General features: G+C 44.8%; 2 protein-coding genes across 3 annotated transcripts; both read left to right on the top strand.

Moving 5' to 3' along the window:
* Positions 1-4,560: 4,560 nt before the first annotated feature.
* On the top strand, positions 4,561-88,179 carry LOC123770446 (heme-binding protein 1). 2 transcript variants are annotated; one of them, XM_045762286.2, is made up of 7 exons: positions 4,561-4,725; positions 67,800-67,878; positions 68,091-68,159; positions 71,552-71,681; positions 75,499-75,670; positions 82,683-82,793; positions 87,087-88,179. In XM_045762286.2, exons 2-7 carry the CDS (start codon positions 67,819-67,821, stop codon positions 87,151-87,153), a joined length of 609 nt encoding a protein of 202 aa, XP_045618242.1. In that variant the 5' UTR covers positions 4,561-4,725; positions 67,800-67,818; the 3' UTR covers positions 87,154-88,179. The 2 variants fall into 2 exon arrangements, with proteins under 2 accessions (XP_045618242.1, XP_045618243.1); XM_045762287.2 differs by lacking the exon at positions 4,561-4,725 and adding an exon at positions 54,371-54,552.
* On the top strand, positions 32,890-34,320 carry LOC138350546 (proline-rich protein 36-like). The gene has a single exon (XM_069301556.1). The coding sequence runs from the start codon at positions 32,890-32,892 to the stop codon at positions 34,318-34,320; it is 1,431 nt and encodes a 476-aa protein (XP_069157657.1).
* Positions 88,180-125,556: the final 37,377 nt, after the last annotated feature.

Genomic DNA, 125,556 nt, shown 5'->3' with positions numbered 1-125,556 from the left:
TCCAGAGATTGATAGGTCTTAATAACCCTCCAGAGGTTGATAAGTCTTAATAACCCTCCAGAGGTTGATAGGTCTTAATAACCCTCCAGAGGTTAATAGGTCTTAATAACCCTCCAGAGGTTGATAGGTCTTAATAACCCTCCAGAGGTTAATAGGTCTTAATAACCCTCCAGAAGTTGATAGGTCTTAATAACCCTCCAGAGGTTAATAGGTCTTAATAACCCTCCAGAGGTTGATACGTCTTAATAACCCTCCAGAGGTTGATAGGCCTTAATAACCCTCCAGAGGTTGATAGGTCTTAATAACCCTCCAGAGGTTGATACGTCATAATAACCCTCCAGAGGTTGAAAGGCCTTAATAACCCCTCCAGAGGTTGATACGTCTTAATAACCCTTCAGAGGTTGTTACGCCTTAATAACCCTCCAGAGGTTGATACGTCTTAATAACCCTCCAGAGGTTGATAGGCCTTAATAACCCTCCAGAGGTTGATAGGTCTTAATAACCCTCCAGAGGTTGATACGTCTTAATAACCCTCCAGAGGTTGATAGGCCTTAATAACCCTCCAGAGGTTGATAGGTCTTAATAACCCTCCAGAGGTTGATACGTCATAATAACCCTCCAGAGGTTGAAAGGCCTTAATAACCCCTCCAGAGGTTGATACGTCTTAATAACCCTTCAGAGGTTGTTACGCCTTAATAACCCTCCAGAGGTTGATACGTCTTAATAACCCTCCAGAGGTTGATACGTCTTAATAACCCTCCAGAGGTTGATAGGCCTTAATAACCCTCCAGAGGTTGATACGTCTTAATAACCCTCCAGAGGTTGATAGACCTTAATAACCCTCCAGAGGTTGATAGGTCTTAATAACCCTCCAGAGGTTGATAGTCCTTAATAACGCTCCAGAGGTTGATAGGTCTAAATAACCCTCCAGAGGTTGATAGGTCTTAATAACCCTCCAGAGGTTGATAGGTCTTAATAACCCTCCAGAGGTTGATAGTCCTTAATAACCCTCCAGAGGATGATAGGCCTTAATAACCCTCCAGAGGTTGATAGGTCTTAATAACCCTCCAGAGATTAATAGGTCTTAATAACCCTCCAGAGGTTGATAGATCTTAATAACCCTCCAGAGGTTGATAGGTCTTAATAACCCTCCAGATGTTGATACGTCTTAATAACCCTCCAGAGGTTGATAGTCCTTAATAACCCTCCAGAGGTTGATAGGTCTTAATAACCCTCCAGAGGTTGATAGTCCTTAATAACCCTCCAGAGGTTGATAGGTCTTAATAACCCTCCAGAGGTTGATAGGTCTTAATAACCCTCCAGAGATTGATAGGTCTTAATAACCCTCCAGAGGTTGATAGGTCTTAATAACCCTCCAGAGGTTGATAGGTCTTAATAACCCTCCAGAGGTTAATAGGTCTTAATAACCCTCCAGAGGTTGATAGGTCTTAATAACCCTCCAGAGGTTGATAGGTCTTAATAACCCTCCAGAGATTGATAGGTCTTAATAACCCTCCAGAGGTTGATAGGTCTTAATAACCCTCCAGAGGTTGATAGGTCTTAATAACCCTCCAGAGGTTAATAGGTCTTAATAACCCTCCAGAGGTTGATAGGTCTTAATAACCCTCCAGAGGTTAATAGGTCTTAATAACCCTCCAGAGGTTGATACGTCTTAATAACCCTCCAGAGGTTGATAGGCCTTAATAACCCTCCAGAGGTTGATAGGTCTTAATAACCCTCCAGAGGTTGATACGTCATAATAACCCTCCAGAGGTTGAAAGGCCTTAATAACCCCTCCAGAGGTTGATACGTCTTAATAACCCTCCAGAGGTTGTTACGCCTTAATAACCCTCCAGAGGTTGATACGTCGTAATAACCCTCCAGAGGTTGATACGTCTTAATAACCCTTCAGAGGTTGATACGTCTTAATAACCCTCCAGAGGTTGATTGGCCTTAATAACCCTCCAGAGGTTGATACGTCTTAATAACCCTCCAGAGGTTGATAGACCTTAATAACCCTCCAGAGGTTGATAGGTCTTAATAACCCTCCAGAGGTTGATAGTCCTTAATAACCCTCCAGAGGTTGATAGGTCTTAATAACCATCCAGAGGTTGATAGGTCTTAATAACCATCCAGAGGTTGATAGGTCTTAATAACCCTCCAGAGATTGATAGGTCTTAATAACCCTCCAGAGGTTGATAGGTCTTAATAACCCTCCAGAGGTTGATAGTCCTTAATAACCCTCCAGAGGATGATAGGCCTTAATAACCCTCCAGAGGTTGATAGGTCTTAATAACCCTCCAGAGATTGATAGGTCTTAATAACCCTCCAGAGGTTGATAGATCTTAATAACCCTCCAGAGGTTGATACGTCTTAATAACCCTCCAGATGTTGATACGTCTTAATAACCCTCCAGAGGTTGATAGTCCTTAATAACCCTCCAGAGGTTGATAGGTCTTAATAACCCTCCAGAGGTTGATAGTCCTTATTAACCCTCCAGAGGTTGATAGGTCTTAATAACCCTCCAGAGGTTGATAGGTCTTAATAACCCTCCAGAGATTGATAGGTCTTAATAACCCTCCAGAGGTTGATAGGTCTTAATAACCCTCCAGAGGTTGATAGGTCTTAATAACCCTCCAGAGGTTAATAGGTCTTAATAACCCTCCAGAGGTTGATAGGTCTTAATAACCCTCCAGAGGTTGATAGGTCTTAATAACCCTCCAGAGATTGATAGGTCTTAATAACCCTCCAGAGGTTAATAGGTCTTAATCACCCTCCAGAGGTTGATAGGTCTTAATAACCCTCCAGAGGTTAATAGGTCTTAATAACCCTCCAGAGGTTGATAGGTCTTAATAACCCTCCAGAGGTTAATAGGTCTTAATAACCCTCCAGAGGTTGATACGTCTTAATAACCCTCCAGAGGTTGATAGGCCTTAATAACCCTCCAGAGGTTGATAGGTCTTAATAACCCTCCAGAGGTTGATACGTCATAATAACCCTCCAGAGGTTGAAAGGCCTTAATAACCCCTCCAGAGGTTGATACGTCTTAATAACCCTCCAGAGGTTGTTACGCCTTAATAACCCTCCAGAGGTTGATACGTCTTAATAACCCTCCAGAGGTTGATACGTCTTAATAACCCTCCAGAGGTTGATAGGCCTTAATAACCCTCCAGAGGTTGATACGTCTTAATAACCCTCCAGAGGTTGATAGACCTTAATAACCCTCCAGAGGTTGATAGGTCTTAATAACCCTCCAGAGGTTGATAGTCCTTAATAACCCTCCAGAGGTTGATAGGTCTTAATAACCATCCAGAGGTTGATAGGTCTTAATAACCATCCAGAGGTTGATAGGTCTTAATAACCCTCCAGAGATTGATAGGTCTTAATAACCCTCCAGAGGTTGATAGGTCTTAATAACCCTCCAGAGGTTGATAGGTCTTAATAACCCTCCAGAGGTTAATAGGTCTTAATAACCCTCCAGAGGTTGATACGTCTTAATAACCCTCCAGAGGTTGATAGGCCTTAATAACCCTCCAGAGGTTGATAGGCCTTAATAACCCCTCCAGAGGTTGATACGTCTTAATAACCCTCCAGAGGTTGTTACGCCTTAATAACCCTCCAGAGGTTGATACGTCTTAATAACCCTCCAGAGGTTGATACGTCTTAATAACCCTCCAGAGGTTGATAGGCCTTAATAACCCTCCAGAGGTTGATACGTCTTAATAACCCTCCAGAGGTTGATAGACCTTAATAACCCTACAGAGGTTGATAGGCCTTAATAACTCTCCAGAGGTTGAAAGGCCTTAATAACCCTCCAGAGGTTGATAGGCCTTAATAACCCTCCAGAAGTTGATAGGCCTTAATGCCCCTCCAGAGTTTGATAGACCTTAATAACCCTCAAGAGGTTGATAGGCCTTAATAACCCTCCAGAGGTTGATAGGCCTTAATAACCCTACAGAGGTTGATAGGCCTTAATAACCCTCCAGAGGTTGATAGGCCTTAATAACCCTACAGAGGTTGATAGGTCTTAATAACTCTCCAGAGGTTGATAGGCCTTATTAACCCTCCAGAGGTTGATAGGTCCTAATAACCCTCCAGAGGTTGATAGGCCTTAAGTTCGAGTACCTGTGGGTGTTCACAAATCATTAATATCTTACAAAAGATTATAATCTTACTGGAGCTAAAAAAAAACATCTATTAACCCAAGACTGTGCGTATGAGTGATCTGTATAACGATCAATACGTGAACTGATAGCCACACTGTTTTCCCCTACCTGCTGAAAGCTTATTTACCTACCCAGCACATTTAAGATACATTAATGGACACGGTTTAAATTCCGCTGGGTTTCTCTCCGTGTTTCAAAGCATCTGCTACTGACCCGTGTCGTAATCTCTAGCACAAGCTGATAGGTAATCTGTGGTGGCCTTCGCTTCAGTGGGCCTTTGAAGCAAGCTGGTTCATAAGTGGTGTGCGCGGGTCACTCTTGCCAACGCTCGCTTGATCGTCTTCCAGCACCGCAGGAACAAACACCAAGGCCTATATAATCTTGGTACAAAGGTGCCTTCAAACTCTCACGGCGCATTTGGCTCCGTTATCACCACCGCAAGTCTATTACGAGTCCCCTCCCCCCCCCCCCCCCCTACGTCTTATCTATCAGAAGTAATTGTCGGGTGCCGGACGAACACAAGTCGAGTGGCGCCCGACCGCGGAAGATCCACTTCTCAGTAAGTCAAGCTTTTGTTTTGGGTTCAGCGCGGCTGTTTTCTGGCGGTATTCAACCACGTTCCTTACTGTGTGTTGGTTAAGGGGCCGTGATACCAGGCTTTCTTATGTGAGCAGTTCTCAGGACGCATTAATGGCGTCTCTCAGATGTGTACCCTGGAAACACAAACCGAAACTGTCTCTATTTTCCGCTTGGTACAACTTGTAATAAAGTTGTTACATCTTGGCTTAACGTGTTTATGACGTATTTGAACGTTGTTACAACTTGCTATATTGGTTGTTATAACTGGTTAGGAGGGGTTAAATCATATTCGAACGTTGTACCAACGTCGTAGTTTCGGTGTGTGTTTGGCGGGTATAGTCTTGGTACTTATCTCCTGTACTCACTATCCGGCCTCCTCAGTGCTCTCTTGTCTCCTGTACTCACTATCCGGCCTCCTCAGTGCTCTCTTGTCTCCTGTACTCACTATCCGGCCTCCTCAGTGCTCTCTAGTCTCCTGAACTCACTATCCGGCCTCCTCAGTGCTCTCTAGTCTCCTGAACTCACTATCCGGCCTCCTCAGTGCTCTCTTGTCTCCTGTACTCACTATCCGGCCTCCTCAGTGCTCTCTTGTCTCCTGTACTCACTATCCGGCCTCCTCAGTGCTCTCTTGTCTCCTGTACTCACTATCCGGCCTCCTTAGTGCTCTCTTGTCTCCTGTACTCACTATCCGGCCTCCTTAGTGCTCTCTTGTCTCCTGTACTCACTATCCGGCCTCCTCAGTGCTCTCTTGTCTCCTGAACTCACTCTCCGGCCTCCTTAGTGCTCTCTTGTCTCCTGTACTCACTATCCGGCCTCCTTAGTGCTCTCTTGTCTCCTGTACTCACTATCCGGCCTCCTTAGTGCTCTCTTGTCTCCTGTACTCACTATCCGGCCTCCTCAGTGCTCTCTTGTCTCCTGTACTCACTATCCGGCCTCCTCAGTGCTCTCTTGTCTCCTGTACTCACTATCCGGCCTCCTTAGTGCTCTCTTGTCTCCTGTACTCACTATCCGGCCTCCTTAGTGCTCTCTTGTCTCCTGTACTCACTATCCGGCCTCCTTAGTGCTCTCTTGTCTCCTGTACTCACTATCCGGCCTCCTCAGTGCTCTCTTGTCTCCTGTACTCACTATCCGGCCTCCTTAGTGCTCTCTTGTCTCCTGTACTCACTATCCGGCCTCCTCAGTGCTCTCTTGTCTCCTGTACTCACTATCCGGCGGCGTAAATGTTAGTTTATATTGTTTCTTGTAGTTGATGTTAATAGTTTAGTTATGGAAGATAAAAGATGCATGTTTTCTCCCAGTCTTCCCTGTTTTGATTGAAGTCTACCTTTAATATTAATCCAGAACTATTCCTACAGACAACAGAAGCTGCTCTTTGTTTTACAGTAGATGTTGTCATGTTATGTGTATCATACTTCTGTTATTCCGGGAGAGCTGAAAATCATTACTACTAAGATTCCATTGTCTTGGTCTCCCATTATGTAAGATTTGAGTTCTCTATAATCTGGTATCACGAACTCCTTAAATCTCCAATTCTTCCGAATTATTGGGTCACCTCCGCATCCTATTCTTGCCTTCAAAAACGGTAGTCCTGCGGAAAAACTACATTGGTTATGAGAGCTTTGTTTCTGTGAGTGCAATTACATCTGGGTTTTTGTGTGAACGCTTCTCAAGTTCACGTACTTTGCTTATAATTCCATCAATGTTTGTACACATTACTGGTTGTTTTATTCTGTGCGGTCTCACACGCGCCCTTGACTGCCATTCCTGGGGAGTGAGATGTTGCTCCGTAATGCCTCCGTATTCAGGAGAGGTCAATGTATGGTGAGGGAGGGAGGGGGGTTGATAGTGACGGCAGGGGAGTTAAACCAAGGGGAAGGAAGCTGATAACCGTGGGGGGTGACAATACGTTGTGTTGAGGTGTGGAGACAGGATCTATGGAAAGTTGGGGGGCTCGATTCTGAGTTGTGAAGGTGTGAGGGGGGAGGAGGGAAGAGGGTTTTATTTCTGCGAGGAGCGTTCATTTGAGTAGGCTGGTGCTGAGTGGGAGAGGGGTGAGCTGGGAGAGGTGGGGCAATACGGCTGGGAGGTAATAGTTGAGTGGATTTAAAGGAATGGTGGAAAGTTAAAAAGGGTTAAGCTTCTGTTGTTTTCCTCTCTATCATTGTCAACCCTTTAGCTGTTCGTTCCCCTCTTCTAACTGGAGCTGTCAGTTTGGTGATGTCAGTTCCTTTGCTCCTTCCAACCCCCCATCCCTGCACCTCTGCATTGCCTCAGTTGCTGCATATCTCTCTCTCTCTCTCTCTCTCTCTCTCTCTCTCTCTCTCTCTCTCTCTCTCTCTCTCTCTCTCTCTCTCTCTCTCTCTCTCTCTCTCTCTCTCTCTCTCTCTCTCTTCCTTTGTCCTGACTCTCTGAAGAAATACTCCTTTTTATTTTGGTACATTAAGAAGTTTTGTTTTTTTTCCTAGGATTCTAGGATTGCCTCTTTCGTGGTGTCGTTCATGAACGTTATCTTTATTGGTTCATTTATTTCCTTCCTGTACCTTCCTAGCATCGAAACCACCTCTATGTTGGTTTGTAGCCCCCCATCATATCTCTGTCATTTGTCCTCTCCCTTAACACCTACCACTACCACTGTTCTTGCCCTTCCTAATAGCTCGCTAGTGCTTCCTGCGAAGTGACTGCATCTTGCTGCTTGCTGCCAAGTGACTGCTTGCGTTACTACTTCTTGCAGCACTAACATTGCTTTAGAACTTCATTTTAACGTGTCTGGAAATTGCTTACTCAGTTACGTGTCCATCCACTGTTTATTTTTCTGGTTCTTGCGGTTCGTCTGATGTCAGGTCTGGGCAGGGTTCCTCTCCAGGAACCCTGAGGTGTTTATGTACACCTTTCCTGATTGTGCTCACACACTGTGTTATTTGTTTACTTATTGTGCTCCTTCCTCATCTTCCACCTGATCTTCCCTACCTACTTGTTTCACTTGTTTGGTTATTGTATCTAAGTGGATGTTCCCGTTTTCGTTCCCATCCAATTAAACCGGTTCTAGAGCATACAAAATGAGGTGAAGGAGGGAGAGGGTGACCCTTCCTCTCCTTCGCTTCATTGTGTATGCTGTGAACCGGTTTAATTCCTTTCTCTGTACTCCATGGGATTATAACTATGGGAGACGGAAGAAGTAGAGAGAAAGTGTGTGTGTTCGAAGTGTGGATTTATTTACTGTTTGTATTAGCATTGATGCCTCCAGAACCGAGCTGTTAGCTCTTGGACCCCGCCTTTCTAACTATCGGTTGTCTAATGTACTGACTCTCGACCTATTTTCCTCTTATACATCATATCTCTCATACATATTTGTATTGTCATATCTAATACATATTTATCTTTAACACACACACACACACACAGTCCCAGAGACATGAGGGGAACCCAAGACCAGCATCCCAGCAACACCAGAGGGGGGGGGGGGGCAACACCACCACCCCCCTCTGCATAGAAACCCTCCCTCCCCCTCACCCTACCTGCCCCCACCCAACCCTCCCTCCCACCCCACCCCATTCTGACCCTGACACCCCTTCCCCATTCCCATCATGTCCCCCCTCCCACCTTCCCCCCCCCCCTGTCTCCCCTCCCCCTTCATCCCATACCCTCCCTATCCCTCCTCTCCCCTCCCCCTGTATCCTCCATGTCCCCCCTATCTCCTTAACCCACACCCTACCTGTCCCCCCTTCCCTTAAACCCCCATCCCCCACCCTAAAATCCTCTGAGACCCTGAAAACCACCTCACAGATCTTCTCACCCACTAAAAAGCTTCCCACACCAGCAGAATGCTCGCCAAGAACGGGACAAGAAAATGAACAGAAGAAAGTGAGCTTCAAGGCAATGTACACTAACATAGATGGGGTTACAAATAAAACAAGTGAACTCGGATAATGGGCACTAGAAGAAAACCCAGATATAATAGCACTCACAGAAACAAAGCTAACGAAAACTATAACAAACGCAGTGTTTCCACAGGACTACTATGTAGTGAGGAAAGAAAGAGAAGGGAGAGGAGGAGGTGGTGTAGCTTTGCTACTAAGAGAAGGTTGGAGTTTCGAAGAGATGGTAATTCAGAACTGTGAAGGTTTCAGTGACTACATATCAGGCACCATAGCAACTGGAGGACAGAAAATTATAGTAGTAGTCATATATAACCCCCCACCGAATAACAGAAGACCCAGACAGGAATATGATAGAAACAACTTGGCCACCATCAATATAATAGAGAGAGAGCAGCTTCTGTGGCTAGCAGGAACGGATCCAGACTACTAATCATGGGAGACTTCAACCATGGGAAGATAGATTGGGGGAACAGAGACCCACATGGAGGCCCAGACACATGGAGAGCTAAGCTGCTGGATGTGGCAACAAGAAACTTTCTAAGTCAACACGTCAAGGGACCGACAAGAATGAGAGGAGGGGATGAACCAGCCTTGCTTGATCTGATATTTACCCTAAATGAGTCGGATATAAGGGAAGTTAAGTTGGAAGCCCCCTTGGGAATGAGTGATCATAGTGTATTGAGCTTTGAGTACCTGGTTGAGCTAGGAATTATCACCCCCCAAAAAGAACTGGGAAACAAAGGGCTGGCGTACCGAAAGGGAAACTATGAGAAGATGAATAAATTCCTATGGGATATACATTGGCACACAGAACTCGGAACCAAGTCCGTACAAGACATAATGGACTATGTCACCCAAAAATGTCAGGAGGCTGTAAGCAGGTTTGTCCCAGCCCGACAGGAAAAAACAGAGAAGCAAAGGAAGAATCCGTGGTTTAATAGGGAATGTATGAAAGCAAAGGAGCTGAACAAAAGGGCATGGAGGAACTTCCGTAATAACAGAACACCAGAAAGTAGAGAGAGATACCAGAGAACCAGGAACGAGTATGTTAGTGTGAGAAGAGCAGCTGAGAAAAGGTATGAAAATGATATAGCTAATAAAGCCAAGACCGAACCAAAGCTACTACACAGTCACATCAGGAGGAAGACAACAGTGAAGGAACAGGTGATGAAACTTAGGGTGGGTGAGGACAGGTACACAGAGAATGACAAAGAGGTGTGTGGAGAACTCAACAAAAGGTTCCAGGAGGTCTTTACAATAGAACAGGGAGAAGTCACGGCGCTAGGAGAGGTGGCAGCAAACCAGGTGACCTTGGAAAGGTTCGAAATTACAAGAGATGAGGTCAAGAAGCACCTATTGGAGCTGGATGTGAGAAAAGCTATTGGGCTGGATGGAATCTCACCATTGGTATTGAAAGAGTGTGCAGGAGCACTTTGCTTGCCACTCTCCATAGTGTATAGTAGGTCACTGGAAACGGGAGACCAGAAATATGGAAGACTGCTAATGTAGTACCAATATACAAAAAGGGTGACAGACAAGAGGCACTGAACTACAGGCCAGTGTCCTTAACTTATGTCCCATGCAAGGTGATGGAGAAGATTGTGAGAAAAAACCTAGTAACACATCTGGAGAGAAGAGACTTCGTGACAACCCATCAACATGGGTTCAAGGAGGGTAAATCTTGCCTTACAGGCTTGATAGAATTCTACGATCAGGTGACAAAGATTAAGCAAGAAAGAGAAGGATGGGCGGACTGCATTTTTTTGGACCGTCGGAAAGCCTTTGACACAGTACCCCATAAAAGGTTGATGCATAAGCTGGAGAAACAGGCAGGAGTAACTGGTAGGGCGCTCCAGTGGATAAGGGAGTACCTAAGCAATAGGAAGCAGAGAGTTACAGTGAGGGGAGAGACCTCAGAATGGCGTGAAGTCACCAGTGGAGTCCCACAGGGCTCTGTGCTTGGACCTATCCTGTTTCTGATATACGTAAATGATCTCACAGAGAGTATAGACTCATTCCTCTCAATGTTTGCTGACGACGCCAAAATTATGAGAAGGATTAAGACAGAGGAGGACAGCTTGAGGCTTCAAGAAGACCTGGACAAGCTGCAGGAATGGTCGAACAAATGACTGTTAGAGTTTAACCCAAGCAAATGTAATGTAATGAAGATAGGGGTAGGAAGCATAATGAAGATAGGGGTAGGAAGCAGGAGACCAGATACAAGGTATCATTTGGGAGATGAGATACTTCAAGAGTCAGAGAGAGAGAAAAAGACCTGGGGGTTGATATCACGCCAGACCTGTCTCCTGCAGCACATATCAAGAGGATAACATCAGCAGCATATGCCAGGTTGGCTAACATAAGAACGGCCTTTAGAAACTTGTGTACTGAATGTTGCAGAACATTATATACCACATATGTCAGACCAATCCTGGAGTATGCGGCTCCAGCATGGAGTCCATATCTAGTCAAGCATAAGACTAAACTGGAAAAGGTTCAAAGGTTTGCCACCAGACAAGTACCCGAGCTGAGAGGTATGAGCTACGAGGAGAGACTACGGGAATTAAACCTCACTTCGTTGGAAGACAGAAGAGTTAGGGGGGACATGATCACCACATTCAAGATTCTCAAGGGAATCGACAGGGTTGATAAAGACAGGCTATTTAACCAAAGGGGCACACGCACTAGGGGACACAGGTGGAAACTGAGCGCCCAAATGAGCCACAGAGATATTAGAAAGAACTTTTTTAGTGTCAGAGTGGTTGACAAATGGAATGCATTAGGAAGTGATGTGGTGGAGGCTGACTCCATACACAGTTTCAAGTGTAGATATGACAGAGCCCAATAGGCTCAGGAACCTGTACACCTGTTGATTCACGGTTGAGAGGCGGGACCAAAGAGCCAGAGCTCAACCCCCGCAAGCACATTTAGGTGAGTCCACACACACACACACACACACAGGACTGGGATGGTGGAGGGGAGAGTTGTTAGTTGTTAATAAAGAAATGCGAAGAAAGCTAGTGGAACATCTGGAGCGAAAGAACTTTGTAACACAGCATCAACATGGGTTCAGGGATGGCAAGTCCTGCCTCACAGGATTACTTGAATTCTACGACCAGGCAACAAAAATAAGGCAAGAAAGAGAGGGGTAGGCAGACTGCATATTTCTGGATTGTCAGAAAGCCTTTGATACAGTACCATCCAAGAGGCTAGTGAAAAGCTGGAGATGCAGGCTGGAGTGAAAGGGAAGGTACTCCATTGGATAAAGGAGTACCTAAGCAACAGGAGACAATGAGTCAATGTGAGGGGGGTAAGGTCTCAGATTGGCAAGTGTTGGGATCGAACTGTCGACAACCCAACACATTTAATTTAGGTTTGTTCTGAGTGTTTATCCTATGTTTCGTTGTACTATAACGGGGTACATTAATCCGATCAGGTGTCAGCCTCAGCCGGACCTGTTGTCAGGTGCGACACACTTTGTGCTGAGGTCTGACAAAGGACAAGAAAATAAGATTGTATAAAAACTTCATCATGGATATATTCGGATATATCTCTAACCACCTTATATACAATATATTACATGTATATATATTAAGGCATTGTACACAAGTACAGTTAGTTAATTACTTGGCTAATGACACGGCTAGGTACTCTGTATTTGTTGACATCAAAGGAGCCTTCGACAAAGCACAGGGGATTGCGATCCTGGACGAGCTTGCATGCATGGGTGTCAAGGGGAGACTCATGAAATGGGTTGAAGACTACCTCACAGGAAGGAAAGCCAAAGTTTGCTTCAATGGAGCAGTCTCCAGAACAATGAATATGGAACTCGGGACCCCCCAAGGCGGAGTCTTAAGCCCTACACTATTCAATGTACTTATGAACGCCATTGCAAATATTGATTTTCCGGAAGGAACACAACAAGTGGGATATGCAGATGATGTCCTAATACAAGCTCCCACCTTGGGAAAAATTGAACAGTCCATTGAACTCCTTGGAAGGAAATGTATTGAGCTCGGTTTCACTCTCTCCACAAACAAGACGAAGGCATACTCCCATCACAAGCGGAGAGCAAATGAAGAACTGCAAATTAATGGTGTAACACTTGAATGGGTTGACCACTATCGGTACCTTGGCGTCACTGTCGGCTCTAACAAGGGGAAGAAAGAGGAGCTCAATCAACTCATAGGAACATGCAAAAGTCGACTCAGGGCACTGAAAGCTATGACCTGGAATGGACATGGAGCCTCTATTGCCGTGCTTAAAATGATGTACACAGCCTATGTGCGCTCCGTCATAGACTATGCCGCACCAGTTCTGTGCACCTACTCCCAGAGCGATATGAAAAGGCTTGAAAGCATTCAAAATGAAGCCATGACAATCATTCTTGGAGTTCCAAGAACTGCCAAAACGTCTAATCTACGAGAGGAATTGTCCCTTCCCAGTGTTAAAAGCAGAATTCAGGAGCTGAATGCTAAGCTTGCAATTAGGATAGCCAGAGATCCCCATTACAATGATATTGCCAAGAAAAAACTGAGTTCTGTGCTACTTTCAGGGGGAAACAGGAGAAGCAAAAAATGGCATCACAGATCAGTCTGCTACCTGGAAGAACTTCACCTGCTTGAGCAAGCCCGTGAGCTCCTGCCTGTAGAGAGGTTACCTCCCTGGGAGGATGACTCATGCAAGATCATCATCAATGATATGGCAACGAAAAAATCCAACATGATACCACAAGAAATGAGGCACAAGTATCTCGAGGAAATTTATAAAGAAGCCGGAGATGAACTAGATCAAATCTACACTGATGGGTCATCTAATCCTATCAATGGCAGGGCTGGTGCAGCATACACGGTAATCAAGGATAATACCTTCCAACGCAGAGATGAAGAAAAAGCACGTATTGAGAACTATGCCTCTTCAACGCAAGCAGAGCTAACTGCCATTGTTATGGCGTTAAGGTTTCTTGAACGGAACACTAATGGTGCAGTGATTTGCACCGATTCAAAAGCAGCACTGCAAAGCCTAAGTAAAAATCAGGCAGAAAATCTTGCAATAGTCGCTGAAATTAAGAGAGCTGTGAGAGTACTTACCAATCAGGGAAGAGTCATCAAGTTTCTATGGATCCCCTCCCATGTTGGAATATGTGGGAATGAACGAGCAGATGTGCTGGCTGCTGAAGGCGCTGAAGGAGACCATATTGAATACTTCATACCCAAGACTCAACTACAAATTAGAGGTATAATCAGGCAACATCACCGTGACCAGGTAACTGAGGAAAGGAGGATAGAAGCACAAACCAGTGAATCTGTACGATGGTACAACATGGTTGCAGCTGGCAATCCCAATCATTATGGCCGAAGAGGAGGACGACGAGGGAGAGAATCAGTAATAGCGAGAATCCGTCTTGGATACAAATATCCATGGAGATTTGGAATGGAAACAACAGTTGATCAGCGAAGTTGCAGAATCTGTGGTGAGAGTGATGGACACCGCCTTGACCACTATCTACGTGAATGTGAACACCTGAGAGACATCAGAAGTATGTGTAGAATAATAAACCCCACATTGTTTGAGTTAGGAAAACACTATTTGTCAAATATTGATACTGTTCTTAAAAGATTTCCCCATTTTGCACCCGCAAGATAACGTAAGCTTTTAAGGGTTGATAAATGTTAATCTTCTTGTTTGAGGAGCTGTTCACTGGAGACAGTTAAGCAAGTCCCAGCTGTGTCTGGGTACAAGTGACAGGATGAACAACCCAGCGGGTTTTCTTCCTATTGGGGAGTGTTGTACATTCTGCTATGGCGGTATGTCCACTCACAAGATGAGTGGCGCTGCCCAATAAACTCGCCCCTCGGGTCAAAATTTAAAATTTAAATATATATAGAGAGAGAGACACTGCGACCATGAAATGGTCGTCTCTTGTCCGATTGTTCTTCCCACTTACAGATTCACTTGTCCGTAATTAGGACCACTACTCGGACACTGTGTGTTACCTCAACGACTCTAACTATCAATGACGGTGCCTTCCACCACCTCAGAGACGTTTACCATGCCGCTAGGTCCTCACGTCCGTTTCCTTTGGTGAGGGTGGAGCATACTGGAACAGTTGGGTCAGTTGGTCAAACATCCGAAAGTGACGACAGCATGTTGACTGAATGGAGGGGAGTTGAGGTCTGTCTCTCCACATGCTCAGGCCAGCACACGTTACCTCGCCCGGTGGTTCTGATTGGCTAACAGAAATTCCCGCCACCGGACGAGCCATACCGTGCTGACCGTTAACGACCTCCACGGTTGTTAACCTCGTTCTTCCTGTAATAATGAACGTATTTCTATTATATAACTGTGTCTTTATGCGATGAAATAACACGATACGATATATCGTAACACGAGACATTACAAGTGGAGTCCCGCAGGGGTCAGTCCTTGGATCTATAATATTTCTGATATATGTAAATGATCTCTCAGAGGGTATAGACTCGTTTCTCTTAATGTTTGCTGATGATGCAAAAATTATGAGGAGGATTGAAACAGAGGATGATAGTAGGAGGCTACAAGATGACCTAGACAGACTGAGTGAATGGTCCAACAAATGGCTGTTAAAGTTCAACCCGAGTAAATGCAAAGTAATGAAACTAGGCAGTGGAAACAGGAGGCCAAACACAGGATACAGAATAGGAGATGAAGTACTTAATGAAACGGACAGAGAGAAAGATCTAGGAGTTGATATCACATCAAACCTGTCTCGTGAAGCCCACATAAAAAGAATAACGTCTGCGGCATATGCGAGGCTGTCTAACATCAGAACAGCCTTCAGGAACCTGTGTAAGGAATCATTCAGAATCTTGTATACCACATATGTAAGACCAATCCTGGAGTATGCGGCCCCAGCATGGAGCCCGTACCTTGTCAAGCACAAGACAAAACTGGAAAAAGTCCAAAGGTATGCCACTAGACTAGTCCCACAACTAAGAGGCATGAGTCACGAGGAAAGGCTGCGGGAAATGCACCTTACGATACTGGAAGACAGAGGAGTAAGGGGAGACATGATCACAACCTACAAACTCCTCAGGGGAATCGACCGGGTAGACAAGGATAAACTATTCAACACTGGTGGTACATGAACAAGGGGACACAGGTGGAAACTGAGTACCCACATGAGACACAGGGACGTTAGAAAGAACTTTTTCATTGTCAGTGTAGTTAACAGGTGGAATGCATTAGGAAGTGATGTGGTGGAGGCTGACTCCATACACAGTTTCAAATGTAGATATGATAGAGCCCAATAGGCTCAGGAATCTGTACACCAGTGTATTGACAGTTGAGAGGTGGGACCAAAGAGCCAAAGCTAAACCCCTGCAAGCACAAAAAAGTGAGTACACACACACACACACACTCACACACACACACACAGGAGAAGCAGAAGAGAGTCAGTTTCAGGGTGATGTACTCGAACATAGATGGGATCACAAGCAAGGCAAGTGAACTAAGGGAAAGAGCAGAAGAAGTGAACCCAGATGTAATCAGACTCACTGAAACAAAACTCTCAGGAATCATAACGAATACCGTGTTTCCCCAGGAGTACACAGTAATAAGGAAAGAGAGGAAAGGTAGGGGAGGAGGTGGAGTGGCCCTACTAATGAGAAAGGAATGGAGTTTCAAGGAGATGGTTATCCTGGGCTGTGAGGGTTTCAGAGACTACATATCAGGCACCATGACAATGGGAGGACCAATAATAGTAGTAGCAGTAATATATAACCCTCCACCAAATGACAGAAGACCCAGTCAAGAGTATGACAACAACAACAAGGCAGTTAACACTATAATTGAGAGGGCAACCTCTGCTGACCGGAGAAATAGATCCCACCTGCTCATCATGGGGGACTTCAATCACAGAAGGATTGACTGGGAGAACGAGGAACCGCATGGAGACGAGGATTCGTGGAGAACCAAACTATTGGTGGTGGTAACTAGAAACTTTTTAACCCAGCATGTCAGAGAACCCACAAGGATGAGATGAAATGACGAACCAGCGAGACTCGACCTAGTCTTCACTCTGAACGACTCCGACATAAGAGAAATCGGTTTTGAGACCCCAGTAGGAATGAGCGACCACAGTGTACTGGTGTTTGAGTACCTGATTGAAGAAGGGTTATTGAACTCAAGGAGGGGTACTGAAAACAAAAGGCTAGCATTCCGAAAGGGAAACTATGAGGAGATAAGAAAATTCCTAACAGATATAGCATGGGAAACAGAGCTCAGGGGAAAGACGGCCCAAGACATGATGGACTGCATCACGCAGAAGTGCAAGGAAGCAAAAAACAAGTTTGTCCCAGCCCAAAAGGAAACAGTGAAATGAAGATGAGAAACCCATGGTTTAATCAGAGATGTCGGCTAGCTAAGCAGCAAAGTAAAAGTGCGTGGAAAAACTATAGGAATAACAGGACACTGGAGAGCAGAGAAAGATACCAGAATGCCAGGAATGAATATGTCAGGATGAGAAGAGAGGCAGAAAGACAATAGGAAAATGACATCGCAAGCAAGGTAAAGACTCAGCCTAAATTGCTGCACAGCCACTTCAGGAGAAAAACAACAGTAAAGCAACAGGGTATGAAATTAAGGATAGGGGCAGAAGGATTCACTACAAACGACAAGGAAGTGTGTGAGGAACTGAATAAGAAATTCCAGGAGGTCTTCACCTTAGAGCAAGGAGAAATTCCAGGGATAAGAGAGGGAATAGTTAACCAGGAACCACTGGAAGAGTTTGAGATTACCAGCGGGGAAGAAAGGAAGTGTTTACTAGAGTTGGATGTGACAAAGGCTATAGGCCCAGATGGAATCTCCCCTTGGATACTAAAGGAAGGAGCAGAAGACCTGTGCCTGCCACTCTCCATAGTGTATAACAAATCACTGGCAACAGGGGAACTGCCAGAAATTTGGAAACCAGCTAACGTAGTCCCAATATACAAGAAAGGGGATAGACAGGAGGCACTGAACTACAGGCCAGTGTCCCTAACCTGCATACCATGCAACCTGATGGAGAAGATTGTGCAAGGAAAACTAATAGAACATCTGGAGCGAAAGAACTTTGTAACACAGCATCAACATGGGTTCAGGGATGACAAGTCCTGCCTCACAGGACTTGAATTCTACGACCAAGCAACAAAAATCAGGCAAGAAAGAGAAGGGTGGGCAGACTGCATATTTTTGGATTGCCAGAAAGCTTTTGATACGTTAATGACTTATTTACAAGGGTCGAGTCATGAGGGTTGTAGGATCTTCCAAGAGGACGTGAACAGGTTGCAGAGATAGTCAGAGAAATGGCTACTGGAATTCAACACGAGCAAGTGTAAAGTTATGGAAATGGGACTAGGTGATAGGACCCCATGGGGACAGTACACAATGAAGGGGGAACTGCCTACCTGTGACGATTCGAGAAAGATAGACCTGGGAGTGGACATAACACCTAATCTATCTCCTGAGGCATATATAAGTAGGATAATGACAGCAGCGTACTCTACACTGGCAAAAGTTAAAGCATCATTCAGAAACTTAAGTGAGGAGGCTTTTAGGGGGCTTTACACTGCCTACGTGAGGCCAGTCTTAGAGTATGCCGCACCATCGTGGAGTCCTCACCTGAAGAAGCACATAAGGAAACTGGAAAAGGTTCAGAAGTTTGCGACGAGGCTCGTCCCAGAGTTACGAGGGATGGGATATGAAGAGCACCTGAACGAACAGAACCTAATGACACTAGAAAAAAGAAGGGAGAGGGGAGATATGACAAGAAACATATAAAATACTCTGGGGGGATTGACAGAATGGAAATAGACGAAATGCTCACACTGAATACCAACAGAACAAGGGGACATGGGTGGAAGCTGGAAACTCAGATGAGTCACAGAGATGTTAGGAAGTTGTTAGCGTGAGAGTAGTGGAAAATGGAATACACTTAAGGAACAGGTTGTGGAAACAAATTCTATTCATAATTTTAAATCTAGATAAGATAGGGAAATGCGACAGGAGTCATTGCTGTAAACAACCGATGGCTCGAAAGGCGGGATCCAAGAGTCAGTGCTCGATCCTGCAGGCAAAGAGTTCACACACACACAGTTCATGGAGTCCACGACTGTGCCCGAGTGTCCCCCCCCCTTTTTGTCCCTTCCTCCCCCCCTGTACCCCACTCTTCACTTCCCACGTCCCCCCTCCCCCCCACGTCTCACGTCTCCCCTCTGCCACTAGTTTACCTTGAACACAACACTGCACACAATCTTTTAATAACCTGATACCCAATCACTGCTGGGTAAGGACTGGCGCCCAGTCACCCCTCCCCAGCCAGGATACGAACCCTGGCTAAATAGGTCGGGAAGCATGGGGCGAACCTTGAAGATGTCTTGAATGTGCAACGAGACGGCAGTTCTCTCATCTAACAGAAGACAAGAATGGGTTTGTGCGTCGACGGTAGATGAAGGTGACGATGCCCTACAAGGTAGACACGACTACAGTGGAAGGTGACGATGCCCTACAAGATAGACACGACTACAATGGAAGGTGACGATGCCCTACATGGTAGACACGACTACAATGGAATGTGACGATGCCCTACAAGATAGACACGACTACAATGGAAGGTGACGTTGCCCTACAAGATAGACACGACCACAATGGAAGGTGACGATGCCCTACAAGGTAGACACGACTACAATGGAAGGTGACGATGCCCTACAAGATAGACACGACTATAATGGAAGGTGACGATGCCCTACAAGGTAGACACGACTACAATGGAAGGTGACGATGCCCTACAAGATAGACACGACTACAATGGAAGGTGACGATGCCCTACAAGGTAGACACGACTACAATGGAAGGTGGCGATGCCCTACAAGATAGACACGACTACAGTGGAAGGTGGCGATGCCCTACAAGATAGACACGACTACAGTGGAAGGTGGCGATGCCCCAACAAGCTACACGACCTTGAACAAAGTCGACACCCAATCCACCACTGCCTCGCCCCACTGGCTCATCAGGTAGGACGAACCTGGGAAGGTGAGAAGGCAGGCGGGAAAGGAACGAAGTGGAAGGGAGTAATATAGACAGGAAAAATGGTTGGTTACTCTGATGTCTGGGAAGAAATACTTCACATAAGTGCCCAGGAGAGGCCACAAGGCACTTGTTAAGTGGCTTTAACGAGTGTTCGATCCCGCAGTGTTCGATTTCGTAGTTACTCGTCTAAACTAAGCAAGGCGGGTTGGTCACTTGTCCCAACCCCTGCCTGAGTTTGTGTCTGGCGGCCATCTTCTCATTCCTCCATTAATGCCATATGTGTCTTGTTCATGTGTTCCGGTGAGTGTTTGTTTGTGTGTTTGTTAGTCAATGTTGTTTGTGTTTGTTAGTCAATGTTGTTTGTGTTTGTTAGTCAATGTTGTTTGTTGAGCGACTATTTTAACCCCCGCCCTCAGTCCCCCATCCTACACCCCCCATCCTACACCTCATCCTTCACCCCATCCTTCACCCCATCCTACACCCCCCATCCTTCACCCCATCCTTCACCCCCATCCTACACCTCATCCTTCACCCCATCCTTCACCCCATCCTTCACCCCATCCTACACCCCCATCCTTCACCCCCATCCTACACCTCATCCTTCACCCCATCCTTCACCCCATCCTTCACCCCCATCCTTCACCCCCATCCTTCACCCCATCCTTCACCCCCATCCTTCACCCCTACCCTTCACCCCATCCTTCACCCCATCCTTCACCCCCATCCTACACCCCATCCTTCACCCCCATCCTTTACCCCATCCTTCACCCCCATCCTTCACCCCCATCCTTCACCCCATCCTTCACCCCCATCCTTCACCCCTACCCTTCACCCCATCCTTCACCCCATCCTTCACCCCATCCTACACCGCATCCTTCACCCCCATCCTTTACCCCATCCTTCACCCCCATCCTTCACCCCCATCCTACACCCCCATCCTACACCCCATCCTTCACCCCATCCTACACCGCATCCTTCACCCCTATCCTTCACCCCCATCCTTTACCCCCATCCTACACCCCCATCCTTCAACCCCATCCTACACCCCCATCCTTCAACCCCATCCTACACCCCCATCCTTCAACCCCATCCTACACCCCCATCCTTCAACCCCATCCTACACCCCATCCTACACCGCATCCTTCACCCCCATCCTTCACCCCCATCCTACACCCCCATCCTACACCCCATCCTTCACCCCCATCCTACACCCCATCCTTCACCCCCATCCTTCACCCCCATCCTTCACCCCCATCCTACACCCCATCCTTCACCCCCATCCTTCACCCCCATCCTTCACCCCTATCCTTCACCCCCATCCTTTACCCCCATCCTACACCCCCATCCTTCAACCCCATCCTACACCCCCATCCTTCAACCCCATCCTTCACTCCCATCCTTCACCCCCATCCTTCACCCCCATCCTTCAACCCCATCCTACACCCCATCCTACACCGCATCCTTCACCCCCATCCTTCACCCCATCCTTCACCCCCATCCTACACCCCATCCTTCACCCCCATCCTACACCCCATCCTTCACCCCCATCCTTCACCCCCATCCTTCACCCCCATCCTACACCCCATCCTTCACCCCCATCCTTCACCCCCATCCTTCACCCCTATCCTTCACCCCCATCCTTTACCCCCATCCTACACCCCCATCCTTCAACCCCATCCTACACCCCCATCCTTCAACCCCATCCTTCACTCCCATCCTTCACCAGCATCCTTCACCCCATCCTTCACCCCATCCTTCACTCCCATCCTTCACCAGCATCCTTCACCCCCATCCTTCACCCCATCCTTCACCCCCATCCTTCACCCCCATCCTTCACTCCCATCCTTCACCCCCATCCTTCACCCCCATCCTTCACTCCCATCCTTCACCAGCATCCTTCACCCCCATCCTTCACCCCCATCCTTCAACCCCATCCTACACCCCATCCTACACCGCATCCTTCACCCCCATCCTTCACCCCCATCCTTCACTCCCATCCTTCACCAGCATCCTTCACCCCCATCCTTCACCCCATCCTTCACCCCCATCCTTCACCCCCATCCTTCACTCCCATCCTTCACCCCCATCCTTCACCCCCATCCTTCACTCCCATCCTTCACCAGCATCCTTCACCCCCATCCTTCACCCCCATCCTTCAACCCCATCCTACACCCCATCCTACACCGCATCCTTCACCCCCATCCTTCACCCCCATCCTTCACTCCCATCCTTCACCAGCATCCTTCACCCCCATCCTTCACCCCATCCTTCACCCCCATCCTTCACCCCCATCCTTCACTCCCATCCTTCACCCCCATCCTTCACTCCCATCCTTCACCCCATCCTACACCCCCATCCTTCACCCCATCCTTCACCCCCATCCTTCACCCCCATCCTTCACTCCCATCCTTCACCCCATCCTACACCCCATTGTTGAACCCATTATGTGCCTCTGTAACCATTTCCCCCACCGCCCACGGGATGGGTATGGGGTGCATAATAAAGCAAGTTGAATAGGCTAGGTTGAATAGGTTCATTTTGTCACTGAGATATGAGGAACCTTAACTACGTGGGTGAGCCCCCAAGCCTTTATTTGGGGTTAAGTCCACTACGGGCTCACCATAGGCCGTGCTACTTGGAACTTTTTGTTCCAGGTAGTGAATCTTAAACAACAACAACTTTATTTGGGCTCTCAAGGACATCAACTCCTGGCCCTCACTACCGGGGTCAGCACGTCTGTGGTCTCTCCTGTTGATGCTTGGTAACTTCTCGCCTCTTATTGTTGTCACTCCTGTTGATGCTTGGTAACTTCTCGCCTCTTATTGTGGCCTCTCCTGTTGATGCTTGGTAACTTCTCGCCTCTTATTGTTGTCACTCCTGTTGATGCTTGGTAACTTCTCGCCTCTTATTGTGGTCACTCCTGTTGATGCTTGGTAACTTCTCGCCTCTTATTGTGGTCACTCCTGTTGATGCTTGGTAACTTCTCGCCTCTTATTGTGGCCTCTCCTGTTGATGCTTGGTAACTTCTCGCCTCTTATTGTTGTCACTCCTGTTGATGCTTGGTAACTTCTCGCCTCTTATTGTGGCCACTCCTGTTGATGCTTGGTAACTTCTCGCCTCTTATTGTGGTCACTCCTGTTGATGCTTGGTAACTTCTCGCCTCTTATTGTGGCCTCTCCTGTTGATGCTTGGTAACTTCTCGCCTCTTATTGTTGTCACTCCTGTTGATGCTTGGTAACTTCTCGCCTCTTATTGTGGCCACTCCTGTTGATGCTTGGTAACTTCTCGCCTCTTATTGTGGTCACTCCTGTTGATGCTTGGTAACTTCTCGCCTCTTATTGTGGCCTCTCCTGTTGATGCTTGGTAACTTCTCGCCTCTTATTGTGGCCACTCCTGTTGATGCTTGGTAACTTCTCGCCTCTTATTGTTGTCACTCCTGTTGATGCTTGGTAACTTCTCGCCTCTTATTGTGGTCACTCCTGTTGATGCTTGGTAACTTCTCGCCTCTTATTGTGGTCTCTCCTGTTGATGCTTGGTAACTTCTCGCCTCTTATTGTTGTCTCTCCTGTTGATGCTTGGTAACTTCTCGCCTCTTATTGTGGTCACTCCTGTTGATGCTCAGTAACTTCCTATAATATTTACAATACAAATTTAGGCGTCATACGCACAACGACATCACATTATCGTGACGCATCAATGATAACAAATCAGTAAGTGCCATGAGAAGGATTCGAACCCGTGAACTAGGTGCTCCCAAGCACACGCCCTCGACCACTTCACCACGACATGGCCAAAAGCAAAACAACTTGGGATTCGAGTGAATCCTCTTGGTATCCTGAGGCTTCCACTGAAGCCGTCCAACCACTTGAGCTGGACGGTAGAGCGACGTTCTCGCTTCATGCAGGTCGGCGTTCAATCCCCGACCATCCAAGTGGTTGGGCACCATTCCTTCCCCCCGTCCCATCACAAATCCCTATCCTGACCCCTTCCCAGTGCTTTATAGTCGTAATGGCTTAGTGCTTTCTCCTGATAATTCCATTCCATTCCATTCCACTGAAGCCCAATCAGGGTTTCAAGCTTTCATTAATGTCCAAAAAAATTCTAAATTTAAAAATTCTTCGTGTCTAAGACTTATATAATGTTTAAAATATACTTGGTTAGTCTAACAATATATATAACTTGTTTAGTGTATTATGTTACTAGTGAATCCATTGTTGTTCCAACTAACTATAGCTGTTGGCACAATGTTGGATGGGGGGTGGGGGGACAGGGAGCCTCTTTGTTTATGGAGGTCCTGTCTATAATAACTACTGTTCTTCCCAAGGCTGCAAACCTTAAGAGTGGCCTTGCTCCCGGGTGCATATTTGCTACTAGGAGACATGTGAGTGGGTTGTGTGTGTGTGTGTGCAGGGTGCACAGCAGGGTGCTGTGTCGGGGGTGGTGTCACAGCAGGGTGCTGTGGCGGGGGTGGTGTCACAGCAGAGTGCTGTGGCGGGGGTGGTGTCACAGCAGAGTGCTGTGGCGGGGGTGGTGTCACAGCAGGGTGCTGTGGCGGGGGTGGTGTCACAGCAGGGTGCTGTGTCGGGGGTGGTGTCACAGCAGAGTGCTGTGGCGGGGGTGACGTCGGTGGCAAACCCACAGCAGTTGTCCCCTGGCAAAGCAAAACAAACAAAACAGGGGCCCGAAACCTGTCGTTATTATAAATGGGGTACCTGTAAACATGGGGTATCGGGAAGAACAAATGGAATATGTATGTACAATCACCCTAGAAAGTGCAGAATCCTCCTTAGTACAAGTAAATGCACCGGAAACTGTGATTTTTTCACCCAGAACTTTGCAAGAACTCCTTAGATAGAAAAGAGTGCTTCAATATGGAATGTCCAGCTTTCCATATAAGGGGTACCAGGCGAATAAGACCGACAAACCACTTCGAGGAAAGCAGCTACAACACTACTTACCAGGATGATTTTTCAGCATGAGGAGGAGGAGAAAAATGGCTCAAAATGTCCAGACTCTACCACGAACTCGGTCAAGTGCTGGAGAGAACGCAAACACAGTGGCCTCCTTACCAGAGCCTCAGATATTAACACCAAGTAAAGCATCCAACACTTCCACTAACATAACATCATTTTTATTTGCCAACATTCAGGGTATAAAAATACGCAAATGTAACAAAATGAAATTCATAGATAGCCTCTTACATGAGGCAAATGCAGTGTTTGCCGCCCTATTGGAAACCCACACCATGGACTACCATGATGGTGAAATATGGATCTCAGAATACAATCTTTTCAGATGTGACAGGAAACACCGACTACAGGATGGGGTCAGCCTGAATATCAAGGACACACTCATCTGTACTGAGCTGCTAAACACCACAAATGATATGGTGGAAGTGCTGATAATCAAAATAGAGATCTTAAATGTAGTTATTGTCCTTGTTTATATGTCACCGGAGGCAAATCATCAGCAGTTTAAAGACCAACTACTGAAAATAGAACACTGCTTGGAAAACCTCACCAATCCAGCCCCGAACATCATTCAGCTTGGGGACTTCAACCTACGGCGCCTGAAATGGAAGAACCTAGCAAATACAGTTATATCACAAAGAATACCAGGAAGTAGCCAAAATGAACAGGCACATGCAAATGACCTGCTACGGATGTGCGACAGGTTTGCCTTAAACCAGCATATAGTAGGACCATCTAGGAAGGAGAACACGCTGGACCTCATTTTCATTAATAATGATGAATTGATCAGGAACATAATGATTACAAATATCTGTTACTCAGATCACAACTTAATTGAAGTTCTGACAAGCATGGGGAGTAGACCTGCAAAACCAGTCCTGATTCCCGGTGGAGAAAATTTTAGCAAATTCAACTTCAATAATAAACAGATAAACTGGGAGCAAATAAACCAGGACTTCACAGAAATAAGCTGGGAAGAACAGCTAGAAAATGCAAACCTGAACCAGTGCCTGGAAAAAATAAGTTCAGTAGCACTAGAAATATGCTCAAGCCGCATACCCCTTAAAATAAAAAGAGGAGAGATGCAGATTGGAACGGGAACGTCGTTCCTTCTATAGGCGAAGAAAACGAATCGCAGAACAACTTGAGAGTCGCATCCTATCTCAAGAACGGCAAAAAAGGTTAGGTAGAGCCGGTCGGCCGAGCGGACAGCACACTGGGCTTGTGATCATGTGGTCCTGGGTTCGATCCCAGGCGCCGGCGAGAAACAATGGGCAGAGTTTCTTTCACCCTATGCCCCTGTTACCTAGCAGTAAAATAGGTACCTGGATGTTAGTCAGTTGTCACGGGCTGCTTCCTGGGGGTGGAGGCCTGGTCGAGGACCGGGCCGCGGGGACACTAAAGCCCCGAAATCATCTCAAGATAACCTCAAGATAGAGAAATAGAAACAATTGAACTCAAGCTACAAGAATCATACAAAACCCAGGAGAGGCAAAGTGAGCAAAAGGCCATCAGTGAAATAGAGAGAAATCCGAAATATTTTTTCTCCTATGCAAAATCAAGATAAAAAACCACATCTAGTATCGGGCCCCTGCGAAAGGGAAATGGAACTTTCACCGATGACAACAAAGAAATGAGCGAGCTACTGAGGAAGCAGTACGACTCTGTTTTCAGTGAGCCATTAAACTCACTAAAGATTGATAACCCAAATGAATTTGTCATGGATATGATACCAACATTAAATCATATATCAGACGTCGCCCTATCCCCACTGGATTTTGAGGAAGCCATAAACAGTATGCCTATGCACTCTGCACCAGGTCCTGATTCTTGGAACTCCATATTCATCAAGAACTGTAAAAAACACTATCACAGGCCCTTCACATTCTTTGGAGACAAAGCCTAGATACTGGCGTTATCCCTGACATACTAAAAACAGCTGAGATATCACCACTCCATAAAGGAGGAAATAAGTAGTCTCCCAGGGTACTGTGCTTGCTCCAGTACAGTCCCCCAGGGTACTGTGCTTGCTCCAGTACTTTTTCTCATCCTCATACCGGACATAGACAAGGACACAATCTATTGCACTCTATCGTCCTTTGCAGATGACACTAGGATTTTCATGAGAATAGATAACATAGAGGACACGGCAACCCTCCAATCAGATGTAAATCAGGTCTTTGTATGGGATACAGAAAATAATATGGTGTTTAACGAAGATAAGTTCCAGCTCATGCGCTACGGAAAAATGAAAATATAAAAACAGAAACCACGTACAAAACTCAGGCAAATCATAACATAGAACGAAAAGGCAATGTAAAGGATTTGGGTGTACTCATGTCGGAAGACCTTACCTTTAAAGAACACAATAAAGTAGCCGTCACAACTGCAAGAAAAATGACAGGTTGGATAACAAGAACTTTTCACACTAGAGATGCTATACCGATGATGATACTTTTCAAAACGCTTGTGCTCTCTAGAGTGGAGTACTGCTGCACAATGACATCCCCTTTCAAAGCTGGAGAAATTGCTGACCTGGAGAGCGTGCAGAGATCCTTTACAGCTAGAATCCACTCAGTAAAACATCTAAACTATTGGGACCGACTAAAGAGCCTAAAACTGTACTCCATTGAGCGCAGGCGGGAGAGGTACATAATAATTTACACGTGGAAAATATTAGAGGGGCTGGTCCCAAACCTGCACACAGAAATAACATCACATGAGACCAGAAGACATGGCAGGATGTGCAGAATACCCCCGTTGAAAAGCAGAGGTGCAACAGGAACTCTGGGAGAGAACTCTATCAACATCAGAGGCCCGAGACTGTTCAACACACTTCCACTACACATAAGGGGCATAACTGGCCGACCCCTCACAGTGTTCAAGAGAGAACTGGATAAGCACCTCCAAAGGATACCTGATGAACCAGGCTGTGATTCATATGTCAGGCTGCGAGCAGCCGCGTCCAACAGCCCGGTTGAGCAGTCCAGCAACGAGGAGGCCTGGTCGACGATCGGGCCGCGGGGACGCTAAGCCCCGGAAAAACTCCAAGGTAAGGTGTGGGTTGTGTGGTACGTGTGAGTGGGAAAGACCATGTAAAGGTGAACCAACATCTTCGATCCAGGAGGCGGATGAGACCAACATCCTTGGAAGGTGTTGTACCCGCGAGGGTTAACCCATTGGAAGACTGAAAAATGGATTTTTTGCCCTATTTTTTTTAGCTGTCAAACATAAATATAGATATCGTGTTTTTTGTGGAGGAGAAAAACACTTAGTCTAGTGATGGAGCAGAGGAATTAAACCACCACCGAGTGATATGATTGAGCCTTTTGGCTGGACTTGATCGCTGGTATTGTTGGTCTGTGGTGATGGGGGAGTGGCGTCCTTTTTCTTGCCCCTTTCTGTCTCTGTCTCTCTAGCGCTCTCTCTCTCTCTCTCTCTCTCTCTCTCTCTCTCTCTCTCTCTCTCTCTCTCTCTCTCTCTCTCTCTCTCTCTCTCTCTCTCTCTCTCTCTCTCTCTCTCTCTCTCTCTCTCTCTCTCTCTGTCTCTCTCTCTCTCTCTCTCTCTCTCTCTCTCTCTCTCTCTCTCTCTCTCTCTCTCTCTCTCTCTCTCTCTCTCTCTCTCTCTCTCTCTCTCTCCCTCTCTCTCTCTCTCTCTCTCTCTCTCTCTCTCTCTCTCTCTCTCTCTTTCTCTCTCTCTCTCCCTGACACACACACAGGGAGGGGGGGCGGTGGCTGAATAGACAGCACGCTGGACATCCTGTGGACTGTGGACATCCTGTAATCCAGTGGACTCAACTATGTATGTACTTTTACCTGAATAAAAATTTAAATTTGACCGGGGTTCGATTCCCGACGCCGACGAGAAACAAAACGGGCAGAGTTTCTTTCACCCTGATGCCCCTGTTACCTAGCAGTAAATAGGTACCTAGGAGTAAGACAGCTGCTACGGGCAGATTTCTGGGGGTTTGTGTGTATTTGTGAAAAAATAAAAGAAAGTTGGTAGTTAGTAATAGTTGATTGACAGTTGAGAGGCGGGCCGAAAGAGCAGAGCTCAACCCCCGCAAGCACAACTAGGTGAATGCAAACAGAAACACACTACTATGTGTGTTTGATTGGATTGTCAACAATCCTATTGCTGGATTGTCAACAATCTACATTGTCTACGATCCAGCAACCACAGGATCAAGGTAGGTGGGTAAAGAACTCAATAAAAGCTTCCACGGATGTTATTGTTGTGGTTTAAGATTCAGCTACTGGGGACACAAAGATCCAGGTAGCACGGTCTATGGTGAGCCCCTAGTGGACTTGGCTTCCAGGGAGTTCTTAAGATAGAACCAGAACTGTGTCCCAGGAGCTACAACACCAGAGGAAGTAAAAAAGGATGTGATGACAGCCACAAGAGCTCATCACGGATTCTAAAAGAGGCTGCAACAGTGTGTGTGAGGACCCATCACCAGGAATGGTGGAAGGGGGGAACTACCTGAGTGTCGGAAAACGGTCACTGTAATAACAATATACAACAGAAGAGGAATCCAGAAGCCACTGAACTACAAGCCACTACCGCTAAAAGTATTCCCTGTGAGACCCTAGACAATAAAACAAGGCTTGTAGAACACTATGAAAATTCATCCTCACCAACATATTAGAGTTCTCTGACCAGATGACAATAATGAAACCGGACGGAGGGGGAGCTGGGCAGACTGCATTTTCCAGGATTGTCTGAAAGCTTTTGACATTGTTCCTCACTAGTGACTGCTATGCAACAGGAGTCGCTGGGGTATTAGGAAGAGTTAAGTGGGTGAAGGAGTACCTTTCAGGAAGAAGGCAGAGAGTTATAGTGAGAGGAGAGCTATCAGAATGGAGAGTGGTAGCGAGTGGAGTACCTCAAGCGTCGGTACTACGGCCCAACCTGTTCCTAATCTGACTGAGGAAGTAATATTATTCTTACTAATGTCTGTCGACGATGCTAAACGAATGAGGCGAATCAGAGACGGACTGCAGTACACTGAAAGATGTACATCACTAATGTTCTGCATGAACTACTGCATACACTCTCCAGAAATGGTCTACGAAATGGCTACTACTTTAACCTGACAACTGTAAGGTTATGAGGAGCAAGAAGACCTCAGATACAGTACACGACGAAGGGAAGACAACTTATTACTCAAGAAAAGTGAGACTCGGGAGAGTCACACAAACTCGAGACGTAACACCAGAGGCACAGGGGGGCCTGACGGCTGAGTGGACAGCGCTCAGGATTCGTAGTCCTAAGGGTCCGGGTTCGATCCCCGGCGGAGGTGAAAACAAATGGTCAGTTTCTTTCATAGTGATGCTCCTGTTCACCTAGCAGTAAATAGGTACCTGGGAGTTAGACAGCTGCTACGGGCTGCTTCCTGTGTGTGTACTCAATTATTTGTGCTTGCGGGGGTTGAGCTTTGGCTCCTTGGTCCCGCCTCTCAACTGTCAATCAACTGGTGTACAGGTTCCTGAGCCTATTGGGCTCTATCATATCTACATTTAAAACTGTGTATGGAGTCAGCCTCCACCACATCACTGCCAAATTCATTCCATTTGTTAACTACTCTGACACTGAAAAAGTTCTTTCTAATGTCTCTGTGGCTCATTTGGGTATTCAGTTTCTACCTGTGTCCCCTTGTTCGCGGACCACCAGTGTTGAATAGTTTATCCTTGTCTACTCTGTCAATACCCCCTGAGGATTTTGTAGGTAGTGATCATGTCTCCCCTTATTCTTCTGTCTTCCGTGTGTGTGTGTGTGTGTGTGTGTGTGTGTGTGTGTGTGTGTGTGTGTGTGTGTGTGTGTGTGTGTGTGTGTGTGTGTGTGTGTGTGTGTGTGTGTGTGTGTGTGTGTGTGTGTGTGTACTCACCTAGTTGTACTTCACCTAGTTGTGTTTGCGGGGGTTGAGCTCTGGCTCTTTGGTCCCGCCTCTCAACCGTCAATCAACAGGTGTACAGATTCCTGAGCCTATCGGGCTCTGTCATATCTACACTTGAAACTGTGTATGGAGTCAGCCTCCACCACATCACCCCCTAATGCATTCCATTTGTCAACCACTCTGACACTAAAAAAGTTCTTTCTAATATCTCTGTGGCTCATTTGGGCACTCAGTTTCCACCTGTGTCCCCTTGTGCGTGTTCCCCTTGTGTTAAATAGACTGTCTTTATCTACCCTATCAATCCCCTTCAGAATCTTGAATGTGGTGAATATGTCCCCCCTAACTCTTCTGTCTTCCAGCGAAGTGAGGTTTAATTCCCGTAGTCTCTCCTCGTAGCTCATACCCCTCAGCTCGGGTACTAGTCTGGTGGCAAACCTTTGAACCTTTTCCAGTTTAGTCTTATCCTTGACTAGATATGGACTCCATGCTGGGGCTGCATACTCCAGGATTGGCCTGACATATGTGGTATACAAAGTTCTGAATGATTCGTTACACAAGTTTCTGAATGCCGTTCGTATGTTGGCCAGCCTGGCATATGCCGCTGATGTTATCCGCTTGATATGTGCTGCAGGAGACAGGTCTGGAGTGATATCAACCCCCAAGTCTTTTTCCTTCTCTGACTCCTGAAGAATTTCCTCTCCCAGATGATACCTTGTATCTGGCCTCCTGCTCCCTACACCTATCTTCATTACATTACATTTGGTTGGGTTAAAATCTAACAACCATTTGTTCGACCATTCCTTCAGCTTGTCTAGGTCTTCTTGAAGCCTCAAACAGTCCTCTTCTGTTTTAATCCTTCTCATAATTTTAGCATCGTCGTGTGTGTGTGTGTGTGTGTGTGTGTGTGTGTGTGTGTGTGTGTGTGTGTGTGTGTGTGTGTGTGTGTGTGTGTGTGTGTGTGTGTGTGTGTGTGTGTGTGTGTGTGTGTGTGTGTGTGTGTGTGTGTGTGTGTGTGTGTGTGTGTGTGTGTGTGTGTGTGTGTGTGTGTGTGTGTGTGTGTGTGTGTGTGTGTGTGTGTGTGTGTGTGTGTGTGTGTGTGTGTGTGTGTGTGTGTGTGTGTGTGTGTGTGTGTGTGTGTGTGTGTGTGTGTGTGTGTGTGTGTGTGTGTGTGTGTGTGTGTGTGTGTGTGTGTGTGTGTGTGTGTGTGTGTGTGTGTGTGTGTGTGTGTGTGTGTGTGTGTGTGTGTGTGTGTGTGTGTGTGTGTGTGTGTGTGTGTGTGTGTGTGTGTGTGTGTGTGTGTGTGTGTGTGTGTGTGTGTGTGTGTGTGTGTGTGTGTGTGTGTGTGTGTGTGTGTGTGTGTGTGTGTGTGTGTGTGTGTGTGTGTGTGTGTGTGTGTGTGTGTGTGTGTGTGTGTGTGTGTGTGTGTGTGTGTGTGTGTGTGTGTGTGTGTGTGTGTGTGTGTGTGTGTGTGTGTGTGTGTGTGTGTGTGTGTGTGTGTGTGTGTGTGTGTGTGTGTGTGTGTGTGTGTGTGTGTGTGTGTGTGTGTGTGTGTGTGTGTGTGTGTGTGTGTGTGTGTGTGTGTGTGTGTGTGTGTGTGTGTGTGTGTGTGTGTGTGTGTGTGTGTGTGTGTGTGTGTGTGTGTGTGTGTGTGTGTGTGTGTGTGTGTGTGTGTGTGTGTGTGTGTGTGTGTGTGTGTGTGTGTGTGTGTGTGTGTGTGTGTGTGTGTGTGTGTGTGTGTGTGTGTGTGTGTGTGTGTGTGTGTGTGTGTGTGTGTGTGTGTGTGTGTGTGTGTGTGTGTGTGTGTGTGTGTGTGTGTGTGTGTGTGTGTGTGTGTGTGTGTGTGTGTGTGTGTGTGTGTGTGTGTGTGTGTGTGTGTGTGTGTGTGTGTGTGTGTGTGTGTGTGTGTGTGTGTGTGTGTGTGTGTGTGTGTGTGTGTGTGTGTGTGTGTGTGTGTGTGTGTGTGTGTGTGTGTGTGTGTGTGTGTGTGTGTGTGTGTGTGTGTGTGTGTGTGTGTGTGTGTGTGTGTGTGTGTGTGTGTGTGTGTGTGTGTGTGTGTGTGTGTGTGTGTGTGTGTGTGTGTGTGTGTGTGTGTGTGTGTGTGTGTGTGTGTGTGTGTGAGCGCCAGTAACACTTTATGAGTGTCTCCAGGAAGTGTCAGTCGTGGTCTTCTCAGCCACTTTAATGTCACATTTCCACACCTTCACCGACTACACCCTGACGAGCCCCGGCTGGCAGACAGCCATGACTACTATATAGCACTGGGAAGGGGTCAGGATAAGGATTTGGGATGGGACGGAGGGAAGGAATGGTGCCCAATCACTTGTGGATGGTCGGGGGATTGATCGCCGACCTGCATGACGCGAGACCGTCGCTCTACCGTCCAGTCCCGTCTGATAACCGTTAATCTTGTCTTATATGTTGTCAACTCCATCGTTTATTTTCTGAAAGAGTTGTCAAGTCATGTTTTTACTAATTCTAAAGTACCTGGAGTCAGCCCTTTCGCAGCCTGTATACGGGAACCGTCAACGCCCCCAGCCTTCACCCTGTCGCAGCCTGTCTACGGGAACCGTCAACGCCCCCAGCCTTCACCCTGTCGCAGCCTGTCTACGGGAACCGTCAACGCCCCCAGCCTTCACCCTGTCGCAGCCTGTCTACGGGAACCGTCAACGCCCCCAGCCTTCACCCTGTCGCAGCCTGTCTACGGGAACCGTCAACGCCCCAGCCTTCACCCTGTCGCAGCCTGTCTACGGGAACCGTCAACGCCCCCAGCCTTCACCCTGTCGCAGCCTGTCTACGGGAACCGTCAACGCCCCCAGCCTTCACCCTGTCGCAGCCTGTCTACGGGAACCGTCAACGCCCCCAGCCTTCACCCTGTCGCAGCCTGTCTACGGGAACCGTCAACGCCCCAGCCTTCACCCTGTCGCAGGCTGTCTACGGGAACCGTCAACGCCCTCAGCCTTGCCCCCTGTCGCAGCCTGTCTACGGGAACCGTCAACGCCCCCAGCCTTCACCCTGTCGCAGCCTGTCTACGGGAACCGTCAACGCCCTCAGCCTTCACCCTGTCGCAGGCTGTCTACGGGAACCGTCAACGCCCTCAGCCTTGCCCCCTGTCGCAGCCTGTCTACGGGAACCGTCAACGCCCCCAGCCTTCACCCTGTCGCAGCCTGTCCACGGGAACCGTCAACGCCCCCAGCCTTCACCCTGTCGCAGCCTGTCTACGGGAACCGTCAACGCCCTCAGCCTTGCCCCCTGTCGCAGCCTGTCTACGGGAACCGTCAACGCCCCCAGCCTTCACCCTGTCGCAGCCTGTCCACGGGAACCGTCAACGCCCTCAGCCTTGCCCCCTGTCGCAGCCTGTCTACGGGAACCGTCAACGCCCCCAGCCTTCCCCCTGTCGCAGCCTGTCTACGGGAACCGTCAACGCCCCCAGCCTTCACCCTGTCGCAGCCTGTCTACGGGAACCGTCAACGCCCCCAGCCTTCACCCTGTCGCAGCCTGTCCACGGGAACCGTCAACGCCCCCAGCCTTCACCCTGTCGCAGCCTGTCCACGGGAACCGTCAACGCCCCAGCCTTCACCCTGTCGCAGCCTGTCTACGGGAACCGTCAACGCCCTCAGCCTTGCCTCTGTCGCAGCCTGTCTACGGGAACCGTCAACGCCCTCAGCCTTGCCTCTGTCGCAGCCTGTCCACGGGAACCGTCAACGCCCCCAGCCTTCACCCTGTCGCAGCCTGTCTACGGGAACCGTCAACGCCCCCAGCCTTCACCCTGTCTTGTGTGGGGTTAAGTTCCTCACTCCGCCCCTCAACGCTTGCACATTTGAGATAAAATAATATTGTCAAGGTCTCCCGCCTGAGGAGACATGATAGAGGCGTTCGACGACGGATTTGAAATCACACACAAAGGGATATCTTGAGGTTATCTTGAGATGATTTCGGGGCTTAGCGACCCCGCGGCCCGGTCCTCGACCAGGCCTCCTTTTTGTTACACACCCTCAGGAAGCAGCCCGTTGCAGCTGTCTAACTCCAAGGTACATATTTACTGCTAGGTGAACACGGGCATCAGGGTGAAAGAAGAATTATGCCCATTTGTCTCCGCCTCCACCGGGAATCCAACCCGGAACCTTAGGACTACGAATCCCGAGCGCTGTCCACTATGCCGTCAGGCCCCCAAAATTGATTAGCTTATTCCATAATTCAAAGATCAATTTTCATTAGTTGTGTTTGCACGTTTGCATTTATAAGGTTGTGTCTTGAGGCCTGCAGATCATGGGGGTAATTTGATTGTTTCAAGCGTAAGCTAGACATGTTTATGGAATGATTTTGGGTGGATATAGGAGCTGGACTCGTCAAAGGCCAACGGGACTTCTGCACGTTCCTTAATGCTTATATTCTCAGTTGTCAAGGACACTGTTCTTGCTGCAACAAGAACATTTCTTGCTGGGTGTGGGTAGCGAAGCTTTCACTACGGAAACTGTGGTAATCTTTGCACTCTGCCACAAACAGGAATATACATTAATCTAACATTACTCACGGACTTTTTTACGACGTGTAAAGCAGGTAGAGGCCGTCATCCATGGACGAGGCGTCCTTCTCTGACTGTGCTAACTGTTGTGGTGGGTGGAGAGTATTGGTGAGGTGGTGGGGGAAGTTATTGGATTGTTGTATGACGTTATTGGTGTGATGTAGCCAATGAACATCACTAACTACAATGCTGTAAAAGCTTTTCATGTTTCAATGAACTAATACCTATGTGTTTCTTATATATATATATATATATATATATATATATATATATATATATATATATATATATATATATATATATATATATATATATATATATATATGTCGTACCTAGTAGCCAGAACGCACTTCTCAGCCTATTATGCAAGGCCCGATTTGCCTAATAAGCCAAGTTTTCCTGAATTAATATATTTTCTCTAGTTTTTTCTTATGAAATGATAAAGCTACCCATTTCATAATATATGAGATCAATTTTTTTTATTGGAGTTAAAATTACCGTAGATATATGACCAAACCTAACCAACCCTACCTAACCTAACCTAACCTAACCTAACCTAACCTAACCTAACTTTTTCTGCTACCTAACCTAACCTAACCTATCTTTATAGGTTAGGTTAGGTTAGGTAGTCGAAAAACAATTAATTCATGAAAACTTGGCTTATTAGGCAAATCGGGTCATGCTTAGTAGGCTGAGAAGTGCGTTCTGGCTACTAGGTACGACATATATATATATATATATATATATATATATATATATATATATATATATATATATATATATATATATATATATATATATATATATATATATATATATACTCACACCACTTCTGGGGTGTGAGTTTTCAAAGCCAGGACTATATGCGACTGAAAACTCACACCCCAGAAGTGACTTGAACCCATACTCCCAGGAGCAACACAACTGGTATCAACAGGACGCCTTAATCCGCTTGACCATCACGACCAGACATAAGGAAGTGATAGCCGAAGCTATTTGAACCACTTCTCGCCGGCACTCAGATGGTAATCTTGGGCATAGTATTTTATCAAATCACCTCATTCTTTGGGGCACACGTGAGGAACACAAATGCGAACAAGCCTGAATGGTCCCCAGGACTATATGCGACTGAAAACTCAAGCGGATTAAGGCGTCCTGTAGATATCAGTTGCGTTGCTCCTGGGAGTATGGGTTCGAGTCACTTCTGGGGTGTGAGTTTTCAGTCATATATACATATATATATATATATATATATATATATATATATATATATATATATATATATATATATATATATATATATATATATATATATATATATATATATATTTGTGTATACTGGCAGAAGGTTTTCTTTTAAACGTGTCTGATTGAATATGACGTCATACTCTGTATTTACTGTCTTCTGGTTTAGGGCTTCTATCCCTCTAACTATTATTCTTGCATCAGGGTTTAGTTGAAAGTCTCCAAAAGTTATGTTCGTTTTTTCAAGGTGAAGAAAAAAGTGAATAACTATAGAATGTACTACACTTATTTGCACAACAATTGCATAACGTTTCGAACCTACATGGTTCATTCTCAAGTGATAAGAAATGACATTGTTGGTGTTGTTTTATATTTAGCTACTCAGAATGAAGTGTCCATGTAGCACGGGCTATAGCGAGCCCGTAATTGAGTTCGGTTATTCGCGATAACCTTCTTACTGTTATATTTGGGTCAAAGTTTTTTAATGGAGGTGGGGGTTCCTCTTTTTTCCTTGTTTCTTTTTCACTTCTGTTTTAGTGCATTGGTTTTAATCTTGTTTTATTAACATTATCTTGGTGGCGGATATAGACACAGAATGTTCACTAGTGAGTCCCATTCCTCAACAGCTTTTCTAATCATTGTAGTCGCGGTGGAATGTGCATCTAATGCAGCTGCTGTCGTTGGATTAATGTTGAGTTTGATGCGCAGGGCTTCAGTAGCTTCACATTCCAGTAAGTAGTGCAATAGCGGCGCCTCTGCCTCAGTTTCACAGATGTGACACTCTTTAACTATTGGGTTCATTACCTCCCAGCAGCACTTGTAACCAAGTCTGAGTCTGTGTATGGCTACTGCAATGTCTCTGGATATCTTTTTGCCAAGCTTGAAAGAGTAGTACCCAGTGGCTTGTTCGTACCATATCGCAGTGGATCTTCCTTCCGCTACTTTGCCTCTGTGGCGAATTTTGATAGTTGAGAATATTTTCTTCTTGATTTGCTCCTTAATCTGTGAAGAACTTGGCGGTATTTGAACCTGTACAACAGGTAGAGCAGTGGCAGTTTTTGCTAGTGAGTCTGCTTTTTCATTACCCTCTATGCCAATGTCACTTGGTGTCCAATTTAGGGTGATTGACAGCCCTAGATTGTGTGCTTCTTTTTCTATATGTTGGATTTCTGTGAGGAGTTGTATATTATCTCTGTGCTGACTGGATAACAATGCCTGGAGCGAAGATTTACAGTCTGTATGAATAATGACATCATGTAAATTTATTCTCAATTGTATAGTTTATTGCCTCCTTCAGGGCATATAATTCTGTTTGCAATGTTGAGCACCCACTATTCATGCTCCAGTAAGCTTCATGGTTGGTATTGTAAACTGCTGCCCCAGCAGAACCTCTTTCTTGATCAACTGATCCGTCTGTATTCTAATCAGTATAAGAATGATGTATTTTATACGTAAACTAAGTCTTTGAAAATGTAATAAGCATTACGAAACGCGTTCAGGCGTCAGATCAGAAATAAAGAATGTTTAAAACAACATTCATATGCTATTCGTACAACCCAGTACTCCAGTGCATTTTATTTACATTCCAGTTTATTCGATCATTTTATCGACTTCAGAGGGGTAAAATGTGCTGTTAAAAGTAAAAGTTTCGTTGAACGAAATGCGATTGATTCCGCTCTGATCAAACAATGCAACAACAGCTTCAATGTGAGCCCCGGTATGTACAAGTTGGATCCCCATATCAGCTTCAATATAGCACATCAATACAATATAGCATCCATTTAACCTGTTTGTCACTTTTATATAACTTCCAGTTATTAATATTAATAGGAACTTCCTCGTATTGGCCAATAGGCTTTCTGCGGTTACCTTCTTTCTAATGTTTCCTTTGCTTCGCCTTTTCTTGGTGGTCAGGTGATTTGCCCTGGCGGATATAAGGTCTGACCAACAAAGTTTCCATTACGGGCTCACCATAGCCCGTGCTACATGGACATTTCGTTCTGAGTAGCTAAATCTAAAACAACAACAAAAAAGTTACCGTCTTCACTCTACTCTGCTCTGATGAAGGCGATTTAAGCCAAAAACGGGTTTAGCATTCTTTAAACACACGCCTAGTCGAATGCAACCGTGTATCAAAATTGAAGAGCAATAAGTAAAGAGATTTCAAAGATTTCTCTCACATGAAAAACGCACTTTTTCAATAAAGCGCATGGTTTATTCCCGTCACAGACGTGACATCTATATAGAATGTATATAAAACCAAGTTCAGATGCGACTGGAACGTTGTGTGACAATTTCAAAGCAAACAGTGAAGGACTTTCGGAGATTAGCGATTTTGAATAAACGAACATTTACATTTTTATTTATATAGATTAGCAGTACCCGGCCACGCATTGCTGTGGCTCAGCTGAGCCACAGCAACCTTCCCTGTCCCCCAGTCCTCCACACCATTCCCCCCCTCACCCGTCTCGGCCTCCCAACCATTCCTCACTCCACCGTCCCCTCGTCCTCCCCATCATTCCCCACTCCACCATCCCCTCTTCCTTCCCACCGTGAACCACTCCCCTGTCCCTTTGTCCTCCCCACCATTCTCCATTCCTCCATCCCCTCTTCCCCACCATCCCAAACTTTCCCGTCCCCCTCTTCCTTCCTCACCATTCCCCACTCCCTCGCCCGATGCCTTCCCAAATGGTCTGATGTTCCCATCAGAAAATTGGGAACATCAAGTGATCTGATGTTCCCATCACTGAAATATAAGAAAAACAGTTAAAAAATTAAATGAAAATATGAAAAAATATAGAAATAAACTATACTCACAAAATGAATGGTATGGTAAACAACACAGCTCAGTTCCAACGCAATTCACACAAAATAATTAAATCAAAATGAAAATAAATCAAAATCTATAAAAGTTCAATTTATCAATGCAATCAGAAACATTGAAATGGAATTGTAACATATGTAGTATAGCATGTGTGTTGCTCTTACATGCAACAGATGGCGCTGTTTTTCAAGAAAAGCATAGTTTTACCTGTCACAGGTGAAGCATCTATACTTATACTTATGAAATGAACGGTATGGCAAACAACACAGCTCAATTCCAACACACTGTCACACAAAATAATTCAATAAAAACTAAAATAAATCGAAATCTATGAGAATAAAATTTATCAATGTAATCGGAAACATTGTAATGGAATTCGTGACATATTTAGTATAGCGTGCATATTGCCATTATGTGCAACAGATGGCACTGTTTTTCAAAAACGCATGTTTTTACCTGTCACAGGGGTGGCATCAATATAGTAGGTATATAAAAAGACGCGCCTATTCGAATGCAACGTTGTGTCAAAATGTCAAAGCAATCGGTAAAGAGGTTTCGAAGATTTCCGCCACATGATAAACACAGTTTTTCAGAAAAACCATGATTATTTACTGTCACAGACGTGACATCTATATAGTATGTATATAAAAACCTGCTTGAATGAGAATGGAACGTTGTGTGAAAATTTCAAAGCAATCGGTGAAGAATCGGTCAAATTTTGTCCCATATGTTTAACAACTTCTGCTCTGTTGAATCAAAGTTGAAATCTTAATGGGTTTATAACTCTGCACTGTGTTACATAACGTTCCAGTGGTCTGTCGGGCATTTATCTACAGTGCTGACATTTCCTCTCATCTTCCGGAAGCTGTAAGCATATTTCCCATGCACATGTGCATCCAAGCCTGATGCGATGTAAGTGTACTTCTGTTGTTCTATTGCTCCCTTTCATCGAACTAAGTGGTTCGTAGTTGGCCGAATTCTTCTACCAGATCATCTGATGTTCCCAATTTTCTGATGGGAATATCAGTACATTTGGGAATGCATCAGACGAGGGAGTGGGGAATGGTGGGGATCACGAGGGGACGGGAGTAGGGGATGGCGGGGAGGACAAGAGGACAGGGAAGTTGGTAACGGTGGGGAGGACGAGGGGGATGGAGGAGTTGGGGATGGTGGGGGCGAGGGGATGGGGGAATGGGGATGGCGTGGAGGACAAAGGGACGCGGGATGGGGAAATTGGTGAGGACGAGGGGAGGGGGGAGAAGGGAATGGTTGGGAGGTCGAGCGGACCTTATCTTGAGGTTATCTTGAGATGATTTCGGGACATAGCGTCCCAATCCTCGACCAGGCCTCCTTTTGGTTACACACCCCCAGGAAGCAACCCATAGCAGCTGTCTAACTCCCAGGTACCTATTTACTGCTAGGGGAACAGGGTCATCAGGGTGAAAGAAACATTTTGCCCATTTATCTCCGCCTCCACCGGGGATCGAACCCGGAACCTCAGAACTACGAATCCGAAACGCTGTCCACTCAGCTGTCAGGCGCGGATGGGGGAGTGGGGAATGGTTGGGAGGATGAGGGGACGCTGGAGGGGGGGAATGGTGGGAAGGACTGGGAGCCACAGCAATGCGTAGCCGGGTACAGCTAGAATATATATATATATATATATATATATATATATATATATATATATATATATATATATATATATATATATAAATATATATATATATGCGAACAAGCCTGAATGGTCCCCAGGACAATATGCAACTGAAAACTCACACCCCAGAAGTGACTCGAACCCATACTCCCAGGAGCAACGCAACTGGTATGTACAAGACGCCTTAATCCACTTGACCATCATTCAGGCTTGTTCGCATTTGTGTTCCTCACGTGTGCCCCAAAGAATGAGGTGATTTGGTAAAATGCTATGCCCAAGATTACTATCCGAGTGCCGGCGGTGGGGTGGTTCAAATAGCCTCGGCTATCACCTCATTATGTCCGGTCGTGATGGTCAAGTGGATTAAGGCGTCTTGTACATACCAGTTGCGTTGCTCCTGGGAGTATGGGTTCGAGTCACTTCTGGGGTGTGAGTTTTCAGTTGCATATTGTCCTGGGGACCATTCAGGCTTGTTCGCATTTGTGTTCCTCACGTGTGCCCCAAAGAATGAGGTGATTTGGTAAAATGCTATGCCCAAGATTACTATCCGAGTGCCGGCGGTGGGGTGGTTCAAATAGCCTCGGCTATCACCTCATTATGTCCGGTCGTGATGGTCAAGTGGATTAAGGCGTCTTGTACATACCAGTTGCGTTGCTCCTGGGAGTATGGGTTCGAATCACTTCTGGGGTGTGAGTTTTCAGTTGCATATTGTCCTGGGGACCATTCAGGCTTGTTCGCATATATATATATATATATATATATATATATATATACAACTTTAGAACACTTTCCCACCAGGAGACTCGAACCCTAGCCAGCACAGAAGCCTTCCAGCAACTGGCATAACAGGTACGCCTTAACCCGCTCCACCACCTGCTCAGACCCTTAAAAGAGATGGTAATTTCGGAGTATTTATATACACCAAAGATCACCACCTCCCAAGAGCACTAGAGCAAGTGAGGGGTCATTTAGACGTTAATTTCATCAAGTCCCTGTTAATATGGGAAGACACAGTGTCTATGCTTAAGGCACAACTCTTCTAAACACGAGAGTGAAGTATACAACTTTAGAACACTTTCCCACCAGGAGACTCGAACCCTAGCCAGCACAGAAGCCTTCCAGCAACTGGCATAACAGGTACGCCTTAACCCGCTCCACCACCTGCTCAGACCCTTAAAAGAGATGGTAATTTCGGAGTATTTATATACACCAAAGATCACCACCTCCCAAGAGCACTAGAGCAAGTGAGGGGTCATTTAGACGTTAATTTCATCAAGTCCCTGTTAATATGGGAAGACACAGTGTCTATGCTTAAGGCACAACTCTTCTAAACACGAGAGTGAAGTATACAACTTTAGAACACTTTCCCACCAGGAGACTCGAACCCTAGCCAGCACAGAAGCCTTCCAGCAACTGGCATAACAGGTACGCCTTAACCCGCTCCACCACCTGCTCAGACCCTTAAAAGAGATGGTAATTTCGGAGTATTTATATACACCAAAGATCACCACCTCCCAAGAGCACTAGAGCAAGTGAGGGGTCATTTAGACGTTAATTTCATCAAGTCCCTGTTAATATGGGAAGACACAGTGTCTATGCTTAAGGCACAACTCTTCTAAACACGAGAGTGAAGTATACAACTTTAGAACACTTTCCCACCAGGAGACTCGAACCCTAGCCAGCACAGAAGCCTTCCAGCAACTGGCATAACAGGTACGCCTTAACCCGCTCCACCACCTGCTCAGACCCAACACAGAAGACAATGTCCAACATAACAGGCCAATTACACTGGATTAATCTTTGTGTTTAGATAGGAGATGCCTCGTATGGGCCAATAAGCCTTCTGCAGCCCCTACGTTTATCCCTTATGTATCCCCCCATGTTTTTCACCTTCATTGTATTATCACCTGACCTAATGCAGGTATAAAATCAACTAGTATTGTAAGATCTGTTCACTTGAGAATGAACCATGGAGGTTCGAAACGTCGTGCAAATTATACAAATAAGTGTAATACACTCTATAGTAAATCACTTCTTTTCTTCACCTTAAAAGTACGAAAATGAGTTTTGGAGAACTCCTATTCCAATTAAGCCCTGATGCTAAGAAAATAGTTAGAGGGATAGAAGCCCTAAACCAGAAAATAATAAATACAGAATATGCGGTCATATTCAATGAAACATGTTTGAAAGAAAACCTGCTGCCAGTATACACCAATATATATATATATATATATATATATATATATATATATATATATATATATATATATATATATATATATATATATATATATATATATATATATATATATATATATACAGAAGCAAGTGGCGCAGGTTCCTATCATCAGGTGATAATATCTGACTAAAAAACCCTGACATGGACTGGTTATATCACATCACCTGCCAGAAAGGCCGGAGGACTGGGATGCCCAGGTCCGGTCCACGCCTCACGAAGCTGTGACAAAAAACACACAAAAAGAAGAAACTAGAAATGGAGCATAACCAGAATTACAAACATTATGAAGGAAAAAACCAGCCAGACGGCTGAAGGGTGTAGCCAGATGGTCTGTCTGGCAGCCGGCGACATCTGGCCAGCCTACTCCCGACACTGGGCGGGGAAAATTCCAGCACCAGCCACCGCACATAGTAGTGACACCCAGAAAATAGTCAGTGATATTCGAATGAATGTTTTAGCTGCTAAAGAAAGCAGATTTGAAATTATATTCCTATGGATACCATCACATGTTGGCATCTCAAGGCATGACACTGTTGATATGCTTGCAAAGACAGCCAGTAGAAAACCAGTAGTAGAAATTGATATGGGTGTTTCATTAGCAGTGACAAAGAGAATACTTAAATATCTAATGAAGATCTCACCGACCTAACAAATTCACAAAGACCTGAAAGTTGTAGTATTAAATATTATGATAGATATCGTGAGGAGACATTCACGTATGGGATTAATAGAGCAAGAACTCGGCAATGTGATGTCATAGTTGCCAAAATTCGCCTGGGATATAGACGTACCTGGTAGCTTTCTCAAAACCCAAATGTCGAATCCACAATGTGTCAACTTTGTGAAAGAAAAAACATGCACTCTCTTGAACATAATATTGTAGAATGTCCCATATTGACTGACTTTCGCCCTCCTGGGCTAAGGTATGCTGAACTCTGTAGTTACTATATGAGTACTGGAACAGTTGATGATATATTGGACTTGTACCCAAGGCTGACCATATAATGTATCAATTATACAATGTATGTATGTGATGTAACTATATAACCTGAGCTTGTAAACGCACCTTAATCACCTTCAGTGATTAAGTGCTTAATTGCACACTAGTTTCTCTATCAGCTATCTCACCCTGTCAGAGTAAAAGAGACAAATGTATGTGTGTGTATATATGTACGTACATGTGTGTGTGTATGTATATGTATGTGTGTATAAAGTATATATGGAAGCTGATCAGAATTACATTTCACCTTTGTGAATGTACATTAATGACACTATGTAAAAGACACATCTAACACTTATGTAGGGCATACGTAAATCTGTGTATCTATGTATTTACGTATGTAGGTTAGCTTAGCATTTTAAAAGCACCGAATCACCTTCTGTGGTTGATTGTTCAATAAACCCTTGAACTGTATGTTTAACACATCTTTAACCCTGTCCATGGAGGACAGAAGAAAATGTATATATTCTGGTTAGCATTGTAAATGTGTGGCCACGTCTGTGGTAGAAAATTATTTAAAACAAAAAAAAAAGCACCAGCCACCATCCTCCCAGCACTTATGCAGAAAACTGACACGTAGGATTTAATTTATTTATTTTAATTTACAAGTATTAATTTATTATTTAACTATCTATAAATTAATTTGCTAAATAGATTTGCTAATTTATTTATTTCGATAACGTATGATACCAAAGTCGATTGTAGGATATAGAATTTTCCCAAAGTAACTTTCTACAAAAGTTTTTAATTACATAGCCTATCAATCGAAAGTAATCGATTGGTAGAAATTTGCTACAATTGTTAATAGATGTTTGACTACAATGGTTAGTATTAAATTTAAACAAATAGAGCATATCTGTATTGTAGAATGTGGCCTGGACAACCAGATATGAACACGAAAAATAATGTTAACTGATACTCATCTTGAGTCAATAGGCTGTTGCTAACTTCCTCTTCCCCTTCAATTACACCTGCCAAAAGGGCACACAGTAATAATCATAACCAATTATATATTGGTTATGATTATTACTATTATAACGGCTATATCAGAGAAAATGATTAGTTAACTAGTGATATTTACCCGTGGTGGGTGGCTAGCCTCGTGTCTTCAGCGGTCTACCCTGAGCTATATTACTGGCCAGAAATAACTAGATTAAATGGATTATCGGGCGCAGAACACTTCTCTTATTGGCGAGTGTAGATATGTGCTGATGATGGGAGATTTGGCGTCCCACAACACTGCGTCCAGAGGGAAATATTCGCGGAGCTTTCTGGCCTACTCCAAGACGAGAGTTTTGTTGATGGTATAATAATGGCGTCTCCTTTGTTGATGAGGACGGTGTGGGATCCCTTGTTGATGAGGACACGCTGGGATCAACGACACGTCCTGATTGCACTATATGCTCCTAAATACCACACACATACATATATATATTTATATTATATTTATATTATATATATATATATATATATATATATATATATATATATATATATATATATATATATATATATAAATATATATATATATATATATATATATATATATTTATATATATATATATATATATATATATATATATATATATATATATATATATGCGAACCAGTTGCATATAGTCCCCAGGACTATATGCAACTGAAAACTCACACCCCAGAAGTGACTCGAACCCATACTGCCAGGAGCAACGCAACTGGTATGTACAGGACGCCTTAATCCACTTGACCATCTCTACTGGACATAAGGAAGTGATAGCCAAATAGCTTCAGCTATCACCTCCTTATGTCTGGTTGAGATGGTCAGGTGGATTAAGGCGTCCTGTACATACCAGTTGCGTTGCTCCTGGCAGTATGGGTTCGAGTCACTTCTGGGGTGTGTGTTTTCGGTTGCATATATGCCTGGGGACCATTCAGGCTTGTTACACACAAAATAATTCAATAAAAAATAAAATAAATCGAAATCAGTGAAAACAAAATTTATCAATGCAATCGGAAACATTGAAATGGAATTCGTGACATATTTAGTATAGCGTGCATGTTGCTCTTACGTCCAACAGATGGCGCTGTTTAAAAAAAAAAGCATGTTTTATCCTGTCACAGGTGAGGCATGTATATAGTAGATATATAAAAACACGCGCCTATTCGAATGCAACGTTGTATCAAAATTTAAAAGCAATCGGTAAAAAGGTTTCGAAGATTTCCCTCAAATGAAAAACACAGTTTTTCAGAAAAAGCATGTTTTTTTTTTAACCATCACAGACGTGACATCTATATAGTATGTATATAAAATCCTGCTCGGATTCGAATGCAACGTTGTGTGAAAATTTCAAAGCAATCGGTGAAGAACTTTCAGAGATTAACGGTTATGCACAAAAGAACATTTCCATTTGTATATATATATATATATATATATATATATATATATATATATATATATATATATATATATATATATATATATATATATATATATATATATATATATATATATATATATATATATATATATATATATATATATATATATATATATTGGTGTATACTGGCAGCAGGTTTTCTTTCAAACATGTTTCATTGAATATGACCGCATATTCTGTATTTATTATTTTCTGGTTTAGGGCTTCTATCCCTCTAACTATTTTCTTAGCATCAGGGCTTAATTGAAATAGGAGTTCTCCAAAACTCATTTTCGTACTTTTAAGGTGAAGAAAAGAAGTGATTTACTATAGAGTGTATTACACTTATTTGTATAATTTGCACGACGTTTCGAACCTCCATGGTTCATTCTCAAGTGAACAGATCTTACAATACTAGTTGATTTTATACCCGCATTAGGTCAGGTGATAATACAATGAAGGTGAAAACATGGGGGGATACATAAGGGATAAACATAGGGGCTGCAGAAGGCTTATTGGCCCATACGAGGCATCTCCTATCTAAACACAAAGATTAATCCAGTGTAATTGGCCTGTTATGTTGGACATTGTCTTCTGTGTTGGCATCGATATGTTCTTGTCTTGTCCTTACTCTCATGGTGGGTAGAGTAAATAGTTCCGTGATTTGGGTGTTCATGGTTCAGAATAGAGCGACCTACCATGAACACCCAAATCACGGAACTATTTACTCTACCCACCATGAGAGTAAGGACAAGACAAGAACATATCGATGCCAACACAGAAGACAATGTCCAACATAACAGGCCAATTACACTGGATTAATCTTTGTGTTTAGATAGGAGATGCCTCGTATGGGCCAATAAGCCTTCTGCAGCCCCTATGTTTATCCCTTATGTATCCCCCCATGTTTTCACCTTCATTGTATTATCACCTGACCTAATGCGGGTATAAAATCAACTAGTATTGTAAGATCTGTTCACTTGAGAATGAACCATGGAGGTTCGAAACGTCGTGCAAATTATACAAATAAGTGTAATACACTCTATAGTAAATCACTTCTTTTCTTCACCTTAAAAGTACGAAAATGAGTTTTGGAGAACTCCTATTTCAATTAAGCCCTGATGCTAAGAAAATAGTTAGAGGGATAGAAGCCCTAAACCAGAAAATAATAAATACAGAATATGCGGTCATATTCAATGAAACATATATATATATATATATATATATATATATATATATATATATATATATATATATATATATATATATATATGACAATGTCTGACGGAGGAAAAATGAAACAGGAATTTCCTTAAGTACTTTCGTATATTAATACATCTTCAGAAGGAGTGATTTTACAGATCGAGTGATGGGTATAAATAGGCAAGGAGAGAGTGGTGAAGTGAGGTGAGGTACAATACTTGGACAACGCAGACGGCCCATTGGCCCATCAGATGCAGCCAATTGGCCCATCTGATGTAGCCCAATGGCCCATCTGATACAGCAAACATACAAGCACAATACATAGGTAATTATAGCATAAAATGGTAAATATATACAATGAATTAGTGAGACAAATGTTTTTCAATGATCCTACTTAAATCGCCCTTTAGCTGATCTATTAGAAATGGATCTAAGTTATATAGACCACTGCTAATATTCAAATTACTTTCTTTTGTGATCTGTATCAAAGCAGATTCAATTATGTTTCTGTTATAGGTGCTTTTACAATTTGTTATTGAAGAAGCACTCTCCCAATCAATTTGGTGAGCATTTTTCTGACAAATGAACAAACAAAGCATTAGACAATTGGCCATGTCTTACAGAGTATTTATGTTGCGATATTCTACATTTTAAATCTTTAGATGTTTGCCCAACATAGAACTTATTACATTCCTTACAAGGTATTTTATAAATGACGCAATTATCATATATATATATATATATATATATATATATATATATATATATATATATATTATTAAATATGACCGAAAAAGTAAGATTAATAATTCTAACACGAATTTTCTCAATCTTTCGTACATTTCGTTTCACTGTTGGAGGTAAATCAAAAATCAATTCTCCAAAATTCATTTTTATTTCTAGTCTGACGCGACACGAGCGCGTTTCGTAAAACTTATTACATTTTCAAAGACTTTAGTTCACAAATACACAACTGAATAGAACCCAGTATATAGGCAAGACAACAACATCTCTTTCTAGGCGTTTAACGATGCATAAGCAACAGGGCTCCATTAAGGAACATATAATCTCTTCCCATAACCAAACCATCGCCAGAGAAATCCTAGTAAACAACACATAAATCATCGATAGATACAGCGATAGCAGGCGGCTTGACGTTTGCGAGGCACTACACATCAAGAAGTCAACACCAGCAATCAACAGCCAATTATTGCACAACTATATTCTACCCACCTCAAGACTCCGCTCCAATATAGAAGCATCAAGAAATATGGACCAATAAGCTTTCTACAAACACTTCTAATCAATATCCATTGTTTCGTGTTCTGTCTTGTGTCGATGAAATTAATACCCTATTAATACTCTTGTTCTGTCTTGTGTTGATGAAATTAATACCCTATTAATACCACATCTTGTTCTGTCTTGTGTTAATGCCACATCACCCCTTCCACCTCACTCAAATGTAGATATAAAATCGGAGATGCGTAAGTTCTATTCAGTTGTGTATTTGTGAACTAAAGTCTTTGAAAATGTAATAAGTTTTACGAAACGCGCTCGTGTCGCGTCAGACTAGAAATAAAAATTAATTTTGGAGAATTGATTTTTGATTTACCTCCAACAGTGAAACGAAATGTACGAAAGATTGAGAAAATTCGTGTTAGAATTATTAATCTTACTTTTTCGGTCATATTTAATAATATATGTCTACAGGAAAGACTGCTACCAAAATATACTAATATATATATATATATATATATGTATATATATATATATATATATATATATATATATATATATATATATATATATATATATATATATATATATATGTAAACAAACCCAGCCTTGTGATGATGCACAGGAGCCGGTCGGCCGAGCGGACAGCACACGGAACTTGTGATCCTGTGGTCCTGGGTTCTATCCCAGGCGCCGGCGAGAAACAATGGGCAGAGTTTCTTTCACCCTATGCCCCTGTTACCTAGCAGTAAAATAGGTACCTGGGTGTTAGTCAGCTGTCACGGGCTGCTTCCTGGGGGTGGAGGCCTGGTCGAGGACCGGGCCGCGGGGACACTAAAAGCCCCGAAATCATCTTAAGAGAACCTCAAGAAGATGCATGTGTAGATCAACGTCCCCGTGGCCCGGAACCTGAAGCAGGGCCTTGGTGGTCACAGCCCTCTTGATCAGGTGTCCGTTGGAGGCGTTTATCAAGGTCTTTCGCGAGAGGTTCGACCAGTTATGCCCCTTTATGTATGGAGTACAGGTAGTGAATAGTCTTGGGCGCTAGACGCGGGTAGAATGAATAATAAATCATTGAATTCATTGTATGGGGGGGCAGGCAGCCTGTGAATATATACATGTTTGGCTTATATTGAGTTCTTCCAATCTTCCAGTTCTTCCAATCCTCGGGCTAAGGTCGAATTACAGACATCACCACAACAAGTTGATTAACGCTTGGGTACCTGTTAATTGCTGGGTGGACAGGGGAATTAGGTGATAGGAAATGCGACCAACCATTTCAGTTCAGGCTGAGATCCGAACCCAGAATTCCCGATTGTGAGCCGAGAATTAACCCAGTTATACTACCAGAACCCTCCTGCTGTCTCATTACTGTGAACGTTCACTTCCAGCCTGTATTGTGAACGTTCACTTCCAGCCTGTACTGTGAACGTTCACAGTACAGGCTGTACCGTGAACGTTCACTTCCAGCCTGTACCGTGAACGTTCACTTCCAGCCTGCACTGTGAACGTTCACTTCCAGCCTGCACTGTGAACGTTCACTTCCAGCCTGTACCGTGAACGTTCCCTCGATCAACGTTACCAAAGCACATTTTGCTGTACGAAAAATTCATTCGTTGGTTACTGAAGGCGTTGGCACAGTTGTTAGCCGTTCGATGTGCTGCTGGTGAACCAGAGTTCGATTCCCAGGAAATAAGCAATTACTGTGGGATGCATCCAAGCCCTTCCTCATCAACCCCCCCCCCCCCACCTTGTGTATGCAACCTGTTTTCGGACCAAGTCCATTCCACCACTCAGCGGTCGTCCCCAAATACGCATTTGTCAATTTTAACATGATGCTCACTCAAAACAGAACTTTTCTCAAATATAAATTAATATTATTATATAATATCATATTGTGCATATTTAGGTTAGGTTAGGGTTAGGTGTTTAGGTTCTGTTGGCGATTATTTGTATTTCAACCCGTCCTCGACTCAAGTCCATTACAACCTGCGGTCGACCCCACAGACGCATTCATAAATTTTAACATGCTGTTCATTCAAAACAGGAATTTTCTCAAATATAAATTAATATTTTGATATATTAACATATTGTGCATATATAGGCATGGGTTAGGTTAGGTTAGGTGGTTGGGTTCTGTTGGCGATTATTTGTATTTGTAGTACGTGGGTGAAGCATTTATAGCTTTGTGGTTCGAACATAATTCGTCAGTGAAGCACTTGTTCCGGAAGTGTTCGAACGAAATGAGTTGTGAGTCGTGTGTAAACCACTTTTAATTCATAAACAGGGGGTTTGGCGGGTGCATGGAATCACTTTAGGGTCTTTGTTTGGAGGACGGGCTGCAGCACGACTCTCAACTGATGACGTCCGAACATATCCGGAACAAGTGTTTCACTGACGAATTTTGTTCGAACCACAAAGCTATAAATGCTTCACCCACGTACTACAAATACAAATAATCGCCAACAGAACCCAACCACCTAACCTAACCTAACCCATGCCTATATATGCACAATATGTTAATATATCAAAATATTAATTTATATTTGAGAAAATTCCTGTTTTGAATATACAGGATGTAAGAATTTATATGAATGCATCTGGGGGGTCGACCGTTGGATGTAATGGACTTGAGTCGAGGACGGGTTGCGTGTGTAAACCGTTTTTCATTCATAAACAGGGGGTTTGGCGGGTGCATGTAATCACTTTTGGGTCTTTGTTTGGAGGACAGACTGTGGTATGCAACCCGTCCTCGACTCAAGTCCATTACATCCAGCGGTCGACCCCACAGACGCATTCAGAAATTTTAATATGGTGTTCATTCAAAACGGGAAATTTCTCAAGTATAAATTAATATTATAATATATTAGCATATTGTGCATATATAGGCATAGGTTAGGTGTTTAGGTTCTGTTGGCGATTATTTGTATTTGTAGTACGTGGGTGAAGCATTTATAGCGTTGTGATTCGAACAAAATTCGTCAGTGAAACACTTGTTCCGGATATGTTCGAACGTCAGCAGTTGTGAGTCGTGTGTAAACCGCTTTTCATTCATAAACAGGGGGTTTGGCGGGTGCATGGAATCACTTTTGGATCTTTGTTTGGAGGACGGGCTGTGCTATGAGTATAAAACGATTCACGCAGAACTCACGTTCGAACAGTGCTTCGCTGACTCGAACATCTGTTTGAATCACACGTCTTTAAACACTTCACCAACTTAGTACAAATATAAATAATCACCAACAGAACCTTAAACACCAAACTTACGCCTACCTATACTGTAGAACTTTAATACAATAATAATATTATTAATTGTTATGAGATTGTTAATGAGAATTGTTATGAGAACCGACCTATTTTTAAATTAATACACAGTAAGTTGATAAATACGCCTTAAGGGGACGCAGAGGCATAGAACCCCGGGCCCGAGGACATAACCTGTCCTCAGGCTGGGCTCCTGCGTGCAGCAAGCAAAGCCATAGACACATGTAAATTTTAAGGTAAATCTTATTCAGAATCAGTATTTTATTATATGTGAATAAACATTATTATATAATAAAATTTAGTAAATAGTGTTACCATAATATGACTGGGAATTAGACAGTCAGCCCACACGTCTGAAAATACAGGATGGAGGGAGGTATCATGGGAAAGCGCCAAGTTATTAGGACTGCAACCCATCCTCCGAATAGACAGTACTTTTAATACTAAATATAATAAGTACATTCTTGACTGTCTGCATAGTACATAAATACGCTTAATTGTGCTATTACATTTACCTTCCCATATACTCTCCTAGTTTTGTGTTAACACACGCAAAAATTTTAAGGTTGAAATTTTCATGTTCAATTCTCTATACACAAGTTTTAAATATAAAGAATTTATTTTTTCAGTTTCATTAAACAATAGAAATTTTATACAAAATTTGAAAATATCCTGAGTTACTTTATAATTTATTGAAAGACTTTAGTTTTGTTTTATTAGTTTTTTAAAATTGTAATATCAATATAGATATAGATTAAGTACTAATTGTAATTAAGAAGCAATAAATGCTATTTTTATACTTGCCCTCCTACACTCCAAAGGTTAGGTCATGGTTTTCTATACAACTTTTCAGGTAACCTCTAATATTCACAATATTTTGGTGCGATGCTGGCGATTAAGTGTATTTATGTACTATGCCGATAGTCAGGATTGTACTTATTACATTTAGTATTAAAACGTACTGTCTATTCGGAGGATGGGATGTATATAGCACTGAAAATACAAGATATGGTGATCGTTTCTGTCTGTCGTTGATTGTTACGAAGTCGTGGGAAGAGTCGTAAAATTTAGTATATAGTTAGGCCTAAGTTAGATTAGGTTAGGTGTTTAGGTCCCATTCTCAATTACTTGTAATTGTAGTTCGTGGGTGATGGAGCAACCCGTCCTCAGACCAAGTCCATTCCATCCAGCGATCGACCCCAAAGACGCATTCATCAATGTTAACATGCTGTTCATTCACAACAGAAATTTTCTCAAATATAAATTAATCTAATTATATAGTAGCATATTGTCCATATACAGGCATAGGTTAGGTTAGGGTTAGGTGTTTAGGTTCTGTTGATTATTTGTATTTGTAGTACGTGGGTGAAGCATTTATAGCGTTGTGGTTCGAACAAAACTCGTTAGTGAAGCACTTGTTCCGGATAAGTGTTCGGACATAATCAGCTGTGAGTCTTTTGTAACAGCCCGTCCTCCAAACAAAGATCCAAAAGTGATTCCATGCACCCGCCAAACCCCCAGCTGTTTATGAATGAAAAGCGGTTTACACACGACTCACAACTGCTGACGTTCGAACATATCCGGAACAAGTGCTTCACTGACGAATTTTGTTCGAACCACAACGCTATAAATGCTTCACCCACGTACTACAAACACAAATAATCGCCAACAGAACCTAAACACCTAACCTATCCTATGCCTATATATACACAATATGCTAATATGTTATAATATTAATTTATACTAGCGAAAATTCCCGTTTTGAATGAACAGCATGTTAAAATTTATGAATGCGTCTGTGGGGTTGACCGCTGGATGGAATGGACTTGGTCGGAGGACGGGTTGGTTTCGGACAGAGGATGTGAGCGAATCACTCTCCGAGATGTGTTCGAATGTTATCAGTTGAGTCGTATTTGAAGCTATTTTTTTGTATTGAAAAACAGGTGTTTGGTGGTTAATTAAAGATCATTTGGCTATTGTTTATGAGGACGGGCTGAAAAAACACCTACGTGCTGAAAAACAGGAAGCGAATGGAGCCTCCGAATGTAAAGCTGGTTCACCCTTCCCGCTCCCCATCACCCCATCGCCCCCTACCCATCCACCCCACCGCCCCACGACCCATCAACCCCCCTCCCCCCTCAATCACGCCCGCGCACGTACACAAACAAGGCCTTCTTAGTCCCGTGACCTTCATCATGGCTTTTCCTGGAGGCGGGATCGATCATGTTGACGTAGTATTGAGAGCGTCAGCGTCGGCAGTACCTGGCTTGTCGTCCTAGCGGGTAGTCGTCCCCGCGCGTCGTACCTGGCTGGTCGTCCTGGTGGGTATAGTGCGTCGAACCTGTCGTGTGGTGGTGCTTCAGCCAGCGTCTCCGTCAGTAGCTCCTGCGCCTCCACGCCATCAACACAGGATCAGCTTGCTCTTGGACGCGTGAGTTCTAGCGGTCATGTTTACACCCGCCACCGGGCCTCTACACACACGTGGCCGTGTTTACACCTGCTACCGTGCCTCTACACACACGTGGCCGTGTTTACACCCGCCACCGTGCTTCTACATACACGTGGCCGTATTTACACCCGCCACCGTGCCTCTACACACACGTGGCCGTGTTTACACCCGCCACCGTGCCTCTACACACACGTGGCCGTGTTTACACCCGCCACCGTGCCTCTACACACACGTGGCCGTGTTTACACCCGCCACCGTGCCTCTACACACACGTGGCCGTGTTTACACCCGCCACCGTGCCTCTACACACACGTGGCCGTGTTTACACCTGCTACCGTGCCTCTACACACACGTGGCCGTGTTTACACCTGCTACCGTGCCTCTACACACACGTGGCCGTGTTTACACCTGCTACCGTGCCTCTACATACACGTGGCCGTGTTTACACCCGCCACCGTGCCTCTACATACACGTGGCCGTGTTTACACCCGCCACCGTGCCTCTACATACACGTGGCCGTGTTTACACCCGCCACCGTGACTCTACATACACGTGGCCGTGTTTACACCCGCCACCGTGCCTCTACATACACGTGGCCGTGTTTACACCCGCCACCGTGCCTCTACATACACGTTGCCGTGTTTACACCCGCCACCGTGCCTCTACACACACGTGGCCGTGTTTACACCAGCCACCGTGACTCTACATACACGTGGCCGTGTTTACACCAGCCACCGTGCCTCTACACACACGTGGCCGTGTTTACACCCGCCACCGTGACTCTACACACACGTGGCCGTGTTTACACCAGCCACCGTGCCTCTACACACACGTGGCCGTGTTTACACCCGCCACCGTGCCTCTACACACACCGTGGCCGTGTTTACACCAGCCACCGTGCCTCTACACACACCGTGGCCGTGTTTACACCCGCCACCGTGACTCTACACACACCGTGGCCGTGTTTACACCAGCCACCGTGCCTCTACACACACGTGGCCGTGTTTACACCCGCCACCGTGCCTCTACACACACCGTGGCCGTGTTTACACCAGCCACCGTGCCTCTACACACACGTGGCCGTGTTTACACCAGCCACCGTGCCTCTACACACACCGTGGCCGTGTTTACACCAGCCACCGTGCCTCTACACACACCGTGGCCGTGTTTACACCAGCCACCGTGCCTCTACACACACGTGGCCGTGTTTACACCCGCCACCGTGCCTCTACACACACCGTGGCCGTGTTTACACCAGCCACCGTGCCTCTACACACACGTGGCCGTGTTTACACCAGCCACCGTGCCTCTACACACACGTGGCCGTGTTTACACCAGCCACCGTGCCTCTACACACACACGTGGCCGTGTTTACACCCGCCACCGTGCCTCTACACACACCGTGGCCGTGTTTACACCTGCCACCGTGCCTCTACACACACCGTGGCCGTGTTTACACCCGCCACCGTGACTCTACACACACCGTGGCCGTGTTTACACCCGCCACCGTGCCTCTACACACACGTGGCCGTGTTTACACCCGCCACCGTGCCTCTACACACACACGTGGCCGTGTTTACACCCGCCACCGTGCCTCTACACACACACGTGGCCGTGTTTACACCTGCCACCGTGCCTCTACACACACGTGGCCGTGTTTACACCTGCCACCGTGCCTCTACACACACGTGGCCGTGTTTACACCCGCCACCGTGCCTCTACACACACGTGGCCGTGTTTACACCCGCCACCGTGCCTCTACACACACCGTGGCCGTGTTTACACCTGCCACCGTGCCTCTACACACACCGTGGCCGTGTTTACACCCGCCACCGTGACTCTACACACACCGTGGCCGTGTTTACACCAGCCACCGTGCCTCTACACACACGTGGCCGTGTTTACACCCGCCACCGTGCCTCTACACACACACGTGGCCGTGTTTACACCTGCCACCGTGCCTCTACACACACGTGGCCGTGTTTACACCTGCCACCGTGCCTCTACACACACGTGGCCGTGTTTACACCCGCCACCGTGCCTCTACACACACGTGGCCGTGTTTACACCCGCCACCGTGCCTCTACACACACGTGGCCGTGTTTACACCCGCCACCGTGACTCTACACACACACACACACACGTGGCCGTGTTTGTGATGCCTGGCAGAGTAAATGTTCCTTCTGGTTTACAGTCTGTGTACTGTATAATTCTATAACGTGTGGTGTCCGTATTTTGCTATAATTTGTGCATAATTTTGTGTAATTGACGAATATTGCTGTTGTATGTAGTTTGTGTTAACTGTAAAAGAATTAAGACAATATGACGGACTATGTATTCACCTAGTTGTATTTACCTAGTTGTGCTCGCGGGGGTTGAACTCTGGCTCTTTCGGCCCGCCTCTCGACTGTCAATCAACTTTTTTTTTTTCACCCACACCCAGGAAGCAGCCCGTAACAGCTGTCTAACTCCCAGGTACCTATTTACTGCTAGGTGAACAGGGGCATGTTCACTTAACCCGGGTGAAAGAAACTATCTCCATTTTTTCTGCCATCGCCGGGGATCGATCTCCGGACCGTATAATTACGAACCCCGAGCGTTGTCCACTCAGCCACCAGGGCCCCCTGTGACCTGTACTGATGGTGAGGATAGAAAATAAGGTAATTTTCCACCCACAAGGTTATATAAACCCATGGAACCGCCTACCCGCCCAAGCCGTAAACGCCTCTATAGTACTAGTTTAAAAATTCAGCTGGGAAAAAATCGTAACGAACAGTGGGAGAACCTCTGACAGTCCGCCGGCTTTCTGTCCCTGTCGAGGCTACGAGAGATAATTAATGGCCTTCAGGTATATTCAGGTGTATACGCCTGGCGTATACACCTGAGCCAGGCGTCAACACCGCCTGGCTCTGATGGTGTTGACGTGTATTGCGTACCTCTCTCTCTCTCTCTCTCTCTCTCTCTCTCTCTCTCTCTCTCTCTCTCTCTCTCTCTCTCTCTCTCCGGCCTATAGTGGTCGTCCTCACTTAGCGTGATGTTGTGGCCCACTTGTGGAGGTGTCGTAATGTCCTGGCCACGTGACTGGCCAGGAGAGGACGTACGTGTCCTTCACGTCAGTGTGAGGTTGGTGGTGGAGTACGTGACAGTCAGCGCTGGACCAGGTGTTGTCACTCATTGATTGATTGATGAAGATTAAGCCACCCAAAAGGTGGCACGGGCATGAATGGCCCGTAAGTGGTGGCCCTTTTGAGCCATTACCAGTATCAATAGATGATACTGGAGATCTGTGGAGGTGCGACTGCACCCTGCGTGACGGGAGATGTCTCCCCTGTCACTGATGGTGGCTTAATCTTCATCAATCAATCAATAAGGGGTGGCACGGGCATGAATAACCCTTAATGTGGTGTTGTGACCTCTAACGACACCATTACTGCCAGTCAGGGCGGCGCTGTCCTCGTGGTCATCACAACTACTGATGGTATATTGGCCCTTACTACGTAGCTCCTATTAATATCCATCTAAACTCTTGCGCACACACATGTCTGCCCTACGCTTGAAACAGTCCAGTGACCCCACGTCTATTATATTCCTCGGTATTTTTCATCCATAGATCAATGACTGTTTCCATACCTGTATTTACCCAGGTCTTTCCAGAACTTACTTTTCCAAATTACATACATTTTGTTCTGTTTTAGATATACATTCAGAACCAAAACTGTGTGGAAGTTCGATCCCACTGCATAGTCCTCGGTGATTTCTCACGATTTTTAAATAAATTTATGTTTCGCCCCGAGGAGCGAGTTTATTGGGCAGCGTCACTCATCCTGTGAGTGGACACACCGCCATAGTGACAGTATTGGGCAGCGCCACTCATCCTGTGAGTGGACACACCGCCATAGTGACAGTATTGGGCAGCGCCACTCATCCTGTGAGTGGACACACCGCCATAGTGACAGTATTGGGCAGCGCCACTCATCCTGTGAGTGGACACACCGCCATAGTGACAGTATTGGGCAGCGCCACTCATCCTGTGAGTGGACACACCGCCATAGTGACAGTATTGGGCTGCGCCACTCATCCTGTGAGTGGACACACCGCCATAGTGACAGTATAGGGCAGCGCCACTCATCCTGTGAGTGGACACACCGCCATAGTGACAGTATTGGGCAGCGCCACTCATCCTGTGAGTGGACACACCGCCATAGTGACAGTATTGGGCAGCGCCACTCATCCTGTGAGTGGACACACCGCCATAGTGACAGTATTGGGCTGCGCCACTCATCCTGTGAGTGGACACACCGCCATAGTGACAGTATTGGGCAGCACCACTCATCCTGTGAGTGGACACACCGCCATAGTGACAGTATAGGGCAGCGCCACTCATCCTGTGAGTGGACACACCGCCATAGTGACAGTATTGGGCAGCGCCACTCATCCTGTGAGTGGACACACCGCCATAGTGACAGTATTGGGCAGCGTCACTCATCCTGTGAGTGGACACACCGCCATAGTGACAGTATTGGGCAGCGCCACTCATCCTGTGAGTGGACACACCGCCATAGTGACAGTATTGGGCAGCGTCACTCATCCTGTGAGTGGACACACCGCCATAGTGACAGTATTGGGCAGCGCCACTCATCCTGTGAGTGGACACACCGCCATAGTGACAGTATTGGGCAGCGCCACTCATCCTGTGAGTGGACACACCGCCATAGTGACAGTATAGGGCAGCGCCACTCATCCTGTGAGTGGACACACCGCCATAGTGACAGTATTGGGCAGCGCCACTCATCCTGTGAGTGGACACACCGCCATAGTGACAGTATTGGGCAGCGTCACTCATCCTGTGAGTGGACACACCGCCATAGTGACAGTATTGGGCAGCGCCACTCATCCTGTGAGTGGACACACCGCCATAGTGACAGTATTGGGCAGCGTCACTCATCCTGTGAGTGGACACACCGCCATAGTGACAGTATTGGGCAGCGCCACTCATCCTGTGAGTGGACACACCGCCATAGTGACAGTATTGGGCAGCGCCACTCATCCTGTGAGTGGACACACCGCCATAGTGACAGTATTGGGCAGCGCCACTCATCCTGTGAGTGGACACACCGCCATAGTGACAGTATTGGGCAGCGCCACTCATCCTGTGAGTGGACACACCGCCATAGTGACAGTATTGGGCAGCGCCACTCATCCTGTGAGTGGACATAACGCCATAGCAGCATGTACAACACTCCCCAATAGGAAGAAAACCCGCTGGGTTGTTCATCCTGTCACTTGTCCCCAGACACAGCTGGGACTTGCTTAACCACGAATGTATTGCGTTATGGTGTGAGCACGAATCTAACGCTAAATTAAACTCTAACGCTAAATTAAACTCTAACGCTACATATGACGTTAAACTCGTAATGCTATCACGCGGGAATATTGGTGTTCTTGACCCCGTAAGGCACAGACGCCAGGCACAGCCGCCAGGCACAGCCGCCAGGCACAGCCGCCAGGCACAGCCGCCAGGCACAGCCGCCAGGCACAGACGCCAGGCACAGACGCCAGGCACAGCCGTGTGTCCCACTTCTTCAGTAGTTCCCCCTCGCTTGATGGTGCTCTACTGTGGCGTGGTATAGTCTCCCCTCAACCTTGGACTGGTCGGCCCTCGACCCGCCGTAATTGTTCCCCTTGACCTGTATGTTCCTCCGCCGTGTGTGGCCGCGGGTGGCTGCTTGTTCACTCTGGTCTGTGGCGTGGGATGAACTCCTGATCTATGGCCTGAAATGGCCATTGATGAGTTCACCCCCCCTCTCCCACCCCCACATTACCCCTCCCAACCCCCGTCTAGCCTGCGTGAGAGCGAGTGCTCACCCGCTCCTCCAGCGAGACAAGGAGAGGGTAATCACAGTGGACCGCCCCCCACCTGACCTTCACCCTGCACGACTCTAAATTCAAGTCATACTCGAGCGTTTTTGTTTAAAGTTGACATGTGACCGCCAATGGCATGGCTGGAACTGAAATGTGAATGCGTGAATGAGCGTTTCAAACCAACCTGAACGACAATACGGCTGGTTTAAGCCATGTTTTATCAGTGAGCAACGAAGCGCGACCTTTATATCGAGTGCTGCGCTCGATATAAATGTCGCCTGCTCCACCCACTGTACTCCACTTAAGGCGGTGAAGTGAAGCCTCGCCCCATCGACGCCACCAAATTTGTCTCGTCTAGTCTTGAGATCTGATTATATTTCGTCTGTTCGATTTCTGCCTCCGCCGGGGATCGAACACGGATCCTTAGGACTATGAACCCCGTGTACTAAGTCGGTAGTCAGGATTGTACTTATTACATTTAGTATTAAAACGTACTGTCTATTCGGAGGAGGGGCTGCAACTTCGAGCGCTATCCACTCAGCCGTCAGGCCCCCTACCATGCTGCCTTACCCCTGATGCCGCTGTTCACCTAGCATCAGTCCCTCTGAAGGAGGACCTCGAGAGCAGCTTGTCCTCAGGCTAGGCTACTCAAAAGCCTGTGGACGACTCCTACAGGAACACATTCACAACTTTGAACATATAAACATTGATATACTGTATGTTCATATACAGTTTGGTGAAGGTTAGATCAGGTGTGTAGAGTCTGTTGGCGGATATATGTGGCCGCGGGTGCTCCTTTCTCCCGGCATTCAACTAGGGAACGAATGATATGTGTATAGAACAGTATTAACACCATCTTGCTCCTAGACGGGCCCTGTGGGACGTTTTCATTATATTGATCGTAGGTTCTGGAGGGAGACGGGGGCCCTGAGCCTCCAGGAGGGAGACGGGGGGCCCTGAGCCTCCAGGAGGGAGACGGGGGGGGGGCCTGAGCCTCCAGGAGGGAGAGGGGGGGCCCTTAAGCCCCCATGAGGGAGAGGGGGGGCCCTGAGCCTCCAGGAGGGAGAGGGGGGGGCCCTGAGCCTCCAGGAGGGAGAGGGGGGGGGGCCTGAGCCTCCAGGAGGGAGAGGGGGGGGCCCTGAGCCTCCAGGAGGGAGAGGGGGGGCCCTGAGCCTCCAGGAGGGAGAGGGGGGGCCCTTAAGCCCCCAGGAGGGAGAGGGAGGTCCTGAGCCTCCAGGAGGGAGAGGGGGGGGCCCTGAGCCTCCAGGAGGGAGAGGGGGGGGCCCTGAGCCTCCAGGAGGGAGAGGGGGGGGCCCTGAGCCTCCAGGAGGGAGAGGGGGGCCCTAAGCCCCCCTGGAGGGAGAGGGGGGGCCCTAAGCCCCCCAGGAGGGAGAGGGGGGGCCCTAAGCCCCCCAGGAGGGAGAGGGGGGCCCTAAGCCCCCCAGGAGGGAGAGGGGGCGGCCCTAAGCCCCCCAGGAGGGAGAGGGAGGTGCCCTAAGCCCCCCAGGAGGGAGAGGGAGGTGCCCTAAGCCCCCCAGGAGGGAGAGGGAGGTGCCCTAAGCCCCCCAGGAGGGAGAGGGAGGTGCCCTAAGCCCCCCAGGAGGGAGAGGGAGGTGCCCTAAGCCCCCCAGGAGGGAGAGGGAGGTGCCCTAAGCCCCCCAGGAGGGAGAGGGAGGTGCCCTAAGCCCCCCAGGAGGGAGAGGGAGGTGCCCTAAGCCCCCCAGGAGGGAGAGGGGGGGCCCTAAGCCCCCAGGAGGGAGAGGGGGGCCCTAAGCCTTCCAGGAGGGAGAGGGGGGGCCCCTAAGCCCCCAGGAGGTTGAGGTGGGCCCCTAAGCACCCAGGAGGGAGAGGGGGGGCCCCTAAGCCCCCCAGGAGGGAGAGGGGGGCCTAAGCCCCCCAAGAGGGAGAAGGGGGGCCCTAAACCCCCCAGGAGGGAAAGGGGGGGCCCCTACGCCCCCCAGGAGGGAAAGGGGGGCCCCTACGCCCCCCAGGAGGGAAAGGGGGGGCCCCTACGCCCCCCAGGAGGGAAAGGGGGGGCCCCTACGCCCCCCAGGAGGGAAAGGGGGGCCCCTACGCCCCCCAGGAGGGAAAGGGGGGGCCCCCAGGAGGGAGAAGGGGGGCCTCTAGGCCCCCCCAGGAGGGAGATAGGGGGGTCCTATGCCCCCAGGGAGGGCCCCACCACCACGACACGACCCGGCAGACAGCAGTAGAGCGCTATAACACAAGCGCCCACACCACTCATCGTCCTTAATATTAAACAGTGATGAAGAAGGCGCAGTTCAGGTTGTGAGTTGTACAACATACACTGCGGGCGTGACGTTGTGGGTTGTGGTCAAGTCTGGTTGTTGTGTGATTATAGACGTGTGTTGTTTAGTACTGTACTTGCCTAGTTGTGCTTGCGGGGGTTGAGCTTCGGCTCCTTGGTCCCGCCAGTACTGTTGAACTATATTAGAGATAATCTGACCAGCTTGTGTTTCTCTCCAGGTCCAAGCTGATTATTAGATAAAACTTTGTCTAAGGCCACTAAGCTCACCTGTGGAGGTGCTGCGTCCCCAACACCATGGTGTTGGGCTTATCAAGCTCCCCACCAGGCCTTATCAAGGCCCCCACCAGGCCTTATCAAGCTCCCCACCAGGCCTTATCAAGCTCCCCACCAGGCCTTATCAAGCTCCCCACCAGGCCTTACCAAGGCCCGGGCCAGGCATGTTAAACTGTGGATTTCCCCGGGGGAGGGAAAGGAAGAACCTCCACCTCCATTTAAAACTTTGACCCAAATATCACAATAACAAGGTAATCGCTAATAACCGAACTCAATTACGGGCTCACCATAGCCCGTGCTACATGGATATTTCGTTCTGAGTAGCTAATTCTAAAACAACAACACCTACAACCACTTGACTACCATTGGCTGGTTCTTTAAACACACGATCACTGACTCTTGAAAGTGATGAGAAATGTTCATAAGTTTGTGAACTATTAGACCAGACTGATATACATTTCACATTAAAACTAGATTCAAGAAGCCACAGTATTGGGCAGACAACGAAATGCTTTTTCACACGTCAATACTCGTCCAGGGAATACGATGAACTTGACTGTTGCAAACCTTCTCCACAGTGTAATAGGTCTGCTCCCTGGAAAGTACGGAAAATAGAAATAGAAATTGTACCCCTCAAGGTGGGAAAAAATGATTCATCATGAACCGGGACAATTACGGTGTTTGTATGGAAGCATGATATCTGGGTTACCAAGAGGCAACAGTTTATATGTATATTGTGACGGGTCGGTGGCGGAGGATGGCAGGGCCGGGTGTGGTGTCTTAATAAGAGAATATACTGAGTTTGGGACTGTGGACAGGATAATTGAACTTCGACCTAGTAATTATATATCATCCACACAAGCTGAACTGCAGGCCATTCTGGCGTGTTTGGAGGAAGTACGTCATGACGACAAAAATGTTTTTGCATTTGTCGATAGCCGAGGAGCACTGGAGTCCTTAAACAGTCGAAACCCAGTCTTCATGTCCATAGTTGAGGATTGTAAGAAAAGGATAACCGAGATACAGCTGAAAGGTTACAATGTGAAGTTCATGTGGATTCCATCTCATGTTGGAATAGTGCTCAACGAGGTGGCGGATGACTTGGCCAAACGTGCCACATCAAAACCACAAGTTGACATTGAATGTATTTTAACAGTGAGACAAATAAGAAGCAAAATCAGAAATATTCAGGCACAGGCAGAAGTGGCGAGGAGAGGTATAATGTATGAGGGAAGCCAAACCAGCAACATTACATGTATGCGAGTCAAAACACCAACATTTCACTTATGGTAAAAGGAGAAATGCTTGGAGTGACTGTGTACATGCGGCTCAGGCTTGGGTACAAATATTACTGGGAATATGGGATAGATGTTCATGATAATGACACGAAGTGTAAGCTATGTGGTATGTTAAGGTCTCACACCCTTGCCCATTATGTTCTTGATTGTCCGTTGATTAACGTATATAGAAACATTGAGATAAGGACTGTTCCTGAACAAATAGCCTGGATGTGTCACAACGGAAAGGTTGATGATATTCTGGAGAGATATAAGAATATTGCACCAAGACTGTAACCTCTTGGTAAATTGTCTGAATGTCTCTTGCAAATTGTCTATATACCTAGTCATAAAGTATTTGTGTGTACGTCTGATACCATACTACTTGTGTAAAGGAGGAAATGTATATGTTTATCACTCAGAATGTTCGGTAATATGTTAATTGTTCGTGATGTGTGTCTATATATGTATGAACACGTTGTACTGAACGGGGTGAGAATAGCTTGAGCTACCTCATACCTTTGTGAGTATTTTACCTCAATAAACTTATTTCAATTTCAATACTCGCGCAAACGCCTACCCGAAGCTGTAAATGCCATGAAGTTTTGTTCAAAATTCACCTGTGGAAAATCCTCGGGAACCTTAAACAAGCCGTAAACATTCCTGGTCCCGTCCAGTGCAAGAGAGATGGTAGCCCTCAGGCTGGTCATGCTTGCGGCTCTCAAGGCACGACACCACACTGACCAGGACGGCGCCACTGGGGTGACCTCAGCACACGACGCCACACTGACCAGGACGGCGCCACTGGGGTGACCTCAGCACACGACGCCACACTGACCAGGACGGCGCCACTGGGGTGACCTCAGCACACGACGCCACACTGACTAGGACGGCGCCACTGGGGTGACCTCAGCACACGACGCCACACTGACCAAAAAGGCGCCACTGGGGTGACCTCAGCACACCACCATCGACCTGTGGAGGGATTACTCACGTCCCTTAAAATTAACTTCTTTTGAAGTTGTCGCAAATTTTGATTACTATTTTTAAGAGTACTGGACAACAAAATTTGTTGCTCTCACGCTTTACTATTATAAATAGTCAAATTGTTAATTTTATATAAGAGTAATGTGCATTCGTAACAAATTTAGCCGTCGTAACTGAATGCAGAGGCTGTGTATATAATCCCCCTACCCGCTGAAGCTGTAAGTGCCAAAACTCGATTGGAATTTTAAAATACAGCTAGAAAAAATTCAAGACAAATGGGAGGGGGGACCTTTGACAAGCCGCCGGCTTCCTGTCCTGGTCGCGGCCACTAGAATGTTAGTGAGCCTCGGATAAATTCAGGAATTAGTAAAGTCCTGTCGCGTCAAATTCACCGCTTTGGATGAGAAACCCTGTTTAAGTTTTAATGTCAGGTTTGGTTAATTAGGTTAATAATTGTAAGTCTACAGAAATATGCAGTTGGCAACATTACACTTGACGCCAGAGTTATTTGCTTTACTAGTACTATTATCTGGGTGTATTTTAGTGGAAATGCAAAATTTTATATTGCATAAAGTTACTCGTTCTCGCACTTTCATTAAGTCAATATTGACTTATTAAATAAGTGCATATGTGACATACTAATTTATTGTGAATATTTTAGTTTACCTTGAGAAGCTTCATAGAAAACACCGACCTTACCTAACCTTTTTTGTATGTTAAGATAAGCATCTTATTGCTTCGTAATTACAATTATTACTTAACCTATTATAGGTATAGGTTGAGTAATAATTGTAATTATGAAGCAATAAGATGCTTATCTTAACATACTAAGAAGGTTAGGTAAGGTCGATGTTTTCTATGAAGCTTTTCAAGGTAAACTAAAATATTCACAATAAATTAGTATGTCACATATACACGTATTTAATAAGTCAATATAGACTATAAGAAAGTGCGAGAACGGGTTGCATAAAGGTATTCATGAAAACAGCGCAGTTCCTCATTGCACGGTGGCTAAAGTATTGACGGGTGACTCAAGTAATCGGATTAGCAACGGCGCAGTTGGGTTACTCACTCAGTTGTGCTTGCGGGAGTTGAGCTTTGCCATTTTGTTCCCGCCTCTCAACCGTCAATCAACTGGTGTACAGGTTCCTGAGCCTACTGGGCTCTATCATATCTATATTTGAAACTGTGTACGGAGTCAGCCTCCACCACATCACTGCCTAATGCATTCCATTTTTGTTAACTCTGACACTGAAAAAGTTTTCTGATGCCTGTGGTTCATTTGAGTACTACGTTTCCACCTGTGTCCCCTTGTTCGCGTTCCACCCGTGCTAAATGGTTTCTTTGTCCACCCTGTCAATTCACCTGATAATTTTGTAGGTGGTGATCATGTCTTCCCTAACTCGTGTCTTCCAGGGACGTGAGGTTTAATTCCTGTAGCATTTCCTTGCAACTCATACCTCTCGGCTCTGGGACTAGTCTGATGGCATATCTTTCAGTCTTACCTAACTTAATATTTTATTTATCTAGGTATGGACTGCAGGCTGGAGCTGCATGCTCTAGGATTGGTCTGACATGTGTGGTATACAAGGATCTGAATGATTCCTTACTCAATGATTCATTTTCCTTACTTCTGCTTCCTTCACATATGTTTATTACTTTACACTTAAATCTCTAATAACCATTTTCTGGACCAATCCTTCAGTTTGTCCAGGTCGTCTTCTGGTCTCTTTCTATCGTCTGGCTTTATCGTCCTCATAATTTAAGCATTATCAGCAAACATTGAAAGGAATGAGTCAATACCCTCTGGAAGATCGGTTTTCATATATCAGAAACAGGATGGGTCCAAGTACGGAGCCCTTAGGGAAACTGGCCTGTAGTTCAGTAACTCTTGACTGTCACCCTTTTCGTATATTGGGACTACATTAGCTGTCTTCTAGTTTTCTGGTAGGTCTCCTGTTCCCAATGATCTCTTATACACCATTGAGAGTGGCACACATGGTGCTTCTGTACCCTCTTTTAGTATCCATGGTGAGATTATCTCGGGCCCAGCAGCCTTTACCATGTCCAATTTTTGACCTCATCACTGGTGATCTCAAAATCTTTCAAAGTTGCTTGGTTTACTGCCACTTCTTAGTACAGGGACTTCTTGCTCTACCGTAAAGACCTCCTGGAATCTCTTGTTCTTAGCACGTCTCCAAGTCATTCTCTATGTATTAGATTTATCGATATTTTTAGTTTCATCACCTGTTCCTTCACTGGTATTGCTAGCTCTCGTTCCAATGATTACATAGTGTATTCTTGTCATGGCATCATGACCACGATCTTCCTGTACACATAAGTTGTAGAACAAAACTTGTTTATTCGTGACGAAGAACATGAAACCTGTATTCATTTATTGACCAAAAGTTTAATTTTTTCAATTATTTTAATGTGTGGGGGTTAAGCTTCAGCCACGGTATTGTTGCATTATGTATTTCGTTACATCACATTCCCTCCTGTACTTGCAAAAACAAATGAGGTGCATAAGAGTCTACGAAAAATAACACCTTCTTATTTTTCAGCTCAGACAGGTGACAGACAATGAAGTTGTTCTTGACAGTGTTGGTGGTCGCTTTCCACCAGGCGGCCGCTGCTAATTTGGTCAGTAATATGGTCTAGCTACATGTATGTTAATTACAAGTGTATGCAAATGGTATTAAATAATTTATAATCACAAGAGTGACATTGCAAGATTATATAATTAATCTAATTGATTAAAGTAATATAATGACATGAATAATTCTGGTCTGTGCACGATATAAAGGACCCGAATTTTGGTAGAGAATATATTAATTTTTTATTTATCCTGACAGTTCACTGCGTTCACTCGTAGCTTTGGGCCTCAGGAGGAGGTAACCTTCACCTCAGCCCGGGAGAACACAGTAAGTCTGCGCCCATTGTCTCTATCCCACACTACACTGTTGGTCTCGTCTCCTCTATCCCACACTACACTGTTGGTCTCGTCTCCTCTATCCCACACTACACTGTTGGTCTCGTCTCCTCTATCCCACACTACACTGTTGGTCTCGTCTCCTCTATCCCACACTACACTGTTGGTCTCGTCTCCTCTATCCCACACTACACTGTTGGTCTCGTCTCCTCTATCCCACACTACACTGTTGGTCTCGTCTCCTCTATCCCACACTACACTGTTGGTCTCGTCTCCTCTATCCTACACTATACGTTATTGTGTTGGTGAGGAATGTTGTGTGGTGTTGGTGGCTAGTGTGTGTGTGTGTGCGCGCGTTAAAGAAGTGTTGGCCTGGTGTTTCCAGTATATGTTAATGGGTGGTGCGAGGGTCTCATTCGTGACGAAGTCGTTCCAACGGGCGTCGTATATCCACCTCAGAGCCTTGTTCTGGATGCGTTGCAGTTTTGTTTTGTGTGCGCTACAAGCATTAGGGCTGCTGGGGCGTGTTGTGAGAGGGCGTAATAAAGCTTTGTATAGGTGTAACTTGGTGCAGGGGTTGTCTGCACCAAGTGTGTGTGAGGGGTGTGCTTGTTTTAGTCTGTACAGTCTGCGTAAGGATTTTGTTGCTTGTGGATGTTTTCTTACTGTGTGTATTCACCTAGTTGTGCTTGCGGGGGTTGAGCTCTGCTCTTTCGGCCCGCCTCGCAACTGTCAATCAGCTGTAACTACTATTTTTTTTCTACACACACACACACACACACACATTCCCAGGAAGCAGCTCCGTAACAGCTGTCTAACTCCCAGGTACCTATTTACTTACTGCTAGGTAACAGGGGCATCAAGGGTGAAAACTTTGCCCATTTGTTCCTGCCTGATCCGGGAATCGAACCCGGGCCACAGAATTGAGAGTCCTGCGCGCTGTCTGCTCAGCTTCCAGACCCCCCTGTCCAGCTCCAACATGGGGGGGTCTAGTAGCCCCATGTGAGTGTGTGCGTGTGTCCGAAGGTTATCACGGTTCAGTCTGGGGATGGTGATTGTGAGTAAAGACTGGCTGGTATTGTTAGCTCGTTTATTGTAGTAGAAGTATGTGATGTTAGATTTTGTCTAATTCGTTAGTATGACTGAATCCTCCAGTCGTGCTCCCATGTTACGTCGTGGAAAGTCGTCAATGCGTTGTGTGGTTATGAGTTGTGTCACGTCGTCAGCGTAGCAAAGCGCGAGAGATTTATGGTGGAGAGGGTCGGGTAAGTCATTACTGTACAGGGTGTAGAGTTGGTGCAAGACTAGAGCCTTGTGGGACCCCTGAGTGGAGAGGGAAGTAGTCGGTGTAGGTTTTGAAAACGGGTCCTCATCTGTCTGTCGTCCAAGTAGTTTCTTAGTAGGTCGTTGTTGTTGTTGCATAGTTTGTACTACAATGAATTATATAATGATTATATATAGTTACACCAGATATTTTGTAAGATAAGACTATCTTTAGCAGACACTCCTGTGAGTATTGCTCTCTCAGACTACACTAATGCCACATGCCTGAGCTCTTCTTTTTCTCTTGCTTTCTCTCTTTCTTTCTCTTTCTTTTTCTTTCTTTCTCCAAATGTAATGCCAGCAGCGGGCCGCCACCTGGGGGCGTCCATGGTACAATGGCTGTAGTTTTTTACAGACCTTCCCTGAATATACAGTTGTCTGGTGATAATGTGGAAGTCATAGAGTATTTTATATTCTACAGCTTCAGTGGTAACTATAATAGTAGTCAAATTCTCCCCCCCCCCCTTTTTTATTTACAATAAGAGGAAACTCATTTTACTGCAGTTTTATTATTATTTTCTACCACAGACGTGGCCACACATTTACAATGCTAACCACCATATATACATTTTCTTGTGGCCTCCATGGACAGTGTGAGAGATCTGTTAAACATGTAGTTCAGTGATTTATTGAACAACCACTGCAGACAGATGTGATTGTAGTGCTTTTAAACTGCTAATCTAACCTACATACATAGAGATTACTGCAGTGGGAGGTCGTGGTATAATTTCCCATCCTTCACCAGTATGGCGTGTCTGCTTGGATGAGGCTTTCTCGCCGAATATAAAATATATATTTTCCTCAGGTGGGAACAATTGGTTTTGTAACGGCTCTTCTTGAAGCATTTGAGGTAGGGATGAAGCGGAGGGATTTAGAAGCGTTTTGTCGTGGACAGAAAGCCCATATATATATATATATATATATATATATATATATAATTTAAGGCCTTTATCGATGTCCCGGCAAGGTGGAACGACTGATCTTCCTCAGGATGCAACTCTACGACAGTTGCTTAACTCCTGCAAATCTCTAATTAGAGTTAGGTGAACAGGAGTATTATATGAAATGAAACTTGCCCATCCATTTGTCCCACCCGGAAATCCAACCTGGGATCCCCGGATTATGGGACGAGAAGGGATCCAGCTGTACAATACTTGTACAGTTGAGTTTTCTACACACAAAGCACACTACAGTGCAGTGCTTTCATAGTGACCAAATGCTTAATTAAGTAGAGGTGCTGCTTGCTATGAGTGGAGTTTATCGATCTAATTTCCCCACAAATTAAGTTCTAAACTTCATATTGCGGGGGGGGGGGGGACTTTTGACAAGCAACCGGCTTTCTGTCCTCGTCGAGCCCACTGGTGTTTAGTGGCCCTCAGGTAATTACTGATTTGTGTAGCAATTATGTGCGGAATTATTGAGTTGTGGCTCCCCCGGCGCAGGCGGCGTAGGTGAGGTCTGCACACACTAGTGAATAAGTGTTATCAGGGCAGAGCAAGGTACGCAGTCTCCGCTCTTAAAGTATACCAGCAGTTCGGTATAGTTTATATATGACAATTGATGTAAACTTTGCCAATGTCACCAATGAATTTATGTCCTCTATCATTTTGGTTTATTTATAGTTCGGTATAATAGGATGACTTATTTCTAGATAATGTTCAACGTTTCTTTGTGTTAAGAGTGAGTTCGTCAGCCACAAAGAATTTTGGGTGCAACATTTATTGTAGTTTAGAGTAAGTGGTTTAGTATTTGAGCAAATTATCAGCACACGGTAATGATTTGTTATGTAGCATGGCAGGTCATTGGTGTAAACCAATGAACGCCATTATTAACTGGCATAGTGAGAGCAGTGCGCTGTTCTCATTTTCTTAAAAATTTGCATCATGTACGTTTGATTGGGATTGCTTTAGCTACAGGGAGAATTGTCAACCTCCAAACACAATACGGAGATGTTGCTTCTTTACTCTCTCTAAAACTGTTATAAACATCGTGCAGGGTTACTAATTCACGTTCCCCACATCTGATCATATCTCCCTTGACCAAGCGTGTGACCGCCCGCAGGAGTTCGAGGAGCGGGTGTACCCGGCCAAGAAGTGGGCGTGCACGGAGCAGGTGGGCGGCTACTCTGACGGAGACCAGATCGATGTCTTCCTCAGACTCTTCGCTTACATCGGCGGAGAGAACGACAGACGTGAGTCTCCGGGAGTATTCAGGGGTCTTCAGGGGTCTCCGAGGGTCCCCAAGGACCTTCAGGAGTTTTCAGGCTGGCGTGCAAAACGTCCTCTCGAATTTTGATGTATAAATCTCATAAGGCCAAAAACTGATGCACTAAATATCATAGCGGTTCGCAAAATTGGCGTGATGTCCGGTTTTGTATTTATGGGTCGTCGGATTGGTCACGTTCGGGTAATTTGGTACATCAGATTAATAACGTTCAAACACTCGAGAGGACGGCTTGCTCTACTTCCTGTTTGTACATAAACGCCATCATTTTGTTTTCCCTGACTGATGCTTTAAAGTTATTTTCAGTTGAATTATATACAAATATTTATACAAGCGTACGGGAATAGGATGTGTGAAGAGTGGAGGACACATTGGTATCTTCTTGATGTTATCTCGAGATGATTTTGGGGCTTAGCGTTCCTGCGGCCCGGTCCTCGACCAGGCCTCCTTTTTGTTACATATCCCCAGGAAGCAGGCCGTAGCAGCTGTCTAACTCTTAGGTACCTATTTACTGCTAGGTGAACAAAAGCATCAGGGTGAAAGAAACTCTGCCCATTTCCGCCTTCGCCGGGGATCGAATCCGGAACCTGACTACGAATCTCAAGCGCTATCCACTCAGCCGTCAGGCTCCCAAATACAATGTATTTCACAGTACATCGACAACATTCACTACAAAATTTCGCTTTGGGCCTTTATATTTTGTGTGTGGTCAGCTTTCCCGTCTGTCATTAAACAAGAATAAATCTCATATTTTGTCACAGATGTAAAGTAAATAAAGTAAATTTTATTCAGGAAAGTACATACATAGTTGATTTACAAACATAATGTTGTATTTATAGATAGAGCTAGTACATACAGTACCTAAAGCCACTAATACGCAAAGCGTTTCGGGCAAAACGCGAATGTAATACATTCGTGGTCTTATCACCGGCGTCTTGGTGACCGTCAGAGTATTGACCACTCCGGAGCCACTTGTGGTCGTAATAATAATAATTGGCTTTGTAGGAGGACAGGAATAAAGCCCGGGGATGTAATAGTTATTACAGATATTTTACATACATTATATAATATATGAAAGGGAGCTTGAATTCCTTTCCATAAATCACTAAGTCTGACACGACCAGGACTCGAACCTACGTAGCCAGAGTTCACCCTCCGGTGTACTCTGTATGCACCTCGTCCTCCTAAGGTTCCCCAACGTAAAGAAACTGTCGTACTAAAGTGCCCCTTATCCTACCAGAGGACCCGAAACAGAAAACGAGACAGTATGTCCATTTCGCGAGCCGCTTCAATTTTCTAGTAAGACAATTTTTGCCTTTAAGTAGAGTATTCGTCAAGATGCAACGTACTTTTAGGAGGACGGGTTAGTGCGCATGGCGGGGACTGCTATGGGGGCGGCCCATCATGTTGTAACGGGGGGTGGGGGGAATAGCTCTATCTTGTCCATTATTCCACCCCCCAGTTAACTAACGAAGCCGGGGGAAACAGCTCTCTCTAGTCCGTTATCCCGTCTCCAGTTAGCTAACTATTCTAGAGCACCTCCAGAGTTCCTAAGGCAACCTCTCTCGTTCAACACCTTGTAACCTAGGTATTCGAAAACCTAGGTGCTAAGACTACAAGGCGCCGTCACTTGATCAGTTACCCGAAACTCTAGAGAGAACTCTAGAATACAGAATCATTGCCACAAACGTATAAGAGAAAACGAGAGGAAAGAAATGAAATGTGAAGTAATTAGTGAGGGTTTGGGGTGAGAGGTAGGGAGGTGGGAGGGGCGAGGAGGGTCATTAGTTGAAAGTGAGAGTTTAGAGAGGGGTGGAGGGAGAGGTGTAGATAGGTAGAAGGAGAAGAGTAGATAGTAGAAGTAGAAGAGTAGATAGTAGAAGACGAAATGCTGCCACCATCCATTCATGATCATTACATACAAGACAAGGAATGGAACTTGTCTGTATCACAAAATTCTCAAAAGATGTTATCAAGAGATCATTATTAGTATGGTCCCATCTTTATCATGTACTCATTCTAAACCATGAAACCAGTAACTACAGAGGCTTTCTCATCTCAACTCAAAATCTCTAGGGAACAAAGTTAAACACAATTTAAATAATAAATTCATAATTATATTTCACATGAAGTATCATAATTTAGCAATTCAATTAAAATGTTCCAGTTTAATATGCAAAGTGAGTCATCATCCAAGAATTCGAGAACCCTACAACTTGACTGCCCCTGATCATCACACAACATATGTAAACACGACCAAGTCACCTAAATGTTCACTCACCGAGGACTGAGTCTAAGTTGAATAGAGAGGGGGGGGGGTCTGCAATTTTCAGGCAGCGTCACCCCCCGTCTGGTGACGGCCTATCTCGACGGCTGGCCTCTGCTCTGCTCCGCTGGCCGGTCTCCTATTGCTTAATGCTCGATAGCTCTCCGAGTTTATATTGGGGAACCTAGTAGCTAACTCCGCCCACAAGTAGATAGCCTCCGGCACTACCAAGCCACTCCTTAAACGTCGGCATGTTTGAAGGCTACCCGGCTCCAATTATACGCTTAGCGGAAGCAAGGTGAAATTATCATGATCTGACCTCAGGTCACTTGGGGTCATTAACGGTTAGAGGTGTGAGATCTCAGGCAGACAACTGGCGCCTCTCCGATCCTTGTCTGTGACTCATGTACTCTATGTATGTATTAACCTAAACCAAACACTTTTACAGTGTTACATCGTGCGGCCGATGTGGCTGGCCCTGGAGCTGAGGACTCACAGCGAGGGATAAACAAAAGGGAACATGATCACGTGAATAAAGATTCTTAACCCTTGCAGAGCGCAAATCTCTTGACTCGGGTCATCGTACTGCGTTTTTCTTACTTAAATTGGTATTGCAATTTTGTATATCATCTTCGAAATGAATCGACAAAAAAATAAGTTTTTTTTTTTCTTTGTATGCATGGAATATAAAATTATAATACATTTTGACATCAGTTTCTGATGTTTGGACAAACGTTACTCCTTTGATTTTAAGTTTCTGAAGAAAAAATGAGTGGAAAAAATGACAAAAATAGAAGTCAAATAATTGTAATATTTTTGGTTCCACATGCTCTTAAATTCTTCTAATTAATATGTTTGTGTATAACAAGGTTTATTGTAATAATAAATAATTCATTGTGTCGGGGGGGGGGGGGGGTAATTCCCCCACCCCCCCTCAGGGAGGAATTACTGACCCTCCCCGGGATCCAACCTCACAACAAGCTGACTAATTCCTGGACTACCTATTTACTGCTAGATGGATAGGGGGCATTAGGTGATAGGATGTGAGCCCAACCATTTCTGTTCCGCCCGGGAGGGACAGAGTTGCGAGTCAAGAACGAACCCAACTGTACTACCGGACCTAATACTTAAGTAATAATGCCCAAATATATGTATAATCGTGTAGGGATTTATAAAGCTTGAGCAAATTTACTTGAATTTATGTAATGACGAGATGCATGCCGTCATCTTAAAGTTAAAGACCGAGGTAAAAAAGTTTAATGTTGTGAGAGCAAGAGTAGTAGCTAGCGACGTTCACGGGTTTGTGCAGTAATGAAGAACTTTATTGTGTAAGCAGTGTTATGATTGTAATCAGCTAGTTGCAAATTGATCAGAAATTTTATGAACATGTAGAAATAATGTAGACATCCACTGTTCTAGTTGACCGACAAAACAATAGGAACGAGACTTTTAAGAGCTGAGGCTCGACTCCGAGCACAAAATTTGAGTAGCTCCTAACAAGTGTTACGTGTCTCAACAGAGGAGAAACTGGTGATGGGGATACCAGTGTCCATAGAGTACAAGGTCGAGGGCGGCCAGAAGGTCTACACCGCCTGCTTCTTCATCCCCGAGGCTGCCCAGGACAACCCTCCCGCCCCCACCAACGCCCAGGTCGTCATCACTCCCCGCCCGGAGATGACTGTGTACACCAGGTATGTCGGCCTGCTGGGAAAGGGGGGTTCAGGCTGCTGGGGCCTGCTGGGAAAGGGGGGTTCAGGCTGCTGGGGCCTGCTGGGAAAGGGGGGTTCAGGCTGCTGGGGCCTGCTGGGGGAGGGGGTTCAGGCTGCTGGGGCCTGCTGGGAAAGGGGGGTTCAGGCTGCTGGGGCCTGCTGGGGGAGGGGGTTCAGGCTGCTGGGGCCTGCTGGGAAAGGGGGGTTCAGGCTGCTGGGGCCTGCTGGGGGAGGGGGTTCAGGCTGCTGGGGCCTGCTGGGAAAGGGGGGTTCAGGCTGCTGGGGCCTGCTGGGGGAGGGGGTTCAGGCTGCTGGGGCCTGCTGGGAAAGGGGGGTTCAGGCTGCTGGGGCCTGCTGGGGGAGGGGGTTCAGGCTGCTGGGGCCTGCTGGGAAAGGGGGGTTCAGGCTGCTGGGGCCTGCTGGGGGAGGGGGTTCAGGCTGCTGGGGCCTGCTGGGAAAGGGGGGTTCAGGCTGCTGGGCCTGCTGGGGGAGGGGGTTCAGGCTGCTGGGGCCTGCTGGGAAAGGGGGGTTCAGGCTGCTGGGGCCTGCTGGGGGAGGGGGTTCAGGCTGCTGGGGCCTGCTGGGGGAGGGGGTTCAGGCTGCTGGGGCCTGCTGGGAAAGGGGGGTTCAGGCTGCTGGGGGCCTGCTGGGGGAGGGGGTTCAGGCTGCTGGGGCCTGCTGGGAAAGGGGGGTTCAGGCTGCTGGGGCCTGCTGGGGGAGGGGTTCAGGCTGCTGGGGCCTGCTGGGGGAGGGGGTTCAGGCTGCTGGGGCCTGCTGGGAAAGGGGGGTTCAGGCTGCTGGGGCCTGCTGGGGGAGGGGGTTCAGGCTGCTGGGGCCTGCTGGGAAAGGGGGGTTCAGGCTGCTGGGGCCTGCTGGGGGAGGGGGTTCAGGCTGCTGGGGCCTGCTGGGGGAGGGGGTTCAGGCTGCTGGGGCCTGCTGGGAAAGGGGGGTTCAGGCTGCTGGGGCCTGCTGGGGGAGGGGGTTCAGGCTGCTGGGGCCTGCTGGGAAAGGGGGGTTCAGGCTGCTGGGGCCTGCTGGGGGAGGGGGTTCAGGCTGCTGGGGCCTGCTGGGAAAGGGGGGTTCAGGCTGCTGGGGCCTGCTGGGAAAGGGGGGTTCAGGCTGCTGGGGCCTGCTGGGGGAGGGGGTTCAGGCTGCTGGGGCCTGCTGGGAAAGGGGGGTTCAGGCTGCTGGGGCCTGCTGGGGGAGGGGGTTCAGGCTGCTGGGGCCTGCTGGGGGAGGGGGTTCAGGCTGCTGGGGCCTGCTGGGAAAGGGGGGTTCAGGCTGCTGGGGCCTGCTGGGGGAGGGGGTTCAGGCTGCTGGGGCCTGCTGGGAAAGGGGGGTTCAGGCTGCTGGGGCCTGCTGGGGGAGGGGGTTCAGGCTGCTGGGGCCTGCTGGGGGAGGGGGTTCAGGCTGCTGGGGCCTGCTGGGAAAGGGGGGTTCAGGCTGCTGGGGCCTGCTGGGGGAGGGGGTTCAGGCTGCTGGGGCCTGCTGGGAAAGGGGGGTTCAGGCTGCTGGGGCCTGCTGGGGGAGGGGGTTCAGGCTGCTGGGGCCTGCTGGGGGAGGGGGTTCAGGCTGCTGGGGCCTGCTGGGGGAGGGGGTTCAGGCTGCTGGGGCCTGCTGGGAAAGGGGGGTTCAGGCTGCTGGGGCCTGCTGGGGGAGGGGGTTCAGGCTGCTGGGGCCTGCCTGGGAAAGGGGGGGTTCAGGCTGCTGGGGCCTGCTGGGGGAGGGGGTTCAGGCTGCTGGGCCCTGCTGGGGGAGGGGGTTCAGGCTGCTGGGGCCCTGCTGGAAAGGGGGGTTCAGGCTGCTGGGGCCTGCTGGGGGAGGGGTTCAGGCTGCTGGGGCCTGCTGGGAAAGGGTGGGTTCAGGCTGCTGGGGCCTTGCTGGGGGAGGGGGTTTCAGGCCTGCTGGGGCCTGCTGGGGGAGGGGGTTCAGGCTGCTGGGGCCTGCTGGGAAAGGGGGGTTCAGGCTGCTGGGGCCTGCTGGGGGAGGGGGTTCAGGCTGCTGGGGCCTGCTGGGGGAGGGGGTTCAGGCTGCTGGGGCCTGCTGGGGAAGGGGGTTCAGGCTGCTGGGGCCTGCTGGGGGAGGGGGTTCAGGCTGCTGGGGCCTGCTGGGAAAGGGGGTTCAGGCTGCTGGGGCCTGCTGGGGAAGGGGGTTCAGGCTGCTGGGGCCTGCTGGGAAAGGGGGTTCAGGCTGCTGGGGCCTGCTGGGGAAGGGGGGTTCAGGCTGCTGGGGCCTGCTGGGGAAGGGGGTTCAGGCTGCTGGGGCCTGCTGGGGGAGGGGGTTCAGGCTGCTGGGGCCTGCTGGGAAGGGGTTCAGGCTGCTGGGGCCTGCTGGGGGAGGGGGTTCAGGCTGCTGGGGCCTGCTGGGAAAGGGGGTTCAGGCTGCTGGGGCCTGCTGGGGGAGGGGGTTCAGGCTGGCTGGGGCCTCTGCTGGGAAAGGGGGGTTCAGGCTGCTGGGGCCTGCTGGGGGAGGGGGTTCAGGCTGCTGGGGCCTGCTGGGAAAGGGGGTTCAGGCTGCTGGGGGCCTGCTGGGGGAGGGGGTTCAGGCTGCTGGGGCCTGCTGGGGAAAGGGGGGTTCAGGCTGCTGGGGCCTGCTGGGGGAGGGGGTTCAGGCTGCTGGGGCCTGCTGGGGAAAGGGGGTTCAGGCTGCTGGGGCCTGCTGGGGGAGGGGGTTCAGGCTGCTGGGGCCTGCTGGGAAAGGGGGGTTCAGGCTGCTGGGGCCTGCTGGGAAAGGGGGGTTCAGGCTGCTGGGGCCTGCTGGGGGAGGGGGTTCAGGCTGCTGGGGCCTGCTGGGAAAGGGGGGTTCAGGCTGCTGGGGCCTGCTGGGGGAGGGGGTTCAGGCTGCTGGGGCCTGCTGGGAAAGGGGGGTTCAGGCTGCTGGGGCCTGCTGGGGGAGGGGGTTCAGGCTGCTGGGGCCTGCTGGGAAAGGGGGGTTCAGGCTGCTGGGGCCTGCTGGGAAAGGGGGGTTCAGGCTGCTGGGGCCTGCTGGGGGAGGGGGTTCAGGCTGCTGGGGCCTGCTGGGGGATGGGGGTTTCAGGCTGCTGGGGCCTGCTGGGGAAGGGGGGTTCAGGCTGCTGGGGCCTGCTGGGGAGGGGGTTCAGGCTGCTGGGGCCGTGCTGGGGGAAGGGGGGTTCAGGCTGCTGGGGCCTGCTGGGGGAGGGGGTTCAGGCTGCTGGGGCCTGCTGGGGAAGGGGGTTCAGGCTGCTGGGGCCTGCTGGGGGAGGGGGTTCAGGCTGCTGGGGCCTGCTGGGAAAGGGGGGTTCAGGCTGCTGGGGCCTGCTGGGGGAGGGGGTTCAGGCTGCTGGGGCCTGCTGGGGAAGGGGGGTTTCAGGCTGCTGGGGCCTGCTGGGAAGGGGGGGTTCAGGCTGCTGGGGCCTGCTGGGGGAAGGGGGTTCAGGCTGCTGGGGCCTGCTGGGGGAAGGGGGTTCAGGCTGCTGGGGCCTGCTGGGGGAAGGGGGTTCAGGCTGCTGGGGCCTGCTGGGGAAGGGGGGTTCAGGCTGCTGGGGGCCTGCTGGAAAGGGGGGTTCAGGCTGCTGGGGCCTGCTGGGGAAGGGGGTTCAGGCTGCTGTGGGCCTGCTGGGAAGAGGGGTTCAGGCTGCTGGGGCCTGCTGGGAAAGGGGGTTCAGGCTGCTGGGGCCTGCTGGGAAAGGGGGTTCAGGCTGCTGGGGCCTGCTGGTGGAGGGGGTTCAGGCTGCTGGGGCCTGCGGGAAAGGGGGTTCAGGCTGCTGGGGCCTGCTGGGAAAGGGGGTTCAGGCTGCTGGGGCCTGCTGGGAAAGGGGGTTCAGGCTGCTGGGGCCTGCTGGGAGGGGGTTCAGGCTGCTGGGGCCTGCTGGGAAAGGGGGTTCAGGCTGCTGGGGCCTGCTGGGAAGGGGGTTCAGGCTGGGGCCTGCTGGGAAAGGGGGTTCAGGCTGCTGGGGCCTGCTGGGGAAGGGGGTTCAGGCTGCTGGGGCCTGCTGGGGAGGGGGTTCAGGCTGCTGGGGCCTGCTGGGAAAGGGGGTTCAGGCTGCTGGGGCCTGCGGGAAAGGGGTTCAGGCTGCTGGGGCCTGCTGGGGGAGGGGTTCAGGCTGCTGGGCCTGGGAAAGGGGGTTCAGGCTGCTGGGGCCTGCTGGGAAAGGGGGGTTCAGGCTGCTGGGTTCCTGCTGGGAAAGGGGGTTTCAGGCTGCTGGGGCCTGCTGGGAAGGGGGTTCAGGTGCTGCTGGGCCTGCTGGGGAAGGGGGTTCAGGCTGCTGGGGCTGCTGGGAGGGGGTTCAGGCTGCTGGGGCCTGCTGGGAAAGGGGGTTCAGGCTGCTGGGGCCTGCTGGGGGAAGGGGGTTCAGGCTGCTGGGGCCTGCTGGGAAAGGGGGGTTCAGGCTGCTGGGGCCTGCTGGGGAAAGGGGGTTCAGGCTGCTGGGGCCTGCTGGGGAGGAGGGGGTTCAGGCTGCTGGGGCCTGCTGGGAAAGGGGGTTCAGGCTGCTGGGGCCTGCTGGGGAAAGGGGGGTTTCAGGCTGCTGGGGCCTTGCTGGGAAAGGGGGGTTCAGGCTGCTGGGGCCTGCTGGGGGAGGGGGTTCAGGCTGCTGGGGCCTGCTGGGGAAGGGGGGTTCAGGCTGCTGGGGCCTGCTGTGAAGGGGGGTTCAGGCTGCTGGGGCCTGCTGGGGGAGGGGGTTCAGGCTGCTGGGGCCTGCTGGGGAGGGGTTCAGGCTGCTGGGGCCTGCTGGAAAGGGGGTTCAGCTGCTGGGGCCTGCTGGGGGAGGGGTTCAGGCTGCTGGGGCCTGCTGGGGGAGGGGGTTCAGGCTGCTGGGGCCTGCTGGGAAAGGGGGTTCAGGCTGCTGGGGCCTGCTGGGGGAGGGGGTTCAGGCTGCTGGGGCCTGCTGGGGGAGGGGGTTCAGGCTGCTGGGGCCTGCTGGGAAAGGGGGTTCAGGCTGCTGGGGCCTGCTGGGGAGGGGGTTCAGGCTGCTGGGGCCTGCTGGGGGAGGGGTTCAGGCTGCTGGGGCCTGCTGGGGGAGGGGGTTCAGGCTGCTGGGGCTGCTGGGGCCTGCTGGGGGAGGGGGTTCAGGCTGCTGGGGCCTGCTGGGAAAGGGGTTCAGGCTGCTGGGCCTGCTGGGGGAGGGGGTTCAGCTGCTGGGGCCTGCTGCTGGGGGGAGGGGGTTCAGGCTGCTGGGGCCTGCTGGGGGAGGGGGTTCAGGCTGCTGGGGCCTGCTGGGGGAGGGGGTTCAGGCTGCTGGGGCCTGCTGGGGGAAGGGGGTTCAGGCTGCTGGGGCCTGCCTGGGGGAGGGGGTTCAGGCTGCTGGGGCCTGCTGGGGGAGGGGGTTCAGGCTGCTGGGGCCTGCTGGGAAAGGGGGGTTCAGGCTGCTGGGGCCTGCTGGGAAAGGGGGTTCAGGCTGCTGGGGCCTGCTGGGGGAGGGGGTTCAGGCTGCTGGGGCCTGCTGGGAAAGGGGGTTCAGGCTGCTGGGGCCTGCTGGGAAAGGGGGTTCAGGCTGCTGGGGCCTGCTGGGGGAGGGGGTTCAGGCTGCTGGGGCCTGCTGGGGGAGGGGGTTCAGGCTGCTGGGGCCTGCTGGGGGAGGGGGTTCAGGCTGCTGGGGCCTGCTGGGGGAGGGGGTTCAGGCTGCTGGGGCCTGCTGGGGGAGGGGGTTCAGGCTGCTGGGGCCTGCTGGGAAAGGGGGGTTCAGGCTGCTGGGGCCTGCTGGGGGAGGGGGTTCAGGCTGCTGGGGCCTGCTGGGGGAGGGGGTTCAGGCTGCTGGGGCCTGCTGGGGGAGGGGGTTCAGGCTGCTGGGGCCTGCTGGGGGAGGGGGTTCAGGCTGCTGGGGCCTGCTGGGGGAGGGGGTTCAGGCTGCTGGGGCCTGCTGGGGGAGGGGGTTCAGGCTGCTGGGGCCTGCTGGGGGAGGGGGTTCAGGCTGCTGGGGCCTGCTGGGGGAGGGGGTTCAGGCTGCTGGGGCCTGCTGGGAAAGGGGGGTTCAGGCTGCTGGGGCCTGCTGGGAAAGGGGGTTCAGGCTGCTGGGGCCTGCTGGGGGAGGGGGTTCAGGCTGCTGGGGCCTGCTGGGAAAGGGGGGTTCAGGCTGCTGGGGCCTGCTGGGGAAGGGGGTTCAGGCTGCTGGGGCCTGCTGGGGGAGGGGGTTCAGGCTGCTGGGGCCTGCTGGGGGAGGGGGTTCAGGCTGCTGGGGCCTGCTGGGGGAGGGGGTTCAGGCTGCTGGGCCTGCTGGGGGAGGGGGTTCAGGCTGCTGGGGCCTGCTGGGGGAGGGGGTTCAGGCTGCTGGGGCCTGCTGGGAAAGGGGGGTTCAGGCTGCTGGGGCCTGCTGGGGGAGGGGGTTCAGGCTGCTGGGGCCTGCTGGGGGAGGGGGTTCAGGCTGCTGGGGCCTGCTGGGGGAGGGGGTTCAGGCTGCTGGGGCCTGCTGGGGGAGGGGGTTCAGGCTGCTGGGGCCTGCTGGGGGAGGGGGTTCAGGCTGCTGGGGCCTGCTGGGGGAGGGGGTTTCCGGCTGCTGGAACCAACTTTGGCACTTATTTATTATTATTGAATTATTTATATAAAAGAAGGTACATCGGGTTGAGAGTACATAACACTGGTACGTAACTTCTGCCACCTGGAGAGGTGCACGTCCCGGATCAGAAGTTGCTTTACACTAAAGTAAATATAAATCTTAGTCTGCAGCTCAGTCTCCTGCCCCAGTGTTACAGCAGACCGTTCTCTTAATGTGCCACAACGTACAAATACAAAGTGCTAACCTAACCAGGAACATACGAACCCAAGCAACCCACCAGACCTAATCTACCGATGTGTAAAAAACGTTGATGTTCGTGAGTCGCAACGTTTCATAGTACTTTGCAATTTTCACGTGCTGGCAGAGATGCCCGGCTGCTTCCACTACTTGTGCTCACCAAACGGAGTCGCCACATTCCTACAACATTAATATTTTGTTTTCAAATACATATTAAAACTGTTATGATCTCATGTGGACAAATGTTTGACTAAATTTAACTGGTCCAATTGACTATAGAAGTTAAATGTGTGCGTTGATCAACAGAAAGTTCGGAGGATACGCGACGGACGAGGCTACGTGGACGACAGAGGCAGAGGCCCTCACCGCCCTGGTGACCGCAGCTGGTAACCAGATCAACCCCAACCTCATCTACTGGTTAGTTGCTATACTCACTACAGCCTTCACTCATGATGCATTCATTCACACACACCTCCCAGGATGTAGGGTTCTACCCTCGTTGACGCAGGTTCTTCTGCGACACTTAATCTTGTATTGCATTATCGAAGAGACAAAAATTCATAATCAGACGCCCTTATTAGACTTTAATTATTGATGAAGCTTGACTGCATAGTCCGTAACTAGTATAGGAAAGGGAGGGAACTCTTGTACTGTCGGATAAGAGTGGGAAGGTGTGGGAGTGTGTCTCCCAAGATTCTCCCACAGCTGACTTGTATGGCTCATTGCAGTGCACAGTGCACTGATCTTGTGCACAAACCTATCTCTCTTAACCCTGGATAGTGACCTGGCATGTTGGGTATCTCCAGAATGCCCATTTAACCAGGAACACTTTTATAATACGGAGGCTGCCGTATGTCCAGGCAGGAAGTAGATACAAGGAGTTAAGCATAATTGCCACCAAGGGTCAGTGGGTACATTGGCCGGTGGGAGCGTGGGACAGAGGGGAGACGCCAGCAGCGTCTGACCTCTGGGGTCAACCAGCGTGATAGAAAATAACAGCTATGACGTGGTCGTGACGTGTTCATGACGTCACTCCTGCTACTGATCATCGAACGTTCAATGTGATTGGTTCCCGCTCATTTGCTGCAATGCTATTGGTCAAATTGTAACTCTTTGTGTTGGGTGCCCACGAGACGCCCTGAGCTTCAGGCAAAAGCATTCTCGTGAGGGATCTCTTGCAAAGAGGACGTGTAGCTGTTCTGTCTATCGGCCAATAGACTGAACAACCGTCCATTCCTCACTGTCAAGTTAACTCAGCACCTAGAAAAATATACCACACACTCGCCCAGAATCACGAGTGTGAATATATTGTTCAGAAGCCTAAAGTGACAAATCTCCAGAGCGAAACAGACTGGTATCAGGTAACCCCTGGTGACAAAGATCGTTGTGAGTGACTTAGGAGGCGGCACTGCCTTAGTTCACGCTAAGTAACCTGTGTGTGACTTTACCACAAGTGTACCTGCATGGTACCACAGCTGCCACTCGTCCTGAGCGTGTACCTCAGTACCTCGAGGCGCCCACCGCTGCCCTCACTGTACCACGTGACGTCACCACCTTACTCACCGCCAGTGCCAGTGTGTGTGTGTGCGTGTGTCTGTCTGTTAAGCATACAGCACGCCCTCCTGCAGTACCCCCGTGTCAAGTACGGATTATGGGAAGCCTGTCATCAATGGTCTCACGTCAGAACGAGCGCCCAGCTGTCAGGACACCTACGAGTTCTTGCATAAATGTACCTGAGTGAGTGAGTGAGTAAGGAAAGGTACCTTATCTGTAAGTACAAGATCTTGTCATTGTTTTATCGTGTCTGTGTTGATCTGAGGGATTAACCACAGTTCTCACCTTCTCATACCTGTCACAGGTCATAGGTGAGTCGACGGTGAATGCGTGTTTATCTGTGTGGTATCACGGCATTTCACTAGTCTGTGAATGTGAGCTTCACATACACCACACATTTAGTTATTGTGTGACACTAGTATTGTGCATGTTATTGCCTGTCCCATTGACAGTGCCATTGTGTTTATTGCATATCATCATTGCCGAGTATCCGGGTGGAACTCTTGTGATCCCTTTGCATACCGGCAGTTAGGTTGCTGTGTTAATGATTGGCTGTCAACTGTGTCAAGTTAGGTGTTTCGCCATGAGTGGATACGAGTCGTTAGCCAGACGTCAAGAGTCTCGCTAACATAACCATAGCTTTGCTGACGCCAATCTAAAGTAAATCAAGCACCCTGTGTATTAGTGGTTAAGTTAGTAAATAAACTTCTGTTAAGCTTGTGCACAAGATCAGTGCACTGTGCACTGCACTGAGCCATTCAAGTCAGCTGTGGGAGAATCTTGAGAGACATACTCCCACAGAAGGAAATTGGATGGATGTGAGGCGCCAAAACCAGGAAGTGTCAGTCAGGAGGTGGTTGAGGCGACTATCTTAAGACACGACATTGTGTAGTGATAGTTGGTGGGCAGAGCTGCAGTCTCAGATCTCAGGGTAAAAATTATAGTATCAAAATGCCTGAAATAAATCAATATAAAAAATAATTGTAATCTGCAAACATGAGATTGCCACTTGGAACAGAATTTAGCGTTGTGATCCAGCACTATCTAAACTTTCTGGATTAAGTTCATCAAAAACTAACTGGCGTAAGTCAATTAAATAGGATACCTCCTCAACTATATAAATAATAAAGGTAAACATCAATAGTATGAATATAGTTCTCGCATTTATTAACGAACCAGACGTCTTAAGCGGAGCCACTCTCACAAGAGATCCTCGTGGACCCCTGTCATGTTGTACAGCGCGAGTGAACGACATGGAAGGAAATGCAGAATAGAACCAGTGAAGAGCAGAGGTGTCATGGAGAAGATCAGAGAACACTGCATGAATATCAGATGTCCACGGTTGTTCAATATCCTCCCCAGCAAGTATAACAAATATTGCCGGAACAAAAGTAGACGTCTTCAAGAAAATTGGACCTCTTTTTTTTTCTGCAAGAAGTGCCGGTCCAACCAGGCTGTAGTGGACATGTTGGCCTCCGGGCTGTTCCAAGCAACAGACTGTTGGACCAAGCTCTCACAAATCAAACTTGGCTCTGTGCCAGGCGCTTGGAGTAGAAAAACTCTCAGAACCAGGTACAATCCAGGCCATATGGAACAGTGGTAGGTGTGGCCATCTTGGACCCAGGCTCGAGGCATGCATTACTCTTCCAAAGTAACATTTCGTTCCCTGGCCACGGCCTTGACACGGGGAAAGATTTTGCGGACTTAGTTGACCTGGAAGACGTATATGGTTCCAATAATTTAAATGTTTTATAGAGTTGGTTCTAGCAGTAAAAGATAATTACATATTCGCCTGGTCAGCATTTTCTCCCGTTTCCTATTTTTTTCTATCATTTTCTCTCCTAATTTTTTTTTCTTTTTCGCCTTTGCTTACTTTTCCGTTTACTCTCCATTCCTTCTCTGCATAGGTTAAGTTTTCCTTCCATCTCGTTGAAAGCTGCCGGTAGCCGTGTTCATATCTTGCTTCCCAACACACCCTACCTCCTCGCTCCAAATAATGAGACTTCCTCGTCTTTAGTCTCGACATGCTAATGGTCCTAGACAACTCACAACATCATCTAACATTTCATATGGGTTATTTCTCTATCCAAATTATCTTTGTATGTAGTTTTTAATTACTGTTTAGCAGTGTACCTAAATTGTTCCTTATATTGAAATGCTGCTAATGCTTGCAGTGTCACAATGTACAGGGGGCCTCGTAGCCTGGTGGATAGCGCGCAGGATTCGTAATTCTGTGGCGCGGGTTCGATTCCCGTACGAGGCAGAAACAAATGGGCAAAGTTTCTTTCACCCTGAATGCCCCTGTTACCTAGCAGTAAATAGGTACCTGGGAGTTAGTCAGCTGTCACGGGCTGCTTCCTGGGAGTGGAGGCCTGGTCGAGGACCGGGCCGCGGGGACACTAAAAAGCCCGGAAATCATCTCAAGATAACCTCAAGATAACATCCCTGGATATTGTACTCTTACAGCTTCCTGGCCACTAATTGTGCCCATGTTTCTGTTGGTGCAATGATGTCCTCACATTCTCAAGAGGCTAATACTTTAAATTATTTGTTCGTATCACTGCTGCTGCTAGCACAGTAAACTTGCTCTTTGTTTACTTCTGGACTAACGTTCATTTACCAGTAATTTCCCAATTCTTATTTTCCATAACTTCTGAACACTTATGTTTATGACCCTCATTTTTCCCCTTTCTTCCTCATACGTCTGTCTGTTAGTGGCATAAACCTCGTTAAACCCTCCGAACTTGTGCCTGTTCGAAGGGCTTAACCTATACCCTTAGATAACTGTACCCCCATTATTGCATAAATGTCATTTCTCATTTAAATGGTCTCAGTTGTCTATATTTCACTGGCTTTACAAAACTTACCAACTTGGCAATTTATGCCAACTTGGTCTTGACAACTATTCACTACCCACACTAGAAAGACTGCCACACAGGACTGGGAGTTAAGCTTTGCTAACTCCATGACTGTCCGAAGTTTCTGTAATAGCGCCATTACTTACCCTACATCAGCTCAACGGTCCCACAAGACACACAATATGCCTGACCCTTTTCCCAGTCATGATGTCTATCAATAATGTCTCCTACTTCTGCCTTTTATATACCACAAATGTCAATAATAATTGTAATATTTTAACATGATATACTTTTCCAGGAACGCCTACGACCCTCCTTTCAAGTTCTGGAACAGGAGAAACGAGGTGTGGTTGTTGAAAATATAGAGGAGTGTCCTCACAGCCCTGGCTCGACCACTCTCGCTTCAACCTTACCCCGTCTCAAGGGAGTTTTAGAGAATAAAGAAAAGTAGCACTTAAGTTCAGCGTGAACTGTAGCAATATACCTAACCTTTTTACCAGTGAATTTATTATCTAAGATATCAGGATAAGACATTTTTAAAGCGTGGACAGTATGTACCATTTTCCCTAGCCAGGTGTTAACTTTCTCTCTCCTATTGACCTGGGAAATTTTCTAGCGTCGCGTTGATTGTTCTCTGCTAGCGTTTACGTCTCTCACATGAACACTGTGAACCAGCCACAACCATTATACTTGAAATCTAGACATAAGATGGTTAAGTACCATAAAAGATAGAGTTCATGAGCATAATAATAACAATAATTTATTTGCAAGAAGGCACATTGGGTTGGTGAGATTACATAAGATTGGTATTTGTAAATTCTTGCAAAACCACTAATACGCATAGCGTGTTAGTGGCTTTGAATCATAAACTATTAGGTTCATTTAGGTACAAAACTCGGGTGCCTTGATCACAATACAATAGAACAAGTCATTGTGATGTTACTATCTGTGCCATGAGACACCATAATCTTTATTTATCCTGATCCTTTTCGACCGACGATAATTAATAGATGCAATATGGATCAGAGTTTTAACAATTGTTACGGTGCCTGGCATGTCTTAAAAAAATAATTGCAATAACCCTTCAGAACTAAACTTTATAATATTATGTATACCTTTTTATACAGTATCCGGGCTTGTGTAGTAGCCATTTGTGTAAAGCCGGGAGGGGTTAGATGGAGCAGCTGAGGCCAGCAACCTGTCAAAGCCCAACATGGGGCCAAGCCTCCCCCTGTGTTACTAGGGGAAGGGAATGATTGTGACGCTAGGCTGGTGCAGATCTTCATGTAAATAACAATAGGCATCTCTTGTAAATTCGTTTGAATGTTACTTTTCGAAAAGGTGCAAATGTTTTGAGGAATTATAATGATTTACGGTTCATGTGTATTATATACATTTTGTATTATTTTTTCCCAAATATAAAATGCAAAGTTGTTTACAAAACAGAGTATTTTATACACCAGGACGTCCCGCTTCGTGTCGCCTTGAAGGGGAGAAAGATGGTAAGCCCAGCCCAGAGTTTTTATGCGGAAACGGACCATTAATTTTTACAAGAGCACTGTGATCGGTGTAGAAAAGTTTCTAGATATCAATTCAATGCAATTTCTTTCTTTATTATGCACCCCCATACCCATCCCGTAGGCGGTGGTAGAAAGAGTTACAAAGGCACATAATGGGTTCAGGAACTGAATCCAATAGTTCGTTTAGCTAAGCAAGTGACAATCTTTGAAGCTAGTTACTCAATTGCTAATGTTACATACACATGTACATTATATATATATATAATACATATATATAATATATATAATATATATATATAAATTATATATAATATATAAATTATATAATATATAAATTATATAATATATAAATTATGTGTGTGTATTTATATATAATTATATATATATATATATATATATATATATATATATATATATATAAATTATATATAATAAATTATATAATATATAAATTATATTATGTGTGTGTGTATATATATATATGTAATTATATATATATATATATATATATATATATATATATATATATATATATATATATATATATATATATATATATATATATATATATAATATATAAATTATATAAATTATATTATATATATATATATATGTGTGTGTGTGTATATATGTGTATATATATATGTGTATGTATATATATGTATATATATATATATGTCGTACCTAGTAGCCAGAACTCACTTCTCAGCCTACTATGCAAGGCCCGATTTGCCTAATAAGCCAAGTTTTCATGAATTAATTGCTTTTCGACTACCTAACCTAACTAACCTAACCTAACTTTTTCGGCTACCTAACCTAACCTAAACTATAAAGATAGGTTAGGTTAGGTTAGGTAGGGTTGGTTAGGTTTGGTCATATATCTACGTTTATTTTAAATCCAATAAAAAAAATTGACCTCTTATATAATGAAATGGGTTGCTTTATCATTTCATAAGAAAAAAATTAGAGAAAATATATTAATTCATGAAAACTTGGCTTATTAGGCAAATCGGGCCTTGCATTGTAGGCTGAGAAGTGAGTTCTGGCTACTAGGTACGACATATATATATATATATATATATATATATATATATATATATATAGAGTATTCGTTTGCATTGTTCGGGTTAAATGTAGACACAGTAGTCGCTTCTGTATATTTATTGACAGAGACAATAAGGTATATATCTGGCCAGCCGAGGTTCACCTACTCCGAGTCTGTGAGGATAACTGAGCCTGCTCCAAGCATGGCTGATGCTCCTCTGTCTGGCATGACGTCAGAGGCCTACTTGCCTGTGATTGGTTATGTTCCAACTGATATAGATTTTGAGTATAACACCGCTCGGACACGCTACCAAGTCGACAAGCTCTGGCTAGCTATATAGTTACAATGATACTAAAAGGACCTCGGTGGCATTCAATAATGGCTTACATGTGAAATTTGCATAATAAAACATTTAAAGAGGATCAGGTGTACGTAATACTAACAACTCGACATATGCACCAAAAAAAAATGATCATAATAGGTGAAAATCATGGTAATAATGCTTTAATTAAACCAGAGTATTAAGAACATGTGTATGTCTACTGATCAGATATGAACAATACAACTCAAGGTATTGCCTAAACAAAATTATTAACATGTGTCAATGGCATGTGCTTGAAAACCATACAAAATTAAACAATTATTGCATTTATAACACAAAGTTCTGACCTAACAACCACAAATGAATTTTAAGATTAGATAATGATTTTTTTTTCTTTTTTTTTCAATGTACAATATATTTAAAAGACCAATGTACAATATATTTAATGTGCAATATATTTACAAGCTATATACAAGACCTGGAACAAGAAGACTAACATCTGCGTGATAGCAGTCAGGATTCACTGGCCACAATGTGGTTGCTAGAACATTAATAACTCTTATGACAAGCGCTGTAAAAATACAAATGGTAGTAGACATAACAATGGCATCTAATTTATAACAAAATAAAGTTGAGAAAATCTATACATTATATATAATGGTAATAATAAGACATGTGGTAGAAATACTGCAAATGAATTTTTTTTTTTTTCAAAACAAACAGAATAACTGCAGAGTGCACTCAATTATAAATTCTGCGGATATCTACACCTAGCTCATCCAGAGCACTATACAACTCTGGCTCTGACTGAAGGTCCGGAACAGATGAAACTTCATGTGACAAACTATCATCTTGAGAGATATCCTCGTTAACATCTAGCCAATGGACATGTGGTGAGTGCACGGTTGAAACGAGAGGTCTAGATCTAAGATTATAGTTGCTAGTATGGGGTTGCTGAACATCCAGTGGTCTGTCAACCACAGAAGGTGGTGTCCGAGTAGGAGTATCTGTCTGGGTAAGTTCATTGTCATCTTCCTCATCAGTCTCGTCAACAGTCATCTTAGCTAACTTCATATGGTCTAAATGTTCACTTATATACTCTCCTGTTACTAAGTTCTTCAGTCTGTACTTGTTACCTTTGATAAGCTCGGTTACCTTATATGGACCCAAAAATTTCTTAGTTAACTTGTACATAGGACCAGACCTGTGTTGGTTAAGTATCATTACTACAGATCCAATAGTTATTTTACTGGGTTTAGCTCATGCATTCCTTGCTAGAGTGAACTCGGCTGTAGCTTTGGACAGTTGTTCACGTATTTTCTTGAATACTAATTGCATCTGTCTACGCTTCACTTGAACAAAATCATCTACATTATATAAGGGAGTAGGAGGTACGTTAATCAATTCATTAGGCAGGATCTTATCTGTACCATAAAGAATAGCGTGAGGTGTGTCACCTGTAGAAACATTAATTGAAGAATTTATAGCACACTGAATTAAGGGTATAAAATCATCCCAATTGTTATCAAAATTCAACGTGACTCTCAAGGCATCTAACACTTTCCTGTTAGTACGTTCGGATAGTCCATTACTTGCTGGAATATAAGGCATGATGCTACATTTTTTGATGTTATATAAATCACACAAGCTAGTTAAAATACTATTACTGAATTCTGGACCATTATCTGAAAGGATTACTTTAGGCATACTATATCTACAAATTATTTGGTCATGGAATGCACTGGCTATAGTTTCTGCTGTTTTGTTCGGGATAGGAACTAGTTCGCAAAACCGTGAAAAATTATCGACCATTACAAGCAAATGTTTGTTCCTTTTCTCTGTTTCCGCAAAATTTGTCAATAAATCCATCGATATTCGTTCCCAAGGAGCTTTAGTTGCTGGGTACACCTGAATTGGATTAGGTCCTGAAACATGTCCCTTGTGCTGTAAACAAGTTAAACATCTGTCAACATAATGAGCAATCTCCTTAGCCATTTTTGGCCAAAAATACTTCAATCGACCTTGTTGGAGTGTACGATCCTTTCCTGGATGTGCACTTGCAGGAGTATCATAGATAATTTTTAACACAGTTGGTACCAAGACAGCTGGAACAACTAACTGACAACATTTCCTCGGGGCTGTCCCTAGCTTTACTACTCTACACAGTAAATTGTCCAACATAACTAATTCTTTCAATGGTACTGGCGGTTTATGAATCAGGCGAGTGTCTTGCTTAGTCAAAAATTTAATGACGGGTGCCCATATGGGGTCTTGTCTCTGTTCCGTTTCTACTACTGTAGCATCTAATGCTGGGTAATTTAACTGAATCGCAGCTACGTGTCGAGAAAACGCATCGGCTACAACATTTTGCTTCCCTGGAATATATCCAAATGTGGGATTGAATTCTTGAATTGTGAGCAAATATCTAGCAAACTTTCCAACTGGATTCTTATTTTTGAACAAGGGAATTAATGGTTGGTGATCTGTAAGAACATGAACTGGGTAATTATAAATTGTATCCTTGAAATGTTTAAGTGCCCAGACAACTGCCAAGGCTTCTCATTCTGTTGCACTATAATTTTTCTCTTCTTTAGATAATGTACGGCTAGCATAAGCTATTGCGTGATCTCTGTGACCTTCTGTTTGAAGTAATGCAGCACCTAAACCTATGTCACTAGCATCTGTAACCAACATAAAAGGTTTAGAAAAATCTGGGTACCTAAGGACAGGTGACGAAATCAAGGCTGCTTTGAGTTTTTTGAATGACTGATCCTGGGCCTCTCCCCGAACAAAGGGTTCATCTTTTCTTTGCAACTTGTAAAGCGGAGCGGCTATAATAGAGAATCCAGCAATAAATGAACGATAAAATCCTACAAGACCTGTGAACTGTCTTACGGCTTCTGCGGTACGAGGTGTTGGAAAATCACGGGCAGCAATAATTTTTTATTCATTCAATGTAATACCTGAAGGTGTAACCGTATGACCTAGGAAATTAATCTTTTGCTTTAAAAATGAACATTTTGCAAGCTTTATTTTTAAATTAGCTTCAGCGAGCTTTGCAAGTACTTTCTCAAGGTTCTGGAAATGAGTCTGAACATCTTGCGACATTATTATGAGATCATCAAGGTAAACTAGAAGAGTACTTCCTATCAATCTATGAAATAGATTTGTCATGAGTCGTGAAAAGGTTATTGGACTACTCCGCAAACCAAATGGCATTCTTTTGAAATGAAAATGACTATTGGGAGTACTAAAGGCTGTCAATTGTTTACTTTCCTCATCAAGGGGGATTTGCCAGAATCCCTGCAACAAATCTAACGTTGAGAATACTTTGTTTCTACCAATACTTTGCAACAAATCATTTAGGACTGGAAGTGGGAAACAATCAGGTATTGTTACTCTGTTAAGCTTGTGATAATCGATTACGGGTCTCCAAGTCCCATCTCGCTTTGGTACAAGAATCAATGGAGCATTCCATGGCGAATTACTCGATTCAATTACATCACTCTGTAACATTTTCTCTACAAGTCTATCGGCTTCTGCTCTCTGAGAATGGGGAAGACGGTAAGCTGGTACATAAATAGGCGTAGTTCCTTGTTCAAGGGGAATTTTATGTGTAATAAGAGGAGTGAGACCTAACTTTTCTCCTGGTAGAGCAACAACAGCTCTATTTATGTTTAAAATTTCCAAAAGCTGAGCCACAGAGTCAGGAAAATCAGTAGGACTGAGGTGTTGCGCTTGCACCTCTGGCTGAGATCCCTGTACTCCTGGTGTGAGTGTACAAACAGTATGATCCATGGAGACATCATCCACAACTCGCACCGGTAATGAGTAATGGGCAAAATCTACAACATGGGTACCAGACTGGAGATGGATGTCGGCATCACTAGTGTTTGCAATAAATAATGTAACAGTACCATCCTGCACTGTGTGCCAGGAGGGTTCAACAAATGTACCATTCACTTTACATGTTTCACTTTCCGCAATCACATCCGACAACTCAGGCACTCCCTGAACCTTAACTCTTATTCTGGTGAGAGAATGAGGGTATAGCACAGTGTCAGTAGCCGTGGAACCACTGACTTCAGAGATAGAAGCTGCCAGGCGAGCGAGACAACGAGAATCCGTTAAGGGCGTCCCCTTCCAGAAAGTCTCGATACTCATTCTCCTTAACAACTGCACAGCTACTATGCTTCAATCGAGTGCCTGTTTTCTTGGGTATGCTACCACGACAATGATCTGACAAACCTACGCTAGCAAGGCGGGTGTCAACAAAATTAACGTAATTTGATTGAAGGTTGAATACATGGCCCTGTCGATACATGCTACACAAGGGTATGACGTGGTCTTTGATACTTATGTTCCAACGATGGGGAAACAATGCAATATTTTCATCAATCATGGTGTACAGACCTAAGAGAATGTCTCCAGGAAAATGAATAACGTCAACAACTAAACATGTTATAGACAATGTGACATCATTGAACTTGAGTGGGAGGTCAATTTCACCCTGAACTTTTACTTTATTTCCTGAAATACCACTTAGAAAAGGTATGTGTGACTGTTTTAAAGTAGTAGGGTGCTTACTTTCAATGTCTCTGAGAGCTGAGGGCTTGACAATATTAATTTTTGCACCTGAGTCAAGAAAAACTTTTAAAACTCTACCATGTACAATGGCTGAGACAAGGGGACCATCACTTGAGACTGGACAAGTTACTACTTTTGACTTACGTTGTCTGGGATATCTGTGTCTTGTTTGGGTCAAATTTACTGTGGATCCGTCAACATCTACAACTGGTCTAGAGTCAGTGTCCTCCTCTGTCAAGTGTCCAAATCTATTTTGGGTAGCTACTGAATACACAGGGAGGGCACTAGAATTGGTTAGCGGATGGCCTTGGGGGTTTCCCGACGACATGGAGTGAACATTCTGAGCTTCAGCATTCTGTGGCCGAGTATTATAATTTGAAGTTGCATTATAATTGGGCTGGGAGTTGTAATTACGAGAGTTCTGATAATGTCTTGGACGCTGTTCGCCTCGTCAAGACTGACCGTCGGAGTTACAAGGTGGAGATGTCCTTTGCCTAGCTCTACAATCCGCAGTGTGGTGACCAACTTGTTTATGGTACGTGCAATATGGGAGCCTAGAATGATTAGATTGACGAGGGGACTGAGAGAATTGTCTAGGCGGTGATGATCTAGGGGCGGACCAACAGTCCCTTGCGAGGTGGTTACTCTTACCACAATGCCAACATGAGGGAGTGGATGGTTGTGGACTATGGCGTTTCGGCAATTTATGAGGCGGCGAATTTGACTGGGGGCTACGAGCATGGCTACGGTTCTGTGACCAAGAGTTTTGAGAGTTTGTGGGAGGATGCTGAGAGCTTGTTACTACATTTGCAGTATCAGAGGGTGGCAACAGTTGAGCACTTCGGGGAGCTAGTTTATCGGCGGCATTGTTAATGGCCTCAAATACTTCACCAATTTCATGTTTAACACCAAAATTCTGTTGCTCAATGATTAGTTTAGTATGCTCTGGGGCAAAATGCATTAAAGTCCCAAATGCTATCATCTTGGCCATAGCCTCAGGGGACAGATTATTGACTTTATCTAACCAAGTCGAATTATTCATAGCAGAAACTAAGGCATACAGATAGTGATTGAGACGGCTAGTAAACGCATTAAACGATTCACCAGGCTACATGGTGGCATTGGCAATTTTCTTGACTAACCTATACAGGTCAAGGTCTCCTTTGTTAACAAAGCGACAGCGAAAGAAATCCTTAAATTCAGGCCAAGACTGGAGGCTAACAATGGCTTTCTCATCAACAACAAAACGAGCATCACCTTTGGTTGTGTCCACAGCTGACCGTGCAATTGCTAAGTATTCGGCATCAGTAGGCTTAGAAAAACGTGCAACTGTTTTCGCTTCAACCTTACTAAACCATGACTCTAATAAGCGGGATTCACCAGCAAAAAGGGGAATAGCCATTTCCTGAGCTGATCTCTGGCCATTGGGATGAGCAACTGTTCCCGTTGAGTCTGAGGGGGTTTCAACAGTGGTAGGCATTGTCACAGCCGTGGAAGGAATATTTGAACGCAGATTATAATTAAGTGCACTAGGCATCAGAAATAGTATACACAAAAATAAACACACAAAAAATATCAACTTGGCTAAAGTAAGAAAAATGGCACAAATAAAATTATTAAATTGGGCTAGGCGTCATACGTCAGGCTGCGAGCAGCCGCGTCCAACAGCCTGGTTGATCAGTCCAGCAACCAGGAGGCCTGGTCGACGACCGGGCCGCGGGGATGCTAAGCCCCGGAAGCTCCTCAAGGTAACCTCAAGGTAGGCAACAAATAATTAAGAACAAGCAAAATTGTGACTTAAATTAGCACAAATAATTAAGAACTAGCAAAATTGTGAATTAAATTAGCAATCTGGTAAGAATATGGCTGGGATTAGAAGCATGCAAATTAATTAAACACAGTCTAAGCACAGCAATTTAGAATATAAAAACTGGAAAATACAATTGCAAAATTTAATTAAAAAGATTCAACACAACAAGTGGCAATGCAAGAAATATGGATGTAGCACATAAACTGGACACAGGAATGAATATAACTGCTATGGTAAAAAAAATTATAATACGAAATGTTGAAGGAATAAATTTCAATTTTAGGCCTGGACATATTAAAAAAAAATTATATTGCACAAATCCTTAACTGCTACTAAAACAAGGATTTCTTGCTTCACTGGAATTTGAATTTACCAATAACACCCTAGTAGCACAATTAAAATTCAATGAAATTACTGTAAGAAGCAGGAATGTTGAAATCACACAAGGAAACTGTGGAGAGTGGAGTACTGAACCGGCTCCAATATTTAACAAGTCACTGAATGGTTAATTCATAAGATATTTTGGATATATTTACGTTAAACCTCATTGAAACATAGCACACGATATCTTAGCTCATAATTACTTAACTCAAGGCTGCAGGATTTGCAATATAACAGTGGCCAAAACGAAAAACGGTGATGAGACGTGTGAAGAGACCCATGCATGGTTTGTTGACAAGCTGGTGCGACGGCAACACTCCTGGCGGAGGTGGCGCGAAGCTCGGGGGACCCCACACTCTGATGTTGGGAGTGCGAAGATAAATTCGGAGACGACGATATTGCGACGATGGCGGTGGAGAACAATTTGCTAGGAGGTCACACAAAATGATGTAGCAGGGGTTGGTGGTGATGGTGAGAGGTGGCGAGGTGTCGATGTGGCACCATGGCGAAGGCCCGATATGGCAACGTGGTGAGGTGTGTGTATGGTGGCGACACTTAGTCAAACAATTGCAGTCCACCAAATATTTTCAAAGAACTGTAGCGAGTAGATTATCCCAATAATATACTCGCTCCAAATATAGTGTTAATGTTCCTGTCAACCTTTGGAGATGAATGAGGTGAGGCGTTGCCCGGGCAAGACGGTGAGATGCCCGGGCATATAAGCAGCAATAGCAAACATTAACCAGAGTCTACTTTCAAGTGTGGTCTAGAGCAGACACTTGCGAGATACTGTACCAACGCTCAGTGCGCTTAACTCACACCAACGTATCACCTGTGTACTTCTGTATATTCGACCAAATATATATATAGTATCTTAGTGTCTGTGTTTATTTGTCACCATACTTTACGTAACAATAGAACCGTTACATTGGTGACCCCGGAGAGTTTCGACGATACCCAGCCACGATGGACTACAACATGGACTCTCACTGGACCTCCACTGCTGCTGCTTGCTGTGGACCGCAGCCACCTGTCATGGAACGTTGCCAACACTCTTGCCACAGCTATGATTTTCATCGCGATCGTCTCTGCATTTTCATCTACTACGGCTTGCTGCTCCACGATCACTACTCACTCATCTGGCAGCTTCATCAGTAACTACATAATGTGGGATCTACAGCCTGTCCTGCCGACTCTCCGTCGCTGCCAGGGCACTGCTTGTTCTACAGGGGCGCCCACGAAAGCTGCTCTTTCGTCAGATTCATCTACACGTTCACTGCATTCTGATACTCTGCCGACTCAAGCACTTTGCGCAGTACAGGACTTACAGCTTGCGTTTCCGACTCTTCGTCGCCTCCAGGACAATTCAGCTCTAGCAGTGATTACCTCGTTGTCCTAACTACGTGCCTACATTACCTCCTAATGTCCTGGTGCCCGAGCCCATCCGCCCCGGATCTAAATGCTCCACCAGCGACCCAAGGACGCAACAATTATGCACATTCTTCTCTCCTGCTACACCGAGCTTGTCCACACACTGCCTACATCTTTTAGTACCAGACTACAATTTCCACAGTCAACAATGTAGTACTCGGCGTGTACAGTCCTAATCAACCCAAGACGCTACAGCTTCGACACAGAGCAGACAGCAGACTACGACCGCATCGAGCCGCCACGCTCTCGCTCCCCGAGTTTAGACACTCACAATTCTCAATCGAGCCGCCACGCTCTCGCTCCCCGAGTTTAGACACTCACAATTCTCAATCGAGCCGCCACGCTCTCCCACATAGAGCTCCACGACTCCGGCCTCACTCAGCTCTCTGCTCTGCTCCAGGCTTCGTCTCAACACTGCTAAATCCAGAGACACATCCGCCGACTACGCAGTTCACTTTTCGACCACAGTTACCAGCAGCACCGCCACCTACGACAACGGACGATCCTGTACGACCTCTCACCCTACAACCCCAGTTACCAGCCGCACCACAACCTGATCCTGCGACGACGGACGATCCTGTGCGACCTCCCACCCTACGACCCCAGTTAGATGACATCAGCGAAGAGGAGGAAGTTAACTTTGTAACGCGAGCAGGGCGTACAATTCGCCGACCAGCTAAGTTCCTTGATCAAGTATTTTTCCTTTCATCCCCTGGGAGGGGGAGTTCTGTAGCGAGTAGATTATCCCAATAATATACTCGCTCCAAATATAGTGTTAATGTTCCTGTCAACCTTTGGAGATGAATGAGGTAAGGCGTTGCCCGGGCAACACGGTGAGATGCCCGGGCATATAAGCAGCAATAGCAAACATTAACCAGAGTCTACTTTCAAGTGTGGTCTAGAGCAGACACTTGCGAGATACTGTACCAACGCTCAGTGCGCTTAACTCACACCAACGTATCACCTGTGTACTTCTGTATATTCGACCAAATATATATATAGTATCTTAGTGTCTGTGTTTATTTGTCACCATACTTTACGTAACAATAGAACCGCTACATTGGTGACCCCGGAGAGTTTCGACGATACCCAGCCACGATGGACTACAACATGGACTCTCACTGGACCTCCACTGCTGCTGCTTGCTGTGGACCGCAGCCACCTGTCATGGAACGTTGCCAACACTCTTGCCACAGCTATGATTTTCATCGCGATCGTCTCTGCATTTTCATCTACTACGGCTTGCTGCTCCACGATCACTACTCACTCATCTGGCAGCTTCATCAGTAACTACATAATGTGGGATCTACAGCCTGTCCTGCCGACTCTCCGTCGCTGCCAGGGCACTGCTTGTTCTACAGGGGCGCCCACGAAAGCTGCTCTTTCGTCAGATTCATCTACACGTTCACTGCATTCTGATACTCTGCCGACTCAAGCACTTTGCGCAGTACAGGACTTACAGCTTGCGTTTCCGACTCTTCGTCGCCTCCAGGACAATTCAGCTCTAGCAGTGATTACCTCGTTGTCCTAACTACGTGCCTACATTACCTCCTAATGTCCTGGTGCCCGAGCCCATCCGCCCCGGATCTAAATGCTCCACCAGCGACCCAAGGACGCAACAATTATGCACATTCTTCTCTCCTGCTACACCGAGCTTGTCCACACACTGCCTACATCTTTTAGTACCAGACTACAATTTCCACAGTCAACAATGTAGTACTCGGCATGTACAGTCCTAATCAACCCAAGACGCTACAGCTTCGACACAGAGCAGACAGCAGACTACGACCGCATCGAGCCGCCACGCTCTCGCTCCCCGAGTTTAGACACTCACAATTCTCAATCGAGCCGCCACGCTCTCGCTCCCCGAGTTTAGACACTCACAATTCTCAATCGAGCCGCCACGCTCTCCCACATAGAGCTCCACGACTCCGGCCTCACTCAGCTCTCTGCTCTGCTCCAGGCTTCGTCTCAACACTGCTAAATCCAGAGACACATCCGCCGACTACGCAGTTCACTTTTCGACCACAGTTACCAGCAGCACCGCCACCTACGACAACGGACGATCCTGTACGACCTCTCACCCTACAACCCCAGTTACCAGCCGCACCACAACCTGATCCTGCGACGACGGACGATCCTGTGCGACCTCCCACCCTACGACCCCAGTTAGATGACATCAGCGAAGAGGAGGAAGTTAACTTTGATGGTTATGTAACGCGAGCAGGGCGTACAATTCGCCGACCAGCTAAGTTCCTTGATCAAGTATTTTTCCTTTCATCCCCTGGGAGGGGGAGTTCTGTAGCGAGTAGATTATCCCAATAATATACTCGCTCCAAATATAGTGTTAATGTTCCTGTCAACCTTTGGAGATGAATGAGGTGAGGCGTTGCCCGGGCAACACGGTGAGATGCCCGGGCATATAAGCAGCAATAGCAAACATTAACCAGAGTCTACTTTCAAGTGTGGTCTAGAGCAGACACTTGCGAGATACTGTACCAACGCTCAGTGCGCTCAACTCACACCAACGTATCACCTGTGTACTTCTGTATATTCGACCAAATATATATATAGTATCTTAGTGTCTGTGTTTATTTGTCACCATACTTTACGTAACAATAGAACCGTTACAGAACAATACAACACATACGCTGATCAGTTGATAGTTACGACGATGATTGACCACGATTTCAGTAGCTAGAACACTCACAAAGCTTAGATACTGTCAGCTTGGGCGGCGGTGGTGATGGTGGGTACAGGTTCCCACGTGGTGGCGCGAGATTCAAAAATGGCTGGCGCGGAAGCTTCCTTCCTCCTCACTGATGAATTAACGTTCAAACAGGAAATTATTGACCCTTACTGCTGAGACGTTGGCCTGGAGTAGTGGATGATGGCAGGACCCCGGTCTGGCACAATATTTGATGCGTGGGTGGCATGATGGCGGCTTATGGAGGCGGCTGATGGCGGTGGCGTGGTGGCGGCTGTACTGTGAAACACAAGGCGATGCTGGGTACTTGAAGTTTTCGTTTCAAGAAAAAATTTCTGGATCCCACTGCTGCTACCAGTATTCGTTAGCCTTGTTCGGGTTAAATGTAGACACAGTAGTCGCTTCTGTATATTTATTGACCAAGACAACAAGGTATATATCTGGCCAGCCGAGGTCCACTTACTCTGAGTCTGTGAGGAGAACTGAGGCTGCTGGGAGCAATGGCTGATGCTCCTCTGTCTGGCATGACGTCAGAGGCCTACTTCCCTGTGATTGGTTATGTTCCAACTGACATAGAATTTGAGTATAACATGCGTATATATATATATATATATATATATATATATATATATATATATATATATATATATATATATATATATATATATATATATATATATATATATATATATGTATATATATATATATATATGTATATATATATATATATATATATATATATATATATATACAATATATATGTATTATACATATATATGTATATATATATGTATATATATATTATTAAATATGACCGAAAAAGTAAGATTAATAATTCTAACACGAATTTTCTCAATCTTTCGTACATTTCTTTTCACTGTTGGAGGTAAATCAAAAATCAATTCTCCAAAATTCATTTTTATTTCTAGTCTGACGCGACACGAGCGTGTTTCGTAAAACTTATTACATTTTCAAAGACTTTAGTTCACAAATACACAACTGAATAGAACTTACGCATCTCCGATTGTATATCTACATTTGAGTGAGGTGGAAGGGGTGATGTGGCATTAACACAAGACAGAACAAGATGTGGCATTAATAGGGTATTAATTTCATCAACACAAGACAGAACAAGAGTATTAATAGGATATTAATTTCATCAACACAAGACAGAACACGAAACAATAGATATTGAATAGAAGTGTTTGTAGAAAGCCTATTGGTCCATATTTCTTGATGCTTCTATATTGGAGCGGAGTCTTGAGGTGGGTAGAATATAGTTGTGCAATAATTGGCTGTTGATTGCTGGTGTTGACTTCTTGATGTGTAGTGCCTCGCAAACGTCAAGCCGCCTGCTATCGCTGTATCTATCGATGATTTCTGTATTGTTTACTAGGATTTCTCTGGCGATGGTTTGGTTGTGGGAAGAGATTATATGTTCCTTAATGGAGCCCTGTTGCTTATGCATCATTAAGGAACATACATATAGAACGGTCGACATATGCGTTAACAGACAGGTACAAGAGGAGTGTTGTTAACGCATATGTCGACCGTGCTCTCAGCCACAGCTCAGAATGGAAGCAAGTCGACAAAGAACTCTGTAGGGTAAGGCAGGTCCTAGTCAACAACGGCTTCTCCAATGGTTTCGTCGAAGGTATCATAAGAAGGAAAGTGAAACGCCATGCAACCTCTGAAGAGACAACTTAGACAACACCTATACCCCCTATTAGACTATTTTACAGGAACTTCTTTTCCACAGCTCATAAAACGGAGGAAAGGGTCCTGAAAGATATTGTTAATAGAAACGTTATCCCTACAGACAAAAATCAGAGGATACAACTGACGATTTACTATAAAACCAGAAAAACGGCCAGCCTACTCATGAGAAACTCTCCAGACACAAAACAGAACGCTTTAAAAGAGACTAACGTCGTCTATGCCTTCAAATGCCCTCTTGGGGACTGTAAGCTCCAAAAAACCCAGTATATAGGCAAGACAACAACATCTCTTTCTAGGCGTTTAACGATGCATAAGCAACAGGGCTCCATTAAGGAACATATAATCTCTTCCCACAACCAAACCATCGCCAGAGAAATCCTAGTAAACAACACAGAAATCATCGATAGATACAGCGATAGCAGACGGCTTGACGTTTGCGAGGCACTACACATCAAGAAGTCAACACCAGCAATCAACAGCCAATTAATGCACAACTATATTCTACCCACCTCAAGACTCCGCTCCAATATAGAAGCATCAAGAAATATGGACCAATAGGCTTTCTACAATCACTTCTATTCAATACCCATTGTTTCGTGTTCTGTCTTGTGTTGATGAAATTAATACCCTATTAATGCCACCTCTTGTTCTGTCTTGTGTTGATGAAATTAATACCCTATTAATGCCACCTCACCCCATCCACCTCTCTCAAATGTAGATATAAAATCAGAGATGCGTAAGTTCTATTCTACCACTTACGGGCTATTCATGCCCATGCCACCTCTTGGGTGGCTTAATCTTTATCAATCAATCAATCAGTTCTATTCAGTTGTGTATTTGTAAACTAAAGTCTTTGAAAATGTAATAAGTTTTACGAAACACGCTCGTGTCGCGTCAGACTAGAAATAAAAATGAATTTTGGAGAATTGATTTTTGATTTACCTCCAACCAACAGTGAAAAGAAATGTACGAAAGATTGAGAAAATTCGTGTTAGAATTATTAATCTTACTTTTTCGGTCATATTTAATATATATATATATATATATATATATATATATATATATATATATATATATATATATATATATATATATATATATATATATATATATATATATATATATACTTATATATATATATATATATATATATATATATACATATATATATGTATATATATATATATATATATATATATATATATATATATATATATATATATATATATATATATATATATATATATATATATATATATATATATATATATATATATATATATATATACATTATTAAATATGACCGAAAAAGTAAGATTAATAATTCTAACACGAATTTTCTCTATCTTTCGTACATTTCTTTTCACTGTTGGTGGTAATTCAAAAATCAATTCTCCAAAATCCATTTTTATTTCTAGTCTGACGCGACACTTGAGCGCGTTTCGTAAAACTTATTACATTTTCAAAGACTTTAGTTTACACATACACAAGTGAATAGAACTTACACATCTTCGATTTTGTTTATATCTACATTTGAGTGAGGTGGATGGGGTGAGGTGGTATTTAATAGGGTATTAAATTAATTTAATACCCTAGTTTACACACACACACACAACTGTAACCTGAATACACTAAACAGAGTTTTACTTATGCCTAAACTAAACAGCTTGTCTTATATACTCGCAATTGGGTGAGGTGATATGTTGCAACAGTTTTGGATGAGGAAAGAACTCAGCATATAGACAAGACTACAACATCTCTTTCCAGGCGATTAACAATGCATAAGCAACAAGGCTCCATTAAGGAACATATACATATTAGTCTGGCTGTGTTCTATATTACCCTATATAAATAATTCCTTGCACCAATTCGTTTACCGTATATCCATTAGTGATCGAAAACGTAATATATACATATTGTTAAGTTCCTCTTTAGTAAATACAAATATATAATATTTATTAAAAATACAACTCATCTCCTCGTCATTATCCGTTATTTCACCTGTCTCAGTTTTTAATGGACATATCCTTTCCATAGTCTTTTATTCGATATAACTGAAAAAACCTTTAGGATTTGTCTTTGCTTGCCCTGCCATGCAAACTTCATAGTTTCTTCTTTCTCTCCTTATCTCTTTTTTAACATTTCTAACCAGTTGTACGAATTCCTGTTCTAAACTGACTTCCCCATTCTTCATCATTTTGTACCACGCTCTCTTTTTACCTATAAGATTCTTCAGATCCAATGTTATCCACCAAGATATACCTGAAGAACCACACCAGGTGTCTTGTTACTAACGCTTAGATTAATAAATCCAAGTGTCCTATTTGCATTATTACGAACATTCATGCATTGATCTTTTGGTTTTAAATTCTTACTAATCTTAACTCCCAGATCCTTTTCACAAAGACAGAGGATCATACACAAGACAATAGGTCTGAACTGTAGGCGGAAGCACATATATATCTTGGTTATAATTAATGTTTCAATGAACGAATATGTAAATACAACATTCTATTATGCACTGCCACACAAGGGCAGGGATGAGTTCATAAGAAATGCACCTTAGAAGTAATATAAATAAAATTGTTTTTCATTCTTTAAAATGGACAAGCAAATTTTGGATAAATTGTTAGGTTGTCGTCCAGTACATCTGAGTCAATGAAACAATTACACAGTTGGTAGTAAAAAAGCCAGGAGGTCTAAAATCTATTACGATTTCACATTCAACAATATAGTGTTGTAGTGAATGCATTAAAGATTTGTAATAGAGTTTACTATCTGAATATTCTGGTAGCGGCTCAGCCTCACTAACCTGCCAGGTGTCCCTATAGCCAAGGCGAATTCGCTCAATGACTACATCACATTGCCTGGTCCGGTTACTGTGCTGACAATACAAATACCTATTAATACAAAAGTTGTCATAGCTTTTAATATTGCAGCTTTCAGGTCTCTGAGCATTTCTTAGTCCATCTAAATCTGAAGTAATTTCTTCCATTTGTATGTTTTGTAATAATTGCATTAGATAGTATAAAGTCATAATCATTGTTTTTTTTCCTGCAAGCTTCATTGGCCAATCGATCTACAAAGTCATGTTTTCCAACTCCAACATGGGATGGGATCCACACAAATTTTATACAATAGTTATTATCATAGGCAAAAATTACATTCGATTTCATATTATAAGCTACTTCAGATATAAATTATTATGGGATATTAAAGGACCGCAGACCACTTTTAGTCACAAAATATCATTCCACCCCCATTGAGTATTAGATACTCAGTGGCTAGATAAATTACCCTGTAGCTCAGTCTGTGTCGTGCTTGCCCTCTGTGTACTAGACATGATCATTTCATTAGGATTAATGATTCTAATATGAATCTTCTCAATATTTCATGTTTTTCTTCACTGTCGAGGGAAGTTGAAAAATTAAATTTTAAAAATTAATAATTTTGTAATGTAAATTTTCTTTACTTCTATTAGGAAGAGCAATCAACTTACTAAAATTCAAGGTAAAGAAACTAGTAACTATTGAAGGATGTTTTTCTACGGCGTTTCGTTCCTCTCTGGAACATCTTAGGTACAGATTTAATAAAGAACGTGTTGTTGTTTTAGATTTAGCTACTCAGGACGAAATGTGCAAGTACCACGGGCTATAGTGAGCTATATATTTTATATTTTACTAGTCGTGTTATATATTAACATACAATGATTCAAGTTACAATCTGGACTTCGTTGTCTTAGTGCCTGTGCAGTTGTGGTTCTCTTTGTGCTGTGCAGTGAGCTGGAGGAAAGCTTTTCTTGATATTGCTATACTCATGTGGAGCAAGCTTTACCTTTCATTTACGACATCAGATCGTGGTGGACGTATTAGTTTGCTTGTGCACTGACTTAGATACATTTGTATTCAGTTTACACGAATATACTGGAAATTTTAATTAAATTATTTATAAATTAGGAGAAAGCTTTGAGAACTCTTCAGTGTAGTAGAAAGAAAGTAACTTTGTGTATATATACATATAAATAATTTCTGAGGAAGTTGGCTATGTCTCGGCTTGTTAAGATTTCACCACGGCTGTCGAGACAGTGATTGTAGACGAGTGAACCTCAGTATTGTCGAACAGCAACACACAGAAGTAGTCTCCGGCGTGTGTGTTACTAAAATGGTTGAAAATGAGGTAGGAGTGAGGGACATATGTCCCGCCCAGGGAGTACACGTACCGGTTATTGGCGGAATATCTGGCCACCAGTTCACTTGTGGAGTTCTACAACTGGACCTGATACTGGCTCAGGTTATCCCTGGGCCACACCTCTGCCTTGCAGAACACGAAGTCGTCGTCATTGTAGCCAATATCGACGGAGCTGCCGTTGACAATTACAGTTTTAGCCAATGAGTTTTGAGGGGGCAGCCAGGTGGAGGAGGAGGATAACAGGGAGAAGAGTAAGACTGCTGCAGGGAGGAGTTTGATCTGCATGGTGAAGATCTTCCGTTATATCCTGATGATGTATCTTGTTTAGTAATAAGTCGCTGGGATTTATTGTGAACTTTCGCTGCTCGGCTAGTTGTTGTAACTCTAGGGTGAAGTCTGGCTCGGTTTTATATTACTCTATATTAGTAATGCTTGGCTCCAACTCGTTTGTCGTATATATATATATATATATATTAGTCTGGCTGTGTTCCATATTACTCCATATTAATAATGCTTGGCTCCAATTCGTTTATTGTATATATATATTAGTCTGGCTGTGTTCTATATAACTCTATATTAATCATTCTTGGCTCCAATTCGTTTATCGTATATATATTAGTCTGGCTGTGTTCTATATTACCCTATATAAATAATTTTTGGCACCAATTCGTTTATCGTATATCAATTAGTGATCGAAAAGTAATATATACATATTGTTAAGTTCCTCTTTAGTAAATACAAATATAAAATATTTATTAAAAATACTACTCATCTCCTTGTCATAATCCGTTATTTGACCTGTCTCAGTTTTTAATGGACCAATCCTTTCCATAGTCTTTTTTTCGATATAACTGAAAAAACCTTTAGGATTTGTCTTTGCTTGCCCTGCTATGCGAACTTCATAGTTTCTTCTTTCTCTCCTTATCTCTTTTTTAACGTTTCTAACCAGTTGTACGAATTCCTGTTCTAAACTGACTTTCTCATTCTTAACCATTTTGTACCACGCTCTCTTTTTACCTATAAGGTTCTTCAAATCCAATGTTATCCACCAAGATATACCTGAAGAACGATACCAGGTGTCTTGTTACTAACGCTTAGATTAATAAATCCATATGTCCTATTTGCCTTATTACGAACATTCATGCATTGATCTTTTGGTTTTAAATTCTTACTAATCATAACTCCCAGATCCTTTTCACAAAGACAGAGGGTCATACACAAGACAATAGGTCTAAACTGTAGGCGGAAGCACATATATATCTTGGTTACAATTAATGTTTCAGTGTACGAATATGTAAATACTACTTTCTATTATGCACTGCCACACAAGGGCAGGGATGAGTTTATTGAAGATGCACCTTAGAAGTAATATAAATAAAATTGGTCTTCATTCTTTAAAATGGACAAGCAAATTTTGGATAAATTGTCAGGATGTCGTCCAGTAAATATGAGTCAATGAAATAATTACACAGTTGGTAGTAAATAGGCCAGGAGGTCTAAAATCTTTTACGATTTCACATTCAACAATATAGTGTTGAAGTGAATGCATTAAAGGTTTGTCATAGAGTTTACTATCTGAATATTCTGGTAGTGGCTCAGCTTCACTAACCTGCCAGATGTGCCTATAGCCAAGGCGAATTCGCTCAATGACTACATCACATTGCCTGGTCCGGTTACTGTGCTGACAATACAAATACCTATTATTACAAAAGTTGTCATAGCTTTTTATACTGCAGCTTTCAGGTCTCTGGGCATTTCTTAGTCCATCTAAATCTGAAGTAATTTCTTCAATTTGTATGTTTTGTAATAATTGCATTAGATAGTATAAAGTCATAATCATTGTTTTCTTTTCTGTTTTCTTTCCTTCATTGGCCAATCGATCTACAAAGTCATGTTTTCCAACTTCAACATGGGATGGGATCCACACAAATTTTATACAATAGTTATTATCATTGGCAAAAATTACATTCGATTTAATATTATAAGCTACTTCAGATATAAATTATTATAGGATATTAAAGGACCGCAGACCACTTTTAGTCACAAAATATCATTCCACCCCCATTGAGAATTAGACACTCATTGGCTAGATAAATTACCCCGTAGCTCAGTTTGTGTCGTACTTGCCCTCTGTGTACAAGACATGGTCATTTCATTAAGATCAATGATTCTAATACGAATCTTCTCAATATTTCATGTTTTTCTTCACTGTCGAGGAAAGTTGAAAAATTAAATTTTAAAAATTAATAATTTTGTAATGTAAATTTTCTATACTTCTATTAGGAAGAGCAATCAAATTACTAAAATTCATGGTAAAGAAACTAGAAACTATTGAAGGAATTTTTTCTACGGCGTTTCGTTCCTCTCTGGGACATCTTAAGGTAAAGATTTAATAAAGAAGGTGTTGTTGTTTTAGATTTAGCTACTCAGGACGAAATGTGCATGTAGCACGGGCTATAGTGAGCTATATATTTTATATTTTACGGATTATATTTTACTAGTCGTGTTGTATATTAACATACAATGATTCAAGTTACAATCTGGACTTCGTTGTCTTAGTGCCTGTGCAGTTGTGGTTCTCTTTGTGCTGTGCAGTGAGCTGGAGGAAACCTTTTCTTGATATTGCTATATTCATGTGGAGCAAGCTTTACCTTTCATTTACGACATCAGATCGTGGTGGACGTATTAGTTTGCTTGTGCACTGACTTAGATACATTTGTATTCAGTTTACACGAATATACTGGAAATTTTAATTAAATTATTTATAAATTAGGAGAAAGCTTTGAGAACTCTTCAGTGTAGTAGAAAGAAAGTAACTTTGTGTATATATACATATAAATAATTTCTGAGGAAGTTGGCTATGTCTCGGCTTGTTAAGATTTCACCACGGCTGTCGAGACAGTGATTGTAGAAGAGTGAACCTCAGTATTGTCGAACAGCAACACACAGAAGTAGTCTCCGGCGTGTGTGTTACTAAAATGGTTGAAAATGAGGTAGGAGTGAGTGACATATGTCCCGCCCAGGGAGTACACGTACCGGTTATTGGCGGAATATCTGGCCACCAGTTCACTTGTGGAGTTCCACAACTGGACCTGATACTGGCTCAGGTTATCCCTGGGCCACACCTCTGCCTTGCAGAACACGAAGTCGTCGTCATTGTAGCCAATATCGACGGAGCTGCCGTTGACAATTACAGTTTTAGCCAATGAGTTTTGAGGGGGCAGCCAGGTGGAGGAGGAGGATAACAGGGAGAAGAGTAAGACTGCTGCAGGGAGGAGTTTGATCTGCATGGTGAAGATCTTCCGTTATATCCTGATGATGTATCTTGTTTAGTAATAAGTCGCTGGGATTTATTGTGAACTTTCGCTGCTCGGCTAGTTGTTGTAACTCTAGGGTGAAGTCTGGCTCGGTTTTATATTACTCTATATTAGTAATGCTTGGCTCCAACTCGTTTGTCGTATATATATATATATATATTAGTCTGGCTGTGTTCCATATTACTCCATATTAATAATGTTTGGCTCCAATTCGTTTATTGTATATATATTAGTCTGGCTGTGTTCTATATAACTCTATATTAATCATTCTTGGCTCCAATTCGTTTATCGTATATATATATTAGTCTGGCTGTGTTCTATATTACCCTATATAAATAATTTTTGGCACCAATTCGTTTATCGTATATCAATTAGTGATCGAAAAGTAATATATACATATTGTTAAGTTCCTCTTTAGTAAATACAAATATAAAATATTTATTAAAAATACTACTCATCTCCTTGTCATAATCCGTTATTTGACCTGTCTCAGTTTTTAATGGACCAATCCTTTCCATAGTCTTTTTTTCGATATAACTGAAAAAACCTTTAGGATTTGTCTTTGCTTGCCCTGCTATGCGAACTTCATAGTTTCTTCTTTCTCTCCTTATCTCTTTTTTAACGTTTCTAACCAGTTGTACGAATTCCTGTTCTAAACTGACTTTCTCATTCTTAACCATTTTGTACCACGCTCTCTTTTTACCTATAAGGTTCTTCAAATCCAATGTTATCCACCAAGATATACCTGAAGAACGATACCAGGTGTCTTGTTACTAACGCTTAGATTAATAAATCCATATGTCCTATTTGCCTTATTACGAACATTCATGCATTGATCTTTTGGTTTTAAATTCTTACTAATCATAACTCCCAGATCCTTTTCACAAAGACAGAGGGTCATACACAAGACAATAGGTCTAAACTGTAGGCGGAAGCACATATATATCTTGGTTACAATTAATGTTTCAGTGTACGAATATGTAAATACTACTTTCTATTATGCACTGCCACACAAGGGCAGGGATGAGTTTATTGAAGATGCACCTTAGAAGTAATATAAATAAAATTGGTCTTCATTCTTTAAAATGGACAAGCAAATTTTGGATAAATTGTCAGGATGTCGTCCAGTAAATATGAGTCAATGAAATAATTACACAGTTGGTAGTAAATAGGCCAGGAGGTCTAAAATCTTTTACGATTTCACATTCAACAATATAGTGTTGAAGTGAATGCATTAAAGGTTTGTCATAGAGTTTACTATCTGAATATTCTGGTAGTGGCTCAGCTTCACTAACCTGCCAGATGTGCCTATAGCCAAGGCGAATTCGCTCAATGACTACATCACATTGCCTGGTCCGGTTACTGTGCTGACAATACAAATACCTATTATTACAAAAGTTGTCATAGCTTTTTATACTGCAGCTTTCAGGTCTCTGGGCATTTCTTAGTCCATCTAAATCTGAAGTAATTTCTTCAATTTGTATGTTTTGTAATAATTGCATTAGATAGTATAAAGTCATAATCATTGTTTTCTTTTCTGTTTTCTTTCCTTCATTGGCCAATCGATCTACAAAGTCATGTTTTCCAACTTCAACATGGGATGGGATCCACACAAATTTTATACAATAGTTATTATCATTGGCAAAAATTACATTCGATTTAATATTATAAGCTACTTCAGATATAAATTATTATAGGATATTAAAGGACCGCAGACCACTTTTAGTCACAAAATATCATTCCACCCCCATTGAGAATTAGACACTCATTGGCTAGATAAATTACCCCGTAGCTCAGTTTGTGTCGTACTTGCCCTCTGTGTACAAGACATGGTCATTTCATTAAGATCAATGATTCTAATACGAATCTTCTCAATATTTCATGTTTTTCTTCACTGTCGAGGAAAGTTGAAAAATTAAATTTTAAAAATTAATAATTTTGTAATGTAAATTTTCTATACTTCTATTAGGAAGAGCAATCAAATTACTAAAATTCATGGTAAAGAAACTAGAAACTATTGAAGGAATTTTTTCTACGGCGTTTCGTTCCTCTCTGGGACATCTTAAGGTAAAGATTTAATAAAGAAGGTGTTGTTGTTTTAGATTTAGCTACTCAGGACGAAATGTGCATGTAGCACGGGCTATAGTGAGCTATATATTTTATATTTTACGGATTATATTTTACTAGTCGTGTTGTATATTAACATACAATGATTCAAGTTACAATCTGGACTTCGTTGTCTTAGTGCCTGTGCAGTTGTGGTTCTCTTTGTGCTGTGCAGTGAGCTGGAGGAAAGCTTTTCTTGATATTGCTATATTCATGTGGAGCAAGCTTTACCTTTCATTTACGACATCAGATCGTGGTGGACGTATTAGTTTGCTTGTGCACTGACTTAGATACATTTGTATTCAGTTTACACGAATATACTGGAAATTTTAATTAAATTATTTATAAATTAGGAGAAAGCTTTGAGAACTCTTCAGTGTAGTAGAAAGAAAGTAACTTTGTGTATATATACATATAAATAATTTCTGAGGAAGTTGGCTATGTCTCGGCTTGTTAAGATTTCACCACGGCTGTCGAGACAGTGATTGTAGAAGAGTGAACCTCAGTATTGTCGAACAGCAACACACAGAAGTAGTCTCCGGCGTGTGTGTTACTAAAATGGTTGAAAATGAGGTAGGAGTGAGTGACATATGTCCCGCCCAGGGAGTACACGTACCGGTTATTGGCGGAATATCTGGCCACCAGTTCACTTGTGGAGTTCCACAACTGGACCTGATACTGGCTCAGGTTATCCCTGGGCCACACCTCTGCCTTGCAGAACACGAAGTCGTCGTCATTGTAGCCAATATCGACGGAGCTGCCGTTGACAATTACAGTTTTAGCCAATGAGTTTTGAGGGGGCAGCCAGGTGGAGGAGGAGGATAACAGGGAGAAGAGTAAGACTGCTGCAGGGAGGAGTTTGATCTGCATGGTGAAGATCTTCCGTTATATCCTGATGATGTATCTTGTTTAGTAATAAGTCGCTGGGATTTATTGTGAACTTTCGCTGCTCGGCTAGTTGTTGTAACTCTAGGGTGAAGTCTGGCTCGGTTTTATATTACTCTATATTAGTAATGCTTGGCTCCAACTCGTTTGTCGTATATATATATATATATTAGTCTGGCTGTGTTCCATATTACTCCATATTAATAATGTTTGGCTCCAATTCGTTTATTGTATATATATTAGTCTGGCTGTGTTCTATATAACTCTATATTAATCATTCTTGGCTCCAATTCGTTTATCGTATATATATATTAGTCTGGCTGTGTTCTATATTACCCTATATAAATAATTTTTGGCACCAATTCGTTTATCGTATATCAATTAGTGATCGAAAAGTAATATATACATATTGTTAAGTTCCTCTTTAGTAAATACAAATATAAAATATTTATTAAAAATACTACTCATCTCCTTGTCATAATCCGTTATTTGACCTGTCTCAGTTTTTAATGGACCAATCCTTTCCATAGTCTTTTTTTCGATATAACTGAAAAAACCTTTAGGATTTGTCTTTGCTTGCCCTGCTATGCGAACTTCATAGTTTCTTCTTTCTCTCCTTATCTCTTTTTTAACGTTTCTAACCAGTTGTACGAATTCCTGTTCTAAACTGACTTTCTCATTCTTAACCATTTTGTACCACGCTCTCTTTTTACCTATAAGGTTCTTCAAATCCAATGTTATCCACCAAGATATACCTGAAGAACGATACCAGGTGTCTTGTTACTAACGCTTAGATTAATAAATCCATATGTCCTATTTGCCTTATTACGAACATTCATGCATTGATCTTTTGGTTTTAAATTCTTACTAATCATAACTCCCAGATCCTTTTCACAAAGACAAAGGGTCATACACAAGACAATAGGTCTAAACTGTAGGCGGAAGCACATATATATCTTGGTTACAATTAATGTTTCAGTGTACGAATATGTAAATACTACTTTCTATTATGCACTGCCACACAAGGGCAGGGATGAGTTTATTGAAGATGCACCTTAGAAGTAATATAAATAAAATTGGTCTTCATTCTTTAAAATGGACAAGCAAATTTTGGATAAATTGTCAGGATGTCGTCCAGTAAATATGAGTCAATGAAATAATTACACAGTTGGTAGTAAATAGGCCAGGAGGTCTAAAATCTTTTACGATTTCACATTCAACAATATAGTGTTGAAGTGAATGCATTAAAGGTTTGTCATAGAGTTTACTATCTGAATATTCTGGTAGTGGCTCAGCTTCACTAACCTGCCAGATGTGCCTATAGCCAAGGCGAATTCGCTCAATGACTACATCACATTGCCTGGTCCGGTTACTGTGCTGACAATACAAATACTTATTATTACAAAAGTTGTCATAGCTTTTTATACTGCAGCTTTCAGGTCTCTGGGCATTTCTTAGTCCATCTAAATCTGAAGTAATTCTTCAATTTGTATGTTTTGTAATAATTGCATTAGATAGTATAAAGTCATAATCATTGTTTTCTTTTCTGTTTTCTTTCCTTCATTGGCCAATCGATCTACAAAGTCATGTTTTCCAACTTCAACATGGGATGGGATCCACACAAATTTTATACAATAGTTATTATCATTGGCAAAAATTACATTCGATTTAATATTATAAGCTACTTCAGATATAAATTATTATAGGATATTAAAGGACCGCAGACCACTTTTAGTCACAAAATATCATTCCACCCCCATTGAGAATTAGATACTCAGTGGCTAGATAAATTACCCCATAGCTCAGTTTGTGTCGTACTTGCCCTCTGTGTACAAGACATGGTCATTTCATTAAGATCAATGATTCTAATACGAATCTTCTCAATATTTCATGTTTTTCTTCACTGTCGAGGAAAGTTGAAAAATTAAATTTTAAAAATTAATAATTTTGTAATGTAAATTTTCTATACTTCTATTAGGAAGAGCAATCAAATTACTAAAATTCATGGTAAAGAAACTAGAAACTATTGAAGGAATTTTTTCTACGGCGTTTCGTTCCTCTCTGGGACATCTTAAGGTAAAGATTTAATAAAGAAGGTGTTGTTGTTTTAGATTTAGCTACTCAGGACGAAATGTGCATGTAGCACGGGCTATAGTGAGCTATATATTTTATATTTTACGGATCATATTTTACTAGTCGTGTTGTATATTAACATACAATGATTCAAGTTACAATCTGGACTTCGTTGTCTTAGTGCCTGTGCAGTTGTGGTTCTCTTTGTGCTGTGCAGTGAGCTGGAGGAAAGCTTTTCTTGATATTGCTATATTCATGTGGAGCAAGCTTTACCTTTCATTTACGACATCAGATCGTGGTGGACGTATTAGTTAGCTTGTGCACTGACTTAGATACATTTGTATTCAGTTTACACGAATATCCTGGAAATGTTAATTAAATTATTTATAAATTAGGAGAAAGCTTTGAGAACTCTTCAGTGTAGTAGAAAGAAAGTAACTTTGTGTATATATACATATAAATAATTTCTGATGAAGTTCGCTATGTCTCGGCGTGTTAAGATTTCACCACGGCTGTCGAGACAGTCATTGTAGACGAGTGAACCTCAGTATTGTTGAACAGACACACACAGAAGTAGTCTCCGGCGTGTGTGTTACTAAAATGGTTGAAAATGAGGTAGGAGTGAGGGACATATGTCCCGCCCAGGGAGTACACGTACCGGTTATTGGCGGAATATCTGGCCACCAGTTCACCTGTGGAATTCCACCACTGGACCTGATACTGGCTCAGGTTATCCCTGGGCCACATCTCCGCCTTGCAGAACACGAAGTCGTCGTCATTGTAGCCAATATCGACGGAGCTGCCGTTGACAATTACAGTTTTAGCCAATGAGTTTTGAGGGGGCAGCCAGGTGGAGGAGGAGGATAACAGGGAGAAGAGTAAGACTGCTGCAGGGAGGAGTTTGATCTGCATGGTGAAGATCTTCCGTTATATCCTGATGATGTATCTTGTTTAGTAATAAGTCGCTGGGATTTATTGTAAACTTTCGCTGCTCGGCTAGTTGTTGTAACTCTAGGGTGAAGTCTGGCTCGGTTTTATATTACTCTATATTAGTAATGCTTGGCTCCAATTCGTTTGTCGTATATATATATATATTTGTCTGGCTGTGTTCCATATTACTCCATATTAATAATGCTTGGCTCCAATTCGTTTATTGTATATATATTAGTCTGGCTGTGTTCTATATTACTCTATATTAATCATTCTTGGCTCCAATTCGTTTATCGTATATATATTAGTCTGGCTGTGTTCTATATTACTCTATATAAATAATTTTTGGCACCAATTCGTTTATCGTATATCCATTAGTGATCGAAAAGAAATATATACATATTGTTAAGTTCCTCTTTAGTAAATACAAATATAAAATATTTATTAAAAATACTACTCATCTCCTTGTCATAATCCGTTATTTGACCAGTCCCAGTTTTTAATGGACCAATCCTTTCCATAGTCTTTTGTTCGATATAACTGAAAAAACCTTTAGGATTTGTCTTTGCTTGCCCTGCTATGCGAACTTCATAGTTTCTTCTTTCTCTCCTTATCTCTTTTTTAACATTTCTAACCAGTTGTACGAATTCCTGTTCTAAACTGACTTCCTCATTCTTAATCATTTTGTACCACGCTCTCTTTTTATCTATAAGGTTCTTCAAATCCAATGTTATCCACCAAGATATACTTGAAGAACGAAACCAGGTGTCTTGTTACTAACGCTTAGATTAATATATCCAAGTGTTCTATTTGCCTTATTACGAACATTCATGCATTGATCTTTTGGTTTTAAATTCTTACTAATCATAACTCTCAGATCCTTTTCACAAAGACAGAGGGTCATACACAAGACTATAGGTCTAAACTGTAGGCGGAAGCACATATATATCTTGGTTACAATTAATGTTTCAGTGTACGAATATGTAAATACTACTTTCTATTATGCACTGTCACACAAGGGCAGGGATGAGTTTATTGAAGATGCACCTTAGAAGTAATATAAATAAAATTGGTCTTCATTCTTTAAAAAGAACAAGCAAATTTTGGATAAATTGTCAGGATGTCGTAAAGTTCATATGAGTCATTGAAATAATTACACAGTTGGAAGTAAGTAGGCCAGCAGGTCTAAAATCTTTTACGATTTTACATTCAACAATATAGTGTTGTAGTGAATGCATTAAAGGTTTGTCATAGAGTTTACTATCTGAATATTCTTTTAGTGGCTTAGCTTCACTAACCTGCCAGATGTACCTATAGCCAAGGCGAATTCGCTCAATGACTACATCACATTGCCTGGTCCGGTTACTGTGCTGACAATACAAATACCTATTAATACAAAAGTTGTCATAGCTTTTAATACTGCAGCTTTCAGGTCTCTGAGCATTTCTTAGTCCATCTAAATCTGAAGTAATTTCTTGAATTTGTATGTTTTGTAATAATTGCATTAGATAGTATAAAGTCATAATCATTGTTTTCTTTCCTGCAAGCTTCATTGGCCAATCGATCTACAAAGTCATGTTTTCCAACTCCAACATGGGATGGGATCCACACAAATTTTATACAATAGTTATTATCATTGGCAAAAATTACATTCGATTTAATATTATAAGCTACTTCATATATAAATTATTATAGGATATTAAAGGACCGCAGACCTCTTTTAGTCACAAAATATCATTCCACCCCCATTGAGAATTAGATACTCAGTGGCTAGATAAATTACCCCGTAGCTCAGTTTGTGTCGTACTTGCCCTCTGAGTACAAGACATGATCATTTCATTAAGATCAGTGATTCTAATACGAATCTTCTCAATATTTCATGTTTTTCTTCACTGTCGAGGGAAGTTGAAAAATTAAATTTTAAAAATTAATAATTTTGTAATGTAAATTTTCTATACTTCTATTAGGAAGAGCAATCAAATTACTAAAATTCATGGTAAAGAAACTAGTAACTATTGAAGGATTTTTTTCTACGGCGTTTCGTTCCTCTCTGGGACATCTTAAGGTAAAGATTTAATAAAGAAGGTGTTGTTGTTTTAGATTTAGCTACTCAGAGCGAAATGTGCATGTAGCACGGGCTGTAGTGAGCTATATATTTTACGGATCATATTTTACTAGTCGTGTTGTATATTAACATACAATGATTCAAGTTACAATCTGGACTTTGTTGTCTTAGTGCCTGTGCAGTTGTGGTTCTCTTTGTGCTGTGCAGTGAGCTGGAGGAAAGCTTTTCTTGATATTGCTATATTCATGTGGAGCAAGCTTTACCTTTCATTTACGATATCAGATCGTGGTGGACGTATTAGTTTGCTTGTGCACTGACTTAGATACATTTGTATTCAGTTTACACGAATATCCTGGAAATGTTAATTAAATTATTTATAAATTAGGAGAAAGCTTTGAGAACTCTTCAGTGTAGTAGAAACAAAGTAACTTTGTGTGTATATACATATAAATAATTTCTGATGAAGTTGGCTATGTCTCGGCGTGTTAAGATTTCACCACGGCTGTCGAGACAGTGATTGTAGACGAGTGAACCTCAGTATTATTGAACAGCAACACACAGGTGTAGTCTCCGGCGTGTGTGTTACTAAAATGGTTGAAAATGAGGTAGGAGTGAGGGACATATGTCCCGCCCAGGGAGTACACGTACCGGTTATTGGCGGAATATCTGGCCACCAGTTCACCTGTGGAGTTCCACCACTGGACCTGATACTGGCTCAGGTTATCCCTGGGCCACACCTCCGCCTTGCAGAACACGAAGTCGTCGTCATTGTAACCAATATCGACGGAGCTGCCGTTGACAATTACAGTTTTAGCCAATGAGTTTTGAGGGGGCAGCCAGGTGGAGGAGGAGGATAACAGGGAGAAGAGTAAGACTGCTGCAGGGAGGAGTTTGATCTGCATGGTGAAGATCTTCCGTTATATCCTGATGATGTATCTTGTTTAGTAATAAGTCGCTGGGATTTATTGTGAACTTTCGCTGCTCGGCTAGTTGTTGTAACTCTAGGGTGAAGTTTGGCTCGGTTTTATATTACTCTATATTAGTAATGCTTGGCTCCAATTCGTTTGTCGTATATATATATATATATATTAGTATGGCTGTGTTCCATATTACTCCATATTAATAATGCTTGGCTCCAATTCGTTTATTGTATATATATTAGTCTGGCTGTGTTCTATATAACTCTATATTAATCATTCTTGGCTCCAATTCGTTTATCGTATATATATTAGTCTGGCTGTGTTCTATATTACTCTATATAAATAATTTTTGGCACCAATTCGTTTATCGTATATCCATTAGTGATCGAAAAGTAATATATACATATTGTTAAGTTCCTCTTTAGTAAATACAAGTATAAAATATTTATTAAAAATACTACTCATCTCCTTGTCATAATCCGTTATTTGACCTGTCTCAGTTTTTATTGGACCAATTCTTTCCATAGTTTTTTTTCGAAATAACTGAAAAAACCTTTAGGATTTGTCTTTGCTTGCCCTGCTATGCGAACTTCATAGTTTCTTCTTTCTCTCCTTATCTCTTTTTTAACGTTTCTAACCAGTTGTACGAATTCCTGTTCTAAACTGACTTCCTCATTCTTAATCATTTTGTACCACGCTCTCTTTTTACCTATAAGGTTCTTCAAATCCAATGATATCCACCAAGATATACCTGAAGAACGACACCAGGTGTCTTGTTACTAACGCTTAGATTAAAAAATCCAAATGTCCTATTTGCCTTATTACGAACATTCATGCATTGATCTTTTGGTTTTAAATTCTTACTAATCATAACTCCCAGATCCTTTTCACAAACACAGAGGGTCATACACAAGACAATAGGTCTAAACTGTAGGCGGAAGCACATATATATCTTGGTTACAATTAATGTTTCAGTGTACGAATATGTAAATACTACTTTCTATTATGCACTGTCACACAAGGGCAGGGATGAGTTTATTGAAGATGCACCTTAGAAGTAATATAAATAAAATTGTTCTTCATTCTTTAAAATGGACAAGCAAATTTTGGATAAATTGTCAGGATGTCGTCCAGTACATATGAGTCAATGAAATAATTACACAGGTGTTAGTAAATAGGCCAGGAGGTCTAAAATCTTTTACGATTTCACATTCAACAATATAGTGTTGAAGTGAATGCATTAAAGGTTTGTCATAGAGTTTACTATCTGAATATTCTGGTAGTGGCTCAGCTTCACTAACCTGCCAGATGTGCCTATAGCCAAGGCGAATTCGCTCAATGACTACATCACATTGCCTGGTCCGGTTACTGTGCTGACAATACAAATACCTATTAATACAAAAGTTGTCATAGCTTTTAATACTGCAGCTTTCAGGTCTCTGAGCATTTCTTAGTCCATCTAAATCTGAAGTAATTTCTTGAATTTGTATGTTTTGTAATAATTGCATTAGATAGTATAAAGTCATAATCATTGTTTTCTTTCCTGCAAGCTTCATTGGCCAATCGATCTACAAAGTCATGTTTTCCAACTCCAACATGGGATGGGATCCACACAAATTTTATACAATAGTTATTATCATTGGCAAAAATTACATTCGATTTAATATTATAAGCTACTTCAGATATAAATTATTATAGGATATTAAAGGACCGCAGACCTCTTTTAGTCACAAAATATCATTCCACCCCCATTGAGAATTAGATACTCAGTGGCTAGATAAATTACCCCGTAGCTCAGTTTGTGTCGTACTTGCCCTCTGAGTACAAGACATGACCATTTCATTAAGATCAATGATTCTAATACGAATCTTCTCAATATTTCATGTTTTTCTTCACTGTCGAGGGAAGTTGAAAAATTAAATTTTAAAAATTAATAATTTTGTAATGTAAATTTTCTATACTTCTATTAGGAAGAGCAATCAAATTACTAAAATTCATGGTAAAGAAACTAGTAACTATTGAAGGATTTTTTTCTACGGCGTTTCGTTCCTCTCTGGGACATCTTAAGGTAAAGATTTAATAAAGAAGGTGTTGTTGTTTTAGATTTAGCTACTCAGAGCGAAATGTGCATGTAGCACGGGCTATAGTGAGCTATATATTTTACGGATCATATTTTACTAGTCGTGTTGTATATTACCATACAATGATTCAAGTTACAATCTGGACTTCGTTGTCTTAGTGCCTGTTATTATAGACTGTGGGTTGGTTGGTGTAGTCGTCGTTGATCCTCCTCTACGGACAACCCAACCCACAACTCGGTAGAGTGCTTATACTAGGAGATCACCCTTGGCGCTTCTGGCTCTTGGAGAGGGGCTCAACGTCACACGTTCAGGGGATGCGGCTCCAACACTTAGCCTCGTCGTCACGTGCACACACCCACTCGAGCCGCTGTGACTCCCCACTCTCTCCTTATGAGATATGATCTCCTCAATCCCCCTATGACTTACTAGTATTACCTCCTACCCTGTCCACAGCAGTGGTTCTTGGTTCTTTCTCTCCCCTTCTTTACTACCTCCTGGGAAGCCTCACTAGGACAAGGGCAAACACCAGCAAATTGTGACACATTTACTTGACAAAGCACATACACGATACATACACACATATAATAATAATGAATCCTATACTCTGTAATATCACAATCAGGTTGCACTCCAATACCATCAGAACTCTATTATCAGCTTATCAAGTGGTATCCTACCTCCTGGTTCACCACCTGATACTATTAACTTCCTCAAGTTGGTCAAGCCTACACACTGTTGCACCATCAGCAAGATAATGTATATATAGAAAATCAGCATTTGAATGCAATAACATATACCAGTATAAATGTTCATTGATACTTCAGTATAAAAAAACTCCTTGACGCAAGAATGCCAACAGTCACTCACCTCTCACTGCGTCTTGCACGCTAATGACAACCAAACACTATCAACTCCCTACTAGTAATCCACCAGAACTTCCCCTTCCACCTCTGGAAGTTCACAACCCTAATATCCTTAGGTTCTTCCAGGCTTCACTACCAGGATCCTCTGCAGCTCCTCCAGGCTGCTATCATGAAGTTTCCTTGTGCCACTACGGTGCTTCACCCTTCTGTTAGGTTCTTCCACAGCTCTCTTGGCTGCTACACCACCTCTACAGAAGCGCGTGACACTCCTCTTCACTGCTGCTTCTCCTCACAGCTCGAGGTCCTCTGCTCCACTACCTTGGAGTCTCATCAGCTACATCATCTGCTGGCTTCGAAGTTCTCAGCAACTTCTTCCCCAAAGACAAACCTGCAACCCATCGACGTTCCAATAAAATGTTCCCCTTTAACACATAAACAAAAATAACCACACAATATGCTTGCCTCAAACCTCTATCTGTCCTCTACATACAGTGAGAGTGGACTCCCCCGTTTTGGGCGGGTCCATACTCCACCTCGCCTGGCGGCGTCCTCACTCGCTGGGAGGGTCTTCCTCCATCCGGAGCCAGGCTCCCTCAGTCGTCCGCCAGCGCTCAGAGAGGACGGACGTCGCTCCGTGTTCCTCCCTCTCCACTCTCTTATTTCAGGCTTTCTGCCTTATTAAAACATGTCTAACCTATAAATAAACATCGCTACTGTCGCTGGGCACACGACCAACTACAATGCAATCACTATGAACTGGCGTATATCGTGCTTACCACAGATTAACTGATCGAGGGCGCTTTTCCTCTGACGGCGTCTGGTCAGGGCGCTCCACACAGCCCACAATAATGCTTCTGGGCGATTTAATATCTGCTCGTCGACCAGGACTTGAGACCACAACGTTCCCAGCTCGATTCCACAGCTGGTACGTCTGCACACTTCTCTTCTCTTAGAGATATATCACTAGGGGTTCCCTTCTGGCGGGAGCTCAAACGGAGCGCGGCTTCCCCCTGCGATGTCTGGCACTCAAGTGAGGTCAAGGTCCTCCGGAAGCGAGCCTCACGCCTCCAGCAAAATGTCCACATCTCCTAGTCCGTCATTTATCTATTTTCTTCTGCATTGCCCATAATCTCAAACTGTTACACATATCCAAGCAACTATTTTTACATATGGGTTATCACCTCTATATTCCTTAGACCTTCTAATCAGGTCAGGCTTGACGAATAACTCTCAAGGAGGGAGACTCGTTTCTCCTGTAGGCTGAGATCATAACACACCCCTCCCCTTATTTTTGAGAGTTATTCCAGTGGCAAAGCTCGGGATAATACATCCGCCACCACACTGTCTCGTTCTTCAACCAATATACTCTCTTAGGAGTCTACAATTAATTCGTTGCACCTTGCAACATCTGGCTCACAACTCTCCAGAAATATGATCTGCTCACAAACGATTTGACCTCTGACACCTCTTGGCTAGGCTGTCCTCCTTGGACGCCTGCAATCCATCGGTCCACTCTACTTACTGTCTCCACCCTCCGTTTCCTCGTCTTCTTCTCTTCACGTCCAGAGTCAGACATCTACTGTCTGTACCTCCTCTGTCGTCTTCACACTTCCATCTACTGCCGTTATACTTCCGCCTCCTGTCATCATACTTCACTCCCTCGTCTTCACCGACGATCCTCCTTTTCGTCTCCTCATATATCCGAGACCTCATCCTGTTCGACTTCCATCGAGTCCTCGGCTTTCTACTATTCATCCATGCTTGCATCATCATCCTCTTCCCACATCTCTCACCTCTATACAATTCCATTTCTTCTCCTTCAACTCTTCTTCGTTCCCTAAAAGTTTCCTCGGGCACTGTATTACATCCAACAGCACTCGACCATACATGTCGCTTTGCCTCTCCCAGAGTGCTCGTAGGCATCTCTCCACACATCCTGTCTCTTCTCCTTTCATTTTCTCGGCTACTACTCTTCTTCACTATCTCTCCGCCACGTTTTCTGTGAAACATGTCAACTCCTGACATCTCAAAGAACTTAACTCTACTACCCAAATGCCTCTGTGCTCGTGGACAACTTGACGCTCTACTCTTGTCCTCTGTATGTCCACATCCTTCCTCATTCCTACTCAGCACAGTTGCATTCGCCTTCCGACTCTTAATTTCAGCAGTCTGGGCTCTACTCAGGTCCGCTCTCTTCACATGATTCTTCTTCGGCTGGGTCATCCTCACTTTTGACCTCACCGAGACTCCACTTTCCTGGGCTGGACCTTCATCAAACAGCCATGCTATATCTACGTCGATATCTTCCACCGGTTGAATCGACACTGTCTCACCTTCTCCAGCGTCTTCCTCGTCGGCCACCTCTCCCTTCATCACTACCGAGACAGGGTACTCAATGGCTTGGCGGTCTCCTGACTCATCTCCTCGGATGTCAGTCAGGTTCACACTCTCAGGTGTCCCACACGTGCAGTGGCCTTCTGGGCACTCCTCTGGCACAGTCTCCGCTACGACTCTCGGCAACACCTTTGTCCCGCACAAGTCATTCCCCAGGATCACTTGGACTCCTGGAATAGGTATGTCGGGGCATACTCCCAACATCACCTCCGCCGACACATATTCCGACCTTAGCTGGACAGTACATACGGGCATGTCACTCTCAGACAATAACCCATATACTCTCATCTTACTCCTGCCAGCTAACCGTCGATCATTCCCAATCAGGCTTCTCGCAATCAAGCTCTGATTAGCTCCGGTATCTCTTAAGATACCAACTTCTACCTCAGGTTGGCCTCCTACACTGATCCAACCTTTGCTCATGAACGGCCTATACCTCTCGTTCACTAAGTTCGCTCTCTGTGGTTTGTCTCGGAACACATTAGTATATTTACCTCGGGGGTCACACATGGCCAGGGTCACAACTCTCTTGCCCTGCCGACAATCTCGCATCACGTGACCCAATCCGTTACAATTGTAACATCTCATCTGGGAAAAGTCTCTTCTATATGTACCAGAGTAGCTCTGACTCTGCCCACTCGTATTGGAGTTCCTCGGGCCAGACGTACTACTCGCACTCTGTGGAGCTTTACTGGACCCTTGATTTCCTGGATAACGATCAGTTTCTCGTTTAGCTCCTCCATCCTCACTTTCAGATGAAGTGCGCGACCTACTCTTCTGAGTTTTAGGGTACTTACGTTTATCTGCCCATTTATCAAAATTTTTCTCACCCCAGACTCTTCTGGGTCTTTCATAATTTCTTCCTCCCCAGACTCCACTGGGTCTGCCATTGCTGTGTCTCGCCTCGCTTCTCACTCTGTTCTCCCTTAAGCTCTTATATGCGTCAGTAATCATATCCGCCCTATCTGCTGCATCTTTCACCTCCTTTATCCCTGCCTCTTGGATCTTGAACTTTGTTTCGGGATGCATCATCTCCAAGAACTTCTCCATGACCATCAGTTGCTTCAGGTCAGCGTTAGATCCAACTCCAGCAGCCTCAATCCACTTCTGGAATCGCCTTTCCAGATCTCTTGCTGTCTCAGCAAACGTACACGCTCCAACTTTGATCATCTCTCTGAAGCGCTTTCTATAAGCTTCTGGGGTTAACTGAAACGAGCGCAATATGCTGCTCTTTACTGTGGCATAATCCTGGCACTCTTCCAGTGACAATTGGGTGTATGCCTCCCTGGCTGCACCGGTCAATCTTAACTGGACCAGCTGGGCCCATTCCTCCTGTGGCCACTCTTTGATGCTGGCTACTTTCTCAAAATGCTCGAAGAAGCTCTCTGCCTCTTCGGGAACAAACAAGGGAATGTCCTTCTCCC

Source organism: Procambarus clarkii, chromosome 46, assembly GCF_040958095.1.
Source record: "Procambarus clarkii isolate CNS0578487 chromosome 46, FALCON_Pclarkii_2.0, whole genome shotgun sequence".
NCBI classification, from domain to species: domain Eukaryota; kingdom Metazoa; phylum Arthropoda; class Malacostraca; order Decapoda; family Cambaridae; genus Procambarus; species Procambarus clarkii.
This window is presented reverse-complemented; position numbering and strand designations above follow the sequence as displayed.

Coding starts and splice junctions, on each gene's coding strand:
- LOC138350546 (XM_069301556.1), top strand. CDS start 32,890: ATGACGCGAGACCGTCGCTCTACCGTCCAGTCCCGTCTGATAACCGTT.
- LOC123770446 (XM_045762286.2), top strand. CDS start 67,819: ATGAAGTTGTTCTTGACAGTGTTGGTGGTCGCTTTCCACCAGGCGGCC. Junction 67,879..68,090: donor AGGCGGCCGCTGCTAATTTG/GTCAGTAATATG, acceptor TTATCCTGACAG/TTCACTGCGTTCACTCGTAG. Junction 82,794..87,086: donor AACCCCAACCTCATCTACTG/GTTAGTTGCTAT, acceptor ATACTTTTCCAG/GAACGCCTACGACCCTCCTT.